The 106,862-nt window shown below is 49.9% G+C and overlaps 6 protein-coding genes and 1 non-coding gene across 40 annotated transcripts; 5 read left to right on the forward strand and 2 right to left on the reverse strand.

The window, feature by feature from the left end:
- The first annotated feature begins 424 nt into the window (after positions 1-424).
- Positions 425-14,076, forward strand: KIFC1 (kinesin family member C1). Of its 4 annotated transcripts, none has more exons than XM_043907169.1 (11): positions 425-582; positions 6,296-6,436; positions 6,525-6,618; positions 7,147-7,203; positions 7,318-7,368; positions 7,569-7,966; positions 8,627-9,406; positions 10,434-10,724; positions 10,821-10,894; positions 11,007-11,082; positions 13,896-14,076. In XM_043907169.1, exons 1-11 carry the CDS (start codon positions 571-573, stop codon positions 13,938-13,940), a joined length of 2,019 nt encoding a protein of 672 aa, XP_043763104.1. In that variant the 5' UTR covers positions 425-570; the 3' UTR covers positions 13,941-14,076. The 4 variants fall into 4 exon arrangements, with proteins under 4 accessions (XP_043763104.1, XP_043763105.1, XP_043763106.1 ...); XM_043907170.1 differs by having other exon boundaries at positions 7,150-7,203; XM_043907171.1 differs by having other exon boundaries at positions 6,299-6,436.
- On the reverse strand, positions 4,561-4,633 carry TRNAG-UCC. The gene has a single exon. It is a non-coding gene; the product is annotated as a tRNA-Gly (tRNA).
- Positions 14,077-14,810: 734 nt separating the features above from the next.
- On the forward strand, positions 14,811-20,569 carry PHF1 (PHD finger protein 1). 7 transcript variants are annotated; one of them, XM_043907175.1, is made up of 15 exons: positions 14,811-15,345; positions 16,077-16,251; positions 16,335-16,416; positions 16,518-16,613; positions 17,385-17,485; positions 17,580-17,728; positions 17,889-17,984; positions 18,163-18,231; positions 18,389-18,512; positions 18,619-18,686; positions 18,846-18,950; positions 19,059-19,248; positions 19,331-19,425; positions 19,696-19,776; positions 19,935-20,569. In XM_043907175.1, the coding sequence occupies exons 2-15, from the start codon at positions 16,093-16,095 to the stop codon at positions 20,221-20,223; spliced, it is 1,704 nt and encodes a 567-aa protein (XP_043763110.1). In that variant the 5' UTR covers positions 14,811-15,345; positions 16,077-16,092; the 3' UTR covers positions 20,224-20,569. The 7 variants fall into 7 exon arrangements, 5 of the variants coding, with proteins under 5 accessions (XP_043763110.1, XP_043763111.1, XP_043763109.1 ...); XM_043907176.1 differs by having other exon boundaries at positions 19,699-19,776; XR_006341961.1 differs by lacking the exon at positions 19,935-20,569 and having other exon boundaries at positions 19,070-19,248; positions 19,696-19,774.
- A 105-nt stretch (positions 20,570-20,674) lies between these two features.
- CUTA (cutA divalent cation tolerance homolog) lies at positions 20,675-22,264 on the reverse strand. Of its 4 annotated transcripts, none has more exons than XM_043907180.1 (7): positions 22,148-22,260; positions 22,016-22,062; positions 21,552-21,760; positions 21,347-21,406; positions 21,191-21,236; positions 21,013-21,062; positions 20,675-20,896 (listed from the first exon to the last, which is right to left on the reverse strand). In XM_043907180.1, exons 2-7 carry the CDS (start codon positions 22,055-22,057, stop codon positions 20,767-20,769), a joined length of 537 nt encoding a protein of 178 aa, XP_043763115.1. In that variant the 5' UTR covers positions 22,058-22,062; positions 22,148-22,260; the 3' UTR covers positions 20,675-20,766. The 4 variants fall into 4 exon arrangements, with proteins under 4 accessions (XP_043763115.1, XP_043763114.1, XP_043763116.1 ...); XM_043907179.1 differs by having other exon boundaries at positions 22,016-22,067; positions 22,148-22,219; XM_043907181.1 differs by lacking the exon at positions 22,016-22,062 and having other exon boundaries at positions 22,148-22,264.
- A 30-nt stretch (positions 22,265-22,294) lies between these two features.
- SYNGAP1 (synaptic Ras GTPase activating protein 1) lies at positions 22,295-54,415 on the forward strand. 22 transcript variants are annotated; one of them, XR_006341956.1, is made up of 20 exons: positions 24,331-24,465; positions 27,623-27,744; positions 29,854-29,959; positions 36,075-36,166; positions 36,567-36,688; positions 38,363-38,516; positions 38,746-38,844; positions 40,205-40,831; positions 40,961-41,105; positions 41,320-41,464; positions 42,963-43,199; positions 43,323-43,524; positions 43,738-43,916; positions 44,466-44,507; positions 44,819-45,896; positions 46,241-46,414; positions 47,535-47,746; positions 48,837-48,927; positions 49,752-49,831; positions 52,515-52,648. XR_006341956.1 is itself a non-coding variant. In XM_043907157.1 (20 exons), the coding sequence occupies exons 1-20, from the start codon at positions 24,399-24,401 to the stop codon at positions 52,555-52,557; spliced, it is 3,948 nt and encodes a 1,315-aa protein (XP_043763092.1). In that variant the 5' UTR covers positions 24,331-24,398; the 3' UTR covers positions 52,558-52,702. The 22 variants fall into 22 exon arrangements, 18 of the variants coding, with proteins under 18 accessions (XP_043763085.1, XP_043763084.1, XP_043763089.1 ...); XR_006341957.1 differs by having other exon boundaries at positions 47,541-47,746; XR_006341959.1 differs by having other exon boundaries at positions 48,824-48,927; positions 49,752-49,762; positions 52,515-52,622.
- A 780-nt stretch (positions 54,416-55,195) lies between these two features.
- On the forward strand, positions 55,196-58,194 carry ZBTB9 (zinc finger and BTB domain containing 9). Its single transcript, XM_043907183.1, has 2 exons — positions 55,196-55,433; positions 55,688-58,194. Exon 2 carries the CDS (start codon positions 55,694-55,696, stop codon positions 57,080-57,082), a length of 1,389 nt encoding a protein of 462 aa, XP_043763118.1. The 5' UTR covers positions 55,196-55,433; positions 55,688-55,693; the 3' UTR covers positions 57,083-58,194.
- Positions 58,195-58,909: 715 nt separating this feature from the next.
- On the forward strand, positions 58,910-78,054 carry LOC122697705 (dnaJ homolog subfamily A member 1-like). Its single transcript, XM_043908699.1, has 2 exons — positions 58,910-58,927; positions 76,696-78,054. The coding sequence occupies exons 1-2, from the start codon at positions 58,910-58,912 to the stop codon at positions 77,890-77,892; spliced, it is 1,215 nt and encodes a 404-aa protein (XP_043764634.1). The 3' UTR covers positions 77,893-78,054.
- The last annotated feature ends 28,808 nt before the right edge of the window (positions 78,055-106,862 follow it).

A 106,862-nucleotide genomic window follows, 5' to 3' on the forward strand; every position in this document is an offset into this window, starting at 1 on the left:
GCGTTGCCTACTGCCGCCGCCGCTAGGAGGCGCTCGTCCGGCTCCGCGGCCCGCACAGGTCCTTCTGCGCAGGCGCGCCTCCTCTGCGCTGGCGTCCCCGCCCCCACACGAGTTACGCTCGGGCGGCGCGTTCCCGGCCATTTCTGACGCTGAGAGAGGCGGCCGGGAGCCGAGCGGAAGCGCCGCGCGCCTCCAGCTGAAGGAGGGGTGGGGTGAGGAAAGAAGTGGTGCCGGAAGTGGGGCTCAGTCGCCTGCAAGGCGGGCGGGGGGAGCAGGAAGGAGGCGGTGGCGGCTGGGCGGGGTGTGGCCTCCGGAGGCGGCGGGCGCTGCGATTGGCCCTGGATTGTGGCGACGGCGACGATTGGCCCCTGTGGGCCGAGCAAGGTGAGCCCGGGTGGCGGCCGTTGAAATTCAAAAGTGGCGGGTGTGGCAGCGCAGGGGCCGGCGGCGCAGGGACCCGGAGCTCGCGTACCCTGTGTCGCGAGCGCGCGAGAGAACGCGGGTCCCGGGAGCCCCGTCTCGGTGTCGTCTTCAGTGCGCTTGCCCGGCGTGAGTGGCCCCGAGCCGGACATGGAGCCGCAGGTGAGTGGCGGGCGGCGCGGGGACGACAGCCGGCTGCCGCACCCCTTAGCGCTGACCGGCCGGAGGCCTCGGTCCGGCCGGCGGGGCCCAGATTCGCGTGCCCTGCTCCGTGGGACGGATCCGGAGTGGAGAGCGGAGAAGGCAGGGAGCGGCCCCGGAGGGCGGGGGCACGTCGGCCTGCCTTCTCGCAGTTTCAGGGAGCCCCCGCACCCTTCCTCACTTTCGTGTATCGAGGATTTCCCGTTTCGAATCTTCAGGCTTGTCTGAACACGTTCCCTCCCGTCCATTCAGTGTGAGTTCCGAGATGGCCTCTAGCCCTGGGGAAACGGTGACTGAAGCCGAATCCCTGCTAATGCCTGTTCGTGTCCTCTCTCTCCTCTTTGCAGCCGCTTGCGGGCATCGGAAGGGAAGAGGGTGGAGTACTCTGAACTGAAGGACTTTGCATTATCTCTCGTTCCCTGGTTTTGCAGAGATCTCTGCTCAGTGGGACTGGTTAACTTAATGTCTCCTCCCATCAGTGCCCTGCGGCACCCCACGACCTCCTGCAGTCTCCTCCGTCCAGCGGAGAGAAGTGTGTTTGTGACAGAGTGGGGTGACTTCTGGTGCCAGAAAAGGGCTCCTGCCAGAATCCTCTGTTTACTTCTGTTTGGCATTCAGATTTACCCAAAGTCAAGTTGCTACAAAGAGAGAGTTTTTGTATCCTGCCAGCCAGAGAGTGGAGCAGTGTGTTGTGACAATGAAAAAGAATAGAAGCCTTCTCATGTTTATTCATCACATATTTACCAGGCATCTACGATGTGCTTGGGATGCAGCAGAGATCCCTGTCGTCATGGAGCTGCCATTCTTTGGGGCGACAGGCAATATGTGATAAGTAAATTGTCTAATGCTGTTAATGTTTTAAGGGCTGTTGAGAAAAGGAAAAGTTTGAGCAGATTAAGAGGGGAAGAGGGGAGGCCAGCTGGCAAGAGAGACAATTAAATTGGGTGGTCTTAGTAAGCTCCCAGTGCAGAAGGTGAGAGGTGAATAAAGACTTGGAGGAAGTGAGGGAAACAGGTAAGGGGTTATTAAGATCATTCCAGGCAGAGGGAATCCCGTAGCGCAAAATCTCTAGAGTTGTATAGCAAAGCCGGATTGGAATGAGCAAGAGGGAATGTTATGGTGAGGGAAGTCGGATAACGGACTTCTTGCACAGGCCGCTGTGAAGACTTTGGTTTTTTTCTCTGAGTGAAATGGGGAATCACTGGATGGTTTTAAGCAAAGAGAGACAAGATCTGTCTTACATTTTAAGAGGGCCATTCTAGCAGCTGCATTGAGATTAGCTTGTAAAGGAGCAAGGATAGAAATAAGGAGAGCTGTTAGGAATGTGGCGGGTTTTCTCAGCTTTCAACATTATTGACATTTCATTGGGGGTGGAGGGCTGTCCTGTACATTGGCTGATGTTTAGCAGCATTCCTGGCTTCTATCCATTAGGTGACAGTAGCAACCCCCACCTGACCATGCCAGTCAGAGTGTCTCCAGACACTCACACATCTCCTGGGGGTAAAGTCATCCCTAGCTGAGAACCAGTGGCGTGTGATAATCCAGGTGAGAGATGATGGCGATTTGAGTCATGGGAGCAGCAGGGGAAGTGGTAACAAGTGGTCTGATTCTGGATCTATTTGGAAGATAGAGTTGGCTACATTTGCTGACATTAGACTTTGTGGTATATAAAAGAATGAGAGGACTTCAGATGTATTTGCTTGAGCAGCTGGAAGAGGGAGTTATATCAGCTGAGATGGAGGAAGCTGCAGGGTCGAAACGATTACACGGCACGCGGTCAGAGTTTGGCATGTTTACTAGGATTCCAAGTGGTGACATTGAGAAGGCAGTTCCGTATGACTTCAGAGTCAAAGTCTGAGCTGGAGACGTAAGCTTGGGAGTTGGCAGCATATGAGTGGTGTGTAAAGCCATAGGAGTGGCCCAGAACATAGAGATTAGAAAGACCACTGTTAAAATTTGGGGAGATGAAGAGGATCTACCAGAGAGGTAGGAAAACCAGGAGAAGATGGTCTCCCGGGAGCTAAGTGAAAAGAGTGTATTTAGGAAGAGGGAGTGATCAACACAGGGTGACTTATGGCCTTGAGAGCAGTTTTGGGGAATGGTGGGAGTGAAAGTCTGATTGGGTTTAGGAGAGAAAGACTCTTTTTGGTTGGAAGCAATAACAGTGTGTGTTGTATACTGGCTGGAAGGATCCAGGAGAAAGGGGCAGTGATGGTGCAGAAAAGGAAGGATTGCCTGGGTGCTGTTCTTGAGTGGGTGAGGAGTGGGAGCAGACCTACACATGATGACTTAGCAGCAGGGCGTCCATCTCTGAACCTGGGAAGTGGTATAGGAGGGGTTCAATGAAAATCTGCTTTTATATTATGGAAGGTGATATTATGGAAGGAGTGGAAAGTTGGGAGTTGTCCTGTCCAGCTTTATAGATGGGAGAAAATTAAATACTGTGCTCTTTGGAGTTGTCCTGAGTAAACAAACCTTTGAACACATTTTCTGAACCCACACAAATTCCAAGGAGGTAAGTCTTTAGGTAATCCACTATCTTAGCATAGGGAGAACAATAGGCATTTTTGATTAAGAAATTCAATGTTTGACCTTGAAATACTGAAAAGAAAAATTTACTTTTCATACTACATTTAATTAAAAATTAAAATCAGTATTCTTTGTGCAAAATTCTGCAAGTGGCAGGAAAAAGAGAATGCAGCCTCTTTTTTTTTTTCCCTTTTTATTTGTATATGAGCCAGTAGTTTGAACGTATTACAGTTAAGTATATCCCTGCTGGTGGATGGGCTTCCCTCATAGCTCAGTTGGTAAGAATCAATAAACTAAAAATTAAAAAAAAAACAAAAACAAGGATATCAGATTGTTTCAGAGTTTTCTCTGTGAGCATCCCTGAATCTCTGTATCACAAGTAGTTCAACCTTACTTTCCTGAAGTTAAACTTAGCATCTCTTAAAAATTAGCTTTCAGGTACTCTCAGATCTCTCCATGTTACTTCTCACAACTGCATGTGAATCAACAATATTTAAAAACAAGAAGTTTAACTGAAAAACAAACACAGCTTTTCCTCCTGTGATCTTGAGAAGCAGGGCAGGCTTCTTGGAGTCAGCCAGACTTGGTCTCCTTCGTTGCCTGCCCTCTGCTCCCCCACTCCATGCTACCTCTGCTTAGCCCTGAGACTCTTAGAATATCCCCTCTCAACTGAGTTCCTGGGGAATTAAGCTCTAATGCCCTAAGGCATCCTTTGCATCTAATGTATTAACTTCTCTCTTGAGCAGTTAGAATGGTGAGAGCTGTTTACATTCTTGGGAGAATTGAGAAGACAGTTCATTTTCTGTAGAGCTTTCTCTTGTACCCTTTTGGAAAGGCTGCCCTGGAAAGTATGCTCTGGGCAGGCAGGGACTTTACATTCGTTACTCTTGCCCCAGGGCCTAGAACAGCATCTGGTCCAGAGCATCATTCAGCAAACCTAGTGGGACAGACCCATGATGAATGGATGGATGAGGGAATGATGCCATCCCTCTGCTGTGATAACCCTCACCTTCTATTTCCATTCATTCTTTGCACTGGACATGGTTCACTTAAAAAAACTTTAAAAATATGCCTTAGTTTATCTTTTTTTGTATAATTTTGTTTATTTATTTTTGTCTGTGCTGGGTCTTTGTTGCTGCTCGGGTTTTTCTCTAGTGGTGTGTGAGGGCCACCCTCTAGTTGCTGTGTGGGCTTTTATTGTGGTGGCTTCTCTTGTGGAGCACAGGCTCAATAGCCGTGGCTTATGGACTCCGTTGCTCCACAGCATATGAGAGCCTGCCAGACCAGGGGTCGAGCCTGTGTCCCCCACACTGGCAGGCGGGCTCTTTACCACTGAGCCACCAGGGAAGCCCCTAAACCTTTTTAATTTTTTTATTCTTTGGCTGCAGTGTGCAGTATGCAGCATCATAGTTCCCTGACCAGGGATTGAACCTGAGCCCCCTGCAGTGGAAGCACGGAGTCTTAACCACTGGACCACCAGGGAAGTCCACAGTTCACTTGTTCAGTACAAATGGAGTCATACTGTTCTCCTGACTTAACGACGTCAGAGGCCTCTTGCTTTCAGTAGACCCAGACTCCATGCTGGCGTCCCGGCTGCCGTGGTCTTTCCCTCTGCCTCTGCTCTCCTCCCCACTCTGCACATCCCTGTGTTCAGCTGAAAAGAATAACCGTCATTCCTTGCACATCCCTCCCCTTGCTTTCTGCCTGGAATGCTCCTCCTCAGCCCAGCCCATCAAGCCAGCTCTTTCTCATCCTCAAGGCTCAGCCTGAAAATACTTTGTAGGATTGTGTCTACCACTCTCCCCATCTAAACTGGATGCCCACTCCCTCCTTGGGGATCCTTTCCTGATCACACTCAGTAAGATTTAATCATCTCTTTACATTTTACTTGCCTACTGTCCTGTGGCCATTCTGAGGACAGGGACCACGCCTGTTACTCCAAAATCCAGATCATTTCCTGGCATGTAATAGGCACTTGGTAAATACCGAATGAAGTAAACTGAAGGGCAGAGAGAAACCGGCCTTGGAATTAGTAGTTACCCATAGTGAAAATCAGAAATTGATCTATCCGTGGTGCTTTCCCGAGGGGGACAGGAGAAGGGTGACCATGTGTCCTGGCTTGCATAGGAGTGACCTGATTTTAGCATTGAGAGTTCTGTGTCCCAAGAAACCCCTCAGTCCTTGGCACACCAGGATGGTTGGTCCCCCGAGGCAGGAGTAAGCAGAGGTTGGGCGTGATCCCCAGACCCTGAGCTGGACTGCTTGGAGGAGAGGCTCTTCCTTTCCCTTACCCCCACCGCACACCTGTCCTTGGTGCTTTCCACTGATCATGCTGCTACTCTTATCTTCCCCTTGCCAGCCCGCCTACTCCCACCTCATTATTATTTATATAGCCTCTTTCATATATTGTTTCACATGCCTGATCAGAAACTATCTGGCTCTCCATGCATGCAGGGCCCAAACCTAAACTCCTTAGCGCGGCATCAATGCCCTATGAGACAGTGTGGTCCAGTGGTTAAAAACACAGCCTCCAGAACCAGACTGTCTAGCTTCTAACCCCAGCTCTTCCTTTTATTCATCAACGACCTTAGCCCAGCTCTGTTACTTCCCAGCCGCCTTCCTTCCCTCATCTGCAAGGTGGGCTAATAGTAGCACCTCCTCCATGGGCTGCTGTGAGGTTTAAGTCAGCTGATTCAGATAAAACGTTTGAAACTGCTCCTAATAAATGTTACCTACTCTTTCCAGCCAGCCTTCAGCCTGGTCTCTTTTCTAAGTCACTCCCTTGTTTATGATTCTCAGCTCTCACTGAAAGAGTTCATCGGTTTCTCAGCCATGCCATGTGCAGGCCAAGCTTTTGCCTTCCAAAAGGAGGGCTCCTTCTCTGCTGATTTAGGTCCTCCCCTTAACGTTAGCTGAAGTCCAGCATGTGTCTTTACGTCTTGTCCCTTAGGGACTGTGTCGTGTCCCACCTCCCTCCATGGTTTTTGGCTGGCACCTCATCTGAGAGCCCCAGGGTGTGGCCCCAGGGGTACTGAGTTGATGCTTGTTGGAGATGGTGTTGAGAATCAGGCTCGGGGGCCATAAAGGGGAGCTCCTGGGACATTTGGGCCTCAGGGTGTGTTCTGAAAGGCCTCTCTCTTTCCAGCAGAGGTCACCATTGTTGGAAGTGAAGGGCAACATAGAGCTGAAGAGACCCCTGGCCAAGGCCGCTTCCCGGCTGCCTCTCTCGGGACGCAGGCTGAAGAGGGGGCCCGACCAGATGGAGGAGGCGTTGGAGCCGGAGAAGGTGAGCTGGGTGTGGAGATCCATGGACGTGTGTCTGAAACCATCAGGGAAAGAGCTGTGGAGCCCACCCCACCCTTGTCTTTCCCCAGAAAAGAACACGAGGCCTGGGCACCAGAGTGACCACGACCCACCCCAGAGCAGCAGCCCTCAGCTCTGTGCCACAGACACAAGGCCAGACCGCAGGTGGGTGCCAGGGCTGGAGAGAGACCTGGTCCACAGTTCAGCTCACTTCTGTCTTTGTCTTTTCTTTCGATCGTAGCTGATTGTGAATAGGTAACATGTTTCACTGGTTTCAAAGTTCCGAAGGCACAGAAGTTTTTGTGCAGTTGAGAACTCTCCCTCCTGCTTCTGTTCCCCAGTCCCCCAGCCCCCTCCCTAGGGGCAGCTGTGAGTCCTTCCAGGGATGTTCTGTGGGTTTGCAAGCAGATATGGGCGTGCCCCCCGGTGTGTTTCACACGCACTAGCATACTTCACACACTGTTTGCCTGCCGCCCCCCAGCTCTTTTCACTTGTCTTTGTCCAACTTGTTTCTTGGCATGTTGGTCCTAGGGAGGATATCTTTAGGAGCTGGTCAGATTTAGAGGAAGAGGAAGGTTATCTTATTTCTAATCTTCTGAAAAAGCAACTCCTCTGTCTTTGGACACACTCCCAGCCCGAGTGCATGCTACCCTGTGCGTCATGACTCTGCTCTTCCTCTCCTCTGTCTCCCAGCAGTGCCCAGAGCTCCCAGGAAGTCAGCACCCCGATGTTCCATGGCTGTTGCCCCAGGTAATAATAGTGTCTGAGAGCCAAGGCTGAGAAGGGGTTGGGGGTGAAGGAGGTGGGTAGAGGTGGAGGGACCCTGGTGTTATCGCCCCTGATGCCACCTTTCTGATTCTCTAGTGCTGAAGACTCAGAAGCCAGGTCCTGTTGTTCCTGCCCAGAAGCCTGGAAGTAGGTGACAAATAAGATCTTGGGTGAGAGGCTGGGATGGGGAGAGGAGGTGGTGAGTGCCCAGAACAATCCTTTTGGTCCTTTCCCTGCCTGAAAGAGAAGGAGACGGAGCCTCAGGTGTGGAGGCCCTAAGGCTAGGAGGGAGAAAGGAGACAGAGCTAGGGCTGCCCTGACCTTGGTCTTCTCTGTGCCCATCTTAGCGACAGCTGCGCCTCCCATGGTGGGAGGGAAGAAACCCAAACGTCCGGCCTGGGACTTAAAGGGGCAGTTATGTGACCTCAACGCAGAGCTGAAATGCTACCGTGAGAGGAAGCAGGTGCTGGACCAGGAGAACCAACAGCTGCAGGACCAGCTCCGGGAGGCCCAGCAACAGGCCTCGGCCCTGGGGGCAGAGCGCAGGACCCTGGAAGAGGAGTTGACCAGGGTGCGGGCCCAGGCTGAGCAGGGCCAGCGGGAGCTGGGGAACCTGAGTGCCCGCGTCCTGGAGCTGGAAGAGCGGCTGGGCACGCAGGAGGGCTTAGTGCAAGAGCTCCAGCAAGAACAGCTGAGATTACAGGAGGAGCGCAGGGGACTGGCTGCCCAGCTGGGCGAGCAGGAGGTGAGGGCTGGCTTCTCTCTAGGTGGCCCAGAAGTTGCTTTGGGCTTTGAAGTCCTGAGCACCTCTTTCCGGCAGCACCGTCCCCCACCCTGCTCCCTGCTCGCCCCCACTCTGCACACTTCTGCTCTGTCCTGCTTCCTGCCCCACTTCACCCCATTCTGACTTTCCATAACCCTCCCCTCTGCCATCTGCGTCTCCTCTACTTCTCCACCTCCTTTCTTTCTGTCCATCTTCACTGATGGTCACGGATGGACCTTCACTGATAAAGGTCCCCATGCATTCTCTCCCATCTGTCATCCGTTTGGCTCCTTGGTGAGCACCAACTAGAATGAGTTACTTGTAATCTCTCAAATGACTCGATTCTCAATTCAGGGCATTTGGCACATCCCTCTTTGTGGAATATTCTCTCTGCACCACATCCTTCCCTTGGTTCACTCCCGCGCTTTCGGGTGTCAGCCTAGATATCCTTCCTTGTGCCCTTTCTGGTGCTCCCATGTACTCCTTATTCTAATACTATGATTAACATTCACTTGTCTCTTCTTTACCAGACTCTGAAGTCCTTGGGGTCAGGGGCCAGCCCACCTCCCACCCCTAGTCCCATCATGAAACTTCTTACTCTTGGTTGTGTCTCATCGTCCATGTCTGTTCTGTTCTGGACAGAGGAGGCTGCAGACCTCAGAAGCTTCTCTGTCGGACAGCCAGGCGGAGGTGGCATCTCTGCGCCAGGAGGCTGCAGCCCGGGAGGCCGTACTGGCTGAGCGGGAAGACCGTCTCCACGGGCTCGAGATGGAGCGCCGGCGGTTACACAACCAGCTGCAGGAACTCAAAGGCAACATCCGAGTGTTCTGCCGGGTCCGCCCCGTCCTTCCAGGGGAGTCCACCCCATCCCCTGGCTTCCTTCAGTTTCCCTCTGGCCCCTGTGGACCCTCTGACCCTCCAACCCGCCTCAGCCTCTCCCGGTCTGATGAGCGGCGTGGGACCCTGAGTGGGGCGCCAGCTGCCCCTACCCGCCATGACTTTTCCTTTGACCGGGTGTTCCCACCGGGGAGTGGACAGGATGAAGTGTTTGAGGAGATTTCCATGCTTGTCCAGTCAGCGCTGGATGGCTATCCAGTGTGCATCTTTGCTTATGGCCAGACAGGCAGTGGCAAGACCTTCACCATGGAGGGCGGGCCTGGGGGAGACCCCCGGCTGGAGGGACTGATCCCTCGGGCCCTGCGGCACCTCTTCTCTGTGGCCCAGGAGCTCCGTGGCCAGGGCTGGACCTACAGCTTTGTGGCAAGTTACGTAGAGATCTACAACGAGACTGTCCGAGACCTGCTGGCCACTGGGGCCCGGAAGGGCCAGGGGGGTGAGTGTGAGATTCGCCGGGCAGGGCCAGGCAGCGAGGAGCTTACGGTCACCAACGCGCGCTACGTTCCGGTCTCTTGTGAGAGGGAGGTAAGTGCTGAGGGCCACTAGGCCTGGACGTGGGGTCGGAGGGCTGGGGTGCAGGCAGAGTGATGCAGTACGGAAGTGGGGGGAGCGGCAGGGTGAGGAAGGGCGAGTGGTGAAGACAGATGGGATGTTTGGCTTTGGCTGCTGAGCTGTGAGGTGGAACCAAGGCGTGGAGAGAAGTGACATGTCTCCTGAGACGGGTGCCCCTGGGCCCCACATGGCAACCTCTGTCTCATCTCTGCCCCCTCTGCTTGTGCAGTTCACGACATCCCTGCTGGCCTCCAGGCTTTTCCTCAACCTGCTCATCACACCTGTGGATCAGGGCTTTTGCACCTCCTCTGTCCATTGCCTGACATGGTCTTATGTTCCTTTCCCAGCAGGGCCTGGATTGCCCCCTAACCACCTTAAAGTTTTTAAGGTGTTGAGGCCATCCCTGACCATCTTTTTTTTTTTTTTTTTTAAACTTTTGGCTGCACTGCATGACTTATGGGATCTTAGTTCCCCAACCAGGGATTGAACCTGTGCCCTGGCAGTGAAAGCACCAAGTCCTAACCACTGGACTGTCAGGAAAAGTTATCCCTTCTAAAATCAGAACCCTCACCATCACACACTGCTTTTCTATTTTTATTCCTTGATAATCTCAGACACACCGTGTATTTTAATTATTTAGTCTTTTGCTGGCTAGAAAAAAGCACCAAGAAGGCAGGTGCTGGGTCTTGCTTATTGCCGTATCTGACCTGTGGGTTCCCAGGTGGCTCGGTGGGTAAAGAATCTGCCTGCAGTGCAGAAGACATAGACGCGGGTTTGATCCTTGGGTTGGGAAGATCCCCTGGAGGAGGGCACAGCAACCCACTCCAGTGTTCTTGCCTGGAGAATCCCATGGACAGAGGAGCCTGGCGGGCTACAGTCCACAGGTTGCAAAGAGTCGGACTTGACTGAAACGACTGAGCATGCAGGCATGCATGCACACCTAACCTGGCTACGGGCTGACCACTGCTTGACTTCACCTCTTGCTGCGCCCTATCCCCAGGTGGAGGCCCTGCTCCATCTAGCCCGCCAGAACCGCGCTGTGGCCCGCACAGCCCAGAATGAGCGCTCGTCGCGTAGTCACAGCGTGTTCCAGCTGCAGATCTCTGGGGAGCACGCTGGCCGAGGCCTGCAGTGTGCGGCCCCCCTCAGCCTGGTGGACTTGGCTGGGAGTGAGCGGCTCGACCCCGGCTTAGCGCTCGGCCCTGGGGAGCGGGAACGCCTTCGGGAAACGCAGGCCATTAACAGCAGCCTGTCCACGTTGGGGCTGGTCATCATGGCCTTGAGCAACAAGGTAGGAATGGGGGTGGGGGCAGGTGGGCCCTGGGAAGCGGCTGGTGCTGGCTGTCCCCAGCCATGTCCTAATCGCCTGTCTCTCTCCACCCTGTAGGAGTCCCACGTGCCTTACCGGAACAGCAAGCTCACCTACCTGCTGCAGAACTCTCTGGGCGGCAGTGCCAAGATGTGAGCAGAAGGGGTGGGCTGGGAGCCACCGTGTCAGGGTCAGGGCGGGGCAGTGATGTAATGAAGACCTGGACACTGATTCTGGGGTTTGCCCCCTCTCCTCTGTCCACAGGCTCATGTTTGTGAACATTTCTCCCCTAGAAGAGAACGTCTCTGAGTCCCTCAACTCCCTACGCTTCGCCTCCAAGGTGCGGTCACTAGCAGCCCCATCCCCGTCAGGCTTCCTGCTGACTATAGGCGTCTGCACCCTGGTCCTTCAGGCCAGCGGCACGTGCATCCCGAAAGGATGTACATTTGCCAGGCAGTTAACTATTGACTTCTGGGGGTGTTTGAATTAAGTTTTTAAAACTAGGTGGTTGAAAGGTCAAAAATATGTAGAAAGCTGTATACAGTGAGATTTAACCTCCGCCCCGCCCACCTCATTCTCTCTCCGGTCCTAGTAGTCGTTGTCATATTTTATCCTTTTACTTCTCTCAGTGTTTCTTTTTGCAAATACAAGCAATATGCATGGGATTTCCCTCTTTCTTAGAGAAGACATCTCTTCCCCTCTCTCATGTATTATATGTTGTCCTGCCTTTTTTTTTTTTTTATTAACAAGACAGCCTTAAGGACGGGGCGGTGGCCAGGGAGAGTGGGGGACAAAGAAAAAAAATCAGCCCCAGGATGATTCCCCACCAGCACACAGAGATCATCCCATTATTTTTGCATTTGCCTAGGACTCCACTGTATGGATGCGCCAAAGTTTATCCACCAGTTCCCTCTACTGGACACTTGGATTCTTTCCACCCTTTTACTATTACAAACAAGGCTATGTTGACTAACTTTGTACATATCATTTTATATTTGCTTGGTTACATCTAACTATCCAGAGAGAGATTCTTTGAAATGGGTTTCCTGGATCAGAGACATACAGGTTTTTCAGGCTATTCCAAATAGATAGCGTGAATTCAGACTCCAGTCCCCACAAGGGTCAGCTGTGTCCAGGCTATGAATTCTCTACGAAACTTAAGCTCCCTCTACAAGAGTTAAGTCAGGAAGTTTCTTTACATAGTGCCTTGGAGGGTAATGTATTCCTCTGATAACTCATTTTCCTGAGGATATAGCCTTGAGATGCTTTCTGGCTTTATTCAGGGTCTCAGATTACAGGTGTTCTTCTGCACTCTTGCTGCTGTGGAAGTAATTGGCCACCTTAGCACCCTGCTGTGGTCTTCTGCTTTAATCAGGATTTCCCTTGCTACCTTACAAGTTCAATTAAAGTTCCCCATGGACTGTAGCCTGCTAGGCTTCTCTGTCTATGGGATTTTCCAGGCAAGAATACTGGAGTGGGTTGCCATTTCCTTCTCCAGGAGATCTTCCCAACCCAGGGATTGAACCCGGGTCTCCCTCATTGTAGGCAGATGCTTTACCGTCTGAGCCACCAGGGAAATCGATTAAAGTTCTACCAACATCATTAATACCCAACAACGTAAACTCTTTGACATCCTCTAATACCCAGTTTATGTTAAATTTCCCCTGATTGTCTCAAATGCCTTTTATACATTAGGGTTTGTTCCATTCAGGATCAAAGCAAGGACCACCCTTTTAATTTAGTTGAAATGGTCTTTTGAGTTTCTTTTAATCTGTAATAATCTCACCCCCAGATTTATTTGTTGAAGAAGTGGAAAAAAAAAAAAAAAAAGAAGAAGTGGAGTGATTTGTCCTATAGAACATATATTCTAGATTTTGGCGGGTTGCTTCCTCTTTCCTCCATAATTTTTGTTTTCTTGTAATTAGGTTTGGAGGCTTGATTTGAATCAGATTCAAATTTCTTGGCAAGAAAATTTAAATAGTATGATACATTTTATTGCATCATATCAGGAGGCACCTAGTATCGAGTTGTTCCATTTTCCCCCCTCCCCCTAGTTGTATCACCTTTAATGATATAAAAATTGATCACTGGACTTGGGTATTGTCAGCCCGATCTATCCATTTAAAAACTCCCTTCAACTTTCTCCCCTAATGATTTTGTCAGCGATGCTATCTAGATCTATTGTTTGTTGTTGTTTAGTTACTAAGTCATGTCCAACTCTGTAGTCCACCTGGCTGCTCTGTCCATGGGATTTTCCAGACAAGAATATTGAAGTGGGTTGCCATGTCCTTCTCCAGTGACTGAACCCACCTCTCCTGCATTGGCAGGCAGTTATTTGCCACTAAGCCACCATGGAAGCCCCAGATCTATTATTAGGGAGTTTTAAAATGGTGATTTTCTAATTTTCTCAGCTGTTCTACATTTATTAATCATAATTCTTGAGAACTCTCCTTGTCATCTGTTCTGAAATTCTGAAATTGGTTATTCTATTCTGGTTATTCTGAAATGCAGTCCATATAGGTAAGATGGGATAAATGCTAGATTCTTCATCAATTTTCACTATTGTAAGTTGGTATCTTGGCAACTTCCAAAGATGACCAGTGAGTTTTTATCCAGGAGATAACATCTTACTTGTACTTTTGGTATATATCCTTTGAAGTCATTATTCTTTCTGATACTCAGATTGCCTGCCTTTGGCCAGTGGAAGCTCCAACTTGGCTCCTGTGCCCTTTAGACAAGTTCCCAGTAGTCCTTTCTCCGGATTCATCTTGTACATTTCTGGCCCTAGACTGAGGATCATTAATTTTCTAAGGAGCTTTGGTTCTTTTATGTTTTATCTTTATGTTGCCGTGTTATCTAGCTTATTGAGCATTAGTGGTGGGAGGGCTGTGGGGTTGTCTACAAAGAGAAGTGCCTCTCTCTGCTCCTGTGAGGGGCTTCTGTCCCTTCTCTGGCCTTTCCCCCTCTTCCACATCTAGTGTGCCCAGTGGGCGTGGGAGAACTGAGACCAGCCTGAACCTGCTTTCAGAGCCTTTATTTCAGGATTCTGAGGGCAGCCCTAATACTGAGGGTTCAGAGGTGATCTGGGGAAAACTTCGTTTGGTTGCTCTGAAAACTTTTTTTATCCTGTTTGTCTAAATCCCCTGCCCGCAGGTGAACCAGTGTGTCATTGGCACTGCCCAGGCCAACAAGAAATGAAGATGGATCTAGATTGTGTGTGTGTGTATGTGTGAGACACACGGTGGGGGTGGGGTGGGGTGGTGGTGCTTTATTGGGAGGGGGCGCTGATACCTGGGCCTATCAAATAAAGAAGAGAATTTTTGTTGTTTTTAAATAAAGGTTTTATTAGCGGTTGCCCAATAAGGGGGATATTTGTCATATCCATGAAGATGGGAGCTGTGGCTCTTCCATTCTGCCAAACGTCAGTGTTTCACGGGGACAGGGCTTTGGCTTTTCTAACGGGTCACCCCAGAGTCAGGGCAGCCCCTCTCCCCGCTCCCGTCCCCGTCCACGTCCGGGGGGTGTGCGCACCAGGTGTCCAGTCACTAGTTCCGCTTCCTCCGCCACAAGCCACCCTCGCCCGGGGCAGGAACTCGGTGAGTGCGGGAAGGTGGGAGTCCGAGTCCGGGGCGGGGCCGGCGCACCCGCCCACAAGCTGCGGGGTCTCGCCTCCCGCTCTTTCTCTGCCTTCCCTTTCGAACCGCCGGGGCTAGCTCCGCCCGCCGCCATTGGCTGGCTCTCGGCGGCGTCACCGCCTCGGTACTAGCTCTAGTCGGTGCACCCGCCTTGCCGCGCGGGGCGGGGCGCACGGGCTAACCCTCGCGCCAACCGCCGAGGGCCGCCGCCCCGTCAGAGGAGGGCTGGGTCTTCCCAGGTGCCGCGCGCGCGGGAGGGGTCGCGCGTGCGCAGACGCGCGGCGACGGTGGGCGGGGGTGGGGGCAACTAGCTCCGGGGAGGGCGGGGCCGGGGCAAAGGCGGGAGGGGGCGGGGCCCGCGGGGCGGGGGCCATGGGACGGGTGAATGGAGGGCGGGGTCGTGAACTAGAGCGCGGGGCGGGGCCCGGAGTGACCCTGCGGGGCGGGGGGCAGTTAACGGATGTGGCGCGGGGTGGGGGCCCGGCCGGCGGCCTAGCGGGGGATTCCCTCCTGCCCCGAGGGCAGGCCTCCCTCTGGAGGAAGGGGCTGCGGGGATTCCCTCTCCCGCCGGGTCCGAGAGCCCGCCCTCCCCATCCGCGGAGACGGTCCGGCTCCCTCCGCGCCCTCCAGGCCCGCTGGAGGTGAGGGAGGTGGGGTGAGGAGGTGCCCGCCCCCCCGGCTCCTCCTTCCCCCCGGCCCTCCCCTCCCTCCACCCTCCCCCCGAGCCGGTTTGTCCCTCCCCTCCCCTCCCCTCCTTCCCCCCGCCGCCTCCTCCTGCCGCTGCCGCTGCTTTGGCTGCTGCGTCATACGCCCCAGAGCCGCCGGGACGGAGGGGCTGGGCCTGGGGACCCCCCGGTCTCTGCCTGCACGCCCCCCCGACGCCCAGCCGTGCCCTCCCCGCGCGGGGGTTTCACCTCAGTCTCCCACGTCTGCCTCTGCCCGGCTCCCGGCGGCCCCAGCTGTCACTGGTAAGGAGGCGGCGGGAGGCGCCCGTGGGGGGGCAGGGAGCCGGGGGTCGGCGCGCAGGGCGCGGGCGGGAGAGCCGCGCCGCCCGGGCGGCGGGTCGGGCTGGGCCGACTCAAGTCCCCTCTCGGACTCGCCGTCTTGGGGAGAAGAGACCCGGACTGGGACACGCCCCCCTCCCGGGGCACTCAGGGAAGTTATCTAACCCGGGGGCAGGGAGCCCCGAATTTGAGGGTGACCTGACATAACCTAGCACCAAGATGATTGTTCTGAATGAGACACAGGGGCCCAGGAGGCAACCTTTTCCACTCTGGAAAACATCTCCAGAAAAAGCTCCCGAAACACATCTCTGGGACACAGCACCCCAATTATAATACCACTATAAACAGTGGTAGAAGGTGATAGTGGAAACTGAGTGGTAACCTTTGCCTCTGCAACCGTCGTTTCTGCTAAAATCTCAAGGCCAGGATATAACATCCCAGGGGAGCTCTGGAAGCTGGGAAACTAGAGAACTAGGTTGGTGGTGGGGTGGCGGGGCCGGCTGGGAGAAGAGAGCCTGTGGTGACTCTTTTGGGAGAGCCGGAAGGGGTGCCCAGTGGGTTTCCTACCCAGGTGTCTCAGGGAAATGGAGGCTGGGCACACCTGCTCAAGTCTTTTGACAGAAAAACAGGCAAAGAAAATGGGGGCTAGTTCCTCAATATTCGTAACTTTCTCCTATCGTCTCATTTCTAACTAGACCCCCCCAGGATGCAATGGCACAGCCCCCCCGGCTGAGCCGCTCTGGTGCCCCCCCACTTTGGGACCCAGCTTCCCCTGCTCCCACCTCAGGCCCTCGGCCTCGACTTTGGGAGGGTCAAGATGTGCTGGCCAGATGGACAGATGGGCTGCTATACTTGGGGACCATCAAAAAGGTGAGCCTTCTGACCTGTCACCTTTTCTCATTCCCCTTATCTGGTCTGATTCCTGTTCCATCTTCTGTGCTCACCCATTCCAGGTGGACAGTGCTCGGGAGGTGTGTCTGGTTCAGTTTGAGGATGATTCCCAGTTTCTGGTTCTATGGAAAGACATTAGCCCTGGTGAGAAGCCTGAGAGTATGGATCCCATGGAAAACAAGCCTGGCATGGGGGACAGAAAGGGGCTGGAGGACAAAGCCCTCTGACACTCTGTTCTCTCACAGCGGCCCTCCCTGGGGAGGAGCTCCTCTGCTGTGTATGTCGCTCTGAGACTGTGGTCCCTGGGAACCGGCTGGTCAGCTGTGAGAAGTGTCGCCATGGTGGGTGAGAGGGCAGGACACCTGAATGGTCCAGCTTGCCCTGGGTCTGCCAGGGTGCCTCTGACCCTTCCCTCCAGCACTGGTCCTTATACTACCTGTCCTGGTCTGAGTGCCCAAGCCACTGCTCTCTTCAGTCTCCACAAGCCTGTAACCTCACTGCCTTCCAGCACAGGAGAGGCGACCTTGGGTTGGGATGTATGAGCTCTGCGAGCAGAGGGTGTGAGTGAGCAAAAGTCTCTCAGTTGTGTCTGACTTTGCGACGACATGAGCCGTACAGTCCATGGAGTTCTCCAGGCCAGGATACTGGAGTGGGTAGTCTTTCCCTTTTCCAGGGGGTCTTCCCCAGTCAGGGATCAAACCCAGATTTCCCACATTGCAGGCGGAATCTTTACTAGCTGAGTCACAAGGGAAGCCCAAGAATACTGGAGTGCGTAGCCTCTCTCTTCTCCAGGGGATCTTCCTGACTTGGGAATCGTACCGGGGTCTCCTGCACTGCATGTGTTCTTTACCAACTGAGCTATCAGGGAAACCCCGAATGCGGGCAGAGGGTAGTTCCAGTATGGCCTTTTCTAACCATTTGACCTTAGGCAAGTCCCTAAACCTTTAAGAATCACAGCTGCCTCACCTTTTAAAATAAAGGCAATACGCCCACCCCAGTAGGACCATGGTCAAGAACAAAATGAGATGGGGGTAAGACTGTTGTCCCAATGCCTAGTGCACACAGGTATGCAATGCAATAAGTGGTCTACTGTCAATATTCTCATTATTCAGCTTATCACCAGGACTGCCACGTTCCAAGGGCCCCAGCCCCTGGAGAGGGAGAGGGCGTATCCTGGGTCTGCCGCCAGTGCGTCTTTGCCATCGCCACCAAGGTAAGGGCCCCTCCCTGTGGGCCCTCCCACCCCCAGCCTCTCCTGAGCCCTTCCTTCCCCTACTCCTGAGGCCACCTGTCTGTTCCACCCACAGAGGGGGGGTGCGCTGAAGAAGGGCCCCTACGCCCGGGCCATGCTGGGCATGAAGCTCTCCCTGCCGTATGGACTGAAGGGGTTGGACTGGGACGCTGGGCATCTGAGCAACCGGCAGCAGAGCTACTGTTACTGTGGTGGCCCTGGGGAGTGAGTAGTGAGGGGCGGGGTTAGGGAACAAGTGACGGGGGTGGGAACAGAGGAGAAGGGCAGGGTGGCGGGGTGCTGAAGGGGCAGGAGAGTGGTGAGCAGGGTTTGGGGCAGTTAAGGAGGACGTGTCTGGGGGGTCACTGGTCCCGTTTCCCTTCAGGTGGAACCTGAAGATGCTGCAGTGCCGGAGCTGCCTGCAGTGGTTCCACGAGGCCTGCACCCAGTGTCTGAGCAAGCCCCTCCTTTACGGGGACAGGTGAGCCTGGGCAGACCCTCCAGGAGCTCTGCCCCCCCATCCCAGACCAGGTGTCTTCCTGACCTCTGAAACCTTGCTTACTGGTTAGCCCCATCCTTGCTCGGAACACCCCCCCTCCCCCATGGGCAGGTGTAGTTTCCTGTAAAAGGTGTATTCTGTTCCTCTTGCCTACGTCCAGGTTCTATGAGTTTGAGTGCTGTGTGTGTCGGGGGGGCCCTGAGAAGGTCCGGAGGCTACAGCTTCGCTGGTGAGCTGGATATGGGGCACGACCTCAGCATCACTCCTCTCTCCGCACCCCCAGTTTTTCACTTTGCAGGCCCCAGCCCCCTACTTGGGGGATACCCCTGCCTACCCCCCAGCTTTTGTAATGCTTCCACCACCTTGACAAGTCAGTGTTTCTCCAGGGTGGATGTGGCGCATCTTGTCCTCTACCACCTCAGTGTTTGCTGTAAGAAAAAATACTTTGATTTTGACCGTGAGATCCTCCCCTTCACCTCTGAGAATTGGGACAGCTTGCTCCTTGGAGAGGTAAGGGGTGGTGAACCTCTGGGGGTCGGGGTGGACCAGGGAGATGCGGAAAAATGGGGGAGGGGATCACTGCTCTCCTGACCCCATTTCCTATCCCCTCCCCCAGCTCTCAGAAACCCCCAAGGGAGAACGGTCTTCCAAGCTCCTCTCTGCTCTTAACAGCCACAAGGACCGGTGAGTCCGAGGGAGCCTCAGGAGATGGAGACGTGGCTACGCAGCCTGAGAGGGAGGGGCTGCAGCCCATCTGGAAGATCCCCTCTGAAAAGGACAGACAGCATAGGAGGGTCCCTTTTCTCCAGCACTGACCCTGTATCATTTCTCTCCTCATCCCAGTTTCATTTCAGGGAGGGAGATTAAGAAGAGGAAATGCTTGTTTGGTCTCCATGCTCGGATCCCTCCCCCTGTGGAGCCCCCTCCTGGAGATGGAGCCCCCACCAGGTCACTGGTCCAGGGGGGATGGGGAAGTTCTCAGGGTGTATGTATGGAAACAGGGAGGTCTTTGGGGTGTCCGGGAGGGGGCTGGGGGGATAAGGAGGCCTCTTACAGCTTCCCTTCAGGGCAGGGCCCTGGGGGAGGGGTCTCACGTCCCCTGGGGAAGCGCCGGAGGCCGGAGCCAGAGCCCCTGAGGAGGAGGCAGAAGGGGAAAATGGAGGAGCTGGGGCCACCCTCAGCAGTGCGCAACCAGCCCGAGCCCCAGGAGCAGAGGGAGCGGGCTCGTCTGCAGAGGGCACTGCAGGTACAGGGGCAGGGGCAGCCGTGGGCACATGGTGGTGTGGGAAGGAGTCAAGGATGCACTCTCAGTCCTCTGCTCCTTCTAGGCCTCAGCGTCTCCACCACCCTCCAGCCCTAACCAGAGCTACCAGGGCAGCAGCGGCTACAACTTCCGGCCCACAGACGCCCGCTGCCTGCCCAGGTCAGTGCGCCGCCTCCCTCCAACCAGACACACTCCCTCGGAACCTCTCTTCCAATTGCTTGCAATCTTCTGGATTTCCTCAGCCAAAATTCTTTTCCCTCTCCCCTTTGGCTGCCCACTTCTTTACCTAGAGACTTCGAGAACCAGTGTCTGCTCCCCAGTATATAGGGACAGGTTCCTTGAGGATAGTGTTTGCACTCTGCCCTTCCCAGGGGGAGAAGGTCCTATTCCCCTGCTTTGGGTCCTGACTTACTTTCTTTCCAACCCCAGCAGTCCCATCCGGATGTTCGCTTCCTTCCACCCCTCTGCCAGCACCGCAGGGACCTCTGGGGATGGTGAACCCCCAGACAGGTGAGATTCTATTCCTTTACCTGTGATACCTCTGTACTCTTTAATTTCCTTGGTCTTGTAAACCTTTTTGTTGTTGTTGTTTCTCTGATCCCCACACGGCCTCCATTTCTGGTCAGTCTTTATCTCCATCTGGACTGACAGTTGCTTTCTCTCCCTAGGTCACCCCTGGAACTTCACATTGGTTTCCCCACAGACCTCCCTAAAAGTGCCCCCCACTCGATGACTGCCTCATCTTCCTCAGTCCCAGCCCCCTCCCCAGGTGTTCCCAGACGCTCAGCACCCCCTTCTCCCCTGTGCCGTAGTTTGTCTCCTGGGGCCGGGGGTGGAGTCCGAGGTGGGGTCGGCTACCTGTCCCGAGGGGACCCCGTGCGGGTCCTTGCTCGCAGAGTGCGGCCTGACGGCTCTGTGCAGTACCTGGTTGAGTGGGGAGGTGGGGGCATCTTCTGAACAGCCTGCCTCTGCCCGACTGCCCACTGACACACACCGGCACTTTCATACCCTGACCTCTGACCTCACCTACAGCTGGGATGTACCTGGGGCACTAGGGGGGTACTTCCCTCCACTGTCCAGGCTGGAATCCAGGTTGGGGGTTGGGGAAGAGGCTCGCTCTCCTCTACTCCCTTCACGGTTCCTGACCCTTCCCCCCAACCATTCCCTCATTTCCTTTGATGTTATTTTGTTACAGCTTTTTAAATATTTTTTAAAATTATTTAACCCCTGGGGACGGAGACTGAGGAGGGGAGGAGAACAGATCCTGGGCTCTGTATCATTGAAATAAAGATAAATAAACAAACTTAGCAGCCCTGAGTCATTCTAAAAAATGAGAAGAAAGGGACTAGAAGCACTTCTGATCTTCCCAACCAAATTCACTTTTTGACAAGGAAAAAGGAAAATGGAAGAGAGAACTAAAAATGGGATTTATTGAGAGTCCAGTCATCACAAGGTAGGAGCGTTGAAATTTATGAGGGAAACCCTGGCAGAAACGAGGGTTCATCCCAGTGGCGCTGCGCTGGAGTCAGGAACCGACTCTGTAACCTGATGCACCCACTGCAGGTATGGGGAGTTCCCCTGCTCCACAGGCAATGCAATCACCTCGGCCACTTCATAAGGGTGCACAGACCTGTGGGAACAATGGGGGATCAAAGACTTACCCAAAGGAGACCATCCCCTCAGACTGCCCAGGAAGGCTCACCCCACAGGATACACCCTCACCTCCACCCAAGTCAAAGTTCTCACCGAACAAAATCTGTCAGAGCTGGAACCAAGGAACTTTGGGTTTTGATCATCTGAGGGGTGAAGACAAACATGGCTGAATTGGGGGGTTGAAGTTGATTTCAGGATCTCGGATGAGGGATAGGGGTCAAAGTAAATGGTCAGGGAATTAAGTTTTTGTCGGGTAGGAAACACTTCTCACCATCAGCACTTCACTGTCCTCTTCAATCTTTCCTTTCCACTCATAGCTGAAAAGGTCAGGGAGAGAGTGTTGTGTGAGCAAAGATTTCCCTCAAGGTAGAAGACTGCCAGTCAGCCCTTTGAGTTAGGTTAACCCCCCAACCCCTAATTAACTCACATGGATGTAATCTGAGGGACGAGGTTGACGCAGGCTGCTAGGCGCTTCTCCACCACAGCCCTGAAGGTGAAGAGAGCACCGTTTAAAGGCCCCATGACCCGGATTTTTGCACTGGCAGCCCAGAGACAGTCAGGAAGCAGCGGGAGATGCTCCCCCAACTCTCCCTTCATAAGCACCTTTCCTCGCTTCACACTTAAGTCCCCACCTGGCGATCTCCTTGGCGACCTTCTCGTTGGGGCAGGTGACAAAGGCCGCAGAGACCGAGCCGGGGACATAGGCGGAGCCCGAGGCCGACGAGGGCTGGGCCGGGGGACTTCCTGAAGCCATGGACAGCAGGGCTCGGGGTAGAAACAGAAGGCGGGAGGCTACAGGCAGCAGTGTCGGCATCCAAAGAAGGGACAGGAGCAGAGCGGCCTGAGAGCAGGAGGTGAATTCGGTGTCTCATAAATACCCCAAGAAATTGCACCCCGGGAACACTTCGCTTGGATAGACACTCAGGCCCTCCCTCTTCTGCATCCCGAAGGAAAACATTCCTGAAACCAAGAGAAGCTTGGAAAATTTAAGGCAAAGACTCGGTTTTCACTCTCCTCGGAGGCCAACCTCTGGGTTTTGGGGTACGGGTCATGGGCGAAGCTTCGAGGACCGGAAGGGGCGGGGCCGGTCACTCACCCCTCCGCCGAGCAGGAATGCGGGAGCCCGACCCCGCCTCATGCAGCCTATGCTGGTAGAGGAGGGTTGAATATCAGAGACCACACGTTACGCGGAGAAAGAACCCCAAAGCCAGGAAGAGCGGCCTCTTACCTGGACAGCAGCCACGAGATAAGAAAACAGCGCAGACCACGTGACAGTAGAAGCCGGACTACCCTAACCTCCAGAGCTGGCCAATCCTTGCCCCCACGTGGCCCGATTTGTCCCGCCTCCGTGGGCGGGAGGGGCGAGGAAGGATCCAACCAATCAACACCCGGATCTGCAGACGTGCACGGAAGTGGAGCGCCCGTTTCCGTGTAAACCGGAAACGGCCAATTGCTGGCTGAGGAGAGCCGCAGCGGCGTTCCACTGTCACGTGAGGGGGCGGGTCTCCTCAGGCAGTGGTACCTCAATGAACTACGCGAAGAGACCAATCGTGGGGCAGCCCCGCAGGCCACATGATGAGAGCCCAGGCGCTGGGAAAGGGGGGCTGGAGACCCCGCAGAGTCGATGCGTCAGGTTGTGGAGTGGGGGCTCATCCTTAAACCCCGGAATGTGCCTAGTAGCAGCCCCTATACTGTTCCTGAGGTCTTAAGGAGTGACAGGGTCTTAGGAGATTGAACCTCGGGGGTGAGGGGGAGGTGAAGAGAGCGCCCCCTGCCATTTTGGTTAGGACTGACAGGTTCTTGAGTTGGGGAATGCACAAGTATAATCTGAGAAACCAACTGTCTCTGGTTATAGGGGGAAGTGATTAGGCAGGCAGGCTATGGCATGACCACGGCTAGGTGGAAAGATGTATTTTAAAAGAACGGAGTAAGACCCTGTAAGTGGGATAGACAGTGATTAAAATGGGGCGCCTCAGCCTTAACTGAAGCCCTAAAACTGCATACAGACTTGTGAATCGATAGAGGTGGTGGGGGAGAGGAGGGCCGCAGGTTGGGGGTATGAAGAAGACACCAGGAAGTAGTGATGGACCTTTTGCCCTTTACCCCCTTCCTATTTCACTCTCTGGGTCAGGTCTACCTCTCAGCCTTGGGTCTCCTTCCCTTAACCCATCCCCCTAGGAGCCAGGACCTGCCCTACATAACTTCCCTGGGGCCCAAGCACATCCTGTGACCCAAAAATGGAGGGGCCAATGAGAGGAGAAATAGGTGGGAGGAGGCAGGGAGAAAAAGGCTCTGCCACTTTCCCTACCCAGTATTCCCCCTCCATCCTGGGTCTGGGGTCTCTGGTCTGCTGGGTGGGTATAACTGGGCATTTCCCAGGCTGAGTTCTCTCATACCTACCACTCTGGGGTTGGAGGTCTCCCTGAGATCTCTGTCTTTGGAGTTTGTCTCTGAGGGATCTCTATGGGGTCTTTTGGTATTTGTATCTTTTTTAGGACTGAGTGTCCTTGTTTTTTGTTTGCGGGGGGAGGTTTCTGGGTCTGCAGTCACCCTCTCTGAGGTATTAAAAATTCTTTTTTTATGTATTTGGGATCTCTGAGTTCATCTCTGGGCCAGCAGCGTGTCTCTTCTGCCCCTCACCCCTCCAACCAAGGTGTGGAGTTCCTTTGTCTTTGAGTTATCAGCCTCTGAGTCTGCAGTTTCTTTTCTCTGAGATCTAAGTCTGGGGTCTCTGATATCTCTCAGTGGGTCTGAGTTCTCAAAGACCTAATTTCAGGTCTGGATTCTTTATGAATCTGGTCTCATCTTTTCCTTTGAGTCTAGGTCTTAGATCTCAGTCCCTGAAATTACTGTTTAAGTCTGGTGTCTTAAGATTTCTGTGGCTATGAAGAACCTTTTGGAGACTGAATGCTCAGATTTTGACCTTTGACCCATCTTAGGAGGGTGGTCTGGGGTCTGTTTTATGAGATTGGGGCCTCTTTTCCTCTAGACTTAGGGTTTGCGCCTCAGATTATCCCCTGCGCCACCCCCCCCGCCCCCCCCCCCCCCCGCCCACCTCCGGGTGGCAAGGTATCTTTGTGGGTCTGGAGCCTCCCGATATCAGGGTCTGGGGTCTGCATCTTTAGAACCGCTCTCTCTTGAGTCTCTTTCTCTCTGTTTTGAGTCGGGGTCTCTGCCTCCCTGGTTCTCACTGAGTAGGGGTGGGGGCTGCAGGGACTCTCTCTCCTCCTCCTCCTGCTCTCCTCTCGCTCGCTCCCCCGCCCCCCTCTCTCTCTCTCTCTCTCTCCCGGCTGCCGCTGCTGCCGTTGGCTCCTCTTCTCCTCCTCCTCCTCTCTCTCCTCCTCTCTGCCTCTCTCCGCTCCTCTCTCCTCCTCTCTCCTCCTCCTCCTCCACCTCCTCCTCCTTCTCCCCCTCTCTCTCCCCCTCTTTCTCTCTTCTCTTTCTCCCCCGGCCCCCCCGCCCCCTCCCCCCCAGGCCTGATGAGCAGGTCTCGCGCCTCCATCCATCGGGGGAGCATCCCCGCGATGTCCTATGCCCCCTTCAGAGGTACGGTGGTGAGGGGAGGGGGAGGACCAGTTGGGGGGGAGAAGGGGGGAGGGGCGCGGGGGGGGGGGCTGGGCAGAGCTGGGGCCAGGGAGGGGAGCAGCTGAAATGGAAGGAGAGAGGAAGGCAGGGATGGGAGCAATGGGGAAGGAGGTACTGGAGGATAGGTGTAAATAAGGACCCGAGGGGCCAAGAAACAGGCCTTGAAGGGGGCTGAGGGGAAAACGATGAAGGGGAAAGAGATCGCCAGAGAAGGTGGGAAGATAGAAGGGTAGGGTTGGGGGAAGAGCTGCAGAAATAATTTGGAGGTGGGAGCTGAGAGATGAGGAAAATATCAAGAAAATAGAAGGACAGAGTCTTAGGAGAGGGGCTAGGAGGGGAAAATGAAGAAAATTAAAACATAGGGGTGAAAAAAGCAGCCAAGAAGATGGGGGGGGGTAGGATCTGGTGGGGTCTCAGAGTATGGTAGGGGGTAGAAAAAGACAGGAGATGGAAGGAGAGGAGAAGGGGCCAGATGGAGAGAGAGGGAGGCAGTGGTGGGGGGGGGGGGGGGGGGAGGAATGAAGGGTCCAGATGGAGGGAAGAGAGGAGAGAGGATGGGGAATGGGTTTGGGGGAGGAGGGACCAGGGCAGGGGGAGGGCCAAATTAGGTATGTGTTTATTGGGGGGGAGGGGGGCAATACAAGTAAAACTGAGTGCTGGGAATAGGGGGCAGATGAAGACCCTGCCCCAGACTCAGGCCCTCATTAAGGCCCTTGAGCATTGAAACGTAATCCCTGGGGTCTTATCCACTTCCTTCACTTCACCACTTTCACCCCCTCCCCCACCGCCAGTCCTTATTTCCATTCCCCCTCCCTCCTCTGGTGTCCATCACCTATATCTTTCCCCACATATGGTGTCCGTTCCTTATATGCGTCCCCCTTCTGTCCTTCCCCTCTATCAGTCCCTTCTCTGGTGTCCCTTCTCTCTCTCCCTCTCTTTTGCCTGGTAGTCCTTTATATCTCTACCACCTCTTCACCCCCTCCTTCTTGACCCCCTTGTCCTAGTGTCCCTATTCTGTCCCCTTCATTTTCTTTGGGCCTTATTCCCTTGTCCCTAAAGATTTACCATCATCTCTGACTCTTACTCTCTTAGATCCATTTCTGTTATTTCTTCTCCACCCCATCCCTTCTTCCCCACCCCATTCCCTATCTTATCACCACAAGTCTGTGCCTACTTACTTTCCACTAAGACCCCACCTCTTATCACCCATTCCCCTTCTCTTGTCTCCTCTCGTTCCTGGGCTGTTGGAGATTTGGGGAGCAAAGACACCAGTTTTGACGGTTGGAACAGGACCTACAAGAGATCCCCATCTGAGCCCCATGGAATTGTTTATCCTAGTAAATCTTTCCCCTATCTTAACTGTGTCCCTTTGTCTCTTGCATCTGCCTCCCAGAATCATCCTAAGTCCAGGCAATGTTTGTGTATGTGTGTATTTCCAGAGTTGCTCCTAAGTGAAGTTCCCCGTGTCCTTCCCCACTCCCAGGAGGAGGGTGTCCCCTGAAGTATAACTGTCCTGCCTGTGGTTGCTGTCTGACCCAGTCCCTCCTATAATGATGATGTGAATCAACAGATGTCCCCTCTGGGAGTCCTCAGGGTCTGACTGCAGTGGGCATGTTTCCTGCAGTATCTGCAGTCTCAGAGCCTAGGTTTTGGTGATCTCTTTATCTTTGGTGTCTCTGAGGTGGCACTGACACAGAGTTTCAAGAATATTGGGGTTTTTAGATACCTGTGTTCAGGGAGTTCATCTCTGTCTCTGACCTGCAGATTGGGTAAATTTGAACCATGTTTACAGACAGAAAGGGGCTAGATTTTTTAACACTCTGCTCCTCATAGCTTTTAGTTGGAATGAAGTTCACTGGCCAGTTCTTTTCCTGCAATATTCCCATGATTAATTATACTGGAAAGGTAACGGGATTTGATCTTTTTTCCTCTAAACTCTCTGTCACCCTCATTCCTTAAGCTTATTTTCTATCACGTTGATGTCATCAATTTTATTTCTCTCTGACTTCTATAGGGCTTGCCCACTATGTCCCTGTGATGGTGTGTAGCATTGGGGTTTAAAGGAGAGGCACTTTGCATGCACATGGGTGTGGAAGAACAGCAAAGTCAGGGGAGGGGCGACCCTTACTACTACTTTTGGAAGTTTGTCCCCATCCCCAGCCTCTATATCACAGGCTTGGATCTTTCATTCTTCCCTCCCCTCTTCCTTCCTCAGGCTTCACACGGTGCCTTGGGGAGGTTCCTACTTGAGGAGTTGGCTTCCATCCTGTCCATGGAGACTGGGGAAGTGGGGTAGGGGGACAGTATTGAATCTTTGACCTCTGGGCATGGAGTAGGGGAAGAGATCAACTCAGTATTCATGCAAACAAGGGCATATTTCCTGCCTCCTCAGTCCCCAACCCCTCCACAGCCAGATACCAACAAGACCCATCCTTCCTCTACCACCAGCAGAACCAGCTCTTTCCCTGAAGGATAAGCAGGGTTGGGCTGGGGAGGAGGGAGTGAAGGAAAGAGGAGAGGCAGGAGAGGAGGTCCTCATGGTATTCTGACCCTGGGAACAAGTAAGCTCCTCACTCCCTCTCTTTTCTAGATATTTAGCTTTTAGTCTCATGACCCAAATGTTCCTACATCCCCATTCTTCTTCCCACAGCTCTGTAGGCTTCCTTACTCTCTTGCAGATGGGTGGGGTCACCTTCCAAATCCTTGTCTTCTGCAGCTATCTGGTTGCCCTCCCTTTTCCCAGACACTTGCCACCAACCTCCCTGTATTTTTCTTCTGCCAGTTTTGTTGGACCCTCAGCCTTTTGATTTTTCAGAAGTGGATGGAGAGCTCCTTCCCCTTTCTCTGCCTTCAAACTTGTACTCTCTCTGTCAGGATATCATTCCCCTCTGAACCACTCCTCTGTATTTCTTCTGCCAAGTCTACTGAGCCCCTCAGCTCCCACCGCCCCAGCCAGAGAAGCTTATCTTCTGTTCCTCTAAAGTTTCCAGGGGCCTCACCCCCTTCTATGATCTCCTCAAGGTGGGTGGGGGCCCCTTGTCCCCCTTTATGGATTCTTCTTCTATCCCCTGAATACATAGAGCTTCCCTTACAGTTTCTGTGTATCTCTGCCCCCTAGATGTACGGGGACCCCCTATGCACCGAACCCAATACGTTCACTCCCCATATGATCGTCCTGGTTGGAACCCTCGGTTCTGCATCATCTCGGGGAACCAGCTTCTCATGCTGGATGAGGACGAGGTGAGCAGGGTGGGAAGGCTGGGAAGACACCTCCGGGTAGCATGTGAAAATGTGAGAGAAGGATGGGAGAATCCTCATTTGCAAAGGGATGTGAGGCACAGAGATGGCAAAGGGAAAGACACTGGCAAGTGGTGGGAGGAGGGTGGCCTTGAGACTTGGGTTGAGATGTCAGAAGGGGTAGGGGTTCTCTCCCCTGGGCCAGAGGGGTGTTTGAGGGCCATGTGCAGTGATGGGGAGGAGTCGTGGTTCTAAAGATTTGGGGGTGCCTTCTGTTTTCACCCTGCTCCTATTGTGGGATAGGTTAGGCTAGGAAAGGGAAACAAAAGGGCTTGGAGGAGGGTGAAGACACAGGGATCACTTTGGAGGGAACATCTCCCTCTCCTCTCCCCATACTGAGCAAGCCTCATCACTGACCACTCGCCATCCTTTCCCTGGCATGGGGCAGAGTGCATGGACTCAGAGTGGGGTCTCTGAGGGAACTAGGAAGGGGCAGCAGGGTACAAGGAGAGAGAATAGAGAGCAGTAGGTCTGGGCCTGGATGGTGGTGAAGACAGGGAAGCCTGAGATGAGGGTTTAGAGAGATGCTGAGAGGGCTTTCACCAGGGACACAGGGAAGGAATATGAGGGAAGAGACACCTAGGGGGGTGAGGGGAACTGGGAATATGGGAAGTTGTCTAAAGGAGTCAGAGTGGGATAGAGGCAAGGACCAGCCGAAGTGGAAGATGTGAAATGAACCGAGCATCCTCGTGGAGGGAGGTAGCCGTGCAGTGTGATTAGAGAGCCAGGGGGTGTGGGCTCTGATCCTGGAGCCGGGTCAGCAGTAGAGAGAGCATCCATCAGAGGAAACAGAAGATGTGACTATGAAGAAAGGATCCCCAGAGGTGTGGTTCAGGTGGTGGGGGGTGATTTAGGTAAGCTTTAGAGAGTGACAGGATAACCTGCAAGACCAGAGAGGTGGTAAGAGATATGTCCCAAAAACTGTCAGGAAGGGTGTAGTGAGGCAGGGTTAGAGCTGGAGTTGAGGTTAACCAGAGTTTCGAGGAATCTGGGGGGCAAGTGAGTGTGGAGATGCCTGGGTAGAGAGCTTCCCAGGCACAGAGTCAAGTTGAAGCTTTGTCCAGGGAGGACATGGTGACTGACTCAAGGGAAGGGTGGTTTGGGAGGTTCAAGTGTTAGGCACTGGGGGCCAATTTGAATGGTCATTAGTCGTGGCCAAGCATTTGGGGTCTGTAGGATGAATGGGGGAAACTGGAGACTGAGTGAGAATGAAGAGGTTGGACAGTGGGTGGGAGAATGAAGGAATGAAAGAGATGGGGACAGACAGGTCCAGAGGACCGGTGGCTAGAAACTGAGGTAGGAAGGGTGTGGAGGGGGTCCTGGAATGGCAGAGTGCAGGGCCACAGGGAACTGGAATTGGCTGGGCTGTGGAGCCCAGGCTGGGACTAGTGGGGTGGGTGGTTCTTGAAGGGGTGGAGATTGGCGGGGTGGAGATGGGAAGGTTAGGAAGGAGGTGGCCAGGGAGAAATGGGGATGAGGCTTAGGGAGAGGTAATGGCTAAAGGGAGGTGAGCCAGGCTGAAGGGGGGGGCCATGAAAGGTGCGGGGGGAGGTGACCAGGCCCTCTAGGGGGTGGGGAGGTTGGGTCCCATTCTGGCCGCAAGCCTGGCCGTGGGAGGGAGACAAGCTGTGGATCCTGATTATAAATGCAGCTTCTGCTACCCCCGTGACAGCCACGGAGGGAGGGAAGGGGGTGAGGGCGGTGGGAGGTTGGGAGGAAAACAGGGAGAAGGGAGGAACTGAAGGTCAAGGGGAAAGTGGATTTGGGGAGCAGCAGAGACCAGAGTGGTTCCAGGGGTTCCCTGGAGGGTGTTTCAGAAGACATGGTGGAAGAAAGGAGGATGGGACGGGAGGGGATGAGGGAGCAGACTCGGAGAGAGAAGGCAATGAGAAATCCACTCACCCCGGGACACTTAAAAAGAGTACGGAGGGGAAGGGGCAGGTGGTCAGGCTGGTGGGAAGGGAGGCTCATCCTCCTCGGGTGGGGAAGAGAAAGAAGAAGGACGGCCTGGGCCCACGAGGTCTGACGCCCCTCCCCCCCCCGCATCCCTAGATACACCCCCTTCTGATCCGGGACCGGAGGAGCGAGTCCAGTCGCAACAAACTGCTGAGACGCACGGTCTCCGTGCCGGTGGAGGGGCGGCCCCACGGCGAGCATGGTACGGCGGCCGAGCAGGCTCTCGTGCCCCGGACAGGCGCGGGGAGGGGGCTGCGGGGGCCTGGGTGCAGGGGAGGGGGCGTCCGGGGCCGGGAGGGGGCGGAGACGAAGTCTCGCACCGAGTGGGAGCCCGGGCGGAGCCGGCGCCCTCCTCTGGGGTCTGAGCGGGACGCAGGTTGTGGGTGAGAGGCCTCAGCGGTCCTCGCTGTTTCGCTCTCTTTTTCCTCTCCAGCAGCGAAGTTTGACTGTTTCCCCTGTGCTTGTAAAAATAGTCTCCTTAGATCTTTCGCTTCCTGTCCGAGTGTGGCTGCCCCTGCCCCTCCCCGGCCTGGGTCTGGGATCTTGGAGAGAATGACCTAGTTCCGGCCCTGCCCCCAGACCTCTGCCCCACCCCCCACTCTCCTGATTCTTCTCCCAGACCTTCTGGCCTGTGGACCCTCCCTCTTGCCCCCTTTTCCTTTTCTCATCAGCTGTTTTTATTTTCTGCAATTCTGTCACCCTCTTCCGCTTTCCTCCCCGATATCTCTTATTTTCTCTATCGCTCTTGGGTCGTCTGCCTCTCCCCTCTGCTCTCGGTGGAACTCCGTCAGACCCCCATCTCATCTCCTTTCTGTCTGTCTGTGGAGCTATGTGCTCAGTCTGTCTCTCCAACTCTCCCTCTCTCCATCTGTCTCTTCCCCTCCCTCCCTCTTTCTGCCCCCCCTCCACCCCCCTCTTTAGTCATTTAAAAAAAGATTTTTGTCTTCCTGAGAAGTTCGCTTAAAAGGTTTCCATGGGAACAGTGAGGGGAGATGAAGGCAGAGAACCGAGATCTGCAGCCAAGGTGCAGAGAGACACCCTCAGCCCCCAGAAACCCCCTTGTCACTGCCCCCTACACTGTGTCCCCCTTCCAGGACCAAGGGTCCAGGTCCTTCATCCCCTCAACCCCTGGTGACCCCCTTATTCTACCAACACCCCCCCCCTCCCCTCAGGGATCCAGGCTTCCAGTTTCTCTTCCTTACAGCCAGTGGCCTGTCTCCATCCCTTGGCTCCCTTCAGCCCTCTCTGATAGGCTCAAGCCTTACTGCTCTTGGGGGCCAACTCTGGGACCCTGGGTGGATTGCTGGCCTGGGGTGTGTGTCATTGTCATGGAAACTTCTGACCATGGGGGCGTGTGGGTAGCACATTTCTGTGAGGCAAAGCCAGGTGGAGCTGCTGGTGGTGGTGGAATGTGTATAGAGAATGTGTGTGATGTCTGTCACATCTGTGTGTGTGTGTGAGTCAGTCATGTCCATGCCTGGGAAAGGTTTGTGTCCATGTGTGCATACCTGTGTGTCCAGGCCGGAATGGTCATATGCTCATGGGGCATGTTTTTTATATATCTGGTGGTGGGCGTCTCTGCCCACACATTCCCCTTCTATCTTCTTACTGTCACTCCTCAGGGTCTGGGGTCTCTCGTGTGGGTCTCCTGTGTGTTAGGGAGAAGGGCACTCATGTATGTTTGGAATTGAGGATGGTGTGTGGAGGTGTTTGTGTCAGAAGTTCAGTCTGGGCTGGGAGGGGGTCCAGGGGTATATATATTTGGGGGGAGTGTTTAGTGAAAGAGTTGATGGCTGGTGAACGTTTGGGGTTCTCAGAGGGACGTAGAATGTGTAAAGGGAGTGGAGAATGTGCAAGGAACCTAGAAGTTTAGGGACCCTTGGGGGCCTGGGTCCGAGAAGGTCTGTGCAGAGGCTGTGGACTCTCGAGCCCAGGAGAGGTCGCCGGACCTTCAAGGGGCATCGGCATTCAGGGCTCCTCCTCTCCTGGGTGGAGCCGCCGCCCCTCATTCCCTCCGTGGTTTCGATGGGGGGTCCAGCTCAGGAGGGAATGGTGGGAGGCCCGGTTGGTTTTGGGGGTCCCTTCGTCCCCCTCCCGCATCTCTCTCGCGCTGTCTCCGGGCGACGGGGCTCGTGACAGAGGCGGCCACGGCAGCAGCGGTCGCCTAGCAACGGCGGCGGGGCCCGGGCAACGGCGGCAGCGGCGGGAGCGGCGGCGGAGGGAGCCGTTCCCGCGGCCGTCACCGCGCGGCCGTCCAGGCCGTCCCGGGCCCCGCCGCCGCCCCCACCGCGCCGGGCGGCGCGAGCCGGGCCGCGCCGCCCCCTCTCCCGCCGCACCCGCCCCTCCCCCGTCGGGGACACCCCCGACCCCCCCGGGGGGCGGTGCGAGGTAAGGGCGGGGCCGGGCGGACGAGGAGCGCGTGGGGGGCGCCGCGCTCGTGGGGGCGCGCGTGTGCGTGGGCGCGGGGAGGGGGTGGGGAGGCCGCGGTGGCGGCGGCGGCGGCGGCAGCTGCTCCCTCCGCATGTTCTCGCTGCATCTTCCGAGTGGGGGGAGTTATGGTAACTGGCGGGGGGCAGCGGAGGTGGGGGGTCGGAGACTGGCCTCGTGGGGCCAGTCTCCGGAGCGCGCGGGGGCGGCCGGTGTAGGGTGGTCTTGGAGCCCCTCGGTGGAGGCGGCAGCCCTAGTGTCCGCGTGTGGTCGGTGTCCAGGCTTGTGTCTCCTGTGTTAGTGCCATGTGCACACGGGGGCCCGTTCCTCGCGTACACATGTGCAGCCAGCCTTTTGCAGCCTGTCCTGCCCTCGCCTGCCTCGGCTTGCTTCCTACCTAGGGCTCTGCTGGGCTGGCCGCGGCTTGGGGGCAGCTCTTGGCCGTACTGGTCCCTGTCACCTCTGACCCTGAGAATGCACGTCCCTGGCTGGGGCTCACCTTCTGTCAGTCTCCTGTGTGTGGAGATGTGTGGCTGCATGAGAAGGATTTCTGTGTCCCTGGTGGCAGGTGTGTGTCTTTGCATGTGTGTTCCATCACTGGCCTGGGTATCTGTGTCAGTCCCAGCATGAGTGTCCAGGGCGTGTCTGGATGTGGGTGGTATGCAAGTGGGGGGAAGAGAGTAAGTGTGTGTGAGTGTGTTCTTTGGAATCCTGCCATGTATGAAACACCTTTGGGCTAGCAGGTGTGAGCCCCTGCTCTGTTAGGGAGTGGGGACAGGAAAGCTAGCTGAAAAGGGAAAGAGTGGGGTAAAGAGGAAAAGTGGGGAGTTGGGGGAGAGGAGGACTGAGCGGGGCTTGGTGAGGGGAGAGGCAGGAGAGGGAATGGCTGCAGAGGGCTTGGGCAGGTGGGACTTCGTGGAGTCAGGTTGAGAAGAGAGAGGAGGTGGGGAACTGGCTGGAGCTGATGGAGAAGGGAGTCTGGAAATGGGGAGGCAGCGCAGGGGCAAGAGAGAGTCAGGCCTTCCGTGAAGTGATCACTGAGAGGAGAGCGGCAGCCGGGCTTGTGGCTTGTGTAGGCCATGTAGAATCGGGCTTGGCTGGCTCAGGAGAGGCCATCCTAGAGGCTGGCTCCCAGTGAGGCCTGGCGCAGCAGGACCTGCTGATAGAGGTGCCCATTCCCAGCCCAGAGTTTTGCCCCCCCCCCACCCGCCCCGGCCCATTCCTCTGCTCTCTCTCCAGCTCTGTTCCTCCACCTGCTTTGGCAGCCTTCCTCTGGGGCTCCCCTTGAGAGCTGCCAGCGGGGTGTGACAGGGAAGAAAGGCCAAAGGGAAGGTTAGTGGTTTGGGGGATTGGAGGGTAGGGGGAGATTCTGTGGGTGATGGCAAGATTAGAGAGGTTGGAGAGGTGGGAGTGCAAGCCCTTGCTGTGTGTGTGAGTGAGTGCAATTGTGTGTGTATACAGGGTGTGTACATGTGTGGGTGTGTGCACAATGCCTGTGTTACGGGTCTGTGTAGGTGGCTGTTATGCGTGTGCATGCGTGTATACATCGTGCAGGGATGGGACATGGAGGCCCAGGATCTTGGTGTGTGCTTATCAGGTTTGCTCTCTGCGTGGACATGGGCCTGTGGCCTGTGTTCTGTCCATGTCACTGCATGCAGCACTGTTAACAGGATATCCTGTGTTTCTGTCACTCTGCCCCCTTTCCTCTGTGTTTCTGCTCTTTTTTTTTCATTGTGGCACTGAGGGGCTTTGTAAGCATATGCGTATGTGGTCTCTGTGTACCTCTGACTTAAATATGAGTTTGTGCCTCTTAGTACTTGGTTATATGTATAAGATTATATTACTTCCAAGAATCAAGCAGACCAATTAGCAAATCCATTCTCCTTCTGTTAATTCTTTAGTTCTAAAGCAGAATTTTAGTGGATTTGAAGTTAGAGTTTCTGCCTTTATTACAGGATCTTTTATATGAACATAATGGCTGAACTGCATTCTTTGGCATGAGAATGAGGCAAGCAGACCTGAGAAAAGCAAAGACTTAGGAAGGAAATAGCCTGAACCCTTAGATGCACTGTTGAGTGTGTAACAGAAGGGTAGTTAATGCATTTGTTCCTTGGTTTTTCTTTATTCTGGAAGCAACCAGGGACTCCTGTGTTGGAGTCAGGAAAGGGCTGGGGAAGAAGGGGTTGTCCTGAGATAGAGTGGTTGTGGTTGTACTTTTCCTGTGAATGAAGGATGCTTGTGCTTTGGGGGTCTGGGGGTACCTTGATGCGGTCAGAATCATGGTTTACTCAGGCCTGTGTCTTAGAGGTTAAAGTGGCCTCCCCTGTGTGGGGGCCCTGTGTGGTGTCAGGGTTAAATGTCCTTTTCTGCAATGTGCTGCCCACATGACTGCCCAAGGGACTTGGGCCCCAGGTCCACACCAGCAGCTCTCATGGGTGTCAGGGTCAAGTATGCACTCCCCTGCTGCAGTGCTCACATATGTCTAAGCATGTGTCCAGCGGGGTATGTGGGCCCCAGGGCCTCAGGATGCGGACCTGTGGCACCCCCAACTCACCATTCTCTGCATGTCTGCTAAGCACCTGGGTTCCTCTTTATCGTCCGTGCTGTGGTTATCATGTATATATGTCCCCTCCCCACACAGCTCCGTGTATGTTTCTGTGCTCTACACATGTGTTGCTGAGGGACTGACAAGGGTTTCCATGTCATGGGATCCACATTTTTGTGTGTAGATCTCCTAACACCCGGGTTTTAGAGGCATAGGGAAGCTGGGCAATTTGCAGGTGATTTGCAGTTCAGGAAGCTGACAGTGAAGCTGTGGCTGTGGCCCTCCCTTGTTCTGGACACTAGAGGGTTAACAGGCGGCTCTTCCGGTCCCCCCCCCACCAGCCTGTAGCTTCTTGTTGCTGTGGAGATGGTAGCCCCGCCCCTGATGCAGCACCTGCCCCCCCATTGGCTGCAGTGGTGACTGTGGGGCTGAGGGGGGAGCCCAGGCCTGGGCAGCCATTCTGGAGCTGGAGCCCGAGCTTGGCATCCCCCCACTTTCATTCTCCTCTAGCTCCTCAGCCCCTCTCAATTCCCTGGCAGCAGAGCCTCAGCTTCCCTCCTCCGAGCTGCCACCCCTCCAGACTCAGAGCCGTCCGAGCTTCCTCCGCGTTCACCTCCCCTCCTCCTCGCCCTGCCCTCACTTGGGAGTCCCCCGAGTGCCCACTGCCCATTCTCCCTGCTCCCCTGCTTTCTTCCCCTTCCCCTTCCCCCTTCCCTTCTGACTCCCTGCCTCTGCAGTGCACGTGGAGCGGGCCCCTTCTCCCCTCCCCCTGCCCTTTGCTGTCCCCAGGCTTCTTCCGCTTCCACTCCGCACAGGTCCCTTCCAGGACCTCCCCCTCCAGGCCAGGGAGGGGGTCATGGGAGGCAGTCCTGGCCCTCCAGACAGATTGGGGTCGGGGAGAAGATGTGCCCAGCTGAAAGAGGAGGAAAACCTGCCTCCGGCCCATGACCTTTAACCCGACTCCCCCCCCCCCCCCCCCAGCTGACCCCTTCCTGGGGGTGTGGGCACCAAGAACCTAGGATCCGTGGCTCTTTGGTGTCCTTTATTCCTGAAGTTTTACTGACGCTCTCAGCCATGCCCCTTTGCTGACTGCCAGCCCCAACCCCAGTCATGGGCCTGAGGCCCCCCACCCCGTCCCCCTCTGGGGGCTCTGGCTCAGGTTCCTTGCCCCCTCCTTCCCGCCGCCAGCCTCTCAGCCGCCGCTGCTCTTCCTGCTGCTTCCCGGGGGGTAGGTGAGGCTGGAGCTGAGGGGCCGAGGGAGGGGGCAGATGTGCTGGGGCCAGGGTGGACCCGGGGCTACGGTGACCCCCTCCCACATCCCTGCCGGCCCTCTCCTCCCCTCCAGAATACCACTTGGGTCGCTCGAGGAGGAAGAGTGTCCCAGGGGGGAAGCAGTACAGCATGGAGGCCGCCCCCGCCGCACCCTTCCGGCCCTCGGTGAGTGAAGGCCCTGCCAGATGTTGGTCAGCTGGTCCCCTCCCTGCCAGTCCCAGCTGGAGCCCCTGGATTGTGAGAAAGGGGGCAGGAGAGAGAGAGTCTGTGCGTGTGTCCCCCCACTTCTTTGGTTTCCCCCTTCCTAGCTCTGCCCCCCCTGCTTCTCAGACCAGCCCTCCCACCTTCTCTAGGCTGGTGTGTGTGTGTGTTTGTGTGTGCACTCGCACCCGTGGGAGCACAGGAAGACAAACTGTAGCAGGGCTCCTGTCCCCTTTTTCTCACCCTGGAGACTTCCCTTTACCCCAATCCCGGCTTCATCCAGAGGCTCCTTACCAGCTGAGCAGTGAGCAAGTGGAACCGACACTACCCCAACCCACCCCTATCCCCATTTCCCCCCACCCAGCAAGGCTTCCTGAGCCGGAGGCTAAAAAGCTCCATCAAACGCACGAAGTCACAACCCAAACTTGACCGGACCAGCAGCTTCCGCCAGATCCTGCCTCGCTTCCGAAGTGCTGACCATGACCGGTATGGGGTCTGAAGTGGGCTGGACTAGGGTGGGATAATTTGGATGCAGAGTAGGGGGCTCTGGAGTGCCCACTGCCCATTCTGTGGGGGCTATCAGAGTGCAGAGCTTGATGGCCTCTGATTGAGAGGTGTTATGGGGCAGGGGCCAGAATGGAGGAGCAGCAGGAGGTGGGGAGTGGGGGGAGGACGAGGAGCGGGGCAGGAAAGGGGATGAAGGTGAAGCCAAGGAGGGCCTCTTCTGGCCGGGGAAGGATGGGCTCCAGGCTGGGGTGGACAGAGCTGCCCCGAAGGACAGAGATGGAGTGACAGCCGGGGAGAGGATGGGGAGGAGGCGGTGGGCGGGAGGGTGTGTGTGATCCGGGTGCAGGGTCCCAGGGAGGGGGGCGGGGCGGGGCGGGGCAGCAGGTGCGCGGGGAGCAAGCGGAGGAGGGCAGGTAGCACAGGTGTGCGGGTCCACAGCCAGGGAGGGCAGGCTGGAGGGTTCATCATGGACTGAGCCTGAGGAGGAAGGCCGCAGACAGTCCAGAGGGCACCGTCTCCAGGGCTGGGCTGGAAGGAACCTCGCTTGCTCCTGGGGTCTGCTTCTTGGGGTCCCTCCTTGGGTTTCCCCCTCCCCCGGGGCTCCTCCCAGGGAGAAACCTGTCCTTCCTTCCCCCTGTCTGGCCACCCCGGGGCAGGGCAGGTAGGGAGTTGGGCTAGGTGAGTCACACCTTCCCCTCCCCCTCCATGTCCCTGGAGCTGGATCTGGGGCCGGCAGGGGGTGAGGGCCTGGTATTCCTGGCCGCGGGGGCGGGGGGCCGGGGGAGCGTCGCGCTGACGGCAGTGGAGCCCAGGATGACGGGGCTGCTATAAATAGCTCCAGGAGGCTCCCACACCCGGCTCCCCCTCCCTTCCCCGCGGCTCTCCACTCCTCATCCCTCGCTGGCTCCCGTGTCCCTCTGCTCTTCTGAGGGGTGCTCCCAAGTTCACCCCTGCTTGCCCTCTGTGCTCTCAGCCAGCCTCCAGGGCCCCTCCTCACCTTCTGCCACCCTGTCTCTCTGCTCTTGCCTTTCCCTCTTCTTCCTGTCCTTTCCTTATCTCTTCCTCCCTAGTCCTCCTTTCCAGACCCATGCTCCTGTTCTGTTTTCTGCCCACAGCCTCCTCGTATCTCTTACTATTTTCCCTCACTCGTTCCCTCAATTTTGCTAAAATGTGTTCTCTTACCTCATTCATTCTTGGATTTATTAAATGCTTTTTAGATAGTACCTATGGGGCAGGCCCAGACCAACATCTTTGTACTTTTAATTCTTGATTCCCAAGAATCAAGACTCCCACAGCTGTGAGTTTTTTTTAGGGGGAGTGATCACCTAGAAGTCCCATCTAGAACTGTCCAAAGCCCACCTGTTTCCTTTTTTCCCTGCCATGGGTCATTTCTGGCTTGAGATATTTCTAGGTGTCCCCAGTATTCAAAACCCCTTAGGTGGTGGACTGAGGGGAGGGACTTTCTCTCACACCCCTTATGTCCTTCCCTGGTACAGGCTGGGTTTCTCTCTGTCTGTGTTCGTGTGGGAAGTGGGTGTAGAAGCACTTTCCCCAGGTCTCTGTCCATCCCAGAGCCCGCTTGGTGATGCAGCCCTCTGGGTTTGTAAGCAGGCTGGGTCCTGATCCCCGCTCCTGGACCACCCCCCCACCCAGGGCCCGGCTGATGCAGAGCTTTAAGGAGTCACACTCTCACGAGTCCCTGCTGAGTCCTAGTAGCGCGGCCGAGGCCTTGGAGCTCAACTTGGATGAAGACTCCATTATCAAGCCAGTGCACAGCTCCATCCTGGGCCAGGAGTTCTGTTTTGAGGTACTGGGTGTGTGGGGCTGGGGCGGGACCAAGGGTGGGGGTCCAGAAGGGGCAGGCAGAGAGGCAGAGGTGGGATGTCAGGGAAACAGAAACCTCTGGGGCTGGGAGAAAGGAGGAATGGGCTGGGAGGAAGGAGGAATAGGCCAGGAGGAAGAGATGGTAGGGTGATCCCAGCCCTATGGAGTCCTCTCCCTTCTAGAGCCCCCTCTGACCATGCACCCCTGTTCAGGTAACAACGTCATCAGGAACAAAATGCTTTGCCTGTCGTTCTGCCGCCGAAAGGGACAAATGGATCGAGAACCTGCAGCGGGCGGTGAAACCCAACAAGGTACTGCGCATCTGGGGGCTCCAGACGGCACGGGCGGGCCAGTGTCCAGGGGGCCGGGGGCAGGGGCGGCATGGGGCAGGGGGCAGGCGGAGGAGTAGGAGGAGACCCCCTGTTTCTTTTTGTTTTCTTCTGCCGTATGATGTTTCCTTTCCATAGAAATCGTAGACTGAGAGCTGACAGGGCTCTGGAATTTCCTCCAGTGCCTCTTCCCCACAAGCAGGGATGTCTCCCTAATACCCTGACAGGGGGGCACCAGCCCCCGCTCGCAGTGTTTCCGTAGGACACTTAGATTGGTCAGTAGCTGAATCTCGAGACCATGGTTTCTTCTCTGTACAACTGGTAGGAATGGGGTTGAAGTAGAATATCTCTAAGGTCCCTCTGGCTCAAAAATTCTGTGAGCCTGTGTTCTTCCCAAGAGAAATGCTCCCAGTTCCGTCTGCTGTTCTCTGTGTCCCAGCTTCCAGTGAGCTCCTCTGGGGAGACCCTTGTTTGTCAATGTCCTTCTTAAAAACTAGACCCAAGATGCTGCCATCTTTCCCCTGCAGAGTCCGGATACCAGGCTCTTTTCACACTGAAACCACTGGTCATTGTCAGCCTCCAGGCCCTTTTTGCATTAACTGTAGATTCTCACCTTTTGCATTTATGCCTTTTTTTTTTTTTCAGTTAACTTCTGATTGTCTTTGAAAAACTCCTCAGTTTTCCTGTTCAAATTCCACCTTAATATTTTGGGTTTATTATTATAACTTTTAAAATCTTTTCCCAATACAAATTCTATCAACTGATGTATGAGCTCAGTCTATATCAATTTTGTCTGGCTGCTGTAACAAACTACCACTAAGTAGGCTATTTAAAATAACAGAAACTTATTTTCTGGTAGTCAGGAGACTGGAAGTCAAAAATCAAGGTGTCGGCAGGGCCTTGCTCCTCTGGAAGCTCTAGGAAGAATCCTCCCCTTCCCCTTCATACTGTCTGGGGGTTGCCAGCAGTCTTCAGCATCCCTTAACTTATAGCTCCATCTGCAAAATTTTTACTTCCATCTTCATGGGCTCATCTCCTTTCCATGTGTGTCTGGTCTCAAAATTTCCCTCTCCACATAGACACCAGTCATGGGATTTAGGGTCCACCCTAATCCAGTATTAAGACATGTCAATGTGATTTTATCTGCAAGGACTGTATTTCCAAAATAGGTCACATTCCCAGGTTCCAAGTAGAACGAATCTGAGGGGAACAGGGTTCTGTTCCACACACACCTTCTCAGCCCTGTGATCGCTGGTCTCAGAGACTGGGTTTTTGACTGTCTGTCTTCTTTTGGTGTCTCTGGCTCTCTGGCCCTTCCCCTTCACCCACCCTACCCTGCCAGGACAACAGCCGCCGGGTGGACAACGTATTGAAGCTGTGGATCATAGAGGCCCGGGAGCTGCCCCCCAAGAAGCGGTACTACTGTGAGCTCTGCCTGGATGACATGCTGTATGCACGCACCACCTCTAAGCCCCGCTCGGCCTCGGGGGACACCGTTTTCTGGGGTGAGCACTTCGAGTTCAACAACCTGCCGGCTGTCCGGGCCTTGCGGCTGCACCTATACCGTGATTCAGACAAAAAGCGCAAGAAGGACAAGGCAGGCTATGTCGGCCTGGTGACTGTGCCTGTGGCCACCCTGGCCGGGCGCCACTTCACAGAGCAGTGGTACCCTGTGACCCTGCCAACGGGCAGCGGGGGCTCTGGGGGTATGGGGGGCTCGGGTGGGGGAGGGGGCTCTGGGGGCGGCTCAGGGGGCAAGGGCAAAGGAGGTTGCCCAGCGGTGCGGCTGAAAGCACGTTACCAAACGATGAGCATCCTGCCCATGGAGCTATATAAGGAGTTCGCCGAGTATGTCACCAACCATTATCGGATGCTCTGTGCGGTGTTAGAGCCCGCCCTGAACGTCAAGGGCAAGGAGGAGGTCGCCAGTGCCCTGGTTCACATCCTGCAGAGCACGGGCAAGGCCAAGGTGAGTGCTGGACCCTCAGGACGAGGCGGCCTGGGCATGGGTACTCGCTGGCGGGGACAGTAAGGGCATATGTGTCTTCGTGAGCTTGGGGTGAACAGAGGCTGACCCCTGGCTCTTCCTGGGCTCCAGGACTTCCTTTCAGACATGGCCATGTCCGAGGTGGACCGCTTCATGGAACGAGAACACCTCATATTCCGCGAGAACACGCTCGCCACTAAAGCCATAGAAGAGTACATGAGACTGATTGGTCAGAAATACCTCAAGGATGCCATCGGTACGGCCCCCCTGCAGGCCTTCTCCCCAAACCTACAGACACCTGGCCCAGCCCTAAACACAGCTCCTGCAGACCCCAAGTCCACCTTGCCTCAGCTCCATGCTTCCAGACCCAGAGTCCCCAGCCTCCAGCCTGATTCTGAGATTCCCCAAACCCCGGTTGTCCCTGCCCTTTGAAAGTGTGACTGATCCTCACTGTGCCTCCAACCCCACAGGGGAATTCATCCGTGCTCTGTATGAATCTGAGGAAAACTGTGAGGTGGACCCCATCAAGTGCACGGCATCCAGTTTGGCTGAGCACCAGGCCAACCTGCGGATGTGCTGTGAGTTGGCCCTGTGCAAGGTGGTCAACTCCCATTGGTGAGACTGGGAACGCTGGGTTGGGAGGCCAGGGTTGGGGGAGTCGTGTGTTCATCTGTTCATCCATCTGTCCATCTTCAAAGAGACCCGAGAACCAGTTGTAGGCAAAGTATTGTGCTCAGTGCTATAGAGCAGGCAGAGAGCTGTGAGACCTGGTCTCTGCCCTCAGAGGACCTGCACCAGAGGGGTTGGGATATTAGATATGCAGAAAACCAAGGAACAGTGTAGTATGTGTTAAGTTCCAAGGAAGGGACCCTCCATCCCGTCTCCACACATAAGATCAGAGAAGGCAGAGCTTGGTGATGAGCAGAGAAGGCTTCATGGGAGAGGTGCTCCTGGACTGGGCTTAGAAGATTGGGCGGGGTTCTGATCTGTAGAATATGTCGGGTTGAGAAGCTGCCTCGGGAGAAGGCTGTGGAGCAGACCCATGTGTGAGGGCGAGAGGTCCTGGGACAGCAGGCAGAAGTGGTTTAGTGGAGCATGTGGCTCACCTCAGTGGAGAACGGAGGGCCACGTGGCCGGACAGGGTGCAGAGAGTTAGCGTGTGAAGGCCTCACTGCCCGGTAAGGGAGCCTGAGTTCTCAGTAGGTCAGGGGACGCCTGTGATGGTGTGGGCGCCGTGCAGTATCGTGACCGTGAAGGTTAGTCCTTCAGTAGAGGTGGGTGCAGAGGCGGCTGGATAGGGAGATGAAGTCCAGGCTAGTTGGGGGCTGTTGTTAATGTGTTAGGCATGGAAATCAGATCCTGAGTTAGGATCTGGCAGGAAAAATAGAAAGGGGCCGCTGTAAGGACTCTGTGGAGAGGATCAGCGGGCATCCTCAGCTAATTGGAAAGGAAGGGCCGTGTCTGTGGGGGTCCTGAGGCCATGAGGCTGGTGGCTGGGCGACCAGTGGCCTCACTGACAGAACCAGGGAGTCAAGAGCAGGGGACTCAGTGGAGGTTGGAGGTGTGGGGGCGACGCTCAGCTCTGCTTTCCACAGTTCGAAGTTTAAGGTGTCAATGGGACATTGCAGAGGAGGACCTGGGAGGTGGGGGGAGTGAACTCAGCTGTTCCAGGGATTGGGACCATGCCTGGGGTGCCTCCATCCCCATTCCCTGGAATCCAGAAGAGTTGGGGGGTCCGAGCTCCCTGTACCTCAAGTGACCCTCCATCTCTCTCCCATCTCTGTCTCTCCCGGTGTCTGTTTCTCTTCTCCTGCTCTCCTCGTCTCTCTGGCACACGCGCTGTCTCTCTCACGTGTGTTCCTGTCCCCCACCTCCTCTCCCTCCGGTCCTCTCTCCGCCGTCTGTCCCCTGCCGCAGCCCTCTTCCTCCTCAGCCCCCCATCTTCCTCCTGCGCGCCCTCCCTCACGCCCTGTCACTTTCACCTCTGTCTCTGCACCCTCACCTCCTACCACCCCCCTCAGCATGTTCCCTGGAAGCTGAGGGTCTCTGGGGCTCAGTCCCGGTCTCTCTCTCTCTCTCTCTTTCTCTCTGTCTCCCCGCCCCTCCCCGCCAGCGTGTTCCCGAGGGAGCTAAAGGAGGTGTTTGCGTCCTGGCGACTGCGCTGTGCAGAGCGGGGCCGGGAGGACATCGCAGACCGGCTGATCAGCGCCTCGCTCTTTCTGCGCTTCCTCTGCCCGGCCATCATGTCTCCCAGCCTCTTTGGGCTCATGCAGGAGTACCCAGATGAGCAAACCTCGAGAACCCTCACGCTCATCGCCAAGGTCATCCAGAACCTGGCCAACTTTTCCAAGTGAGGGAAGCCTCAGGCCGGGGGTTGGGTGGGGCTGGCAGGAAGGGTCTCCTGAGTCCCTAGAGTCAGGCGTGGGTTGGGGCCTTCTGGGTGTGACCTGTGCCTTCTGGATGCTTTGGCCAGGTTTACCTCAAAGGAGGACTTTCTGGGCTTCATGAACGAGTTTCTGGAGCTGGAGTGGGGTTCCATGCAGCAGTTCCTGTACGAGATCTCCAACCTGGACACGCTGACTAACAGCAGTAGCTTTGAGGGTTACATCGACCTGGGCCGAGAGCTCTCCACGCTGCACGCCCTGCTGTGGGAGGTGTTGCCCCAGCTCAGCAAGGTCAGCACGGGCCCCTTGGCTGGTCCTTAGGTCTCCAGAGGCTCCTGTGGCCCAGAGACCATCCCCTGAGCAGATTCTGCCACCCTTCTGATCACGTCACTGCCACTTCCCAGGCTCAGACACCTTTCCCCTTCTGAACTCTGAGGCCCCCGGGTAACAGCCCCCAGGTAAAGCTGGGCTCTTAGCCCCCAGGTAACAGCCTTCCCCTTCCAGGAAGCCCTCCTGAAGCTGGGCCCGCTGCCCCGGCTCCTCAACGACATCAGCACGGCTCTGAGGAACCCCAACATCCAAAGGCAGCCGAGTCGTCAGAGCGAGCGGCCCCGGCCTCAGCCCATGGTGCTGCGGGGCCCTTCGGCCGAGATGCAGGGCTACATGATGCGGGACCTCAACAGGTGAGCCCCGGGAGCCCCCGGCTGTGCCCTAGGAGCCCGCACATCTGTCCCGGATACACTCCTGGGTCCATGAGCCTCTCTCGAGGACTTCAAAGAAAGGAAAGAGAAGCGTTTTCTTAGAGAAAACTGTAAGGAGACAGGTTCAGTCAGTGGTTGGGCTGAGAGCCTTTAAAAGTCAGAGGAACCAAGCAACGCAGAGCGCCCCCCTGCCAAAAACATCCCTTCAGCTCCATGTGCTGTGAGCCTGGGGTCCCTCGGCCTGCCCAGGCCTGCTGCAGGCGGGAGCTCAGCCGGTACGCTGGGACCAACCACCTGTGTCAGGATGTTCGGATGGCTCTGTCCCAGTCCCCGCCGGGACCCCGCAGAGCCTGCCCGCCCTTGGCCCCCCCCCCCCCCGCAGGGCCTCCCCTGCGCCGCCGGGCGCTGCCCGCCCTGCCCTTCCTCTCCATGACACCATTCCCATCCACCATCCCGCCCACCTCCACATGTCCGACCTCCGCCCCTCTCTCCTTCTCTGCCTGTGCTCGCCCCTCTTGCATCTCTCTCCAGCTCCATCGACCTTCAGTCCTTCATGGCTCGAGGCCTCAACAGGTGAGGGGCTCTGCGCTCCCCCGCCCTCTTCTCTCTGCCGTCTGCCGCCCGCTCCCAGCCTTCTCCATGCACCCTCATTTCCCCCACGTCTGCCCCGACCTGCCCTCACCCCTCCTCCTGCTGCCCCATCTGCCCCCTCTGCCCGGAGGCCCGGCCCGTCCTGTCTCTCTTGCACCCCTCGCACCCCGCCGCCGCCGTCTCTCCCTGCCCTGTGGCCCCCTCTTCACCCCAGGCCTTTGCTGATCACAGAGGCTCACCTGCCGGCGGCCTGCTCTGACCTCCCACTCGTGTGCCCCCTTCCCTTCCTGCAGCTCCATGGACATGGCTCGCCTCCCCTCCCCAACCAAGGAGAAGCCCCCGCCACCACCGCCTGGTGGGGGGAAAGACCTGTTCTATGTCAGCCGCCCACCCCTGGCCCGGTCCTCCCCCGCCTACTGCACCAGCAGCTCGGACATCACAGAGCCGGAGCAGAAGATGCTGAGTGTCAACAAGAGTGTCTCCATGCTGGACCTGCAGGGCGACGGGCCCGGCGGCCGCCTCAACAGCAGCAGCGTGTCCAACCTGGCGGCTGTCGGGGACCTGCTGCACTCGAGCCAGGCCTCCCTGACCGCGGCCTTGGGGCTGCGGCCTGCGCCTGCTGGCCGCCTCTCCCAGGGGAGCGGCTCGTCCATCACGGCGGCCGGCATGCGCCTTAGCCAGATGGGCGTCACCACAGACGGTGTCCCTGCCCAGCAACTGCGCATCCCCCTCTCCTTCCAGAATCCTCTCTTCCACATGGCCGCTGATGGGCCAGGGCCCCCAGGGGGCCACGCAGCGGGCAGCGGCCACGGCCCACCCTCCTCCCATCACCACCACCACCACCACCACCACCACCGAGGCGGAGAGCCCCCAGGGGACACCTTCGCCCCATTCCACGGCTACAGCAAGAGCGAGGACCTCTCCTCAGGGGTCCCTAAGCCCCCTGCTGCTTCCATCCTTCACAGCCACAGCTACAGCGATGAGTTTGGACCCTCTGGCACCGACTTCACCCGTCGGCAGCTCTCACTCCAGGACAACCTGCAGCACATGCTGTCCCCTCCCCAGATCACCATTGGTCCCCAGAGGCCTGTCCCCTCAGGGCCTGCAGGCGGGAGCGGCGGTGGGGGCAGTGGTGGGGGCGGCGGGGGTCAGCCGCCCCCATTGCAGAGGGGCAAGTCTCAGCAGTTGACAGTCAGCGCTGCCCAGAAACCTCGGCCGTCCAGCGGGAATCTGCTGCAGTCGCCGGAGCCGAGTTATGGCCCTGCCCGCCCACGGCAGCAGAGCCTCAGCAAGGAGGGCAGCATCGGGGGCAGCGGGGGCAGCGGTGGCGGCGGCGGGGGCGGGGGGCTCAAGCCCTCCATCACCAAGCAGGTAGGACAGCTGGGAGGGCTGAAGGGGCGGCGAGCGGGAGGGGAAAAGGAGACGGGTGGAGGGGAGCAGAAAAGTCTGTGGTCTGAAGTCACAGTTTTCTCATCTCCTTTCATTCATTAAACAAAGTGCACAGAGGGCCTACTTTGCTCCACGTGCTGTTGTGGGCACTGTGCGCTTGTCAGTTAACAGACAGGCCTTCCTGCCCTCTTGGGGCTCCCAGAGGAAATGTGATGAGAACAGCATTCACGAGGGGATCTGCGGGAGGACTCCCGTCTCCTTGGGCCATTTTCCCTGCCTCTGAAGGCGCCCGCCTTCTTCACCTTCCCTCTCCCCTCCTGCCCCAGCATTCCCAGACGCCATCCACACTGAACCCCACAATGCCGGCCTCTGAGCGGACGGTGGCCTGGGTCTCCAACATGCCTCACTTGTCGGCTGACATTGAGAGCGCCCACATCGAGCGGGAAGAGTACAAACTCAAGGAGTACTCCAAGTCTATGGACGAGAGCCGGCTGGACAGGGTACGAGGGGCCCTCCCTGCCCTGAGCCCTGTCATTACCTTTACCCACAGGGCAGGCTTCTAGTCCCTTCCAAGGGCAACACCTGGGGCCAAGTAGTTATGAGAAGAAAGGACAAAGACCCGATCCCTTCTGAGAAGCCCTCAGTCTCTCAGGGGAGGCCAGATACAATCAGTCCATTGAAAAGCCCCTTTCAGCTCTGTTTTGTGGGTTCCACACATGGTAGATTGTCGGGGGAAGCATGCTGTGTATTAGACCGCCTCCGTGTTCCTCCCCAGGGAGAGCATAAGCCCTGGCTCCTGTGGCTTCTCAGGAGGACAGTTACTGCACCAGCAGTGGGAGCTGATCCACTGGGCGAGGGCAGGGCAGTTATACCACGAGCCACGCACGGCATCCCCAGTCACTGTCCCATGGCACCGGAGACAGAGGGGTAGCGGTCACAGGTCTCGTGTGCGAAAACGGGGTGTATTGGCGCACGTGGGGAAGACCATCCAGACTTTGAGCTGCTGGTGGCCCCCAGCAAAAGTCAGCCGAAGCTCTGGCCCTTACTCAGCAGAAAGCTGCTTGGGAGCCGTTGCTACAAGGACCCTGAAGAAGAGGGTGACTGCAGGATTAGATTATACATACAGGATACATAATTCCAACTAGGGGAGCAGAGAGGTATTTGGGGAGAAGTAGTCTCTGAGCAAAGAAAAATGTTGGGATTGATGTAGATAGACTTGAGCTAAGAGAATATCTTTAGACCTTATTATAAATTTTTTCCAGCACTATTTAACAAACCAAGGATAAAATGTCTGTGTCCATGAGTCTGTCTAGGCTCCTGTGTGGGGTCTCCTGTGTCCAGGTGCAGGCGTCAGGGCATGTGTATACCTCTAGGTTGGGGGAGTCCACGGTCTTGTTACATCTTGAGGGAGCCTCAGCCCCATGGGAGGGGTTTCTTAAGTTTGTGTGTGTGTGTGTGAGAGAGAGAGAGAGAGGGAGATCAAGAGGCCAGGGAAAGGCTGGAGGAGACTGGTGAGGATGCCTCAGTGCACGGTGCTGTGCTTAGCAGGCAGGGTAGAGGCTGGGTGGACGGTCAGGCCCAGCCCCCCTCACAGTGCGGGGTCGTGTGCCCGGCGGGCAGGTGAAGGAGTATGAGGAGGAGATCCACTCGCTGAAGGAGCGTCTGCACATGTCCAACCGGAAGCTGGAGGAGTATGAGCGGAGATTGCTGTCCCAGGAAGAGCAGACCAGCAAAATCCTGATGCAGTATCAGGCCCGGCTGGAGCAGAGTGAGAAGAGGCTACGGCAGCAGCAGGTGGAGAAGGACTCCCAGATCAAGAGCATCATCGGCAGGTGAGGAGCGGCCCGGGCAGGGCTGGTGAGGAAGAGCCTGAGGCTGAAGAGGGTCAGTGAGCCCCCCCAGCTCAGGACACCCGGAGGAGAGCCCACCACCTTCCCAGGGATGCCACCTCCTCCACCGTCACCAGATGGAGAGACGCCTTGTGCTCAGCGCAGTAAATGTCCTTTTAGTAAACCTTGAACTCTTTGCTAGCAATGTCTGAAGCCCTCAGAAATGCACCTGTTACTGTCCAGCCATCTCTGTGTGTCTGGACTGGCCTAGGCTGGGGCTCCCCACTGCTTATTCTCAGGCCAGCCTATGATGCTCACCCCAAATCTGAGCAGGGGTCCCTTAGCCACAGTAGCCCCTGATGTTCCCATCCTGGGCCGCCCTCCTCTGCAGCTGTGGAAAGGTGTTCCGTCAGAAAGTGAATGATGCGCGTTCTACCTTGTGCTCTGCCAAGCCCTGAGCTCCAAAGGAAGTGTCTCAACAAGGGGGTCAGTTAGCTTGAGAACTGGATAGGACCCCACACCCCACTCCAACCAGAGCCAGCTCCATTTCCATCCATTCTCAGTGTATTTTTGAGTAAGATTAATTAGAAAAGCTTGACTTGAAACTTTTGAAAACCACTGCTGTGATATCCTTTATGAGAAATCACCTTGAGAGCCTTCTATGAGGGTAGAGAGAAGCTGGGAATGATGATTATAGAGACCCCTCTTGGGCCAGGGGTGTCCAGGGGCTGCCGTGGAGACAGTCTCAGTTCCGTGAGGTGGCGTAGGGGATGGAGAAGCCAGATCTTCAGCTGCAGTGTCTGCGGAAGGGCCTGCTCATGGATAGAGTGTTGAGTGCTGTGTGCCTGGTGGGTGGGGCCCCCGGGGCACAGAGACCTGTCCTTGGCAGGGAGATGCAGGCATTCCTGAAAGCGGGTGAATGACGGACAGTCTCTGGGGGCCCTGAGGTGGGAGCAATGGAGGGATTCTGAGTGCAAGCGAGAAAAGTGCCGAAGCTTCTTGAGAGAGTGGCAGGGTTCCCAGGGTCGGGATCTCCCCGGGCAGGCTCCCCGCCCGTGCCCGCCACTAACCCCACTGAAGCCCGTCCCTTCAGGCTGATGCTGGTGGAGGAGGAGCTGCGCCGGGACCACCCCACCATGGCTGAGCCGCTGCCCGAACCCAAGAAGAGGCTGCTCGACGCTCAGGTGGAAATTACAATGTCATTTATCTTCTCCGTGTCCCATCCCCATCCATCCCACTGTCCTTCGTGCGGTCACTGCGCCAGCCACCCCGGCCCCATCGCCGCCGTCTCTCCCGTTGTCCTCCGTCCAGCAGCCGCTCCCGGCCGTCCCCCGCGACCCCATCTTCATCCAGTCGTCTGTGCCTTCGTCACTCCCAGCAGTGTCAGCCTCCACTCCCTTCCCCCTTCCCCATGCCTCCCCACCCTGCCTCCCCTGCTCGGCTGCATTTCAGGACCTCCAGCCAGAACCTCAGTCTCTCTGCTCCCAGACCCGAGTCTTGGCCCCAGACTGGCGTGGTCTCCCCGAGCGCCTCTCAGGCCAGGGGGCCGGAGGCAGTGCTTCACCAGCGCAGAGCCCCCGGCGGGTGCCCTGGGGCCATAGAGGTGCTTGTCATCACTGCTTCCTGGGCCCCTCAAGTTCTCCTTGTTTTCTGACGGCTCGCCAGGCCTCTTCCCAGCTTCTGGGATCCTGAAGCCCACCCCCCACCACCCGGCCCCACACTCTGAGCACCCTCTCCTGCCAGTGTTTAAAGCCCAGCCCACCTTCTTCAGCCCTGTTCCCCCTCTGGTCCTCACACCTGCCTGACCGCCCTAGCTCCCAGCCGGCCGCCCTCTCTCTCCAGCCAGCTTTTAGGACTTCCCTCCCTCCCCCAACCCCTTGTTTCCCTATCCCCAGTTCGGCTCACTTGCCCACCCATGCTTTCCTCTCCTCTGCTCTGACCTCCAGGCTCCCCCCACCCAGAACCACCAAGGCTCCTGACCCCATGACCCCACTCTCTCCCCCTGCAGCTCCTCATCAGGTAATTCTCCTGGTTCCGCTTTGACCACGGGCGGAGGACACAGGGGGAGGTGACTCCGGACCACTGCAGGTTGGTCGTGAAGCCCACTCCCTCTGACTCTCCAGAGCCCCTCCCCGGCTCACGGCTGCCCCCCACACCTGAGGACCTCCCCAGACGCGACCCTCCGGACACCTGCACAGACCCATCTCCCCAAGCACTGCCCCAGAGCACTTCCCTGCCGCCTCCCAGAACCGTTCAGGGACACCTGCTCCCTACCAAGCTCTTTACCCTAGACACCTGCACATCCCTAGATCACAGCGCCCTCCCCACACAACCTCCCCGCACCTCCCCACACCCTGCCTCCTCCTCTAATCTCTCCAGTGTATGTCTGTCACCCCCCATTTCACCAAAGCGTCCTTGGGGGTTGGGACGTTGGGGGTAGGGTTTGTTAAGGAGGGGTGGTGACACTGGGTTGGGGGGCGCTGGCTAAAGGGGCTGTGCTGGCTGCAGCAGGTAGGCTGGGGTTTCCTCTTCCTTCTCCCGGTTCTGTGGAGAGCCCTCCTTCCTTCCACCCCTCACCTGTTTCTCTTCCTCCTTCCCTACACCTGTGAGGTAGACAGCATCTGAGGCTCCTATTCGACCCTGCTGGGTGGGAGTTAAGAGTGTGTAGTTAATGCAGGGAGACTTTGGGGGTCTTGGAAAGGGTGCCATTCAGATGTCAAGACAGTTAAGGGTGAGTGGAGCAAGGAGAAGGATCGAGAATGGAGACCCTGATGGATGTTAGGACGTGGACCGGCCCACGTGGTGTGGGAGTTGGCAGTGTCAGGAGATTACTTCCTAGATAAGATCATGGGCTGGTAGCCGTGTTGATTTCAGGCAGAGGTGCTAGGTTGGGGGCTGCTAATGCCATTCACTCCCCGTCTCCTGCTACCCAGTGGCCTTGCCGGGCACAGAATCCTACCTGAAAAGCCAGTAAGTGGGAACCTGTCAACCAGTGACATCACTTCTGAGAGGCTTTATTTTCTGCAGGATGGATCTGCAGTGGGCAGTGGCTCCTCACACTGTAATTTTAACTCTCTGCCTGCCCAGCCTCTCTGTCAAAGTAGTTAGTGAGCTGAAAACAGATGCTGCCAGGCACCAGGGGACCTCACCATTTAAAGGACTCCTGTGGTGAATTCTTTTGTAAAATGAATAATGGCACCCTAATTTATCTCCTTTCTAAATTTGGGTCCCTGGGGGTGTCGGGGGCACGCCTGTGTGCCGCTGCCAGCAGACAAGCAGAGGGAAGGGAGTCTGAGGTCTCCTTCCCCTGCTCTCCCGCCACACTCAGGATGCCCTGCTGCACGTGACTTCCTCTTGTTGACTCCTGGAAAGTGTGGGAGGTACTCAGTAGCTAAGAGGGCAGCTTTGCTTAAATCTTGGGTTTGGGTGACCTTCTGAGAGGTGAGGAGAATGGATTCGGGAGCCTCTGCCTGGAATGTTGTTATGTCTTTAGCGATTCGGTCAGACACAGCTCGGTTGCTAGGCTTCAATGCCCTATATCTCAGGAAATAATTTGGACAGTTTTTCTAAATCCCTTTCAGGTATTGGTCCCTCTGTAACTCAACCATTAATGTAAAAATTAATTTTATGTCTGTATTTTTAAAAGCCAAATGAGCGACCTGAAGCATAGAATACATAGTGTTCTTCTCCGCTCCCAGCAGAGGAACAGAGGCCAGAGCTGAGGGGAGGAGACAGGAGTTGGTCCAGGAAGGGTAGAAAGGGGTAGAATAGTACCAGGGGTGGGAGTCCCCCTCACCCTCTAACTGGGAGCCCAGGGTGAGGGAACGAAAGGAACATGGGGGTGGAGAGGAACGAAGTCCTTCTGCTTCCTGGGGACGCAGAGCTTGGGGCATGCTGTGTCTCTGCAGGAGCTCCTGGTCCTTCCTTTCTGACATCAGCATGAGAGGCAGCCCTCCCACAGTATTTTTTCCTTCCCACATTACTTCCCTGAATCCTGTTCCTTTCCCCCAGTACAGTTAAACCTCTCTAATGTAGAGTGTTGTATTTGAGATGGCCACTCTGAATAAGTGACAAAACTGAATGACAGTATCTGTTTAATGAAATGCATATCTTCAGAATATATACAGTAAGTAGAACTCCATGAACGAGGCTTTTCCACTCGAGGCCCTCAGGGAGCATGTGTTAATGAGTGAATAGGATTGAAAAGCCTGTTTTCTGGTATAGGTTAAATATTCCCTCCCACAGACATGTTTCTACTATTAATTTGCTTAGCACATTCTTTCTTCACAGATAAAGGAAAACTCAAGCCCAGTTTTTGTTCAAATTATGAAAAAATTCCAATCCATGGGGGGTTGGATTAATGAGGTTTTGCTGTACTGCCTTTCCTTGTTCCCTCTGCACTAAGTTCCCACCTCAAGTTGGTGGTGGCCTGGGAGGGGGCCCTGGGCAGTGGAAGATGCCAGGGTTAGCTTGAGGGTGAGATAGGAAACTGACCTCTTTTGAAATGGGTTCCTGGTGTGACTCCTGGGGTTGAAGGCCCCAGTTAGGAGTCGGGGTAAGAGTCTCTTCTCCCTGATTGCAGAAGATGTACCTTCTCCTGCAGGTGAGAACAAACGAGGAGGATGTGGGTGGGAGGGGTGTCCTGGGGGAAGGGGGTGGGATAGTTGGTGGAGTGGGCCAGCTCTGGGGGAGGCCACTGCTTGGGGGCTGGCAGCCAGGCCCCCGCGAAGCGTCTCAATAAGTCCGCGCTCTCCTCTTTGGTATCTTGCAGGAGAGGCAGCTTCCCCCCTTGGGTCCAACAAACCCGCGTGTGACGCTGGCCCCACCTTGGAACGGCCTGGCCCCCCCAGCCCCACCTCCCCCACCCCGGCTGCAGATCACTGAGAACGGCGAGTTCCGAAACACCGCAGACCACTAGCCCACCCAGCATCTCAGACCTCCTCCTCCCTCCCTGTGCACCCCACCCTGGAACGGCACCGACCACCAGGACTGGACGTCGCCGAGGGACAGTGGGATCGCCTCCCTGAACGCCTCCTTGCGGGGCACCAGTCCCCTACCCCCACTGCACCATTTCTGGGAGGGAGAGCGGGGAGCCTCAGCTGCCCCCTTTTCCTTCCTGCTGGGGTGCTGTCCCCTGTGACCCCCAGGACCCTTGCCCCAGGACACAGACCCCTTCACTCCGGGGTGCTATCCCCATCCTCTGCCTCATCGTTCCCCTGAGCACTGGGGGACAGACCCTCACCCCCACCCTGGGGGTGCGGCACCTCCAAACTTTCAACTTCAGGGTGATTTTTTAGCAGTAACCAGAGCTGACAATCTAACTCCCCTCCACCGCCCCATTTTGGCCTCCCCTGTCCCCCTTGTTATGGGGAGGGGACCCCGGGTGAGGGGGTCCTATTACCCCTTGATTTCTCAGGAGCGTCTGGGGGGGCTCAGCACGCACAAACTCCTTCTCCTCCTACCACTCTCAAATACTCTCCCTCCCCACCCAGAACCCAGATGGGGTGGAGGGGCCACCGGGGCAGGGAGGGGGCGGCAAGGGGGAATGGGAGTTGTCTCCCTTTCTTCCATACCTGATCTGCTCTTGGCTGGTCCCAGAGCGGGGTGAGGGGGCTCAGGCCCCCCCCTCCCCCAGTGCGTTGGGTGGGGCGGAACTGAGGTTCAGGGGAGGGGTTAGGGTTTAGCAGGGGGGTGTATGTTGGGGAGGACAGACTAGCTGATCTGCCCTACCCTGACACACACAGCCCCCCTGCCCCCCCCTCTTGGTCTCTACTCCCAGGGGGAGGGGGGAACTTACTCTAGGAAAAGCCATGTCTCTCTCCCCCAGGGCAGGGGGACCTGTGTTGGAGGAGGGGTGTTGGGGGCCCCCTTCCATGACTCTGTCCCCTGGGGGAGGTAGGACAGGGCTGGGCTTCCCTCTCATCCTCCCCCCGCCCCAATCTCCCTCCACATCTCTCCCTCCCGCCAGCTCCACAATTTTTCGGTGTTTCTCTGTACATAGCTCTCTGGCGGGATAGGGGAGGTAGGATGGATGGGGTTTGGGGTGGGTCGGTCATAGGAGGAGAGAAGGCCCTCCTTGGCACCCCCTCGTCCCTGACTGCTGTCCTCTACCCAGCCTTGCCCCCTCATCCCTTCTTGCGTTTGGTATTGAGACTTCTCGGACTCCACCCTTCTTTCTTTTGTATGGACAGTTCCCTTTCAGTCCCATCCCCTACACACAGACACCCAGCCGGGGCCAAATTTATACTTATATAAAAGTTGTAAATATGTGAAATTTTATCCCTGTGCCCTTCCTTGCTTTCCCAACCTCAGACCCTCCCCCTGGACCCCCTTTCCTCTTCTCTTCTTTGGCTGTTGTAATTATCTGGGATTTGTACTGTACATATCTGGGGTGTGTGTGTGTGGGCTGGGGGCAACCCCTCTGTACAGCGCTTCCTGGCCCCCTCCCCCCCACGATTCCGTCCCCCACCCCATAAGGGTAGGGAGATGTTCTTCCTACCTGTTTTATTTTGTTTTCTCGTTCTCCCTCCCCACCCCTCCCCACCCCACCCCCAGCCTACTCTCTCCCCCACCACTGCCCCTTTTCTTCCACTCCCAGCCCCATTTCCTTTTTTTCTGGAGTGTGTGGTGAAACAGAAAAATCATGTTTAATAAACGGAGATTGTTCTTTTATCGCGGTGCTGACTTTCCTAGTCTCGGACCTCCAGGAGGATTAGCATGGTGACAGGAACTGCTTTTTGAGAGGAAGCTGACAGCTTGGGAGAAATTCTGTATCCTTGTGTGATGCCATAGTCTTGGCCCTAGAATACCGATCTCCCAACCAGCGAAACTGTTTTAGAGTAGGAGTCTTGCACAGGCCAAATTTCCCCCATGTGTCTCACCACTGCGCCACTTAACCCCAAGAGTAGAGAGGTTAAGGAACAGCAGCATTATCTGATAAAAAATTACAAGTGTACATCTACATGTCCCTTAAAAATAATTACCTAGAAATGAAGATTATTTAATTGTTGGTTAAAGTGCTCCTGTGCGGAACGGAGGGAAGAACTGGGTGCCTCAGCCTTGTGGAGTCGGCCCCTGGGCCAGCATTTGCCGCCTCGGCCTCCCCTGAGGAAAGGATGGGAACTCCCACCTCGCTGGTGGCAGGTCGGGGGAGGGAGCGTGGGATAGAAGGTGATGCGAACAATACCTAGCCCATACACTAGATGCCCTCTTAATCTCCACCTATCGGGGGCAGGCTCTACATTTAATCACTGGCATGGCTCACTGGTCGCGCCCTCGGTACCGGGTGCACCTTCTCCTCCCTTCTGTGGCCCGGGCCGGGTCTACTGCCTCCCGCCAGCACCGCCTTCTCCCCGGCGCGACCAATCGGCGTGAGGCTTGTAGGCCGGCGCCCTCCGATTGGCTGTCTCCCTGGCCCCGCCCAACTCCTAGAGGTCCGCTTCCGGCGGGGAGGAGGCGGCTTCCGGCCGAGGCGGTGCGGTTGCTGCAGAGGCGCTTTGGACGCCAGACCGCGTGTGTACCCGTGGGGGCGTGGCGGCAGGAAGGGCCAAGCTGCTGGCGCTCGCGGTCCCCAGGTGCCTGCCAGGGAGTTGGACTCTGCGGGCACGTGAGTTGGGGAGCGGAACGGCGGGGTCCGGCTCGCGGCTAAAGGACCTTCTCCTCGCTACAGGCCCTGCAAGTTCAAGCCCCGGTTGGTGTTTTGTTGTGGTTTGTTTTCGTTTTCTCGGCGGGGTGTGTTTGGGACTGTTCTGCCCGAACCACCGGCGACCGAAAAGTTCCCACACGTTGGGGTGCAGCGGAGGCGGACGTTTTTGGGGAGATAAGATTGCCCTCATCCCGAGCGTCTGTGACCCCCTCTTTCCTCCACAGCCCTCGTCGCGCAGGGGCTCTCCCCCGCCCCCTCACCTCCTGTACCCGACCCTCTGGGGTCTCTTTCTTCCCCAGGAGGCCATGGATACCTCGACGCCTTTGCCTTCCGTAGCCCCCTCCCCAGCCTGCAACCCAGCCCCACGGACGATCCAGATCGAGTTTCCTCAGCACAGCTCGTTGCTGCTGGAGGCCCTGAACCGCCACAGGCTGGAGGGAAAGTTCTGTGATGTCTCTCTCCTGGTGCAGGGCCGCGAACTGAGGGCCCACAAAGCAGTGTTGGCCGCCGCTTCTCCTTACTTCCACGACAAACTACTTCTGGGGGATGCCCCGCGTCTCACCCTTCCCAGCGTTATCGAAGCCGATGCCTTCGAGGGGCTGCTCCAGCTCATTTATTCGGGGCACCTCCGTCTGCCCCTGGATGCTCTCCCTGCGCACCTCCTTGTGGCCAGTGGCCTGCAGATGTGGCAAGTGGTAGATCAGTGCTCAGAGATCCTTAGAGAACTGGAAAACGCAGGTGGTGGGATTTCATCCCGAGGAGCTACCCCTTTCCACACACTTCTTTCCACCACAGGAGGCTGGTGCATCCACTCTTCCCCTTGCCAGACCCCGGCACAGTCTTATGCTTCTACCCAGAGCCCGATTGGAGGGGAGGGGAGTGAACTGGGAGATATGTTACAGCTTCAGGTTGAAGAGGAAGAGGAGGAAGAAGATGAGGAGGACCAAGGGTCAGCAGCACCCTCTCAGACTCCTCAGTCTCAGAAAGGGTCAGGGAGTTTTCCTTGCCCTCCTGCATCCCACCCCCTGCCCACATCCACTACTCCTTGCAGGCTTCCAGAGGGCGAGAATGCCCCACCTGAGTCTCCTGCTCCTCACACTGCATTGCCCCCCAAAATCTTCTACATCAAGCAGGAACCCTTTGAGTCCAAGGAGGAGGTAGCAGGAGGCGGAAGTCAGTCTGTAGGAGTGAAGGAGGAGACCAAAGTGTTTCCAGGAGGGAACACTGAAGAGAATGGAGAACTGGGGTTCCTACTGCCCTCAGGAGCAGGGACAGCATCTGGAGGAGGTGGTCCATCCTGGAAACCAGTGGATCTTCATGGGAATGAAATCCTGTCATGGGGTGGGGGACCTGGGGGAGCAGGGCAGGCTGTGCACGGGCCTGTGAAGCTAGGTGGCGCACCCCCTGCAGATGGAAAACGCTTTGGTTGTTTGTGTGGGAAACGCTTTGCAGTGAAGCCAAAGCGTGACCGGCACATCATGCTGACCTTCAGCCTTCGACCCTTTGGCTGTGGCATCTGCAACAAGCGTTTCAAGCTGAAGCACCATCTGACAGAGCATATGAAGACGCATGCTGGAGCCCTACATGCCTGTCCTCACTGTGGTCGCCGGTTCAGAGTCCATGCCTGTTTCCTTCGCCATCGGGACCTCTGCAAGGGTCAGGGCTGGGCCACTGCTCACTGGACTTACAAGTGATTGCTGAGGCCATATGCTAACTTTCAGGACAAGGGAGCCACTGCTGCTGATGGATACTTATTACCCCTCACTACCACAGTACCCTAATCTTGTATCTTGTTGGTGTTGGTGGTTTTTTCCTTGGCCATACTTCGTAGCATGCCACTAGGGGTTGAACCTGCACCCCTGCAGTGGACAGTGCAGAGTCCTAAGCACTGGACCAGCAGCAACGTCCCTGTATCTTGTTCATTATTCCAGAAGGGTAGATATATTATGAATCTCTTCTTGGGTGTGGGCCTCAACCTGACAGATTTGAAAACTTGATTTCTCATCTCCAGGTTTTTGCTAACTATCCTACAGGAAACTGGTTTACAGGCCGTAAACATACTGATCAGTTGCCTGTAATAGATCTTTTCATACAGGAAACTGGATTAAATTTCAGATTAGAAGTTTTATTTGATGAGAGAGGAGTTAGAGCAAGAAAAATTATGATAAATGTTTAATTCAGTCTCTACGAGAAGTTAAGGGAGCTGGTCTCCATTCAGAGTTCTAGTAATCCCAGAGACTAAGCTCTAAGCTTTACTTTTCCCTCATCGTTGCTGAAATTTTATGAGTAAAGGTCTTCTATACTTTTCCTTTGTTATGATTTTCTGGAAACCCTTCAGTCTGTAAATTACTTTCTCACCCGTAGGTACTTTTTCAACCCCTTTATTTTGTATGTTGTAGTTGAGCACTTTAACAAATTGAGGATTCCGTGAGTCACTTAGAACCCTCTTTAATAGAGGTATTCCCTCCACAGTCTGTGCCTCTTGTCTACCTTTGACCACCTCTGATCACTAATATTGATCACAGGGACTGAAATGTGATTAGTGAACTCAGGAGATGGCCACTGACCTAAAATGCTCTCAGGGTAGTGCCACTGCTCTGAACAAGTGGCTGAGGTTAGAGGGACTCAGGGCTGAGGTGGCACATGCTGAAAACTAGAGAAATAACTGCACAGTGGGACCATACCTCCTCCCTTTCCATCCTCACCCATATTACAGCCCCTTGGTCCACACATAGGAGGGTAGATGTTGGAATGGGGAGATTGTCGTAGTTTTATTTCTTCAAATAAACTTTGCCATGAAATCTAAGCTAACTGTGAACTGAATTGAGTCATTTATATGGGAGAGACCATGTGAAAAGAGTTGCAAAGACCTGGATGTATTCCTTATACAGCTGGGTTATATCAGTGGGGGAAGAATCAGATAGTTTCACGCTGATGCAGAGAACACAGTCCTGGACATTGGTGGACCAGATTCTCAGTCCTCACCTGCCTCTGAATAACTTCTGATAAGTTACCTTATTTTTCAGAGTTTTAATTTTTTTTTTTTCTTTTGCGGGGTGGGGTGTTATGTACCTTCTGACTGGTTCTTTGTTTTCTCTTTTTTTAGGGGTTGTTCACATGATTCTATAATGTTGCCTCCTGACTTCATGTATTATGTGTATTGTTTGGTTTGTTCAACACTTATTACAAAGCACTGTACTCAACCCTGACTTACACTCATAACCGTGAAGAGTTCGCAGCTACTACCAAAGCTAGATATAATGACAATGTGGTATAGTAAGTCCATGATGGGGGACAGTACAAGCTACTGTAGTGGCACAAAGGAAGCTGAGTAAAGACCTATTATAGGTCACCAGAGGTTTCACAAAGACCTCCTCTGTTGCCAGAGTGTGGCAGTGGGGATAGGTGACTGAATTGATGTGGAAATGGTGAGCATGAGAACTGCAGAGTCAAGACTGACAGCCTTTGCCAAAGCCGGTACCTCAGAAGTTATTAGGTATGGAGCCTAAAGGGGCTAAACTATGACTGTGGCTGAGAAGGTGAGTTCTAGCTGGGATCTGTCAGTCTTTCTAAGGAACCATCCCCACTATAAGGACTGTGACCACACTGGATACAGGGTCAGGGATGGAGGCTGCCACCCTTGGATCTACTGCATGCCACCCACCTGTCATTCTTTTGGTGCACATTCTGTAAGTGATTGTATCTATTGGCCAGGATCCTTGGATTGCAAGTAATGGAAGCTGGCTCTGACTAACCCTTATCAAAGCAGGAATCTGAAGGATGTGGGGTGGCTCCTGGAACAGAAGGAAGGGCTAAAAGACCAGCTTTTAGAAGGATAAGACCTGGGTCAGCTCCAGGGGTTCAGGGAGCAGAAACGGGGGATTTCTTCAGGTCATATGTTTTGGGAAGACCCAGTCAGTCTTATGTCTTGTGTCACTCATCTTAAGATAAAATTTCCCAGGAGTGGACTCTGGGCCTCAGGTCCATCCTCTGGCCAGAGTACCGTGGCCATATATCTCATTGAGGCAACAAATCCTGGAATCCTCAAGGGTAAATTGAAGATCTGGGACAGAAGAGTGGGGAAGGGGGCCCACCCAAGAACAGAGGCCCACCCATACAGTCTCCACATGTTGCCCATCTCGGGATCTGTAAAGCCTCAGGTATACCTGGCACTTAATAGATGTCTAGACATACAGCAGAATTGCCTCCTCCCTCTCCTTATTCCCTACAGCTCTTTATTACTTCCTATGAAGCCCATTAAAACTCCCATGTTAGAAGTTTTTTTTTTTTTTAATCAAGTTATTAGAATTATAGGGAAATCAAGTTCCATGATGAAAGATTTTGGTTTAAACAAACTTAAATGTGCACTTCTCTGCCTGTGTCTTTTCCTTTTTATAGTGGAGGAAATGTCCCTTTTACTGTCCATGGCTAGGCCCCTTCCCAGAGCCTTTGCTCTTTTAATTATCCTCTTTGTCGTATGTCTTCACTCTCTGTCTCTGTAGTTTCTCATTAACAGTTAATATGTTCATGGGATTGTGAGAACTAATACATGTAAAATGCTTAAAACACTGCCTTGTACTCAGTAAACTCAATAAATGTCAGCTGTTATTACAGAGTGAGAGCATCAGTTCCCCACACTGGGGGATCGGTTCTCTCAGGGAGCATTCACATCCATAAAGGGAAAGTGTTTTCAACTAAAAGGGAAATGAGGCATACAGCACTCAGTAAGGATTAGATGTTATTGTTTTAATTACTGCCTTTCTCATAAATGCTAGCTTTTCAGGGCTCTTTTCCCCTGTCTTCTAACTTGATACACTCCTGGATTATTTTTATCCACTTTCTGAGTTAAAGCATTTAAGTACTGGTGACCCTTAGTTTTATATATCCAGTTTTCCTAACCCCCAAACTACTTAGGTTCTTCCCCCTTTCCTTCTTTCAACAATAAGTGTCTGCTGTGTACTGGGCACTGATGAAGAAAGCAGAAAGTATCATAAGGACTTGGGCCTGGATTTTTGCTTTAAGAGACAGATGTTTAAATCATTGTGTATGTACTTCATAGATAAAAGGGAGAGGAAATACAACAGGCAATAAGATGGAGAGTAACAGGAAAGGAAGGCATACTGTACATATTTATCTAGTATCCAAAGGAAAAGAAAGACCCAGACTGTTGCCCTAATGGTCTGGGAGTGAGTGATGAGAATGAAGACAGAACACGAAATCTGGTGCAAGGGGTCGGGGACCTGCGGCCTCTATTGGACTGAGGTGCAGAGTCCACTCTGAGTCCAGCTTTTATTCGTAACTGCAGACTACAAGACTTTCTCAGATCTTATCTTTCTCAAGACATATGCCATATCAGTCACATACTCCTAAGCATCATGGACTACACTGACACAGTCCGGATCTCCTTGTGTTTACCCCAGGCCATTCCCTTCTGGGCTGGTCTTGGGAACAGTTAGCAAGTGCATAGGCAGCGTTCATGCCTGATGCTGACTAGGCGTTCCAAGTCCATGCTTTCATGATCCCAGTCATAATCCCTTCTGGGTCTGACCCTGGGGTTTGTAACAAGGCTATAATTCTAAGAAGGACATGAGAAGTAATCATCAATATAGTTTCTTAATACATGCTGTTTTTCCAGGTATTATTTCTGTGAAATTTCTCAAGGCTGTGAAAGTACATTATTAGGAATTCCCACTACACCAGACATGCAAACAGGGCAAGGAAAGTGGTTCCAGTTAAGTGTTCAGCAGATGTAAAGGCCAAGGAAGAGATAGGAGGTGTATTTGATGAGAGTGGGAACCTGGAGAGGAATGAGAGGTTGTCTTAGTCCATTCTGGCATCTATAACAGTACCACCGATGGGGTGGCTTATAAACAAAAGAATTATTTCTCACACTTGGAGGCTGGAGTCTAAGATCAAGTGCCAGAAGATTTGGTGTCATGAGGACCTGCTTCCTGACTCATATATCTTATATCTTCACCCAGTGGAAAGAGAGAAAGAGCTCTCTGAAGTCTCTTTTTCATAAGGGCACATATCCCATTCATGAGGTCTTCACCTTCATGACCTAATCTCACCAGTGCCCAGCCTTCTAATAACACCACTTTGGGGATTAGATTTTAACATGAATTTTTCGGGGGCATAAACAATCAGTTCATTGCAGATGTGATTAAAGAGGTGGACTGGACTATATGAAGCCTTGATTGTGATAAGGAATTTGGATTTGATCCTAAATGCATTGAGAAGACAACAAAGAATTTAAAGTAGGGGAATAATGATCTTTTCACATTTTAAAGAGATTCTTGGGCTTCCCTGGTGGCTCAGATGGTAAAGAATCTGGCTGCAATGCAAGAGACTCAGGTTCGATCCCTGGGTCAGGAAGATCACCTGGAGAAAGGAATGAGTACCCACTCCAGTATTCTTGCCTGGAGAATTCCATGGACAGAGAAGCCTTGTGGGCTGCAGTCCATGGGGTTGCAAAGAGTTGGACATGAGTGAGCGACTTAACACTTTCACTGGACTTCCCTGGTGGTCCAGTGGTAAAGAATCCATCTGCCAATGCAGTGGACATGGCTTCCATCCCTGGTCCAGGAAGATCCCACAGGCCTTGGTGTAGCTAAGCCTGTGTGCTGCAACTACTGAGCCTACACTTGAGAGCCCGTGCTCGACAGCAAGAGAAGCCATGGCGATGAGAAAACCGTGTACCTCAGAGAAAGCCAGAGTGCAACAACGAAGACTCAATGAAGCCAAAAATAAATTGTATACAGAGGGCAAGAGCAGGAGTAGGGAGACCAATTAGACTATTTCATTAGTGCAGACAAGAAGTGAGTAAAAGCAGATATGGAGAGAAGGAGATGGATTAAAATTATTATTTTTCAAGGTAGGACTGACACACAACATTTTAACAATAAAGAAATTCTGGGAAAGTAAAATACCAAGGATGATTTCTAGAGTTTTGGCTTGAGTTAGAGGCCATTTAATGAGTGGGAGACAGGAATAGAACTTGGGAGTGATCACAAGCAGCTGGATGTATTGACAAGTGTTCTTCTAGACCAGGGGGTGGCAAGCTTATTCTATAATGGATAGCATAGTAAATATCAGGCTTTACATGCCAAGAAGCAAAATCAAGGATATATAGGTACATAAAAAATTAAGGAAAACAAATCTCCACAATTTCCTTGTATTTATTAACAAAATTCAAAATAATAATTGAGTACAAATTTTTGTTGTACAAGTCAGCTGCCTAATTGGGGATCAAAAGTTACTGTTTCCTAGGACTTCCCCGGGGTGATCCAGTGGTTAAGACTGTGTTTCCAGTGCAGAGGACATGGATTTAACCCCTGGTTGGGGAACTAAGGTCCCATGTGCTGCATGGTGCAGCTAAAAAAATTACAAGCAGTGTTTCCTATCATCATAATCAACTGCAAATGTTCATCTGTTAGTGCTGATCTGTAATGAGATTTTTTATATTTGATCTTTGAAAATGTCTTCACACAGGTAATACTGCCAGAACTGGTATCAGTCTATAAAAGCATGTCATTTTAATTGAGCATATTCATCACTTGAAAGGCATTTATAGAGTTCTATCATTTATATTCTCTTGATACTTGCCTTTTATCATCTCATTACATTATCAATTCAGTTAAGTTTAGTCGCTCAAGTCGTGTCTGACTGCCGCCCCATGGACTGCAGCACAACAGTCTTCCCTGTCCATGACTAACTGCCGGAGCTTGCTCATACTCATGTCCATCGAGTCAGTGATACCATCCAACCATCTCTTCCTCTGTTGTCTCTTCTCCTGCCTTCAATCTTTCCCAGCATCAGGGTCTTTTCCAGTAAGTCAGTTCTTTGCATCAGGTGGCCAAAGTATTGGAGTTTCAGCTTCAGTATCAGTCCTTCCAATGAATATTCAGGACTGATTTCCTTTAGGATTGACTGGTTGGATCTTCTTGCAGTCCAAGAGACTTAAGAGTCTTCTCCAACAGCACAGTTCAAAAGCATCAATTCTTCGGCGCTCAGCCTTCTTCATGGTCCAACTCTCACATCCATACATGACTACTGGAAAAACCACCACTTTGACTATATGGACCTTTGTCGGCAAAGTAATGTCTGTTTTTTAATATGCTGTCTAGGTTTGTCATAGCTTTTCTTCCAAGGAGCAAGTGTCTTTTAATTTCATGGCTGCAGTCACTGTCTGGAGTGATTTTCAAGCTCAAGAAAATAAAGTCTGTCACTGTTTCCATTGTTTCCCTGTATATTAAGTGATGGAACTAGATGCCATGATCTTAGTTTTTTGAGTGTTGAGTTTTAAGCCAGCTTTTTTACTCTCCTCTTTCACTTTCAACAAGAGGCTCTTTAGTTCCTGTTTGCTTTCTGCCATAAGGGTGGTGTCATCTACATATCTGAGGTTATTGATATTTCTCCCAGCAATCTTGATTCAATCTTGATCCCAGCTTGTGCTTCATCCAGTCTGCCATTTCGTATGATGTACTCTGCATGTAAGTTAAATAAGCAAGGTTACAATATACAGCCTTGACATACTCCTTTCCCAATTCGGAACCGGTCTGTTGTTCCATGTCCAGTTCTAACTGTTGCTTCCTGACCTACATGCAGATTTCTCAGGAGGCAGGTAAGGTGGTCTGGTATTCCCATCTCTTTAATAATTTTTCACTGTTTTCCACATTGTCAATTAAGCACATCCAATTGAAGGATAGGTGGAAACTCTCCAACTGCACAGTTAAATGAAATATAGGAATTTCCTTTGCACTTGCACTGAGGTCTGAAAAATATTGCTGGAACCATAGTTTGGGTTCAGAATATGTGTCTGTTGCAAATTTGTGTGGGGATGGAGATCTTGCTTCTTGTTCTTGACTCTACCTGTAATTCAGACAACTTTAATGATTTTGCTGAGGTTTATTGATGCTTCCATATAAGCTCTTTTTGCCTTTTAAGAAATGGTACCACGTCTACAGCGTGTCCACTGACTGATGTGTGGATGAACAAAAAGTGGTATTTATATACAATGGAATGCTACTCGACCTTAAAAAAGGAAGAAAATTCTGACACATGCTCCAAGATAGGTGAACCTTGAAGACACTATGCTAAGTGAAATAAGCCAAGAACAAAAGGAAGAGTACTGTTATGATTCCACTTATATGAGGGACTTAGAGCAGTCAAGTTCATAGAGACAGAAAGTATAATGGTGGTTGCTAGAGGCTGGGGAGAGCAGGAAAGGGGAATTATTGTTACATGGGTACCTAGTTTCAGTTTGGATAGATGAGAAATGTTCTGCAGATTGATAGTGGTGATGGTTTCACAACAACATGAATTATTTAATGCCACTGTACACTTAAGAATGGCTTAAATTAAAAAAAAAAAAAAAAGAATGGCTTAAATTGTAAGTTTTGTTAGGTATATTAGCCACAAGAAAAAGTAAATGAACCCTTAGTGAGCTAATGGATCTCGACATTGAGCATCAGTGGTGGCTAATACCATAAAAAAAGAAACAACCGGACAATAAAAATATGTTGCTTTTTTAAAAAAATTTATCTACTTTAGTTGGAGGCTAATTACTTTACAATATTGTAGTGATTTTGCCATACAATGACATGAATCAGCCATGGGTTTACATGTGTTTCCCATCCTGAACCCACCTCCCTCCCCATCCCATCCCTCTGGGTCATCCCAGTGCACCAGCCCTGAGCACCCTGTCTCATGCATCGAACCTAGACTGGGGATCTGTTTCATATATGATAATATACATGTTTTAATGCTATTCTCTCAGATCATCCCACTCTCGCCTTCTCCCACAGAGTCCAAAATACTGTTCTATACATCTGTGTCTCTTTTGCTGTCTCACCTAGAGGGTTAGCATTACCATCTTTCTAAATTCCATATGTATATGTAATATGTTGCTTTTGGAGAACACTACCACCACCTATTAGTCTAACTGAAAGTATGGAACCTGAATGTGATCAAACCTCAAGATAAAACTGCCAATTCACAGATGATGCAGAAGGCAGGGGAACATGTTAAGCCATACTACAGTGATGCAGTCAGCAAAATTAAGACTGTATGAGACTCTGGGGATTAGACAACCAGTTTTCTTAAAAAATTGCAAGGGGAAAAAAGGGATGGAAGGAAACCTGCAGTTTAAAAGATTTTAAAAGTCTTAAGTAATCGTAATGTGTGGGCCTTGTTTGGATCATAGTTTTTTATTTTTAAGATTTAAAAAAAATATTATCATAATTATCTCATAAATGAGACAACTGACTAGACGTTTGAAGATACCATGAATTATTGTTAAAAATTTATTTGTGATAATGGTATTGTGAGTTAAGTTTAAAAAAAGAGAGAGCTCTTTCTTTGGTTATTTACAGATAAATGCATATATCCATAGATGTAGACTGAATAAAAATGCCAAATACACATATGCATTCTAGAGAATTGTACTAATTGTAATTTTTGTATATATAGTCACTTTTTTAAAAGATTGAGAAATAAATTTGGAAATAGTTAATGCACATTAAGAGCATCTAATCAATCACCAACTTGATGGACATGAGTTTGAACAAGCTCTGGGAGCTGGTGATGGGCAGGGAAGCCTGGCATGCTGCAGTCCATGGGGTCGCAGAGAGTTGGACACGACTGAGTGACTGAACTGAGTCAAGCACATTCTGGTTGGTGTTCTGGTCAACGTTAGTAAAACTTTCTACTTGACTCTTAAAATAATTCATTGCTCTCTGTATTGATTTAGAGTGATCTCCAGCATATATTGCTGAGTGTAAAAAGCGAAGTGCAGGACAATATATTAATACATAACATGCTATGTTTTGTGTGAGAGACAGTAAAGGTAGAAAGGAAATAAAGGTATAATATTTGCTTATATTTGCAAAAATAAGCACTCCTAGGATAAACAAGAAAACAATAAAAATGGGAAAAGAAGTTGAGGTAAGGACAGAAATGACCATATGTGCTTTAAGACTCCTGTAGGTGTACTTTGGGGTTTTTTTGCTTTTGTTTTGCTGTATGGGGTCTTAGTTGTGGCATTCAGGATCTATCTTTTGTTTTTTTAGTTTTGGCATGCAGGATCTAGCTCCCTGACCAGGGATCGAACCTGGGCCCCTTGCTTTGGGAACATGGAGTCTCCTGGACCGCAGTCTTAACCACTGGACCACCAGGGAAGTGCCTGTGTGTTTTTGAATTATGTAATTTAATTACCTAATCAAAAAATAAAAATTTTAAAATTCTTTCAATTTGAGAACAAATGAACTGAACCATATCAACTTGGCAATATAATCACAAAGAGAGTTAGTTCTGAAGACTTTCCATCCTTAAGTGGATGTACTCTCTTAAGGACAAAAAAATCCCTAACTAAAAGTTTAAACTTTTAAGCCCTTAAATGTGAAATTCTCTTAAGCTTTAAACTTGTTTCTGAAATTATTTTGTTTGAAGTATTATCAATACAGGAATTTTAAAAATAAAGTATTTTCCAATAAATAGGTCAAAAGACATGGTTATATTAAAAGTGGGAGCAATCAGTGTTTTTATTTGTTTATTTTTGGCTATGATGGGTCTTCATTGCTATGCGAGGCTTCGAGCATGGGCTATTCTTCCTTGCAGTGTGCAGGATTCTTAATTGCTGTAGCTTCTTATTGCAGAGCACAGGCTCTAAGCGCACGATAGTTATGGAAATTGGGCTTTGTTGTCCTGCAGCATGTGAAATTTTCAGGGATCAAACCCATGTCCCCTGCATTGGCAGGTGCATTCTTAATCACTGGACCACCAGGAAAGCCCCTGAGGAATCAATGCTTTTTGTATAAGGAAAAGATATACAATTATATAACCAAGGAAACCCACTGACAACATACTAATGTTTAAAGTGAAAAATCAGGATGAACTTATGAGTTTTCCAGTATATATTTTCTGGTCTTGTCCATTGAAATGGACTAGAAACAATGAGCAACCTAGTACCTACTAAAATAAAGCATGGCTTCTTGAAGAAATTGCTGATTCCACATCTAGAAGTAGGCATTTTTCAAAGTGTACCTGGGACACATTTTTGTGTTAGGAAGCAAGAAAACTTTAGAAGATAAAAGTTTGTCATGTCAAAAGAACCCAGGAGCCTACATGAAAAGGTACCCACTGAACAAAGTTATCACAATCTCAGTAACTAAAAGAATAATGATCAAATTGAACACACTGGTTGAATGAAATTCATTATTTTATGATGATACTCAAAATGCAAATAAATCAAGAACTCTCACTCATTGCCATTTGGGGTAACTTTTAAAACATTTGCTTTGAAAATTGGTAATTAAAGGGAAAATTGTTGTTATTGTTTAGTTGGTAAGTCATGTCTGACTGTTTGCAACCCCATCGACTGTAGTCCACCAGGCTCCTTTGTCCATGGGATTTCCCAGGCAGGAATATTGGAGTGGGTTGCCATTTCCTTCTCGAGATCTTCCCAACCCAGGGATCAAACCTGTATCTTTTGGTTGGCAGGTGGATTATTTACCTCTGAGACACGTAGGAAGTCCAAAGGGAGACTATTAAGCATTATTTTGCTCTTCCAGTAAAAGTTTATTTTAGGAAAACCATATAGTTCCAGTTAATGAAGAAAACCTTCACAGAATTCTTGTAAACAGTGTGAAGGAAACAATTAGAAAAACATAATTTAACAAATTCCAATGAAATTCAGGCAAGGATTATCAACTGGTATTAAAACCAGATGATTGATTGTTGTAAACATTCATATAGAGCCAGAGTAACACCACAGAGATAACTTTCCAATCTCAAGAGGGAAAGCATTAACTGTATATCAAATGATCAATCTTAGTATCACTAGTGGCTGACCTTGTGTCTCTAATGGACTGCAATATTCACAACAATGAGTAACAATATGATTTTATTCTTTTTAATATCTCGTATTCTAGTTCAGGCATTCCTCAGAGGATTTAATCCATTCCTAAAAACATGTTAGATAGTGAATTTTTAGGCAGGGGTGTCTGTATATCATTGTTATAAATAGAAAATATATATATACATATATATATATATATTCCCAGCACACCTAGAAGCCCCAACCAGTTTCTTTCAGTACTTGAAACACTCTAATACATGTATGTATATAACAGTCAACCAGGTTTTCTGCTTAAGATAAAGCCTTTAAAACACCAGCTGTCTAATTATTAATGACTTTGTACAGTAACCTTTAGGGTATAAATCATATTTTCCTTTTAACTGTAACAAATGTGTACAGTAATGTAAATGAACAGTGAAATAATAAGTTAAAGACACATGACCATGCTGCAAGGCAGGTGAGATCTTAGTTCCCTAATCAGGGATTGAATCCATGCACCCTGCCTTGGAAGTGTAGAGTCTTAACCACTGGACTTCCAGGGAAGTTCTGAAAACTGGATACCTTGATAATTATGGATAACAAAAAAAAACAAAACCAGAAAATGAAAATTACTCTCTAGGTCTTTTTAGGTTGGCTCTGGGTTGAGAAAACTTCAGTGTTTAACCAGGCCATTTACAACTCTTTCTTAGTCTTTACTTTCAGCATCTGAGACAGACGCCTTGTAAGTGATACCTGCCCTCTTCAAGATTTGCCTGCAATTTCCTACATGACTTCTAGGCTAAAAATTTGGATCTTTTATTATGGCCCAGCTGGGGAAACACTGACTCTGCTTTGGAAGAAAAGAAATTTTTCACCAGAAGAGTTGCAGAACCTGGCTAATATGTACCAGTAGGAATTGGGAGACTATACCAAGGGAAGGGGATCTTGAGGGTGCTGAAACAAGAAGATTGGAATATAAGACTGGATAAGAAAGCATATGTTAATAAAAAGACACTCTCTGGTGACTTAGGATTTAATATCCTGGCAAAGAAGCCTGGAACTGATCCTAGCCCACCACTGAGAAAGCTCCTTGAAGCTCGGGAAGGCAACATCCCATAGTGAGAGAGGAGGAGATGCTAGAACTTCCTTGGAAAAGTTAAAATGTAGACATGCTAGAATAAATTTGCTTTACTATCAAAGAACATAGGACTTCCCTGGCAGTCTACTGGTTAAGATTTTGGGCTTCCAGTGCAGGGGGAGGGTTTGATCCCTGGTCAGGGAACTTTGATCCTGCATGCCATGGAGCATGGTCAAAAATAACTAAAACAAAAAAGCACTGCTTTATCAGCAATCAGAAATGGAAATTAAAGAACTTGTCAGTTGAATGTGTTCCCTGGAGGCCAGAGGCCACTCCCTTCAATAAAGCAATAAGAAATCTGCTGGAGATGAGCACTGGCATTGTTGAGATTATCGGTAGTAGCTGTTCTTTGAAAGCTAGGATTCATCCCAGAGGAGGCTGATGTGGAACTGGAATCCCCAGTGTCAATAGAGAGATACAATTTTGAAAGAGTGGAGGCCCTGACTTAATTGTCAGGGGCAAGGCAGACATAATTACCATAACAGGCAGCAAAGCCTGAATGGAAGCTAGAGGGAAGAGGCAAATAGAGGTCTGTGTCAGGGTATTCCCGCTGCAAGGTAGATAGCCAGGTAGGACATTACGCAACCTACATAGCCAAAACAGAAAGATCAAGAGTGAATGAGCCAAAAGCTGATTGCTACTGAAGAGAAGAATCATGATCCCTCACTCAACTGACAGCAGAGCCAGTTCTCAGACCCAGAGAAGACTGAATTATCTTGAGGAAAAACTCTATGACAACATACTAGAAGTTCCTCTAATCCTAATGGGACCTGTTGTAATTTATTAAAGGAACTGTACATAGGAAAAAGGAGGAACAGCAAGATCTTTTAAGAGATGTGGGTTTTAGAATCTGAACTGACAGCAGTATTAGGATACCAAAGCAACATCATGGCACCCCTAGTAAGTGGTATAGGGAAGCTGAGTAATAAATGGAGTCCTGGCCTAAGTATTTCTCACAGTAGGTCTCATGGGTCTATGGAAAAATCCTCTGATGATATCAGTAATTCCCAAAAGCATAGTTTGAAAGTATCTATTTAGACTCTGGTAGGACCCTCCTAGGAGTTCCCTGATCTATGGAGTAAGAGCCATAATGGTAGGAAAAGACAAGTAAAAGCTCCCAAAGCAGTGTCATCTACCCCTACCAAGCCAAGATCAATTAGAAATAGTTTTGCATCCTACGTGGAATGGCAGAGATTAATATTGTCCTCAAATACTTAAAGAATGTGGTGGTTATATGGTTATATTTCCTTTTATTTTTTTCACTACTATGGTTCATATTCATTGGAAGGACTGATGCTGAAGCTGAAACTCCAATACTTTGGCCACCTGATGCAAAGAAATGACTAATTGGAAGAGACCCTGATGCTGAGAAAGATTGAAGGCAGGAGGAGAAGGGGATGACAGGATGAGATGGTTGGATGGCATCACTAACTCGATGGACATGAGTTTGAGCAAGCTCTGGGAGTTGGTGATGGACAGGGAAGCCTGGCGTGCTGCAGTCCATGGGGTCACAAAGAGCTGGACACAACTGAGCAACTGAATTGTAACTTTAATGGCTCCTGTAAAAACCAGATTGATTATGGTGGATGGTGGTGGACTATTTGATAATCCAGCATAGCCTCTGGCTCTTGGTATATCGCCTTTATTTTTTAAGTATTTTTATTTATGACTGCTGGGTTTGGCTGTGCTGTTGCTGCGCGATCTTTTCTCTAGTTGCAGAAAGCAGGGGCTATTCTCTAGTTGTGGTGCATGGGCTTCTTACTGAAGTGATTTCTCTCATTGCAGAGCACAGGCTCTAGGGTGGAAGGGCTTCAGTAGCTGCAGCACGTGAGCTCAGTAGTTGTGGCCACCGGACGCTAGAGCACAGGCTTAACGGTTGCGGCGCACAGGCTTAGTTGTTCTGAGGCATGTGGGGCTCTTCCCAGATCAGGGATTGAACCTGTGTCTCCTGCACTGGCAGGCAGATTCTTTACCACTAAGCCACCAGGGAAGCCCCAGTATGTGGCTTTTGATCTGATAAGTGTGTTCTTTTCTATCTCTATCAGAAACAAAGATCAGAAACCATTCACATAGAATAGACATTGGTGTCCAGTCATGGTCCTTCCCGGGACTACTCCCTTGCACCCTCTCTTGCTCTCTCTGTCACAGTATAGGCTAACAGGACCTTGATCATCTGGATATTCTCCAGAATATTATACTGATCCTCTATATTGAAAACATCTTACACCAGGGAGTAAGAAGTACCCTGGATGCTGCTATAAGATACAAGTATACCAGAAGTGAAGAGATAAACTAAATACAGATTCAAGGGTATCTCCTATTGGTGCACAATTAGGAGTCCAAAAATTCTGGACATGATAAACGTTATTGCTGATGTGGAGAAAGCTTTAGTGGTCTCAAAAGATCAAACCAGCTATAGCATTCTCTTAAACCAAAGCCTAATCCTCAGCAAAGCCCTAACTCTCTTCAGTTCTGTGAAAGCTGAGAAAGGTGAGGAAGCTGAAATTTGAAGCCAGCAGAGGTTGGTTCATGAGGTTTCAGAAAAGAAGCCATCTGCATGACGTAAAAGTGCCAGGTGAGCCAGCGAGTGCTGATGCAGAAGCCAAAGGAAGATCTGCACAAGATCTAGCTAATTCACAGAATTGGCTGTGCTAAACAACACATTTTCAGTGCAGGCCAACAGCCTTACACCGGAAGAAGATGCCATCTAGGACTTTTATAGCTGGAGAGAAGTCAGTGCCTGGCTTCAAAGTTTCAAAGGACAGGGTGACTCTTGTTAGGAGCTGGTGCAACTGGTGACTTTAATTTGAAGCCAGTGCTCATTTGACCTTCTAAAAACCATAAGGCCCTTAAGTATTGTGCTAAATTTATTCTGCCTGTGCTCTATGAATGGAATAGCAAAGCCTGGGTGACAGCACTTTTGTTTACAACACAGTAAAGACAAATACTCTATGATCTCACTTAAATGTGGAATCTGAAAAATAAAACTAGGGACTATAATAAAGACACAAACTCACAGGTACAAAGACAAACTAGTGGTTACCAGTGACGAGAGGGAAGGGGGAAGAGTCAAGATAGGGATAGGGGATTAAGTGGTACAAAGTACTCTGTATAAAATAAATAAGCTAAAAGGATATATTATACAACACAAGGAATATAGCCAATGGACCATAAAGAAAGCTGAGCGCCGAAGAATTGATGCTTTTGAACTGTGGTGTTGGAGAAGATTCTTGAGAGTCCCTTGGACTGCAAGGAGATCAAACCAGTCAATCCTAAAGGAAATCAGTCCTGAATAGTCATTGGAAGGACTGATGCTGAGCTTCGATACTTTGGCCACCTGATGCAAAGAAATGGCTCCTTGGAAGAGACCCTGATGCTGGGAAAGATTGAAGGCAGGAGGAGAAGGGAACAACAGAGGATGAGATGGCTGATGGCATCACCGACTTGATGGACATGAGTTTGAGCAAGCTCCAGGACTTGATGATGGACAGGAAAGCCTGGTGTGCTGCAGTCCTTGGGAATGCAAAGAGTCGGACACGACTGAACTGAGGTTTGTCATAACTGTCCTTCCAAGGAGCAAGCGTCTTTCAGTTTTCATGGCTGCAGTCACTGTCTGCAGTGATTTTGGAGCCAAAGAGAATAAAATCTGTCACTGCTTCCACTTTTCCCCCTTCTATTTGCCATGACATGATGAGACTGACCAGATGCCATGATCTTAGTTTTTTGAATGTTGAGTTTCAAGCCACTTTTTTCACTCTCCTTTTTCACACTCATCAAGAGGCTCTTTAGTTCCTCTTCACTTTCTGCCATTAGAGTGGTATCATATGCATATCTGTGATTGTTGATATTTCTCTCTGCAATCTTGATTCCAGCTGTGATTCGTCCAGCCTGGCATTTCACGTGATGTACTCTACGTATAAGTTAAATAAGCAGGGTGATAATAATATACAGTCTATATGCCTTCTCCAATTTGGAACCAGTCAGATGTTCCATGTCTGGTTCTAATGATGGCTTCTTGACCCACATACAGGTTTCTCAGAAGACAGGTAAGGTGGTCTGGTATTCCCATCTCTTGAAGATTTTTCCAGTTTGTTGCAATCCTTATAGTCAATGGCTTTAGCATAGTCAATGAAGCAGAAATAAGTGTTTTTCTGGAACTCGCTTGCTTTCTCCATGATCCAGCAAATGTTGGCAATTTGATCTCTGGTTTCTCTGCCTCTTTGAAACTCAGTTTGCACACCTGGGAGTTCTCAGTTCATGTAACGCTGAAGCCTAGCTGGAAGGATGTTGAGTATAACCTTGGTGGCATGTGAAATGAGTGCAAGTGTACTGTAGTCTGAACATCCTTTGGCATTGTCCTTCTTTGGGATTCGAATGAAAATTGATGTTTTCTAGTCTTGTGGCCACTGCTGACATTTCCAAATTTGCTGACATATTGAGTGCAGCGCTTTAACAACATTAGGATTTTAAATAGTTCAGATGGAATTTCATCACCTCTGCTAGCTTTGTTCATAGTCATGCTTCCCTGGTGGCTCAGACGGTAAAGTGTCTGCCCGCAATGCCAGAGACCCGGGTTCGATCCCCGGGTCAGGAAGATCCCCTGGAGAAGGAAATGGCAACCCACTCCAGTACTCTTGCCTAGAAAATTCCATGGATGGAGGATCCAGGTGGCCTACAGTCCATGGGGTTGCAAAGAGTCAGACACGACTGAGCGACTTTTCACTTTCACTTTTCACATGCTTCCTAAGGCCCACTTGACTTCACACTCTAGGATGTCCAGCTCTAGTTGAGTGACCACTCCATCATGGTTATCCCAGTCATTAAGGCCTTTTTGGTACAGTTCTTCTGTGTATTCTGGCCACCTCTTCTTAATCTCTTCTGCTTCTCTTAGGTCCTTACCATTTCTGTCCTTTATCATGCCCATCCTTGCATGAAATGTTCCCGTGCTGTCTCTAATTTTCTTGAAGAGATCTCTAGTCTTTACCATTCTATTGTTTTTCTCTGTTTCTTTGCATTGTTCCTTTAGGAAGACCTTATCTCTCTGCTATTCTCTGGAACTTTGCCTTCAATTGGGTATATCTTTCTGTTTCTCCTTTGCCTTTTGTTTTTCTTCATTCTTAACTATTTGTAAAGCCTCCTCAGACAACCACTTTGCCTTACATTTCTTTTCATTTGGGACGGTTTAGGTCACTACCTCCTGTACACTGCTGGGAACCTCTCTCCATAGTTCTTCAGGCACTCTGTCTATCAGATCTAATCTCTTGAATCTATTCATCACCTCCACTGTATTTGAGGTATTTGAGGTCATATCTGAATGGCCTAATGGTTTTCCCTACTTTCTTCAATTTAAGCCTGAATTTTTCAATAAGGAGCTCATGATCTGAGCCATAGTCAGCTCCTGGTCTTGTTTTTGCTGGCTATACAGAGCTTCTCCATCTTTGGCTGCAAAGAATGTAATCAATCTGATTCTGGTATTAATCTGGTGATGTCCATGTGTAGAGTCATCTCTTGGGTGGTTGGAAAGGTGTTTGCTATGACCCTCGTGTTCTCATGACAAAACCCTGTTAGCAGGACTTCCCTGGTGGTCCAGCGGCTAAGACTCCAGGTTCCCAATTCAGGGGTCCTGGGTTTAATCCTTGGTCAGGAAACTAGATCCCACACAGCAACTAAGATCTAGTACAGCCAAATAAATTTTAAAAGAACAAAACTCTGTTAGCCTTTTCCCTGCTTCATTTTGTACTCCAAGGCCAAACTTGCCTGTTATTCTAGGTATGTCTTGACTTCCTACTTTTGCATTTCAGTCGCCTGTGATGAAAAGCATATCTTTAATGTATAGCATATAGCTCTATATTTAAAAATCCTTAAGTACAACAATCCTTGGAAAATGGAACATTATATTTATTGCAATTAGTTATATATCTGGATTTGTTACTATCTTATAATGATTATTTTATATTGTGATTTTCCTAAATTGCTACTTTCTGCTTTCCTGCTTGCATTTGAAATCATTGTATTTTCTCTTTTTCCTTTATTCTCTAATGGTTTGGAAGTTATACTTCCTATTTCTTCCGTTTTTTTAGTAAGTTCTTTTCTATTTTAATGTGCATACTTGACAGTCTAAAGGTTATTTATGTACCTTTTTCCATAACAGTAAAGGAGCCTCTGATTGCTACTACGCTGACCCTCTCCCTTCCATATGGTACATTAATATGTCCAGCATTCAGATATGGCTTATTTTTAGATCCTCCATATTGATGTTATTGTTGTTGCTTTATGCAGTCAATACCTGTTTTTATGTAAAGTCCTTATTTGTAAGCTCTTCTGTCTTGCATTTCAGTGTTCTGTTTCCTTCATCCTGAAATACATTCCTTAGGAATCTTGCACTGAGACTGCGTAAGTGATAAACACTGAGTTTTTCTCAGAGTGACTTTATTTCACCCTCCCTTAAAAAATTAATTTACCATGAAATCTAAGATACAAATGAACTTATTTACAAAACAGAATCACCAATATAGAAAACAAGCTTATGGTTACCAGAGGCAAAGAGCAAGGGGAAGGATGAAAGGAGTTTGGGATTGACAGACACACACAGTCATGTAACATAAGCAACAAGGTCCCACTGCACAGCACAGGAAATGATATTCAACCTTATAATAATCTATAATGGAGAAAAATACTAAAAAACATATATGTATAACTGAATCACTTTGCTGTTCACCTGAAATATTATAAATCAACTATACTTCAATAAAAAATTAACTTACTTTATATTTTAAAAATCTGTAATTTAGATGTCTTGATATTTCTAATTCTAAATGTTTGTATCTACATTTTAAAAACAACTTTTGCTTACGTAGCCAAATTAATGTTAACATGTCTAACAAAATAAACAGTGATTTCTTAGTATCACCTAATATCCATTCCATAGTCTGATTTTCTCAATTATCCCAATAATATCTGGTTTTCCAATCAGATCCAATTGAGAGCCACATAGAGCATTGGTTTCTTTATTGTATCTCTTAAGCCCCTTTTAATTTTGAACTGTCCCTTTTTTCATGACACTGATTAACTGAATTGACAAGGCTGGTTTTCCTATGAAATAGCCCGCTTTCTGGGTCTGATTGCTTCCATAAAGTGTTCTTTAGCATGTTTCTCTTTCCTCTAGACTTCCTTTAAACTGCAAGTTAGATCCAAGGGCTTGTTTAGATTTAACTCAAGGGAACTTTCCAGAACGCTCGGTGAAAGGCGGAGGAGCGGCGGCTTCCCGAGCTGCGCACAGCAACGCGCTCCTTCCCGCTCCCCCACACCGGCATCGGCCCGCTCACCGGCTGTAGAAAACGGTGAAAGAAACCACTTACTATGATGTTTTGGGGGTCAAACCCAATGCCACCCAAGAAGAATTGAAAAAGGCTTACAGGAAACTGGCCTTGAAGTACCACCCTGATAAGAACCCAAACGAAGGCGAGAAGTTTAAACAGATTTCTCAAGCTTACGAAGTGCTTTCTGATGCAAAGAAAAGGGAATTATATGACAAAGGAGGAGAACAGGCAATTAAAGAAGGTGGAGCAGGTGGTGGTTTTGGCTCCCCCATGGACATCTTTGATATGTTTTTCGGAGGAGGAGGCAGGATGCAGAGAGAGAGGAGAGGTAAAAACGTTGTGCATCAACTTAGAGTAACTTTAGAAGATTTATATAATGGTGCAACAAGAAAACTAGCTCTGCAAAAGAATGTGATTTGTGACAAATGTGAAGGCCGAGGTGGTAAGAAAGGAGCGGTAGAATGCTGTCCCAATTGCCGAGGTACTGGGATGCAAATGAGAATTCATCAGAGAGGACCTGGAATGGTTCAGCAAATTCAGTCTGTCTGCATGGAGTGCCAGGGCCATGGGGAGCGGATCAGCCCTAAAGATAGATGTAAAAGCTGCAATGGAAGGAAGATAGTTCGAGAAAAGAAAATTCTAGAAGTTCGTATTGACAAAGGCATGAAAGATGGCCAGAAGATAACATTCCATGGTGAAGGAGACCAAGAACCAGGACTGGAGCCAGGAGATATTATCATTGTTTTAGATCAGAAGGACCATGCTGTTTTTACTCGACGAGGAGAAGATCTTTTCATGTGTATGGACATACAGCTGGTTGAGGCGTTGTGTGGCTTCCAGAAGCCAATATCTACTCTTGACAACCGAACCATAGTCATCACTTCTCATCCAGGTCAGATCGTCAAGCATGGAGATATCAAGTGTGTGCTAAATGAAGGCATGCCAATTTATCGTAGGCCATATGAAAAGGGTCGCCTAATCATTGAATTTAAGGTAAACTTTCCTGAGAATGGCTTTCTCTCTCCTGATAAACTCTCTTTGCTGGAAAAACTTCTGCCTGAGAGGAAGGAAGTAGAAGAGACTGATGAAATGGACCAGGTAGAATTAGTGGACTTTGATCCAAATCAGGAAAGACGGCGCCATTACAATGGAGAAGCATATGAGGATGATGAACATCATCCCCGGGGTGGTGTTCAGTGTCAGACCTCTTAGTAGGCCCATGAATAACACTCACTGCTGGGGTTTTATTGCAGTAGTGATTGAGTGAAGGACTATAATCATAATATGCTCACTACTTGCTTTTGTTTTAATATTCAACTATAGTAGTGTTTAAAAGTTAAATGAAGAATAAACTCGAATATAAAAAAAAAAAAAGATTTAACTCAAACTGAATTGACTAGATCACATTACAGGTGATGCAATATTCCTATCAGAAGACAATAATATCTTACTTTTCCATCTGTTATATAAGTATTCCTGTATATAGTTATATACTAAGATTGTGTTCTTTGTTAATAATTTGCTTTAGGCTTTTTCTAGACAGATCTGTGTGATAGATTTCAGTCAGGATACATTACAATAAACAAGAGACTGGGAAGAGGGTTGGAAAAATATATCCTAAAGATGGTGGGCGTATACATTTAACTTCTAACTAGCATCAGTTGGGACCACTTGGAACAGGCTTCTGCACAGGTAGGAGGAATTTTCTGTGATACACATCTGACTGGGTAGGAGGAAACTGCATCTTCAGCTTCATCAAATTACTCTGATACCAAGTCACTCTCCACCAGCCCATTTACTCCTCTACCACCAGCATCTAGACACTTGTTTTCCTCAGTGCTTGGTATGTGCAGATTTTTTAAAATTTTGCCAATATCATTATGTAAAATAACATCTCATTGTGATTTTTTTAAAGTTGTTACACATATCATGGCATTTTGCCCCTAAATTCTTGAGTATTTATCTTATAAAAATAGACATTTCCTACTTAACCACAACTTCCTTATCACTAATTAAATAATAATTCTTTACACCATCTAATACTAAATCTATACTCATCTTTCTCCAGCTGTCTAAAAAGATCAGTAAGGATTTAGGTAAACCTGAACAGGAGTCGACTGTATACTGGGGGTTTGTTCAAGTCTCCTTTATTCTCGGATGGTAGGTTACCTGGGTGTAATGGTATAAGTTGCCAGATATTTCCTCCAAGACCTAGGAAGATAGTAGTGCCCTGTCTTCTTGTTTCTATAGTTGCTGTTGAGAAATTTGCTATTTGTCCTGGATTCATTGCTTGTGGAACACACGTTTTCTTTCTTGTTTCTTTTAAAATATCCCCCCATCCCCCCCGTCTTTGAGTTCTTTAGTTTCTTTCTAATGTATCTGGGTGAGGATTTAGTATATCTTGAGACTTATTTCCTGAGACTGAGAGAGAATTCTTGTCCAAAATCAGTTCTGGATGATGATCAATCATGATCTGTTCTCATCTCATTATCTGTTTTAAGAGCCTAAAATAGTGCTGGCACGTATTAGGTGCTTATAAATAGTTATTGAATGCATTTGTAAATAAATGAGCATTTTTCTCCACTTCCCCTCATTCTCTCTATTCTCTCCTGCTCAAAATTTTTTCAGTATTTGTTAGAACATTTCATTCTATCCACCATGCCTCTTCCTCTCCTTTACTCATTTTTCATCTCTTTATCTTTCTTGTCTACATTTTAGACACTTTTGTCAGATTTATCTTCTAGTACCCAATTCTAACCTCAGCTACTTCTAACCTGTTTAACCCATCCATTGAGTTTATATTTATATATTGAATTATATTAGTTATTTGTAATCATTGATACCTAGTTAATCTTTTTATAACATTCTGTTTATTTCATGCGTTTGATTTCTCTGTTTTATGACTAATCGTTTTTATCATACTTACAGCTTGAATCTTGTAACTCTATTGTCTGTGCTTTGAGAATCTAATCCTGCTGTTGTGTAGGCAAACTCTTATTCACTGTGGATTGTTTCCTTGTGGGTTTTCTAATTTTGGATTGTGAGCTTATGTTGATGACCTTGAGACAGACCTTCATGGGCTATTGTGAAGATTGGATAAATTAACTCATATGATGGTATGTCTCAAGTGCAGGTGAAAATGAAATCATGTTGAAAAGAATAGATTGAAGGGCCAGAATGATCCACCATGTCATGCTGTGTAAAATAAACAAACAAAAAACCCACTAGAGTGACATGCTTAAGCCATCAAACCCTGGCAAGAATCACACAAGGGAATAATATCAAAAACTCTCTCTCAGACACCAAGCGCTTTACTCACATTAGCTTTACTCTTTATAACAACTGCAAGGATGGTGATATTCCGTTTTATGGAACGGAAACAGCAACAGGGTAATTAATTTATAGCTAATTGGGGAACCCCAGTTAACACCCAGGTGGGAATGATTGTAAAGTTCATGCCCTTTTAAATTCACTCCACTATTTCTCAAAACAATTTTTAGGGAAAAAAAATAGTCAATAGTCATTCAGGCCAGTTACCCCCATGGATCATTAAATGTGTTAAATAATTAATGAAAAGGGGAAAAGAATGCATAAAACTAGAAAAGAATTGCATTTTAAGTAGAAAAAATTTAGTTTGCGTTTTTCCAATTTGGGATTTCATTTATGTACAAAAAAGTCAATCAACAAGAAGCTTACCTATGAGAAATACCTACAGCTCCCAGAATCTAATAAAAATATATCTAAGATGAGCATTCCAAAACCAACAAAGCAAAAAAGTGTAAATTTAATTCCTGAATAAGAAATTTCCAAGATAGCTCAACATATATAATTTTACATCAACTAGCCAGGCAGCATTAAAGCCGATAGGTGCCAACATATTTCAGTGTTTGTTACCCAGCCCCTGACAGGCTGATGGGATGTGCCCACTAGGAACGTTAGGTTCTGGGTCTGCCCATCTTGTCTGTCAAGCTCTTTCCAGGATCATCTTCCAAGGAAGAGCCAGGATGTTCAGGAATTACCAACTGTTTTAAATATTGTCAATATAAATTGCACCTAGCATTTGGAGTTAGGCAATTTGATTTTAATAAGGTAGACTCAATTCACTATTTAATATATGTTTATTTAAGGTACTAGTCTTGGTCTGTTGATTTAATCAACAATCCACTAACTGATTATTTGTCACCAGTTGGTACTTGCCATTTGATATAAACTTGCCACTTGATATAGGGATTTCTCTGGTGGTCCAATGGTTAAGATTCTGTGTTTCCACTGTAGGGGGCACAGGTTCAATCCCTGGTTTAGGAACTAAGATCCAATATGCTGTGCAACCAAAAAAAAGAGTTTAAAAAATTTTAATATGTAATCTTCACATCTCAGATTTGGCTGTAGGTTACATTTTATTATAAGGACTTTAAAATATTTAATGCTGTTAAATAATCAACTAAATAATTAAAGTTAATCATTAACTTTGCAAATGTATACACAGAAGAATGGAAAGATGATTTTATTAATGTATTTAGCAAAAACAGATGATGCAAATAAGTGGAGTCCTGGGAGGTTAACTCTGTGGAACTAATTGGTCAGATTTCCATTTTGGCTATGAGTTTATTTTTGTCAGACTATGAGAAGATCAACCACCATTCCAAAAAAAAATACTGACATTATAAAAGTATTTTATTTTTCTAAAACAGCCATGCCATATAATCTGGATTATTTTTTCTATAACAAATGTGTACTGACTTTAACAAAACAAATTAGATGATTTTAATACTGTGTCAGCAATACAAATAAAATATTTTTAAAATTGAATTTTGTAATCATCTCAATTAAAAACATCACCTAAGCTTCCTATTTAGTCAGAATCCCTTAAAGATAAACCTTCTTTGGACTTTCCTGGTGGTCCAGTGCTTAAGACTGCATTTCTAAGGCAAGGGGTGCGGGTTTGATCCCTGGTCTGTGAACCAAGCTCCCACATGCCATGTGGCATGGAAAAAAAAAAAAAAAAGCCTCTTCCTTTTTCAATTTCTACAGGCTATAGTATGAATTATTCCAAATGAAAACCTGCTTTCCACATCTGCCTTAATAAAGCCACTGCCAGTTGCATGAGGGCCACATCCCAGCTGCTTGCAGCCCAAGTGAGGCTGGGATGGTGGCCGTCAAAGTCATTTCCGCACTGGCCTGTGCAAGGGTTTCTCTTGAGCTCTGACCCCAGGGTCAGGACTGTTAGATGACAGGGCATATATGTGCCACTGCCCAAAGTATTCCAGGTGCCTCTCCAGAAGATAATTTTCTATTCATATCCGCAAGCGCTGGCCAAGGATCTCAGTTCCCCGAATCCTAGCCAGTGTTGAATATTTCCTTCCCGTCTGGCTTCTGTCTTTCTGATTGGTATAGTGGTTATCTCACTGGAATGATTTCTCATTTCACTTACTGCATTTATCACTTCTAGAAGTCCCACTTGGTTCTTTTTCAAACCCGCCATATTGCTTTTTCTAGTTTTCTATTTCTTGCAGATGTGTTCAACCTATTTCTTTAAGATCATACACTTCATTATTTTATAGTCTGTATAAGATAGTTTTAATGTCTAAAGTCTTTGCATGGGGCTGCCCCTAGGCTACAGGACACCTTTAAGCAAATTAGAAAAAGTGGCCCTTCAAGCATGTGGTCCTCATGGCTCAGATGGTAAAGAATCTGCCTGCAGTGCAGGAGACCCTGGGTCAATTCCTGGGTTGGGAAGATCCCCTGAAGAAGGAAATGGCTACCCACTCCACTATTCTTGCCTGGAGAATTCCATGGACAGAGGAGCCTGGCAGGCTAGAGTCCGTGGGGTTGCAAAGAGTCGGACACGATTGAGTGACTGACACTTGCACTTTTCTTCAAGCACACTTTTCTCTGCCAGGCAGGACTTTCCCGCACCCTGGCACACACATGCACCTACACTGTCAACCCCTCACCAGTCCCTGGGCTCTGGACACGGTTGCTGACGGCCAAGTGATCTGTGCTACCTGTGCCCTGACGTGTCAAGGTTTGGAGTCTAGCAGAATTTGGGCTTCTAGGGCAACAGGCTGGAGCCTGATTTCCTTGTGCTCTAAGTTATTTTTGACTATATGCTAGTCATTATATTGGAAAAATTGTTTGTATGGATAATTTGAGCACCAGAATGAAGGTAATTTCCTCCATAGAGAACTTGTTTTGCTTCTTCCAGGAGCCTGGGTACCTTGTCAATACTGAGCCACACAAAGTCAAGGCTTGGGTAACCCAGGTAAACAGAACCAGGCTGTCTCTGGCAGGTTGGTCCACTTCTAAATAGTTTACCCTCATCCTGCCTTATTGGGGGGAAAGGGTCTCCTGTGTGACTTCCCACCGGGCAGGCCCTGGGCTGTGATGGAGACCCACTCTTCTCAAGATGTCATCAGAAGGGAAGGTCAGCCCTCCCCCTAGCGGACAAAGGCCCTTCCTTAGCAGGACAGCAGCCTCTTGGCTCCTCCCACCTTGGTATTGGTGACCTACAGATTGATGCTGTCTGCCTTGTCAGTTCTTTACAGAGGATGTTTTCAACATCTTATCCAGCTTACTTAGTTGTTTTCAGCAGGAGGATGGCTGGAGAGCGTTATCCTGCTATTACCAGAAAGAGAAGTCCTGTTGCTCTAATTTGCATTTCTTTGATTAGTGGTGGATCCCAGCATCTCTTCTGAAGCTGGTAGCAGTTCAAGTTTCCTCTTCTGTGAAATGCCCTCTTTTCTCGCGGCCTCCTGCACATGTTCCTTAAATACTCTAGGTATTCATTCCATGCTCATTTAATATATGTTTTTCTAGTCTGCCCTCCATCTAGTCAGTACCTTGATGGTGTCCTTCACTAAACAAAATCTTGGATTTTGATATGGACAAATTTTCTGTACTGTCCGCCTCTAGAATTGTGTTGGTCTCATACTTCATGGCTGTTTAGACCAAGCCGGTTCTTCCAGCCTCCGCTGACCTGCACCATGTAGAGGGGCGCTGCCGTCCCTGTAGTGTTGACCAAGCGAGTCTGCAGTGTCAGCAACCTCACCGCATGCTGCTTCATTTGTTAGCTTCCCATAAGCCCCCCATGTCCCTCACATGTGTTGCTGTTAAACCAGATCCTGGGTTTAGGAAGTTAAGTTTTAGACTTTCAGGCAGAATACAGATCTCTATTATTTTTCATCCTGATTCAGCCCACCATTCCAGGCTGCTGAGTTATTTTTGGACCCTGATTCTGTCATCCGGTGCTTTGGCTGTCCCAGTTTTGTGCCACCTGAAACTTTGATAAATATGTCATCCATTCCCACGTCCAAGTAACTGGTGAGAATGTAGAACATGAGAGGATTCGGGCCAGAGCCCTGGACCATGTCCCTGGAGTTCTCTTTCAGGCAGCTATTGATCAACTGATGGTCACATTCCACCAAGAATGACTGAGAAACATCTAAATGCCTGAGCCTGCTCTTAAAAAGAGAGTGGATATATGTATATGTATAACTACACTTTGCTGTCCAGCAGAAACCAACACAACATTGTAAATCAACTATATTTTAAAAATTATTATAAATAAATGAATGCCTGAGCCTGGGCTAAGCCCTGAGAATACAAAGGTGGCAAATGAAATAAGTTCTCCACTCTCAAGAGAGTTCACATTCTAGTGGAGGAGACAGATGCATTTAAATATGGTATAAATTCTGGGCTTCCCTGGTGGCTCAGTGGTAAAGAATCCGCCTGCCAATGCAGGAGACGGGTTTGATCCCTGGTCTGGGAAGATCCCACATGCTGCAGAATAGCTAAGCCCGTGGGCCACAACTATTGAGCCTATGTGCTGGAGCCCGGAAGCCACAACTACTGGCCCACAATTACTGAAGCCCGTGTGCCTAGAGCCCTTGCTCCGCAACAAGAGAGGCCACCGGAATGAGAAGCCCATGCATCACAACAAAGTAACCCCCCACTTGCCACAACTAGAGAAAAGCCCATGTAACGACGAAGACCCAGAACAGCCAAAAATAAATACATAAATAAAACTTGTTTTAAAAATTAAAAAAAAATTAAAAATATAAATGCTAACACACTTGTTTGGTACTGTTGATTTTACATAGAACTCCCTTCAAGGACTATCTCTTTTGAGCCCTGTTTGGGATAGGCAGCCAACTGGGAATACATTTATTTATGTATTAAAAGATTTTATTTTTTAACTTTTTGTTTTATTTTTAAATATAATTTTATGTATGTATTTCTGGCTGCTCGGGGTCTTCGCTGCTGCACAGACTTTTCTCTGGGTGCAGTGGGTGGGGGCTACTTTCTAGTTGCGGTGCCCGGGCCTCTCACTGCAGTGGCTTCTCTTGTTGCGGAGCCCGGCTCTGGGGCGTGCAGGCTGCCGTAGTTCCAGCTCCCAGGCTCTAAAGCACAGGCTCAGTAGGTGTGGTCCACGGGCTTAGTTGCTCTGCGGCATGTGGAATCTTCCTAGATCAGGGATCCAACCTGTGTCTCCTGCAGGCAGATTCTCCACCACTGAGCCTCCAGAAAAGCCTGATTTTATTTATTTTTTAAGAATATATTTATTTACTTGGCTGCGCCAGGTCTTCATTGCAGCATTCAGGATCTTTTAGTTGCGGCATGGGGGGTCTAGTTCCCCGACTCAGGGTCAAACCCGGGGCCCCTGCATTAGGAGCACAGAGTCTTAGTGACTAGACCCCCAGGAGAAGCCAGCCATCCCACATTTCTCATGTTCTCCTGAGGGCTGTTAGGATATTAGTCCAATGCTCTGCTGAAGTTCAGGTGTCTACAGTAACAGCAGAAGTATTTCCACCAGGACAGAGACCTGTTCCTTGTGAATGTATGCAGTGCCCCTTTATAAGAGCTTATTAATGATTTGTTCATAATCCACTGCCAGTTTCGTTGGTGGCAATTCCTCCAAGATCTCTGAGGCAGTTCTCTCACTCTGCTGGGATGTAATTCATCAGGGTCAGGAGATTCAAGAAGACTTATAGTCCTCACTATTTATCTGAGGAGGTATCTGAGGTATTTACCCTTCAGACCAGCAATTGGTAGCCTGGCAAAGCCCTCTTCAGAGTCCAATCCAGCCCCGCTGCTGCTGGGAGGCAGTAACACAGTTTCTCCAGTTGGAGGTGGGGTATGAAATTCATTAAGCAGGTTGGAACCAGTGTTTCCCTTTACATAAAATGGAAAGGATAGGAAGAATCAGCACTGTAGCTAGCAGGGGGTACATGTTTTACAAAATTTCCTTTCAGTTGTATGTATGTGCTCTGGATCTAAAATACCTCTCTTACTGAAGGTCATCCCCAAAAGTTTAAAAGTTACTGGCATAGTGATTAAGTCGGTCCTCTCAAGTCAACCAGGCGACTCTGGGCAAATTACTCAACCTAACAGAACTTCCTCATCGGTCAAACAAGATTGGGGCACCCATCTCCTTGGGTTGTTATGAAGATTAAAATGACACAAGAAGTGAAAACTGCTTAGTTAAGAACCCGGATTGGAATGTGTACAGAAGATGCTTTAAAGACAAGTGCGCCTGGCCTTGTTCATGTCTCATTCCCAGCGCTGTTAATTTCACTTCCTACTTTCTATTTTCGGCAGTCTGGAGAAGAAAGTCTGTGACTTTCTAGCAATCCTGGATTTTATGGATATTATCTGATCTCAGAAGGTTTCAAGGCTCATAAACCTGCTTCTTCCGCGGCTTGAGGCTGGCGCCGCCTGCACTTTAGGGGCGGTCCGGCGCTCGCTGGCCCACCATCTGCAGTTGGAGATCGGCCTTCCGGGGCCCCTCTGGTTACGTGGGTAGGGGTGATGATGAATGCTTTGTTTCAAACCTAGGTTTTCTCCTTGCTTTCCCTCTGAGGGAAGCCCTTCCTCCCATCCTTGTAAGCTTTCTCCCGACTCCTCGGGTTCAAGGTGCTTCTTTCTCCTCCCAGCATCCCAGCTCCCTGGCGGGGGCGTGGCGGGCTCAGGTGCGCTCAGCCCATCGCCCCCACTTGATTCAGGCGCCGCCCTCACTGTTACGGGGCCGGGGGCGCTGGAGGGCGCCCAGCGGTAACCCCGGTCTGACTACCGAGCCCACCTCCTCCCAGGTTGGTGCTTTATGGCCCACGTGAAAGCTCCGCTTGCCTGGCTCATTCAGCCCCTCATTCAATCAGGGACTTCACATGAAGTGCTGAGGATACGAGATGACTAAGAATGGGTCCCTGCTTTCAAAAAACTGTCTTTAATGCCACCCCTCAAAATATTTAAGCAGCTGGTGTGGTGGATACGAGCTTCTCAGCCTGCCAATGCAGGAGACGTGGGTTCTGTCCCTGGGTTGGGAAGATCCCTTGGAGAAGGGAATGGCTACTCACTCCAGCACTCCTGCCTGGAGAGTTCCATGGACAGAAGAGCCTGGTGGGCTACAGTCCATGGGGTGGCAAAGACAGCGACTAACACACATGATAAACCATAACGGAAAAGAAAATTTTTAAAAAGAATGTATAGGAACTTCCTTGCTGGTCCCATGGCTAAGACTTCTCGTTCCTAATGCAGAAGCCTGGGTTCCATCCCTGGTCAGGGAACTGGATCCCACATACCATAACAAAAGGTTCTGCATGCCACTAGGAAGACCCAACACAGCAAATAAATAAACATTAAAAAATAATAAGAATGTTTTTTAAAAAAGAATGTATATATAACTGAATCACTTTGCTATACAGCAGTAATTAACACATTATAAATCAAATATATTTCAATTAAAAATTTTAAAAATCAAATATGTCAGCATTTATAAAGTAAGGAATAGAATCAGGATCCAAGAAATTTAAGGGGCAAAGTTTGATTTTTAAAAGGACTGGTCCCGTTTCAAGGGTTTTCCTCTTAAATTGTATATAAAACAGGAACCATCCTCATTTTTATTTTCAGATAACATATTTGGTACCATGTGTTGATAGGGTCACAGGATTCTGGGGCATCACTTGGAGGCCATGCTGAATGCAGCATCATACCAACAAAACCCTGCATTATAAAGAAGTCCACTCCACTTCTGGAGACAGGTCCCTAAAAGTGACTGTGGGACTTTCTCCTCTCTCCACAACTAGCAAAGGAACATCACTTAGAAAAAACTGCAATTGGTGTATCAGTCGGCAATGAAATGTATACTTCTCAAATATTCCAAGGCTATACACCTTCTTAAAAAAATGCAATAATAAAAGTTTTAATTCAACAGGTATTGTGAGGCTTTTTAGTTTTTGCTAAATGATAGATGTGCTTTTGTATCTCATGATTTTACTTTGTATTTCCTTGATTACTAAAGAGTTCAGCATCTTTCTTTTTTTTATGATTATTGGCCACTTTGTTTTATATATAAAGGTCTGATCAAGTCTTTTTAGGGCTTCCCAGGTGGCACTATTGGCACTTCATGGCAAATAGATGGGGAAACAATGGAAACTGACAGATTTTATATTCTTGGGCTCCAAAATTACTGTGGATGGTGACTGCAGCCAGGAAATTAAAAGACACTTGCTCCTTGGAAGAAAAGCTGTGACAAACCTGGACAGCATATTAAAAAGTAGAGACATTACTTTCTAACAAAGTTCCGTCTAGTCAAAGCTATGGTTTTTCCAGTAGTCATGTATGGTTGTGTTAGTTGGACTATAAAGAAGGCTGAGCTCCGAAGAATTGATGCTTTTGAACTGTGATTTTGGAGAAGACTCTTGAGAGTCCCTAGGACTGCAAGGAGATCCAGTCAATCCTAAAGACAATCAGTCCTGAATATTCATTGGAAGGACTGATGCTGAAGCTGAAACTCCAATACTTTGGCCACCTGATGCAAAGAACTAACTCCTTGGAAAAGACCCTGATGCTGGGAGGGATTGGGGGCAGGAGGAGAAGAGGGCAACAGAGGATGAGATGGTTGGATGGCATCTCTGACTCCATGGACATGGGTTTGAGCAAACTCAGGGAGATGGTGAAGGACAGGGAGGCCTGGCATGCTGCAGTCCATGGGTCTCAAAGAGTCGGACACGACTGAGCTATTGAACAACAACAAGGTGGCACTAGCAGTAAAGGAGTTTTCCCTGGTATTTCAGCTGGTAAGGAACCTGCCTGCAATGCAGGGACCTGGGTTTGATCCCTGGGTCTGGAAGATCCCCTGGAGAAGAAAATGACAACCCACTCCTGTATTCTTGCCTGGAAAATCCCATCAATAGAGGAGTCTGGTGGGCTATAGTCCATGGGGTTGCACAAGGGTCAGACAAGACTTAGTGACTTAACAACAATAACAACAAATTATTTACTCTTTAACTTATTGGAGCTCTTTACATATTCTGGATTCCCATTCTTTATTACATGAATTGCAATTGTCTTTTCTCATTTGTGGCTTCTCTTTTCATTTTCTTTTTGGTTTCATATAGAAATTCTTTACTTTAACATAGTTTAATTCGTGAATTTTTCCCTTTATGGTTTATACTTTTATGTGAATTTTTGGATGAATCCTTCTTCCTAGATCATAAGCATATTCTCCTATATTGTCTTGTAAAACCCTTATAGGTTTTCTTTTCATCCTTGGATTAAAATCCTTAGATTTTTAGTCCCCCTGGAATTAATTCTGGGTTTGGTGTGGGGTAGGGATTCATTTTAAGTTATTTTTATGTGAATGCCATTCTTCCCTGCACTATTTACCAAAACATTCACCTTTTCTCAGTTTCTCTGCAATACCACACCTTATATCAGGCGTTCATATGTGTGGATCTGTTTCTCTGGCCATTTGTCTCTGTACCAGTTCAACACTGTCTGCATTTTGTAGCTTCATGAAAGGTCTTGATATCTGATAGGCCAACTCTCCTCTCATTGTTTTTCTTCTCAAACAACATGGTTAGAGCTAGGCTTTGATCTTTATAAAATAACTATTTGATTAGATACTTATCTAATAAAAATAGATATTTTTCTACAAGCTTTCTTTAGCCAAAAATAGTTTATACATTTTTAAAAATCTGTGCTTTGCCAATCATGTGGACTTCGTGTGTCACATTCAGTTCCAAAAGAAATTGATGTTCATTATGGGAAGATCAGCTGAGCAGAGACCTAATGCTCTGCTCAAACGTTAGAGTTGGGTGCCCGGCCTACCTTATCCTCAGTAAGAAGTGTACATAACACGAGGTTGACTTTAAAAATAGTCGCAACCTGAATGTTGAGAGTTACGTTTTATTCAGTGGGGATTTTTAGGACTTCAAGCCCAGGAGACAGCATTTCGAGTAACCCTGAGAGATCTGCTCCCAGGAGACTAGGGGAGGAATCAGGTTATATAGAAGTTTGTTACAAAGGGCAGGTAGTCTGAACATCAAAAGCATTTTTATGAATTAAAGAAAACCAGATATCTCAAGTTAAGGAATTTAGCACTTTTCTATATATGGGAAGATGCAAAAGTCTGGGCTCACTGAAATCGTTCCTTTCAGCAGATAGCTGCATCTCAGCTATCTGGGGCCAGTATCCTGTGATTTTTCACATCCTAAGTTCCTCAGTGCTCACCGTAGGGAGTGACTGCAGCTGATGGCTGCTAGATCATGCAGGTATTCTTCTCCTTCCTGAGTGCCCTGGAGGGCTGGAATCGCTGATGATTGTGACATCCCTGCTTACTGCTATGGCAGGAAATATTCCATTTCTTAATAAGTAGAAGTGTTTGCATCCATCTTGTGGCTTAAAGTGTATCTGAAGGTGGGAGGGTGGAAGGAGGCCACGGGGCTGGTGCTGGTACTGGAGGTGACATACCACCAGCTCCTGCACATTTCTTCAGCTCAGGCTGGCTGAAAGGGACAGAAGAGAAAACTGAGGGGAGCGGGGACTCAAAGGACACCCTTCAGTTTGGCATCCCTCAGTCTGGGAATGAGGACAGAGAAGGGGAATAGCTGGGAGGTGGCAAGCGATGGCTGGGGATGGTAGAAACTGGCAAGGCAAACCTATGGCGGGAAGGTGGCATGCAGTCCATCATCAGAGAGTTCAAAAGGGGGCCAGACACCCTCCGTCTGCATCTCCCCTCCCCCGCCCAGTGCTGTGCAGGGGCCAGAGCTCACAGGACAGCTCCTGCAGCTAGCAGGTGGCAGTGGTTCTCCTAGACATCACCTAGCTACTGCTCAGAACAAAGATGCAGAAGACAGCCTATTGTTTCTCCCTTCCTTTCTTCTCCAATTTGTACCATCAGCCATGTTAGGATGGTGGTCGATCCTTGCCATCATGGAGTTACCGCCATAGCCTGATGATGGGCCCCAAACAAGTGAACTGAAAGAACAAGGTATCCAACTTACTTGTGGGTGTGCCTCAGAAAATCTTTTTGAAAAAATTACATTTCAGTTAACTTGAAATACATCCTCCCCCACAAGCCATTTTCCTCCAGGTGCTATCCCTTTCCAGTGAGTCATTTCATCCTGGCATCACCATCTTTGTCTGCACATCACAACCTGGCCTACTCTGGCCACGGCCCCTTCCTAAGACCTGCTGTTCTCTTCTGTTCAAGGCTGAGAGTCACGCTACCATTCCCCAAAGACCACCATTGTCTGAGTCCCTGTCTAAGCAATCCTGTGCAAAAGAGCCAGGGTGCGCTTTTACCACTGGAGACCTGGACACTGGCCTGAATGCCAAACCTAGCGTAGGTGTCCTGCAGGTAAGACCATCTCTTTCTCCTGGAAGCTGGGGAAGTGGGTGTAGTCTGGGAGGACAGGTCTCTGTGGCTGCAGGAGGACATGCAGTCTATTTTATGGACGACTGCCTCAGTACCAAAGGCAGTGCAGTCTCTGCAAGTCTTCAGCATAGCCTTCAGGGCTTCCCGAGGTGCTCATAGGAGCTCCGGCACATTATACCTTTGTTCTCTTCTAGCTCCTGCCCACCTGCCCTGGTAATGCTGTCTGCCCACCCCCAGCCAAGCTCATGTGGCTTCCAGGCGTCTAGAGACCTGACGCCCACTGCAGCGGCTGATTCCAGAAAGGCCACGGCTGTGCAACAGGAATACCGTGCTACAACTGCCTCCCCGCCGCCTCCTTCTCCTCCTTCTGAGAACGTGTGTGTGTGTGGGTGCCGCATCCGACACAGAGAGGTGGGTGAGACAGGATCCTTGCTTTCATCAGGCAGGCGTGACTCAGTCTTAGCCTCTAGCTCTACACACGCTCGCCGTCTGCACTCCCTCTGCCCCCGCTCTCTCTGGAACAGCTCACATGCTTCACTACCGTCCTTGCACTGACACAACCTGTAGTGAGTGGGCTGAATGGTGCCCTGCAAAAGATGCCTCCACATCCCAACCCCAGAAACTATGAATGTTAACTAATTTGGGGGGGAAAAGGTGTTTGCAGATAGAATTAAGAATCTTGAGATTGTCCTGGATTATTGGGTGACCTCGGATTCCAATGGTGAGTGTTCCGAGAGACACGTGAGAGACACAGGCAGAAGAAAGGGCCTTGTTGGGACTTCCCTGGGGGTCCAGTGGTTAAGAATCCCCCTGCCAGTGCAGGGGACACAGGTTCCATCCCTGGTCCGGGAAGATCTCACATGCCACAGGGCAACTAAGCCTGCGCCCCACAACTACTGAGCCTGAGTACCCTAGAGCCCGTGCTCTGTAACTAAAGAGGAGCCCCTGCTCACCCCAACTAGAGAAAGCCGGTGCACAGTAACAAAGACCCAGCGCAGCCAAAAATAAATTAGAAAAAAGAGAAAGAATAGACGGCCTTGTGAAGGAGGAGGAGGAGAATGGAGCTCTACAGCCGCAAACCCAGGAACATCTGGAGCGTCCAGGTGCTGAAGGAGGCAGAGTGAGATCCCCTGGAGCCTCGGCAGGAGCCAGCCCTGGGGGCATCTTGGTCTTGGCACCCGCCCTCCAAAATGGTGAAGATAAATTCCTGTTGTTTTAAGACACCAGCTGGTAGCGATCTGTCACAGTGGCCCCAGGGAATTAATACACTACCCTTCGACAAACCCGGTGTCCCAGTCCACGTCCTGCCCTGAGCCACCCACGGCAGCACTTGGGGGTGAGAGTCCCAGCCTTCAGATGCTCCCTTCACTCTGCTTCCTGACTCCACAGGACACTTTCACCATCTTTCATACTGGATCCCTCATTTCCTCATCCTGACTTCTAAATGTTGGAGGCCCCCAGCTCAGCTTTCATGCATCCCCTCGGTGAGAGACTTCCCTGGTGGTCCAGTGGCTAAAACTCTGCACTCCCAATGTAGGAGGCCAGGGTTTGATGCTTGGTTGTGGAATTAGATCCCACATGCTGCAACAAAGATCTGGCACAGCCAAATAAATAGTGTAAATAATTTTTTAAAAATCCCCTTGGGAAAAAAAAAAAAAAAAAAAATCCCCTTGGTAAAAGAAAAAAAAAATCCCCTTGGTGAAAGCACCCAGTCCATGACTCTAAACCATCTGCATGATGACTCTTCCAAACTTACCTTGGCAGGAACTTGGCACAAAATACCTACTTGGGAAAAAAAACAAACAAAAAAAAAAACAAAAAAAAACTACTTGGGGCTCAGAAACTGCTTGGAGTGAGTTCCCTGGTGGCTTAGTGGTTAGGATTCTGGGCTTTCACTACCATTGCTCAGGTCCAATCCCTGGTTGGGAAACTAAGACTTTACAAGACTACACATTGCAGCCAAAAAAAAAAAAAAAAAAAAAATCCAAAAAAGAAACAAAACTGGAAAAAAAAAAAAGAAAAATCCCTGAAGAGTGGGTCTTTTCACATAAATCGCCATTTTTATGTGTTTACCACATTCATTCACTTTGAAAGCACTTTTAAATATCCTGTCTTGCTCTCCTCTGACAAGCCCTTGGGCACCAGCCCTTCAGCGATTTTGTGGTAGAATCCAGGTGGCGAGATTGTCCACATGTGGCCTGCTGACCCTGAACACCCTTTAGTAAGGTTCTGCTCTGCTGATCAGGCTCTTCTGCAGAAGGAACCAGTCGAGCATGACTCCACCTTTGGATCATTAAGGCTTCTAAGAGGCCTCCTCTACAACACGGGTTGGCAAAGTATGACCTGGGGGCCATCTGGCTGGCCGCCTGTTTCTGTAGTTTTCCTGGAACGCAGCCACACTCATCCGTGTACTGACCGTCTGGCGGCTTCCACGCTCCAATGGCAGAGCCCACAGGCCTAGTGTGCTTGCTCGCCGGCCCTTTACTGAGCTCGCTGGCCTGCTCTGGGACAGGTGAGCCACAGTGAAGGCTTTCCACTCCTTGGTCTGTCTGTCCTTCCATCTCCAACATCAGTTTTTGGCTAGAGGAAGGTTCAACATTCTTCCACTTCCCTGCTCATCACCCTCGTGGGATTTGAACTCATAGGAGACATGAATCCTGTCGTGTCAGTGAAGGTCTCCATGATTACTGATGACCTTTCCTCCCTCCTCCCTCCTGGCTGATACCTCTCCCTAGAGTGGAGTCTTTGATAATCCATCAGGTGGATGTCCATCCACGTCTGCTCTCCCAGGAGTCTCTCCTGGTGAACTCTTTGATGGGCCCCGAGAGTCCAGTTTTGGCCAAGGGCTTTTCTACACCATTCTTAAGACTTCCTTATAGTATAAATTCTCTGATGGGCAATGCCATGGTGTCAGTCCCCAAAGGGCTTTCCCTTCTCACCATGCGTGCAAGGCTTTCCTCAGAGTGAGAACTCAAAAAAAAACCGAGCATTGGGAGCTTTTGCACTCATGGGGCTTCTCTCCTGTGAACTCTGCAGTGACCAGAGGTCAATATGATATACATGACAGCTCTTCCACACTTGTGATATGCACATGGCCTACTTGGGGTGTGAACATGGGTGTGTGATGAGGTGTGATCTCTCTCTGAAATCTCTCCTACATGCTTTATGTTCTATTCAGCTTCTCTCTCATGTGACCAACAATTAGAGTGACCTCCTGAGGAAAGGCCCTCCTGGAAGATATATTCCTTCCCAGAAAGCTGAGCAATGAAGAACTGATGCTTTCGAACTGTGGTGCTGGTGAAGACTCTTGAGAGTTCCTTAGAGCAAACCAGTCAATCCTAAAGGAAATTAACCTTGAATCTTCATCAGAAGGACTGATGCTGAAGCTGAAGCTCCAATACTTTGACCACCTGATGCGAAGAGCCAACTCACTGGAAACGACTCTGATGCTGGGAAAGATTGAAGGCAGGAGGAGAGGGGAATGATAGAGGAAGAGATGGTTGGATGGCATCATTGACTCAATGGATATGAGTTTGAAGAAACTCTGGGAGATAGTGAAGGACAGGGAAGCCTGGCAAGCTGTAGTCCATGGAGTCGCAAAGAGTCGGACACAACTGTAATCCTGTGTGCTCATTGATGAGAAGGGCCTCATGTCTCCGAAGGTTCTTCCACACTTGTGACACCCGTGAGCTTTCTCTATTGTGAAGCAATAGAGATGGGCAGCTTGAGTGGTGGCTTCTGATGCTTTCTCCACACCCTTCAGCACTCAGACTTGTCCCCACGCAGTGTAGGCTGGGGACCAGGGCTAAGGTTCTGGCACATTACTCCCACTCTCAGGCCTTCACTCTGCCGGGGACAATCACAGCACTAGCCTGGAAGCATTCCCCACACTGGCTGCAGGTGTGGGGTTTCCCTCTGGCGTGAGCACCCGGATTGTGAGAACACATGTCTGTTTCTCAGCACTTTCTCACACCCCTCACATCTACAGGACTCTTTGCCAGTGGAAGTCCTCCGGGCTGCAAGAACGGGTGCAAGCAAACCTCTCTCCAGTGAAGCTCCTCTGCCAGGCAGCGAGTGGTGACTTCCTAGTGGAACCCTTACTGTACACACTGTACTTGCAGAATTCTTTCTTCTAAGACCTTCTGTGGTTTCTTGGGATCCATGAGATTCTACAAAATTAGCCCTCTGGGGCCTAGCTTCTAGAGGTCCTCCCAACGCCTTCCCTCCAGACCTCGTGTCCTCAGAAACCCCTGCCTGATTAAGTTGACTCCTGGTCTCCTGGTCCGCTCTCACCATCTGACAAATAACACGTGACTTGATCTTGATCCTGAGCAAAAATCAACCTGCGGAGAACAGAATAATCAAGTACAACCAAGAGAAAATGACAGCTTCAGCACATATCTTCACAACCCTGACTAGTAAGGATAGGGAATGGGGCCAAAATGGAAACCTCCAACCTCCAGACAGAGTGTAGTGGTGCTATGTGAAGAATAAGAGGGAGGAGACAAAATGTTTATGTCTGATGAGCAAGAAGAACTCTGCTACAAAAAGCTGGGGCTCACGTCTAGGAAGACTCTTCCACACAGAGGGCCACGGTCAGGTCTGTGCGGTCAGCAAATGTCCCAGCAAAGGAAAGTCAAGGCAAAAATTCTGTTTTCCTTCTCTATTCTCAACACTTCTGGTCACCAGGTGTGTGGGTGGGGGGAGGGGGAGGGTTGGGTGGAGTGGGGTGCTCCTACGCCAAGCAGTTCTCACCCCACAATTTATCTCAGTTCTGACACTACCTCTACTTGGGACAGGTCAAGGGCTCTGTCCCAGAAGACGTCCTCCTCTTCCGACACCAATCTCAAGTCCAGGCTGTCTGCCATCAGCGCTTCTGATTGAATAGCTGTAAACCTGAGCTTCCCGCGAACCCCTCCTCAGGTTGGGTTAATTTGCTAGAGCAGTCCTTGGAACTCAGAAAAACAGTAAAGGGCATTAAAAGATCAGAGACAAGATACACAGGCAGAGCACAGGCGCTTCTACCCTGCGTAGACCTTGGCCGAGCCGCCCTCCTGGCACGTGGGTGCATTCTTGTTCACCAGCCCCAAAGAGTGCATCACATCTCATTGTCCAAGAATTTTCAATGTAGCCTAAGATCCAGCACCACCCCCTTCTCAGAGGTGTGACCTAATCACTTGGTCTTTCTGGGGTCTAGCCTCATCCCGAGGCCATCTAGGGGCCCCACCCTAAGTCACCTCATTAGCGTAAACCCCAGTGTGCTCAAAGGGGTCTCCTTCAAGCTAACAAAAGATACTCCTATCAGTCAGGAGATTCCAAGGCTTAGAGATTTCTCTGCTAGGAACCAGGCACAGAAGCCAAATATATCCTAACCACAGGAAGGAATGCAGACCTTGGTTGGGTGGCATGGCAAGGTTTTGGAAGGAAACCACAGAAACAAGGTTTCCCAGACCCAAGTGCTGGGGTGGCAGCTGCCACGACCAGAGGGAGGGTGGGTATTTGGGGTCACGACTGGCAGAGGCCGGAGCAAAAGTTTGGGTGAGAAAAAAAAAAAGCAGTCCCCCTGCTTTGTACACTGACCAACTCCCATGACCAGGGAGGGGGCACACGCACAAAGCAGGAATCTTTATGGGGGTGGGGGTGGGGGTGGGGGAAGGAGTGTGCACAGGCCCGCAGTTCCGAACCTGCACCCAGACCCACCTCAGAAGCCAAACTCTAAGGGTGACAGCACGTCTGACCTCCCTCAAGTGGGAGAATGAATCAGGCAGACGCCACTCTTTAAGGATTTTAAAATCTACCCGTATACGCCCTAACCAGCCTAACTTGGGCTGCTAAACAAGTAAACAGAAGTATCACAAAGGATGAACTCCATTGGTCAAATAGATACAGCATATCTACATAGTGAAATACCACGCGTTATGAAGAGAATAAAGTAGATCTCTATAGAAAGACTTGGAAATGTTTTCATGATGCAGACAGTTGCTGTAAGTAGAAATAAAAGGTTCAACTTGGTCCTTCTTCAAAATATATATTCATACATAAAATCTGGATGAATTTATTCTAAACTCTTGAAAAAAAGGATTGAGAGTAGCCTCCAACTAATAATAAAATAATAAATAAAAAAATTAAAAAAAAAAAAGAAGTAGCATCCTAAAAAAAAAAAATAAATAAAAAAATAAAAAAAAAAAAAGGATTGAGAGGAGTATTCGCTTTCAACATTTTTTTTTTAAACACAAAGAACCTGTACTATTTTCATGGATATTCTCTGGCGGTCCAGTAGGTAGAACTTGGCGTTTTCCCTGCTGAGGGCTCAGGTTCAATCCCTGGTTGAGGAACTAAGATTCCACAAGCCACCTGGCTTGGCAAAATTAAAAAAAAAAAGAAAAAGAAGAACCTGTATTACTTTCATTAAAAAAAAAAAGTTTTCTTTCAAATATTTTTATTACAGTAAAATAAAAACATTGGGATTTCCCTGGTGGTCCAGTGGCTAAGACTCCGAGCTCCCAGCACAGAGGGCCCAGGGTACAGTCCCTGGTCAGGAAACTAGATCCCACATGCCGTAACAAATGACTCGGTGCAGCCAAATAAATAATAAATATTTTTGAAGATGTTTAAAAATATAACATGAAATATATTTACTTTTTACACGGCAGCAAAGATTGATTTCTCACTCATGTCACGGGAGGGCTGTAACTGGTTATGGCTTTGCTCCACGGCATCCATGCCAAGAGAACAATCCCAAAGAAGGCTTTCTCATGGTTGAACCCAACCAGTGATCACTCTTTTTAAAAAAGTTGTGGCAAAATGTATTTACCATTTTAATGATGTTTAAGTGTACAGTTCAGTGGCATCAGGTGCATTTGCACTGCTATAGAACCATCACCACCATCCAGTCTCTAGAGAATTTTCTTCATCTTCCCAAACTGAAATGCCTTACTCATTAAGCAATAATTCCTCATCCCTTTTTCTTCTTGAAACTGGTTGGGTGTCATTTTGGAGGGCTCTGAAGAGCTCCAGTACCATAGTCCTTTATGTCTCAGTGCAGAAAAGAATTAGATGAGCGGCAGAGTGGTAGATAAGAAGTGATTTATTAGAACAGGACACTGGTGAGGCTTACAAGCCGGCTGGTAGAACTTACTGGGCTACAGTTTTATAATCAAAGGAAAAGTGGGACGGAGGAGAAGACCTTTGTCTTTCTCGAGTAGACATCATGCTTCCATCATCAGTTCCTCCTCCAGGTTGGGCAGGGAAATTTTCTTGTCCCTACATGGTCAAGCTAGATCCACAAATTATTGTTTTTTTTAATGTATGCAGGGAGCGTGTCCTGGGATCACTGACTTACTGAGCTCACTGGGCAGCATGTGGGTCTCATACCACCAAGGTTTTATTATTTGGGTGCATATCTCATGCTTCTGTCCATGGTTTTGTTGCTAAGCAAGCCTGTATGGTTTTGTGGTTAAGCAAACCTGATTTCTTGAGTAATCATTAACTTACAGGGGTCTCCCATGTTTTTTCTACTTACAATTCCCTAGTGGGATTAATTATTTAATCTTAATCACCTATTTGTCCCTATCATTCTGAGTCCCTGGTAACCACCATTCTGTTGCAGGAAGGGGGGGACCCCTTCCAGGGCCTGAAACTGGGCTCTTATGTGACACTTGGAAATGAATTGTCCGAGGAGACACATGAGCTGACAGAGCCAGAGACTTTATTGGGAAGGGGCGCCTGGGCGGGGAGCAGTGGGGTGAGGGGACCCAGGAGGACTGCTGTGCCTCTGGCTCACAGCCTCAGGTTTTATGGTGATGGGATTAGCTTCCGGGTTGTCCTTAGCCAATCATTCTGACTCAGAGTCCTTCCTGGTGGTGCACACCTTGTTCAGCCAAGATGGATGCCAGCGACAAGGATGCGGGGAGGTTGTCGGACATATGGTGTCTCCTTTAGACTTTTCCCGAACTCTTCCAGCTGGTGGTGGCTTATTTGTTCCGTGATCTTTACCAGGATCTCCTGTTGTAAAGGAACTCATGCAAATGGTTACTAGGGTGCCTGGTTAGGATGGGTGGGTGGAAGCCACTGTGTTTCCCCTAACAATTCTGTGTTCTGTCTCAAAAAATTTGATTCCTCTAGGTACCTCATGTAAGTGGAATCAAATAGGATTTGTGCTTTTGTGATTGTCTTATTTCAAGAGCATAATGTCCCTCAAGGTTCATCCATGTTGTAGCATGTATCACAATTTCCTTCATTTTTAAGCCCAAATAACATTCCGCTTTTGTTTGTTTGTTTGTTTATACATATATATGTCACACTGTTTATCCAGTCATCTATTGACTACCTGGGTTGCTTTCGCCTTTGGCTATTGTTAAAATGGTGCTATGAACATGGGTGTGCAATTATCTACTGGAACCCCTGTTTTCAGTTCTTTTGGGTGTTTACCAAGAAGTAGAGTTGCTGGATCGTATGGTAGTTCTATCTTTAATTTTTTAGAAGAACTGCCATGCCATTTTCCACAGCAGCTGCACTGCACAGGGTTCCAATTTCTCCACAGCCTCGCCACCACTAGTTATTTTCTGTTTTTTCCATAATAGCCATCCTAATGGGTATGAAGTGGTATCTCATTGTGGTTTTGATTTGCATTCCCCTAATGATTAGTGATGTTTAACTTCTTTTCATGTGCTTATTAGTTATTTGCATATCTTCTTTTGGAGAAATGTCTATTGGAGTCCTTTACCCATTTTTTTTTTTAATGGAGCTTTTCTGTTGTTGAATTGTAGGAGTACTTTATATGTTCTGGATATCTTTCAATTTTTAAAAACTTCTAAAAAAGATTTTTGCATGGAAAATTTAACTGCAGCAGTAAGCATTCTGCCATTCTTATATCATTTACCAGGTCTTTCTTTTTTTTTTTTTTTGGCATGTGGGATCTTCATTTCCTAACCAGAGACTGAACCTGTGCCTCCTGCATTGGAAGTGCAGAGCCTCAACCATTGGACCACTGGGGTGGTCCCATCTACCAGATCTTGATGACCGAGAATATCTCAAAAAGATTTCTTACAGCTGGATCAGGATCTTGGAGATTTTTTGTTGTTGTTGATCTTTATATTGGCATAGTGATAAATCTACAAGGTATTAGATCTTCGTATCTGGAGTTAAAACAGCATCACAGGAAATTCCCTGGTGGTCCAGTGGTTAAGACTCCATACTTCCACTGCCGGGGGCACATGTTCAATCCCTGGTCAGGGAACTAAAATCCTGCAAGCTCTGAGGTGTAGTGAAAAAAAAAAAAAAAAGAATAAATAAAGCATCCAGGTGAGTTTTAAAAAAATAACATTACAGGCTGAATGTAAAAGGAAAGCATATAAGCAAAATCAAGCAGGAGAGCTGGTCTCTCTTAGCTCATCTTGGCCCCTCCTAAAGGCCACTTTTTTCACAAATCAGAATAGGAAACTGATTTCACAAATCAGAATAGGAAAGAGACTTTGTAGCCAGGGAGAATGCCAAGGTCCATCACTTCATAATATTACAGTTATTTTGATTTCATGGAAAACATCCTTGGGAAAATATTTCTATAGTGGAAACTCAGTGGAAATCGCACTTTCTACCAAAAATGAACTGCAACTATTAATGGGACAGTTTTTTTTAAGTTTCCAATGTGATCTGAGTCACCTACTAATACCACTCTCTCCTTTCACACTAACAGAAACACATTGCACTCAGGGTGAGCAAGTGCTCACTAAAAAGACCACATCGGGGACTTTCCTGGCAGTCCGGTGGTTAGGAATCCACCTGCCAATGCAGCGGACCCGGGTTTGCGCCTGCACCACAGCGACTGAAACCTGCGTGCGTGGGAGCCCGAGCTCCGCAGAGCCACCGCGGCGAGAGGCCCTCACACCGCAACCGGAGAGGAGCCCCTGCTCGCAGCGACGAAGACCCAGCACAGCCAAAACCAAGTAAGCAAGTAAATAAATAATTTTTTAAAATAAAAAGACCACATCTCCCAGTCTCTCCCGTGTCAGAGCTGGTTCCGGGGAATGGTTCTGGCCATGAAATGAAAGCGGGAGTCACAGGACACAACTTGCAGAAAGCTCTTCAAAGCCTTTGAAATGTGATACTTTGTTAGAAATACAGAATCCTAGGGAAAATGCCAGCTCTTCACCTGGAAACTACTTGTGTAGAAGGAAGACAAACCCCTGTGTACTAGTCAACAAAGGTATGGATGAGGAGACCCTGACATCCATGGTCTTTGATGTAGCTTGGAAGGCTGCAGTGTAGACAGTCTTATCCAAACAGGTTTTAACAGGCTACCACCTGGCTTGCTGACTCTGCTTATTAAGGTCAAAGCCCCCTTTCTGAATTCAGTGGTATAGTTTGATTTTCCACATACTTTCTTAGAGGGAAAAGATGTGTGACCAACTTGCAGAAATAGTCTTGTTTGCTTGCCAGATATATTTCTCATTGTAAATCTGCAAGTTGGTTAACTATAACAGCTTGGAAGTTACATAAATGTCCAACAATAGGGAATCAGTTAAGAACAAAATTCATTATAGTGCATATATATAAGGCGATGCAGGCATTAAAAAACATGACGTAAAAGAGTAGATACTGCCATGGGAAAATGTTCACAAATGAGGATGTTTAGAAAATCAGGTTATAAAACAGATGTACCAAATGATCCCAGCTATGTTTAAAAATATATATACTCAGGGAAGAAAAAAACCTGGTAGAACCTTACTAACATGGGGTTATGTCTCAGGGTGCAGTTAGAGATGATTCGTGTTATTTTGTAATTTTATAAATTTATGTCTTTGTTTTTGTGTATTTTCCACATTTTCTGTCATGAACAAGAATTACCTCTACAATCGGAAGAGAAGCAATGATGTTTTTAAAAATTATCACTTGGATGACCTTAGGCAAGATAATCAACCTCTCTGCTGATTACTTTAACTGTAAAATAGGGATAAAAGCACCTCCCTCTTAAGGTTACCCAGACAGGTAAATGCTTCACTTAGAGCAGCCCCGGGCAGGTGGGCATTGCTCAGCGATGGTTAGTGGGTAGCGCTGAAATGAAAATAGCATAGTTTTGCGGATACGCCAGTCTGTCTCACCTGGGGGGACCCTGCTTGTCAAACCAGGCCGAGAGACCAGCAGGCTTCTCCCTCCTGTGAACAACAGGTAACAGACAGAAAAAGAAGCTTAGAGCTGAGTTGACCAATTCTCAGTTCTTTAGGCTGTAAAGGTGAATGTGAGTGAAGCAGCTGGAATTAGACAAATAGGTGGGGGGTTATGGCTCCCTGGAGATGGGGGCCTTCCCAGAAGTACCTCAATTCAGTTTACTTATTGACTGATTGATTGATGTATAGTTGATTTACATTGGTGTGTTATAATTCAATTCATTTTGCTTCTTCATTTCTGTAAATTAGTTCATTTACTGGCTGCTCTGGGTCACTGCCGCTGCTTGCAGGCTTTCTCTAGCTGCAGTGAGCTGGGTCTGCTCTTGGTTGTAGTGCTCAGGTTTCCCATCGCAGTGGTTTCTCTTGTGGAGCATGGGCTTTAGGGCTCAGGGGCTTCAGTGGTTTTGGAGGATGGGCTTAGCCCTGCGGCATGTGGGATCCTCCTGGACCAGGAATCAAACCTGGGTCCCCTGCATTGGCAGGCATATTCTTTACCAAAACTGTCTACTTAGGTGGCAGGAAGAGTTCTCTTCAAAACACTGGGTCTTAAGTAAATGATGCAGAAGACCTATTTCAAGGGACTGCGCGCAAGTTTGGGATCTCCCTCTCTGGACATCCTGGACAGAAAGGAGAGGCAGCAGAGATGAGTTGATCTCTGACTCTCAGTCCCTTGGTCCCTCCTGAGATTCCTGACCCCATACCAGCCTGGGGCAGGGCAGGAGAGGGTCTGAGCAGAAGATCTACATGGACTCAGCGGGTCACAGGCCACCCCATGAACCAGCATCTGCTCTCCTTTCCTCACTAGACCCCAGGAGTTACGGGTCAGCCACTGGCTCAAAACCCACTGGTACTGCAGTGATAGAAGAGGTCATGATTACAGCCTTAAAGAGCTTGTGAATGGCTGGGATCGGCTGGGACTTAAGTTTGATGTGTGTTCTACCTAATAAGAATCCTCCACATTTGACAGATGGAAAACAGGATTCCATTACATCCCCATGTTCCGTTTGATAATTATCCTATTCAGCCCTTTTCCTTTCTTGGTTGTGAAGTTTGAGCTTCTCAGATTTGCCTTCCTTTTCCCTCCCCCTGTCCTAACTACCAGAACTATCAGAATTCCAGGGGCTTCCCTGGTGGCTCAGAGGTTAAAGCGTCTGCCTCCAATGCGGGAAACCTGGGTTAGATCCCTGGGTCAGGAAGATCCCCTGGAGAAGGAAATGGCAACCCACTCCAGTATTCTTGCCTGGAGAATCCCATGGACGGAGGAGCTTGGTAGGCTACAGGCCACGGGGTTGCAAAGAGTCGGACACGACTGAGCGACTTCACTTCACTTCACCAAAATTCCAAGTCTGACTTTGCTGGTGAAAAAGTCTCAGCAAGGAGAAAAAAAGTTTCTCTGTTCTCTTAGAGCTGCTGAAAAGCAAATACTATACTATAAAGCTGCTCGTGCCAAGGTTATTGTTAAGTAGTCTTTCAAGACCCCTGGACTTCAGAAATTGTTACTATTAATATATCCTGGGAAAGTGATCTTTAACTTTTATAGGCTCTGATTCTGATTGGTTACTTAATAATTTGTAGTCCTGGAGGCACTAGTTAAACAGATATACAAGGTTTTCTGAAAGGTGTGATTTTCATTCTTAAGCCTGGAAAAGATCAGTGTTGGCAACCTCCTCTACTCATAAGACCGTGGAGACAAAAATTAATAGAACAATGACTTTATTGGATTTAGTTGTTAAACAAAAGCCTAACCACTTTTTAAAAAATATTTGGTTTTATTTATTTATTTGGCTGCTCCAGGTCTTAGTTGCGGCACACAGGATCTTTGATCTTCCAGATGTGGCACGTGGAATGTTTAGTTGCAGCATGCAAACTCTTTGTTGGGGCTTGTGGGATCTCGTTCCCTGACCAGGGATCGAACCCAGGCCCCCTGCACTGGGAGTGGGAGTCTTAGCCCCTGGGCCACCAGGGAAGTCCCAAATGTCTAATCAATGTAAATCTAATGTTTAGGTTAACCTTATCAGCAATAAAGCTACAACTGTTAAATGTCTGGTGGTTGGAGTTATCCTTTCACCTTTAGGAAAACTGTGGAGAGGGTGAACCCAAGTTGTCTCCCTTGCACAGGAGCACATTGGTCCTACACTACGGCCAGGGCCAATTCCTCAGCAACCAGGAGTGCCTTAAACAGGCAAGGGCTCTTGGTCCTCCACGAAACCAGGGAAGGTTTCCATCTTCAAAGGCCAAAACAGCCTTTCCTGTTGAGAGAACTTTCCCGTCCCCTTCCCATTCCCCTGGAAACAGGATTTCAGTTACTGTTCAGAGATGGATGTCAGGCTGCGGCAGTGAGAGCGACAAATCCTAATCACGAGACCACAAGGGACCAGTGGCCAGTGACAAGACCATGACCCATCAACCGTGTAGAAATGAATTTTCATAGAGGTGGAAAGTACGGGTAGATAGACACATAGGTCGGCTAAAAGAGAAAGAGACATGCCCTCGTGGTTGTTTGAACCACTTCTGTGGGGCGTTTCTTCCAGGTTTCTTCTGGTCAATCATCTTGCTTTGCCTGGTTCTGAGTCCATATTTGGTATATCTCAGGGGCCTTCCATATGTGCACACACATCTCAGCCCAGGTGGATTCCAGCAGAGAGGCCTAGGAGTAGGCTGACATCACTTACTATAAGGTGACACTCTCCCTTTTTGACCGTCAAGGAGCCTTTCTGCACATGTGTAGTCAGGAAGGTTTCCTTGACGTCGAGAATGAGGACTATGTGGCCTTTCATCTCTTAATTGGGCAGGGCTGAGCTCTTCTCTCGCCCCTGCTATTTTGGAGTATCTGTTCACAAACTGTGGCTGCCTGGCCTGGGGTCCACCTATCTTCTGCCTCAGCTTCACCAAGAGGACGGAAGGGAGGAGTGTTAGAGGTCCTGTCACCATCACTCAGACACCTTTTCTCAGTCCAGGGTCAGAACAGAGACCACTGGGTTCAGAACCAGCAGATTATTTGCACATGGAGGTTCTGAGAATGTGGGGATTCTCGATCCAAGACCCATTCTCAACTCTGCTTCCATTTCCAAAGGAAAATGATGATGCAACTTCTAAACAGAGCACACAAAAACTATAAATGCTACACTCTGCTCACTTAGAAATCCTGTCTACTGGGTCCTGATGAAGGTGTTGAGAGACCCCACCTTGAGCCTTTCTTCATAGGAACCGTGAACCAGAGTGAGACCTGAGAGAGAAAGGCTGGATAATCACTGGCAATTGTAAAATCAACCAGGAGGATCCTCTGTTCTTAGAATGAGCCTATATTCTTAACAATGGAACTCAATGCTTTGGAATTACTTACTATAATCAGTACGAGTTGAAGGCAGGGCAGGTCAGTGGCTCCAAGACCTTCCTGCACTCACCCATCTGGCTCAGGTTCTTTGTCCAGCCCAGACATACAAGGCCTCCCCTTTTTCCAAATGGCTTAACACTTCAGGTTTATAAACTGCAAACCCTATTTGTGAGCAAGGAAAAGGGTCAGTATGTCAGGAAATCAGGGTATCAGGGCAACTCTGCTGGGGAGCCCCCTGATCCCAGGGCCCCAATTAAGAAGACTGTCCTCCTCTTTGTCCCTGCCGCTGGCTCCTTCCTGCAGGCTCTAGATACTCATTTCCTTCCTTCTGTCCTTTCTCCCCAGGACAAGCTGAAGACTTTCCAGATTTTGAGTTTTCTGCAGTCTACTCTCATCTGAAAAATCTTCTTAGATAAAAATCTTCTGCTGGTCACTATGGAAATACAGACAATGGGTAGGTAAAGTCTTATCTATATGGTTGACCCTTGAACATGGCGTTAGGGGCACCAATTCTCTGAGAGTCAAAAATCCCCTATAACTGTACAGTGAGGCCACACTACCCATGGTTCCACATCTCATCTGTGTATTCAACCAACCACAGATCAAGTAGTACTGCAAGAGGTATTTAGGGAAAGAACTGGCTTATTAATGAATCTGTTCAAAGCCATGTTGTTCAAAGGTCTACGGTGTTTCTGGTTTTCACTTATTTATTTATTTGGCTGCCCAGGTTCTTAGTTGTGGCATGCAGGATCTAGTTTCCTGATCAGAGATCAAACCCAGGCCCCCTGCATTGGAAGCTCAGAGTCTTAGCCACTGGACAACCAGGGAAGTCCCCAGTGTTCCTTTTTTAGATGCTATCCTGGGAATCTCTTATCACCCCATATCAAGGGTAGAGTTCAACCCCACTCCATTGTTAACTACTCTCTCCAACTCTTGGCGTGGGAACTCACAGTAAGAGGGGCTGGCAAAGGAGTCTTCCACCTTAATGTCCCCCCCTCAATCTAATCTAATTAAATCATTCTGTTAC

This window comes from Cervus elaphus, chromosome 7 (genome assembly GCF_910594005.1).
Source record: "Cervus elaphus chromosome 7, mCerEla1.1, whole genome shotgun sequence".
NCBI classification, from domain to species: Eukaryota; Metazoa; Chordata; class Mammalia; order Artiodactyla; family Cervidae; genus Cervus; species Cervus elaphus.

Bases quoted from the DNA above. Each gene is read 5' to 3' on its own strand.
- SYNGAP1 (XM_043907154.1), top strand. From the start codon at position 24,399: ATGAGCAGGTCTCGCGCCTCCATCCATCGGGGGAGCATCCCCGCGATG. The intron at 36,167-36,566 runs GTGAGTGAAGGC...CCCCCCACCCAG, and splicing joins CCGCACCCTTCCGGCCCTCG to CAAGGCTTCCTGAGCCGGAG. The intron at 46,415-47,534 runs GTACGAGGGGCC...CCCGGCGGGCAG, and splicing joins ACGAGAGCCGGCTGGACAGG to GTGAAGGAGTATGAGGAGGA.
- KIFC1 (XM_043907169.1), top strand. The intron at 6,619-7,146 runs GTGGGTGCCAGG...TCTGTCTCCCAG, and splicing joins GACACAAGGCCAGACCGCAG to CAGTGCCCAGAGCTCCCAGG. The intron at 7,967-8,626 runs GTGAGGGCTGGC...TGTTCTGGACAG, and splicing joins CCCAGCTGGGCGAGCAGGAG to AGGAGGCTGCAGACCTCAGA.
- ZBTB9 (XM_043907183.1), top strand. From the start codon at position 55,694: ATGGATACCTCGACGCCTTTGCCTTCCGTAGCCCCCTCCCCAGCCTGC.
- CUTA (XM_043907180.1), bottom strand. From the start codon at position 22,057: ATGAGGCGGGGTCGGGCTCCCGCATTCCTGCTCGGCGGAGGG. The intron at 21,237-21,346 runs GTGAGTTAATTA...TGACCTTTTCAG, and splicing joins GTCCCTCAGATTACATCCAT to CTATGAGTGGAAAGGAAAGA. The intron at 20,897-21,012 runs GTGAGAACTTTG...TTGTTCCCACAG, and splicing joins GCTCTGACAGATTTTGTTCG to GTCTGTGCACCCTTATGAAG.
- PHF1 (XM_043907174.1), top strand. From the start codon at position 16,093: ATGGCACAGCCCCCCCGGCTGAGCCGCTCTGGTGCCCCCCCACTTTGG. The intron at 16,417-16,517 runs GTGAGAAGCCTG...GTTCTCTCACAG, and splicing joins ATGGAAAGACATTAGCCCTG to CGGCCCTCCCTGGGGAGGAG. The intron at 17,729-17,888 runs GTGAGTAGTGAG...GTTTCCCTTCAG, and splicing joins TACTGTGGTGGCCCTGGGGA to GTGGAACCTGAAGATGCTGC.